General features: G+C 34.7%; 15 protein-coding genes and 5 pseudogenes across 17 annotated transcripts; 11 read left to right on the forward strand and 9 right to left on the reverse strand.

Annotated features, from left to right (window-relative positions):
- The first annotated feature begins 15,189 nt into the window (after nt 1–15,189).
- On the forward strand, nt 15,190–17,937 carry LOC120152094. Of its 2 annotated transcripts, XR_005518656.1 has the most exons (4): nt 15,190–16,183; nt 16,290–16,482; nt 16,627–17,511; nt 17,599–17,932. XR_005518656.1 is itself a non-coding variant. In XM_039164386.1 (3 exons), exons 1-3 carry the CDS (start codon nt 15,758–15,760, stop codon nt 17,220–17,222), a joined length of 1,215 nt encoding a protein of 404 aa, XP_039020317.1. In that variant the 5' UTR covers nt 15,190–15,757; the 3' UTR covers nt 17,223–17,937. The 2 variants fall into 2 exon arrangements, 1 of the variants encoding a protein (XP_039020317.1); XM_039164386.1 differs by having other exon boundaries at nt 16,627–17,937.
- A 5,584-nt stretch (nt 17,938–23,521) lies between these two features.
- LOC120152032 lies at nt 23,522–35,537 on the forward strand (annotated as a pseudogene).
- Nucleotides 35,538–36,018: 481 nt separating this feature from the next.
- LOC120152065 lies at nt 36,019–37,784 on the forward strand (annotated as a pseudogene).
- Nucleotides 37,785–38,234: 450 nt separating this feature from the next.
- LOC120152033 lies at nt 38,235–39,975 on the reverse strand (annotated as a pseudogene).
- An 11,198-nt stretch (nt 39,976–51,173) lies between these two features.
- On the forward strand, nt 51,174–54,401 carry LOC120152067 (auxin-responsive protein IAA14-like). The gene is made up of 5 exons (XM_039164362.1): nt 51,174–51,639; nt 52,570–52,793; nt 53,297–53,432; nt 53,966–54,027; nt 54,107–54,401. Exons 1-5 carry the CDS (start codon nt 51,341–51,343, stop codon nt 54,142–54,144), a joined length of 759 nt encoding a protein of 252 aa, XP_039020293.1. The 5' UTR covers nt 51,174–51,340; the 3' UTR covers nt 54,145–54,401.
- A 4,118-nt stretch (nt 54,402–58,519) lies between these two features.
- LOC120152034 lies at nt 58,520–61,973 on the reverse strand (annotated as a pseudogene).
- Nucleotides 61,974–62,111: 138 nt separating this feature from the next.
- Nucleotides 62,112–64,776, reverse strand: LOC120152035 (probable galacturonosyltransferase 6). The gene is made up of 6 exons (XM_039164332.1): nt 64,758–64,776; nt 64,623–64,664; nt 64,382–64,529; nt 64,228–64,304; nt 63,448–63,628; nt 62,112–62,137 (listed from the first exon to the last, which is right to left on the reverse strand). The coding sequence occupies exons 2-6, from the start codon at nt 64,656–64,658 to the stop codon at nt 62,112–62,114; spliced, it is 468 nt and encodes a 155-aa protein (XP_039020263.1). The 5' UTR covers nt 64,659–64,664; nt 64,758–64,776.
- A 4,630-nt stretch (nt 64,777–69,406) lies between these two features.
- Nucleotides 69,407–73,943, forward strand: LOC120152063 (E3 ubiquitin protein ligase DRIP2-like). The gene is made up of 7 exons (XM_039164360.1): nt 69,407–69,554; nt 70,374–70,473; nt 70,954–71,287; nt 71,432–71,874; nt 71,971–72,021; nt 73,289–73,361; nt 73,695–73,943. Exons 1-7 carry the CDS (start codon nt 69,440–69,442, stop codon nt 73,866–73,868), a joined length of 1,290 nt encoding a protein of 429 aa, XP_039020291.1. The 5' UTR covers nt 69,407–69,439; the 3' UTR covers nt 73,869–73,943.
- Nucleotides 73,944–74,353: 410 nt separating this feature from the next.
- LOC120152036 (PRA1 family protein E-like) lies at nt 74,354–74,671 on the reverse strand. The gene has a single exon (XM_039164333.1). It carries the CDS (start codon nt 74,669–74,671, stop codon nt 74,354–74,356), a length of 318 nt encoding a protein of 105 aa, XP_039020264.1.
- A 7,819-nt stretch (nt 74,672–82,490) lies between these two features.
- LOC120152060 (probable WRKY transcription factor 21) lies at nt 82,491–84,616 on the forward strand. 2 transcript variants are annotated; one of them, XM_039164357.1, is made up of 4 exons: nt 82,491–82,604; nt 82,714–83,619; nt 83,735–83,860; nt 84,235–84,616. In XM_039164357.1, exons 2-4 carry the CDS (start codon nt 82,841–82,843, stop codon nt 84,374–84,376), a joined length of 1,047 nt encoding a protein of 348 aa, XP_039020288.1. In that variant the 5' UTR covers nt 82,491–82,604; nt 82,714–82,840; the 3' UTR covers nt 84,377–84,616. The 2 variants fall into 2 exon arrangements, with proteins under 2 accessions (XP_039020288.1, XP_039020289.1); XM_039164358.1 differs by lacking the exon at nt 82,491–82,604 and having other exon boundaries at nt 82,692–83,619.
- A 1,739-nt stretch (nt 84,617–86,355) lies between these two features.
- On the reverse strand, nt 86,356–87,895 carry LOC120152019 (40S ribosomal protein S15). Its single transcript, XM_039164321.1, has 3 exons — nt 87,731–87,895; nt 87,583–87,640; nt 86,356–86,804 (listed from the first exon to the last, which is right to left on the reverse strand). Exons 1-3 carry the CDS (start codon nt 87,778–87,780, stop codon nt 86,556–86,558), a joined length of 357 nt encoding a protein of 118 aa, XP_039020252.1. The 5' UTR covers nt 87,781–87,895; the 3' UTR covers nt 86,356–86,555.
- Nucleotides 87,896–95,757: 7,862 nt separating this feature from the next.
- On the forward strand, nt 95,758–96,953 carry LOC120152051 (histone H1-like). The gene is made up of 2 exons (XM_039164348.1): nt 95,758–96,032; nt 96,157–96,953. Exons 1-2 carry the CDS (start codon nt 95,853–95,855, stop codon nt 96,781–96,783), a joined length of 807 nt encoding a protein of 268 aa, XP_039020279.1. The 5' UTR covers nt 95,758–95,852; the 3' UTR covers nt 96,784–96,953.
- A 409-nt stretch (nt 96,954–97,362) lies between these two features.
- On the reverse strand, nt 97,363–99,885 carry LOC120152037. Its single transcript, XM_039164334.1, has 9 exons — nt 99,801–99,885; nt 99,501–99,692; nt 99,172–99,395; nt 99,016–99,077; nt 98,722–98,943; nt 98,349–98,475; nt 97,955–98,274; nt 97,723–97,867; nt 97,363–97,640 (listed from the first exon to the last, which is right to left on the reverse strand). Exons 1-9 carry the CDS (start codon nt 99,883–99,885, stop codon nt 97,389–97,391), a joined length of 1,629 nt encoding a protein of 542 aa, XP_039020265.1. The 3' UTR covers nt 97,363–97,388.
- A 589-nt stretch (nt 99,886–100,474) lies between these two features.
- LOC120152079 lies at nt 100,475–102,374 on the reverse strand. Its single transcript, XM_039164373.1, has one exon. The coding sequence runs from the start codon at nt 102,303–102,305 to the stop codon at nt 100,548–100,550; it is 1,758 nt and encodes a 585-aa protein (XP_039020304.1). The 5' UTR covers nt 102,306–102,374; the 3' UTR covers nt 100,475–100,547.
- Nucleotides 102,328–103,603, reverse strand: LOC120152038. The gene is made up of 3 exons (XM_039164335.1): nt 103,536–103,603; nt 102,397–102,916; nt 102,328–102,343 (listed from the first exon to the last, which is right to left on the reverse strand). Exons 2-3 carry the CDS (start codon nt 102,810–102,812, stop codon nt 102,328–102,330), a joined length of 432 nt encoding a protein of 143 aa, XP_039020266.1. The 5' UTR covers nt 102,813–102,916; nt 103,536–103,603.
- Nucleotides 103,604–105,102: 1,499 nt separating this feature from the next.
- Nucleotides 105,103–107,736, forward strand: LOC120152039 (myosin-binding protein 1-like). The gene is made up of 2 exons (XM_039164336.1): nt 105,103–106,059; nt 106,142–107,736. Exons 1-2 carry the CDS (start codon nt 105,108–105,110, stop codon nt 107,734–107,736), a joined length of 2,547 nt encoding a protein of 848 aa, XP_039020267.1. The 5' UTR covers nt 105,103–105,107.
- A 1,977-nt stretch (nt 107,737–109,713) lies between these two features.
- Nucleotides 109,714–111,309, forward strand: LOC120152080 (annotated as a pseudogene).
- Nucleotides 111,310–125,539: 14,230 nt separating this feature from the next.
- LOC120152040 (zinc finger protein 11-like) lies at nt 125,540–126,016 on the forward strand. Its single transcript, XM_039164337.1, has one exon. It carries the CDS (start codon nt 125,540–125,542, stop codon nt 126,014–126,016), a length of 477 nt encoding a protein of 158 aa, XP_039020268.1.
- A 13,191-nt stretch (nt 126,017–139,207) lies between these two features.
- Nucleotides 139,208–139,762, forward strand: LOC120152075 (probable transcriptional regulator RABBIT EARS). The gene has a single exon (XM_039164366.1). The coding sequence runs from the start codon at nt 139,238–139,240 to the stop codon at nt 139,760–139,762; it is 525 nt and encodes a 174-aa protein (XP_039020297.1). The 5' UTR covers nt 139,208–139,237.
- Nucleotides 139,763–141,223: 1,461 nt separating this feature from the next.
- LOC120152052 (bet1-like SNARE 1-1) lies at nt 141,224–143,147 on the reverse strand. The gene is made up of 5 exons (XM_039164349.1): nt 143,057–143,147; nt 142,423–142,570; nt 141,710–141,766; nt 141,557–141,616; nt 141,224–141,395 (listed from the first exon to the last, which is right to left on the reverse strand). The coding sequence occupies exons 1-5, from the start codon at nt 143,068–143,070 to the stop codon at nt 141,237–141,239; spliced, it is 438 nt and encodes a 145-aa protein (XP_039020280.1). The 5' UTR covers nt 143,071–143,147; the 3' UTR covers nt 141,224–141,236.
- Between the last annotated feature and the right edge of the window lie 1,032 nt (nt 143,148–144,179).

Genomic DNA, 144,179 nt, shown 5'->3' on the forward strand with positions numbered 1-144,179 from the left:
CTTACATAATTTATGGGTTGAACCAAAGGCTTTAAGCATCCATGGATTACAGAGCAGGAAGCAAAGCGTTACTGTAAAGTTGTCATTGATGCACTTGGAACGTATCTTTTAGATTTATATGCAAACCTCGTACTATATAAAACAACTTTGAAACATATAAAAATTAGGGTAAAATGTGTATTTAGTCATCAACCTATTCTTGTTGTTTTGTTTTTGATCACTGAACTTTTTTTTAAGTACACCTAATGTTAATGTGATAATTTTACGATAATGTGATACTATTTTGTGATACTACACTAACACCACTATTAGTCTTTTAATGATAGATAATCAAAATATTATGTATAATTTAAAAAAAATTAAATGATCAAAATAAACTGCAAAATATATATAGATTAGTAGTACGCAATTTATCCTAAATTTTTTTTTGATAAATCATAATTTTATTATCCAAGAACAAAGTACATTTACAACCAATCACCAATCAAAACAAGGAGTATTACAAACAAGCAAAGGAACATGGTTAAACTATACTCCAAGCATTACAAAGATGGAAGTTAGTGCAATCAAGTCTATTTATAGTTTTTCCTCTAAGTCTTATACTAACTATTTCAATGATTTCCTTGAGCAAGTTGTCAACTGTTCGAGATCTTCCTTGAAACAGTCTGCGGTTACGTTCTTGCCACAAAAAAGTAGATATAAGCATTCCAAGAAATTTTCAGAATAGTGGTAATTAAAGACTTCCCTTTCCACATAGAGCTTGCGTGAGAGACCATTTCTTCCCAAGTCATTGCAGTGTAGTTCATACCATTCAAAAGAATAACAGATTTCCAGAGTTCAATAGCCAAGGGGCATTGAGAGAACAAGTGATCCCTGCTTTCGTTGAAAACCCTGTAGTTGACGCACAGACCAGCAGTGACTAATCCCATACGTTGCAAGCGATCACAAGTTGGTAACCTGTTTAAGATGGCCATCCAAGAAATCAAACTATGCTTTGGAAGGTGCATAGGGTACCATACTAAACGGTGCCAGTACACTTTTTGGCCTTGCAATCTGATTTTCCCCCAAATTTCCTTCACCTGATGAAACCCAGAAGAAAAAAGAGGGAATGCAGAATTTCTCATTTTGAGAATTCTTTTAACATTCCAGCTGATATTAGATCCAATGTTAAACTGCCAGAAGTTTTGGTCCTTGAAAACATAGCTATTTAGCCAAGCAACCCAGAGCGAACCATTTCCAGCTAGGACCTTTCTAATAAGGCTCATAATGCAAGCTTTGTTCCAAGTGGTAGTGTTTTTCAAACCTAATCCATCTTCAGATTTTAACTGACAGATTTGGTCCCAACTAACTCTAGCTCCAGCAGCTGATTTGTTCGCTCCTTTCCAAAAGAACCTTGAGCATAATTGATCTACTAATTTTAAGACAGTAGATGGGAGGATTAATTGTCTACACCAGAAATTACTGACACTAAAAAGAACTGATCTAATTAGCTCGAGTCTGCCAGCATAACTTAAGTTTCTTATAGACCAGTGGTGAAGCCTTTGCCTGATTTTATCAAGGAGAGGTTCACAGTCTTTCAGAGAAAGTTTTCGAGTAACAAGAGGTATTTACCTAACAGGCAGGCAACCTGTTTTAAAGCCAAATATGATTTTAAAGTTCTCAATTTCCCTAGGAGAGATACCCGCTGAGAATATCTCACATTTGGATGGATTTAAGTGAAGTCCAGAAACTTTGTAAAATTGATGGAGGACACTCAATACTCCAGCTACTGAATCCTTATTTCCTTTGCAGAAAATCAGTAAATCATCTGCAAAAGAGAGATGAGTTAACCCAATTTTCTTGCATTTTGGGTGAAAAGCAAAAACTCCTTTGGAAGCTGCAATATTTAGCATTTTGGAGAGGACATTCATTGCTAGAACGAAAAGATAAGGGGATAAAGGATCCCCTTGTCTTATACCTCTGGCCCTTTGAAATAGCCTATTAAAGTACCATTAAAAGCAATAGAGTACTTGGCTTGAGAGAAATAGATTTGTATCCAGTCAATAATTTTTTGAGGAAGATGGAGGCCTTTAAGGATTGCTAATAAGAATTTCCAATGCAATGAGTCGAAAGCTTTATGAAGATCAATCTTCATTGAGCATCTTGGAGAGATGGATTTCCTACCATATCCTTTCACTATCTCCTGAGCATCTTGGAGAGATGGATTTCCTACTATATCCTTTCACTATCTCCTGAGCAAGAAGAGCATTATCGATGATATCACGACCTCGGATAAAGACAGTCTGGTTTAAAGAGATAATATCAGGCAGGCATTCAGTCAATCTAGTGACAATGATTTTAGAAATAATCTTGTAGATGACTGAACAACATGAGATTGGCCTGAAGTCTTTAACATTGCAAGGATTAGGAACTTTGGGGACAAGAGCAATAATAGTGGAATTGAAAGATGGGTGAATATAATTATTGCTGAAAAAATAATTTATTGCATTAATAATGTCTTCTCCCACTATTGACCCACAATTCTTAAAGAAAAAACAAGAGAATCCATCCGGATCAGGGGCTTTTTCATTGCCTTGATTGAATAAAGCATTCTTAATTTCATCAGCAGAGGCTTCCTTAACAAGAGAGGGAGTAGCTTCAGGGGAAAAAGAATAGTTAAGGAGTTCTTGAAGAATGGAAGGATCCATTTCCTTGACCAAAGGGTCAGCAGTACCAAGTAAATTGATGTAAAAAGAAGTGACTTCATTAGCCATGGCATCAAAAGTTTCAAGCCTATTACCTCTATCATCAAGAAGGACTCTTATAGTATCCCTCTTGTTCTTAGAGGCCACAATGGAATGGAAAAATTTAGAGTTTGTATCTCCTTTAACCCATTGGACTTTTGCCTTTTGCTTAAGGAACATTGATTCAGCTTCTTCAAGATTCTTTAACTGTTCTTGAATTTCAAGCTCTTTTTCAATGGATTCCTCTCCTTTGAGAGTGAGAAGTTGCTGATTTTCCAGCTCAATTCTCTTTAATTTCACACGGTCCGAAATCTTGCTGAAGTTATCTTTGTTGAAATTCTTTAGGCAATCTTTGAGTCTTCTAAGTTTTGAGAATAAAATCATCATAGGATTGCCATGAGCATCTTGAGACCAATAATTTCTAACAACATTAAGGAAATGAGGGTGAGAAGCCCAAAAATTAAAAAAATTGAAAGGTTTTGGTCTGGTTGCAGGGGACTCTTTTGATAGCCAGATGATAGCCATACTATGGTCAGAAACACCTGGAGCAAGGAATTCCACAAATGAGTGATGGAAGAAAGAGTCCCAACAAGGATTTATCAAGATTCTATCAATTTTTATTGCAAGAAAAAATTCTTGTTGCTTGTTGCTCCAAGTGTATTTAGGCCCAAAGAAATGATGATCATAAAGGTTAAGCTCATGAGTAAACTCTTGAAATTCATTCATGTCAGGAGAAGAATAAGGGCTTAATAGCTCATGGTCTGAACTTTCATGAGAATGCAGAAAAATATTGAAGTCTCCTCCTAAGACCCATAGATATTGGTTAACAGCAATACTAACATCCTTTAAAGATTGCCACATTTGTCTTCGAGAAATTCCCTCATTACTACCATAAATAGCTGTGATGAAGACAGGATTGCCAAAAGCAGAACCTTGAGCTGTGATACATTGGTTAGAAACCTGAATTATTGAAATATCAATACCCTTCCTCCATAGCATCCAAATTCTTTCGTTGATGGCATGATCATAGTTTGTGCAAACATTCCAGTTGAAGAGTTTAGAGTTAAAAATAGCCTATGATTTTTCCAGTTTAACTCTTGTCTCCAAAAGATAAAGTACATCCACTTTATTTTGGAAGGCTCTAAGGAGCACTTTATTTTGTTTTAGAGGATTATTAAATCCTCTAATGTTCCATAAACTAACTATCATTGTGAAGAGGCTCCTAATGAACCCTTTTGGCTTTCTACAGGGGTTGACTTAGATTTGTCTGGGTAATCTTTCTTTTTTGATTTTAACTCTTTAACCAAGATTGAAACTCCCTTTGCTACAGCTCTAGGCTTCCTTTATGGAACATCAATAGTAGGAGATTCCTCAACAGAATTAAGCACTTCGAACCTGTTAATGGAGCTTGAGAAAGAGCCCTTTCTATTTTTAGGCCTTCCTCTACCTCTCTTAGTTATTTCTGGGTGAGAAGTCTTTTCATCAACCAGATCAAAAGTAACCTGGACAGTAATTGGAGAATTTACAGAAGGGATATTGGTCACAGTCTGACAAATTGGATTTTCAGCAGGTAAACTGGGGATTACAGCAATCTGAGGGGATGAATATTTGATATCAGCAACAGAATAACTTGGTAAGTCAACAACCTTATATACGTTATGTGACACAGAGTCTTCAGAAGCAGTAGGAGCTGAATGATTGAAAGAGTTAGGAGGAATGACTTGTGAGGCCTCTTTTTGAACATTAACATCAACTTCAGTAAAAACAGTAGTATTAGGAGATTCCTGAAGGGCTTCTATACCACCTACTTGGATTGCTGTCGAATTGGAAGAGGATTCCTTCTTTTTCCAGACTTGGGAAATAGAAGGAATAACAGAAGAATTGTGCAGGCAACCCTTGTCGTTATGACCAAACACCTTGGATTTCTTATATGAAGGTGGAATCCAAGGAACCTCAACCTTGATCGAGGTTTTTTGGCCATTTTTAAGTTCAACTTCAATGAATTTTGGGATGTAGTCATTGATTCCTATTTCAATGCAGACTTTCGCAAACTCAAGTCTAGTCTTTGCAGCAGTGATTGTGTTCATTGAGAGGGGCACTCCAATGGCACTAGAAATGTAACTAAGACCTAATCGAGTAAAGAGTTCTAAGGGAACATTAAAAAGATGAACCCAGACAGGAATTCTTGTTAGGTCGAAATTTAAGGTCTTCAAGTTTGGTTCCCATTTACGGAGAATAAGGATTTTGTTATGAATGTGCCAAGGACCATTAATGAGAACCCAATCTCTAGCAGTTTCACTATCAAACGAGAAGATAAATAGATTATTGCCAGCAGTACTAACCTGTACTCTTGAGACTTGCAGAGCTTTACTCCAGACGTTTTCAACCACTCTTTGCAACGAGATGAAACTGGGAGAGACTCCAAGAAACTGGCCCACCAGAGAAAGATTCCACGCGGTTATTCTAGCATCGAAGATTTCTAGAGGAGGATAAACAACCGGGTTTCCATCGCGGACATTTGGGGGAAAGAAAACAAGGTCTTGGGATTCAGAAACTTTGAAAAGCTTTTTCCAATCCATTTGAAGAGTGAAAGGAGAACTGAAAAGCCCAACAACAGAACTTGAGAAATGAAAACTGAAGAACGACTGTCGGAGAATCAACAGGAAATTTGGGAGCCATTAGACCTGCTAACTTGCACCCAGAGCATTTCCTTATCGTGCGCCATCATTATTTCTTTATCCTAAATTTTTACAATAAACTAAGTATATACTAATATAAGCATTCGTCTCCCAACGAAGGTTGACCATAGTGGAAGGGGCTCTGGTCGCTTAAGCAAGGGGTCCCTGGTTCTCGAACCCTTGTGGATGCAACAAACTTTCTTGGTAGAGATCCCCACCTTCGTGCCCGACATTACCTCGGGGGATTAGTCTAAGGCAAATCCTGAGGATACCTTTGGATATACCAAAATATATATATATAAGCATTCGTCTAAATCTAATTATCAGAACTACCGACTAAAAGAATCAAACAATATATTTCAACAGATACGAGATTAGCTGAAGAGAGTGATTTGATTAGCGTTTGTCTTTTCCATTCTCAGATCCCACTCATGAAATGATAATTGATTATAGGGTAAACTATACCAATTGTCACTAAACTTTGAGTAATTTTTTTTCTCGTTCAACTTTTAAAAATTATAAATTGAGTACTAACATTTACTGTTTATAACAAAATGATCACTCAACAACTTTTATTGTTTGTTATAAAAAAACTGAGTTAAATTGTTAAAAGCTTACATAGACAATAAAGTGTTGTCACTTGACCATTTCTCTCTCTCTCTCTCTCTGTGAAGCCCTCATGCAAGAAGATCCCCTTTGAACTAAAAGTACTTAACAATGGAGGATTCCTCATACTCCATTGTTGAAGAAAGAATAGAGTTAATTGTTTCACGAGATAATAAGAACCACGAATTAAGAACAACCCATATAACCATACCTTTGATCAAATATGGGGTAAAATGATCAAATGTGTAGTTTACCCTTGAATAAATTAACTTCAATCACAAAATAATTTAGACATGATGCCAAAAATAACCCCAACGTTTATCAAAATGATCATTTTACTCCATTATTTTTTTTAGCATTTTGGCCTCTAACGTTCAATGGGGCAAAAATCTCCCTTTATAGATGAAAATCAATAGTTAATACACGATTAACACTTCAAAATATAAATATTTTTTACCTAAAATGAAACGACGAAGACTAAAATATCCGAACGAAATAGAAGACATCGATTATTCTATCAAATACTATAAGCATTCTTGCCCTAAAGTGAAACATTGTGTTCTAAAATACTACAAAAAAAAATAGAATATAAGAAAAAATTATAATTTTCATAAACGTTGGAGTCTAATTTTAACATTACCTTAATAATTTAATTGTGAAAGCAAGGTTAATCCCAAGATATGATGAGAGTATCCGGTGATTGTGATATTCTTTTCCTTTTTAAAAAGAAAAGAGGAAAAGGTGACATGATTTGCCATGGATGGCAATAAACGCGTACAAGTGCAGTCCCTATGAACTGAAAGAGATGTGCCAAAAAGAGGCAAAGAATCCTACATATGTTGGATAAAAAGTAGACAAGATGTGCTCAAATTTCAAAGGCGACGAGTGGAAGAAGAATAACATAGAAAAGGCTAACGAGCAAGCCTCCAAGTGTGGGTAATCAATGGAATGCTGATTTTCTTAAGCATCCCTTTATTTTTGGGACCCCTAATTAACTTGGTCACTCGGTGTTATCATAATTAATGGATAATTCATAGACAAAATATCTAAATTACTATTCAAATTAATAAATTTATACATAATTAAGTAAAATGGGTTCGTTGATCAACATCAAATGAAATGTATATCTTTCTTTCTTTTTTTTATTAATTTAGGGTAATTACAATAATTTCTACCCCTGTTACTTTAAGTTTATAACAATGATTTGGGACCTCAAAAAATAACAATATTTTTTTTACCACTTAGGTCGTTCGGTTCGTGCTGAATGTAGACTTATAACTGATGTAGATAATCTATTTATTTTAATATGTATAAAAAATCATCAAATCTAATGAATTTTAAAAATCGCAATGGATAATAATTTATGTCTTTATGTTGTTAACAAAGTGTTGATAATCAATGAAGTGGTTGAAAATTTATAACAATTTATCCCTTATGCTGTTAACAAATAATTTTATAATTATCAATTAATTATTTAATTGTCCCATTGATTAATTAAATTTTAATTTAATTGATTAACCTAATAGAAATAGAAAAAATAATACATCTATAGATAACATTGTACTCAATAATAAAAAGATTAAATTATATGTTTAATAATTAAACTATCAATTTTGATGTGTACAGTTAAATTAAAACTAACTAATGTCACCTTAAATCCTTCAACTCAATGGATCCAGCCCACCCACCTAATATACCGGGGACCAGCAAACACTCGATCATTACCTCAATATCATTTCAAATTTCTTATTTTTACTTAACTTTGAGGTCGTGGGATCGAGTTTCACGGAGGACATTTCATAATTCGGAGGTCTCTTACGAAAGCTGCTCTCAACCTGGTATTGGGAGTATCCTACTATCTTACCTCCCCTTACCCCATATATATAGGAAAAAGGGAAAGCCATTTTTTTTATATTGTTCTTAATTGATCTATATAACTTTTAACGAATAAAAATACTTCTAAAATAATAAAGAAAATATAGAATAATGATAAGAAAATTACCGAAAATATAATAATAATAATAATAATACACTGTTACTTGAAATATATAAATAAAAAAACAAAATAAAAGAGTAAATGTTAACATCAAATCTAAAGAAAATCATAATAGACTTTGCTTCCTTCGGACTTAAGATATCCTCCGCCAAACAAAAATAGTTTGCTTTATGTGAACAAATAATAGCAAAGTTTGAGTGTCTCTATTCATTTTTGCACTCCACACCCACTAATTACTTTACCTCACTGTCTGTTGGTAAATTCCGATCAACTTATTATTACTCAGCTATTCATTTGATGCGACAATATTATCTTGGGGTTTGTACTGATGACATGTTCGATAAATATTAAAACTGATAGTTTAAAAAAAATTAAAATTGATATTAAAATGAAATAAAAACTGGACATTTAGTATGATTTTAAAAAAAAATAAAAGTTTAGATACTAAAATATATAAAATTGATAGTTTAAATATTAAATGCGTAGTTTATATTAAGATATTTAAAAGTTTATAATTAAGATAAATGGACTATGTAAAATAAAATTTGTGATACTGTGATGTATAATTAAACCAAAAACAATTTCATCACAAATGTCATCAAAATAAATGATATAAATTCCAAATTAACGTGGCACAGTAGTAGTAGAGGAAAATTTTACGACGCTCGACGGATATCGATGAACACCACTAACGATGAGTATATTTAATTTAATTTATAAAACTTTAAATTATAAAGTATTCAACGTGTAATTATAAATTACTTAAAAATCTAAATGTAAATTATTTAAAATAAAATATTAATTACACTATTTTTATAATTTTAATTTTAATAATAATTATATCAAATATTAACTCTTAAATTTAAAAATCTTGATTTTTTTTTGCTTTGAAACCACTGTGACTGTCGTCGCTGTCGTCGTCACAGCTATTGTTGTTGTCATCATCTCTTGTATTGCTGCCATCATCACTATCGTTGCTAATTTCGTTGTCGGTGCTGCTATCCTTATCACTTATGATATTGTTATCGATGTTGTTATCGTTTTTGTCATCACCGCCATCGTCGCTGCTACCACCGTGTCAAATCAAGAAAAAAGAATTTAGAGTTTTTAATTTAGGGTTAATATTTGATCTAATTATTATTTAAAAAATTATAAAATAATATAATTAATATTTTATCTTAAATAATTTACGTTTATATTTTTAATTAATTTATAATTACATGTTAAATATTTTATAATTTTAAAGTTTTGTAATTTGAATTAATGGTGTTCATCGTTAATAGTACTCATCGATACTCATCGAGCGTTGAAGAATTTTCCTATACTAATACTATGTCATGTTAACTTGGAATTTATATTATTTATTTTGATGACATTCATGATTAAATTGTTTTTGGTTTAATTATACATCGTATTATCATAATTTTATTTTACATAGTTTATTTATCTTAATTATAAACTTTTAAATATATATTAGGGTAGAGTACGCATTAGTATATAAACTATCAGTTTTAGTCTTTTTTATACCTAATTTTTCAATTTTTTTAAAAATCATATTTAACATTTAGTGTTCATTTCATTTTAGTATTATACCGTTAAAAATTAAAGCGTTTAATACCTAAACTATCAGTTTTAGTCATTTTCGTGCTTAAACTTTCATTTTTTTTCAAAATCATACATAAATTTTAGTTTTTGTTTCATTGTAATACCCTTATGTTAAAAACTTTAGTTTGTGTTTTATTTGGCACCATGTTCAAAATATAACATTAATTTTTTTAAAATTTGAATGTTTAGGTGCTAAAACGGGCTAAAGTTGATAGTTTATATACTAAACGTATTAAATTTTTAACGGTGAATACTAAAATAAAATGAAAACTAAACATTAAATATGATTTTAAAAAGTTTATGTACTAAAAAGACTAAATGCATAGTATACCTTTTAATAACTTAGCTAGTTCTGGGTAGGGCTGAGCAACGAAATCGAAAAATCAACACGAATCGAGTAAAATGGTTTGGTTCGGTTTGGGTTTACCTTTAAAAGGTTCGATTTCGGGTTGATTTAAAGAATCAATTCTATTGATTCGGTTCGGTTCGGATTTCCATATGGAACCCACTTGTTCCATATTGAACGAAATAGATAAAAAAAAAATTGAATTTATAGTTTCAAGTGAATTTTTTATTGAAAAACGGATGAACCGAATCGAAAAATCGATTTCACATAATTCGGTTTCGATTTCGGTTTAAATTTAAAAAAACCATTTATTTTAATTCGGTTCCATTTTTAATAAAAAATCGAACCGAACCGAATACACCCTAGTTATGGGCTGATTAAGAAAATAACAGCTTGTAATGTAAAGGATAAACAGACGGATGTCAGAACTAAGTACGAAAATGGAATGGTTCGAATTTATGCAAATAGATATCATCACAGTATCACCAAACGACAACCTTATTTCCTCGGACCCATGTACTGTTCAGGTGACTCTTGTCTCTTATACTCGATCTTTTTTCTCTTTTTAGTTATATATTATTTTTATGCCTATACTTAAATATGTATTAAATTCAAATGTGATGTTATATTTTTCCTCGTAAAAATATTTTAATAATTAAATTTATATAAAACCCAAATAATATTTTAAAGTTATTTATATTTTTTATTTTTAATTAATCAAATCTTACTTTAATTTACATAGATGCTAACACACTACTTGTGAAGATTTAATTTCAAACATATTTAATTAATCAAATCTTATTTTAAAGTTATTTCTCTTTTTTATTTTAATATTTGATACCTTAATGATTACAATGGTGATTTGAATATGGGACCTCGAATATACTTTACCTGAAATTGATTAGGTCATGGGCTTTTATCTGATTTTAACATTGGGTCAAAAATATAAGGAAATTGTTGTTCGATGGGATTCTCTGTCCCAAATGTGCCCTACGACGTCAATCGTATGGATTGGGGACAGGCGACCTGTCCATTTCCTCACGCCATTTGTCACACGTCAAAGTAAGCTTATCAACTCTTCAAATTACGACACTTTGCTGATGCTGTCATTTTGATTTTATATTTTCTATATGTGATATTATTAACGATTAGAAGAGAAGAAAAAAATGTTTTTAGGCGGAGATTCCTGCCCTTGTTTGGAGCGGCAGGATGAGCGTATTGCGGGTATTTAAATGGTTTCGGGTCCAAAGTACTTGTACAAGGCCCATTTCGTCATTTCAAGGGTTTGAAAGCTCCCCTCAATTATTTTTGCATTTATTATTAGTATGACAAATTTGATTTAAATCAATATTTAATATATATATTTAAATATGAATCTAAATTTTATTTGAAACCTAAAATAAATTAAATGGAATCAAAATTTATTTAAATCAAATATTAATATATTAGTATATCCAAATGTCAATCATACGATGATTACAATGATATATTTTTTTTACTAGTTTTATTGAATAAGAACATTACCATTATTAATTTCAGTTATATTTATATGTCTCCGATAAATTGAAAATAATAAATTTCATATAATAATATGATCATTAATAAATAATATGTTGTTGATTGGTGATAATGAGTTGTCATTGACATAAAGATGTCAAAATTAATGCATGAGTTTGTTGTTAGAGAGACATATTGGATTAATCCACTACAAACATATGTCTTATATGTCTTTGATTATTATTTGATGATCACAACATTACTCATGATGATGACTATACGTATGATCCTCAGACTTGAGATCATTATTATATTAACATATATTGTTGTATGTTTTGATATAGTTATAAATGGTCCGTAACTGGTTGTATTATAAAAACTGATATTGAACATGTCACAATATATGTAGTAGAGTGTGAATGATTAAGATAGGATTTGTCATTCTTACATAATAGGAAATATATTACAAACCACTTGATTGAGTGAGATTAGAAATGCATGGATATGCTCAAATAAGTTGATATGAGATATCACAAATTATTCGTTAATTATAGTTTACTTTAGATATCAAATAATAATAGATGGGTTATACAAGTATGACTATTCTAATACTTGTGTCTGTTTTAGATATAAATGACAAAAGGATATAATACATTAAAAGAGTTATCACGAATATTATGTCGAATCATGACTTCCTATAGCTTAGGTGACAGTGATATTACTAGATGTCACTAATTATTTGTAATATTAAAATGATTTTAATAATTATTACTAATTTTACAGGAACCTACAGAGTCGTACCCTAGGGTTGAAAAGAACAATTTATAAATGAGTTACACATGAACAATTTTATTGTACATGAATCAAAGTATAATTAATATTAATATATATATATATTCATATATGTGTAATTTTAATTATACATAAAATACTAAATTTATATTAAAATAATATAATTAGACAATTATAATACTTTTATTAAATTCGGAATAAAACCCTAAGAGTTAGGACAAAATGTTATAAATAGAATATGATGGTCTAGCAGCTGCTTGAATCTTTCAAACAAAATATTTTAAAATAGTTTTTGAGAGAAAAAAAGTACTCTCAATCGGGGAATTGAGTAGAGGTCGAGATATTTTCGTAGAGGCTTAGGATTTGAACTATTCGTGACTACACTGTCGTATTGGTGTTTTTTTAAGAACTTAAGGTAAATCAGACATCCCTTTCTCTCGATTTTGATTTTCGTATATGGGTCACCTATGAAACCGTCGGATAAATTTTTCACTGTGTCATGGAATGTATCGACGATCCCAACAATAATAAATTTTATTTTTTTAATATTTGAAAGAAGAAATATTTTTAATTTAGTTTCAAAACATAAATTAAATGTCGTATTTATTAACGAATCAAATATATAATTCGTAAAATTCGCCCTTTTGTGATTTCCTATATTTATTATATTAAAAAGTAACGAGGATTCTCTTTTATTTTCTATTTGTCCTTTTATTTTAAAATAAATTGAAAAATGAAGGGCGGGGATTCGTCTCGTGCTTTCAGGATTGAACTAATCCAACGGTTTCTAAAAACCAGTCATGCGACAGGTGGCCACATCAAATCACATCCAAGTGTAGTGAGAGACGAACATATTGTCCCTGTCGTAATAGCGCCACGTGCCCTAACTAAACGACATACATTAGCCGCTTTTACTCTTCCACTGCTTTTCCTGTTTAGCCCCCATAGAGTCTTCCGTTTTACTTTAACACCCCCAACTTAACCCATTTTTGAACCAACAGAAGAAACAGTCGTTGTTTTGTGGATCCGTCTTTTACTCATCCACTTTGCTGATTTTAACCCTTAACCTTTTACCACTTTGCCATATTTTTTTGACGAAATGACCATCCTACCCACACAAGTTTCTCATGATTCTAGACTCTAGTACATGTATGCAGGAATTCTAGACATTTCTACATAAAGTAGACCGAATTACAAGTAAAAAATATATAAATTGTTTTCAATTTTAAAAGATAATTTCCGAGTACGATAAAGTAAACATCATAGCCTTTTACCACTTTACCATACCTTTTTTTTTTCTGATGAAATGACAATCCTACCCACACACGTTTCTCATGATTATATACTCTATCTAGTACATGTATGCATGAATTCTAGACATTTCTACATAAATTCCAAATTATCCTTTTAATTTTTTTATGGAGATCATACTATCAAGAAATTACGTATATAAGATATGTATGTGTTGTCAATAATCGATAGTTAACAAAGATTCTAAACGAATAACACCTTATAATTAGTGGCGGATTCAGAAATTTAAAAACGAGGTCTAAAAATTTTAATACTCTTCTATTTAATATAATGAGAATGCAAAATTTCTTATTTTTTTCTTATTTTTCTAATATATTTAACTATACTAAATATCTAGTCTAAAATAATATATATACATCTGACCCCTATGTGGCCATATACATCCGTCTCGGCTTATAACCAACCTAAAACTTTAAAAAGAAAAAAAATATTATATTACTATATAAAACCTTTTAAATTAATTGTATCTCAATTTTAGTTTTTTCACAATATTAATATATTTTAAAATTAATTACATATTTAAAAAATTAATAATAAAATTTATGTATATTTATAAATGATATTAATATCATTTTATTTTTAGCTGATATTAAAACTGAAATTTGTTTGGGATATTTTTTTGAAAACAAAATAATATATAGGATAAACCCATTCTGTGTATAAAAAATACAACAAATTTATAATTTTATTATCGTTCTATATCTATATTTATTATAAAGCATACAATTGAATAGATGTAAGAAATCAATTTGACATGAATTCAGCAGAGAAATAATTAAAACAACAATACTTAATATTAATTCAATGATTTTATTATCTTTGCTTATTTTATACAAATATTTAAATAAACAATTAAAATTATTACTTAAGATCTGAATTTATAATCAATTTTTTATGCTTAATTTTTTTTATTAATATGAGTAAGATAGTATATGTTTAAAGATAATTATCAATATTTTAACATTGAACGCTCAAACATCTGATATTAGTGCTCGAAATTGAATATTAAAAAAATAACAATAATTCATTTATTATGGAGACCACTTGATTCGTGCATGTATAAGTATTTTATCTATACACTTATAATCATTAATCATATTGATCTTTACAAATAAATATATTTATATAAATATTTATTTCTTATTTATATTAAAAAATGTATGCTTAAATTCTATCTCTCTTGATAACACTATTTCAATTATGAATTATGACTATTTAAATTATTGTTTTAATATAATTTCCTAAAAATATTTATTTATACATTTATAAGTAATTAAAATTAATTGTATTTAAGAATATATTTTAAAAACAAAATATTTTATTAAAAATAAACAGCATTCACACCTATCTAAAAAACTGGTAATATCAATTTTTTATTAAATAATAAAAGAATAATAGTCAAAGAGCAGCAAGAAATTTCCAACTGGCACCTTATCTTCAAGTTCCTATACGTGGCATCATGCTCTAACCTATTCTAAAGAACCGGACCGGGTTCACTGTTTGACACGCTCCCATCAAATCAATGGGTTCAATCGTCCGCCACGTAGGATTTTAACGTGACCGTAAAAATATCGTCAGCAATGATAACTGGCCTTTTATAATGCCCTCCACCGCCAATGCCAAACGAATAAACAACACTTCCACCTCCATTTTCACGCTTTCTCTGCAACACTTTTATTTCATCGTTTTTCTTAAATACCGTTATTACCCCGGCGATTGTTCATCGGAAAACCGAATAGGCTCGTCGGAGAAATAAAGATGGAGCCACTGGTCACTGATGATAGTCGCGTGAATTTCCAAGGTGATCTCTTTACATTCTCGTGCCGTCGCGTATTTCGGGAACTTTAACCGTATCTGAAAAGAAATTTAAAACCTTTAAGCAAAAACAACTTAGATTTAGAAGAGTTTTGAAGTCATTTGAAACTTTTTTCGGCAAAAATAGAGGCAAATTAGTAAATAATAATCAGGCTTGTGACTCGAGTCTTGGTGAATAGCATTGATTTTTGGCCATCTACTTAAGATTTTACGAATTTCTGTGTTGATTGCGTTTGACTGATCTCATCACAAAGCCATACGTCTTACCGTTATTGAAGCGGAGAATCAAAAAGAGTTTGAAGTGTTGTCGGGGTACCGGTGGAAGCAAAAGAGGGGTTTTGTTTTGTTTTGTTTTTGTTTACATTTCTTTTTACCAGAGCTGAGAAATATGCCTTTCCCAATGAAGATCCAACCTATCGATTTCAGCCCTTCAGAATTGGTAGCACCGCCTCGTTTGGAGACGGTAAAACCGGTGGTGAAATCCCGGTTAAAGAGGTTGTTCGAGCGCCCGTTTCCTAGCGTTCTGAGGAATTCCTCGGCGGAGAAGGTGGATGCCGTTGCAGCCGATGAGCTGCCTTTCAGTAAAGAATGCGCGACGGAGTTCGAGCCGAACTCCGTTTGCTTGGCGAAGATGGTGCAAAATTTCATCGAAGAGAACAACGAGAAACATCAATCTGGTGCGGTTAGGTGTAATCGTAACCGCCCTAAATGCTTCAATCGTAACTGCAACGAAAGCTCCGAAGACGAAATGGATGGCTTCGGTTTCAGTGACTCCAGTCTCACTTCTTCGGCTGAAACATCTGAAGTTCTAAAGGTAAAGCAATAATTCTTCCTTGTTCAAAACAGTTTTTTGTTGTTGTTGTAAGCGATATCATATATTTCTAATTTGTTTTTATCCTTTTTCATTTTTCATGGAATAGAGTTTGGTTCCTTGTGGGAGTGTGAATGAAAGGAATTTGCAAGCTTACACAGCGAAGATTATGGAGAATAACAAAATTTCTAAACGAAAAGATGATTTCTGCAGGAGGATTGTTACTGATGGGTTACTGGCTGTTGGATACGATGCTTCTATTTGCAAATCTCGTTGGGAAAAATCTCCCTCTTATCCCGCCGGTAATTTCTCTCTCTCGACTTTTTTTCTAGAAACATCTCTATAAATCTGGGAAAGTTGTGCTATCCATTTCTCTCTGTTGTGGTTTGAATTTACAATTTTTTTAGATTACTGAAATGACAATAGCTTGTTATTTTAACAAGCAGGGGAATATGAATACATTGATGTGATGATTGACGGGGAGAGATTGGTGATCGACATTGATTTCCGATCAGAATTTGAAATTGCCCGCTCAACAAAGACATACAAATCAATCCTTCAAATGCTTCCCTGCATCTTTGTAGGCAAAGCTGATCGTCTCCAGAAGATAATTGCTATTGTTTCCGAGGCCGCTAAGCAGAGCCTGAGGAAGAAGGGAATGCATGTTCCTCCATGGCGCAAAGCTGAGTATATCAGCGCCAAGTGGCTCTCTCCTTGTAACCGAGCAACACCTTCACTTGCTCCTGCATCCACGCCTGCACCCACAATTGGGATACTTAAATATTCTGAATTCGATGCCAAAACCAAGGATAAAGACCAACCTATTATCGAATTGATTTCCGATGATAAAAACTCGGTTGAAGATGATGAGTTGGGCGAGTCCATATTTTTTTTGTCTGAGAGCTCTGAGGACGAAGGGGAGGAAAAGGTGGAGAAAGATGAGTGGAAGCCACCTGAATCAAAACCCAAGAGCTCACAGACTGGGATTAAGATCGTGACCGGTTTAGCTTCAGTAATGGAAGATGAACCAAGAGAATTTTGACTGATCATTTTCCCCCCCTGTTTTCCCATTTGGGATATTACAGAACCAAATACTATGGTTAACTGCTTAAATCCCCTTCTGTTTTTTATATGTAAGGGTTGATCTCTGATTTTTACAATTAATATGAAATCAGATTGTTATATAAATGGATAAACAAGACAAGCTAGAATTTTGTTCTTGAGCTGGTTGCCCTTTCTTCTTTCATCTTGAAACCGAGTGTAGGTCTCTTAATTCTTATCTCATATTCTTCATCTTTGAACTGTAGAGTCAGAACAAACAGGAACAAAAGGTAGAGACCCATCACTTGTGCTTTGCCTTATTTTTTATGCTTATTATAGTTTACCAGTTTGTGATATTGAATAATGTTTTCTCTTAGGTACTGAATTTTATGATGGAAGGAGCTGGCTCGTGCGTTCTCTAGCGCTGTGAAATTGAGGTTAGGAGGCCTAAGGCAGTAAGCTATTCTTTAATGGCTTCAACTGATAATACCTCCCCCCCTACTAGGTATTTTGTTAATGGCATTAAGTAATCTTGCCCTGCCTACGTGATTGGGATTGAATTGATCTTGTTCATGGTTTTGGTGTAGCCTGAACATTGAAATACCTCTATGTTACCATTGTCTTCATTATGATCCACGGTTTTGGCTGAAGTGTTAATAATATATTCCCATTCCCATCTTACGTTTGCTTAGCGAATGACATGGGACCGAGCCCGAAAGTTCAATAATTCTAATTACGACTACTACGTCAGTTTCAGATAAAGCCTGTGAGGTTTGGGAAGAACTCTAGATGTTGGTTTCTCAGTGGACATTTTGTTATATACAAAAACTCGGATTTGAAACTTGTTTAAGTGATATCAACTTAAATGGGTTGAATTTTGGAATGCAGCGACTTGAACAAGTTCACAGGGCTTCCTTGATTTCAATTTCAATTGATTACAACATCAAAAGCTTTGAACTTTTTTTAGCATTTCTTTAAAGATATTCGAGTTTTGGGCATCCCACCTATTGAGATCACTCTTTTGGTTCCAAAAGTTTTGAATTCTTTTTGTATTGGATTAAGCATCTCCATTAGCCTCTGATGCATATAATATATTTTATGAAAATGTTACATTTGTCGCCTTATCCACCGAAAGTTAAAACTAAATCAACTCGCTCGCATCGGTTTCAATGAAATCTCTTCTTCTCTCAAGTTAAAGCGTTTATTCTTGTACCGCGCATATGATTTCTGACTATATGCTCCCCCTAATGTGCGCCAAAACTTGTCGTTTCTTTGCCTCGGAGGTCCACCATGGTATCTTGAGAACTGCAGTTCAGAACAAACAATTTAATAATATGTCTGATATATCATATATGATTATCACATGCTTCATAAACTGACACTTAATTGAAAGGAAAAAAGGTGAATGTTTCCCAGAAGTCTATTAACAAAAAGAAGCATAATCATAAAAAAAATGTGGTAATCTTACAATTTAATTTTTCTTTCAACCTGTGAGCTTTAGATAAATAATTAATCATGAATATTTTTGTAAATTCAAAATAATTTAAGGATAAAAATATTAATTAGCGCTTTTTTTTATCTGTTTTCTTCCCAGCACTATCTTCTCCTGCCTCGGTGCTCGAATGCAACAAGTAAATCCTCATTTGATGTTGCGAAGATAAATCGTGTTCGGGTCGTCTTTTCCTTCGTATACTACCTTCTTCGACTTTAGATATCTCTACGGAAGACTCTTGCTTGGCCGGAAACATTGGGTTCACTTGGCTCAGTTCCTAGTTGTTTGTAGGAACTCAGTTTCACCTCTCCGCTCGGTTCATTTGGCTCTCAATGTCATCCAATTGCTCACCTTGAGCTTGAACCAGCACTGCCATGTCCATGAAAAATTGGTGTAATTCCTTGAGATGGCTCTCAAAATTCTTGAATCTCACACTCCCCTACAGAATGTCGACACAAAACAGGTTCCCAAATGTTGTTCATATTTTCTCTTGCACAAGATATGCAATACATCTCTCTCAAACACCCAATGCTTTATACTTACAATTTGCAAGTTCAATTGTTAATTAAACATATAAAAGAAATTCGATCTCTCTATATATGTTTGCAAAATCTTCAGATTGCAGTCAAAATTTTCATACAACTATTTCATATGTACTAAATAGGGTGAACTAACCTGTTGAAATCAAAAGATCACGAGTCTTTTTATCTGGGTTTTCTCCTGTAACCGTAAAATATCTTCTCTGAACAGTATCTCTGTACTCAGATGAGATCCTGTGTCTCAATTCATTGAAATTTTTCATAGAACCTTTCAACTTCTTTCTCAACCCGTTCAAAATCGAAGTCCTCGTCCGGTCGGAGGAAGTGCGCTTAGGGTGTGGGATTTTTTAAGGCTCCGCCGTGATCTACCTTGGTGTGACTGTCTTTGGTTGAAGTACGCTTAGGGGTGGAATTTTTTAAGGCTCCGCCGTGATTTGGTGGCTCGAAGCAGAACGAGTGACGGTGGTGGGTTGTTCTGTTGAGGGAATTGGGAGGGAAGAGCAAGAAAGGGGTGTGCGACGGCGCAAGTGGGGAAGCTAGGGAAGAAGAAAAGTATATTAAAAGAGGGTAAATTATAACTTTATCCCTAAATTACTTTGAATTTATAAAATTGACCCTAACTAGTATTTTATTTAAAAAATTCAAGGCTGAAAGTAAAAATTAAACCTTTTTACTAATGTACCACATCAGAAAATCGTTAAAGGTTTAACGGCCGTTTATATTAAATGATCACGTCTTAATTAAAATGGAACAAAAATTACTAAATATTAACCTTTTTAGATCGAGTAATCATACGTTTATAAAAATAAAACAAAATTAATCAACTCTCTAGTTCACTATTTTTATAAAAGAAGTGTTTTTATCCCAAAGAAATGCTTTTACATTGATTGTTGCATTGTACTTTATACGATTTTGACCAATTTTTTTGGATTTACGAGAATGACCAACAAAATCGCAATGCGATCTATAATTCGCATTGCGATCTCCACTATCGCAAATTCGCGTTGCGATAGTTGGAAATCGCGTTGCGCTTTTCCATTTCGCGTTGCGATAGTTGAAAATCGCGTTGCGATAGTCTACAGTTGTCGTTGCGATTTTCCAAATTCGTTGTGATAGTTAAAAAAAAGATTTTGTTTCTTAAGAATTTTCTCTAAAAAGATAGTATCCGCACGGACGTGTCGAAGACACGTATTACCACGACCACGACCACGACCACGACCCGAGACTAGACTAGACGAGACGAGACGAGACGGACGACGGCGGCGGCGCGCGAGAGTCCCCCTTGTTCTCTATCACTCAACAAGAAAGTGGGAAAACCAAGCCTTAAATACCATTCCCAATAGTGTTTCCAATACTATGTGGGATTGAGCATTACCAACATTTGTTTCTAATACAATGTGATTATTCAGGAAACAATTAACAATCATGCACCTTAAAAAAATTGAATCAGCAACCAATTGCATTAGTATTATACGATTAAATATGTCATAATTAAAAGTCAATCTACAATCAATCGCGATTATTGTAATTTTAAGCAAAACATTCAAAAATAAAATCACTATTTAAGGCTCAATCCCACATGGGAACAAGTGTTGGTAATGCTCAAATCCCACATAGTATTGGAAACACTATTGGGAATGGTATTTAAGGCTTGGTTTTCCTACTTTCTTGTTGAGTGATAGAGAACAAGGGGGACTCTCGCGCGCCGCCGCCGCCGTCCGTCTCGTCTTGTCTCGGGTCGGGGTCGTGGTCGTGGTCGTGGTAATACGTGTCTTCGACACGTCCGCGCAGATACTATCTTTTTAGAGAAAATTCTTAAGAAACAAAATCTTTTTTTTAAACTATCACAACGAATTTTCGCAACGAATTTGGAAAATCGCAACGACAACTGTAGACTATAGCAACGAATTTGGAAAATCGCAACGAAATGAAAAATCGCAACGCGATTTTCAACTACCGCAACGCGAATTTGCGATAGTGGAGATCGCAATGCGAATTAGAGATCGCATTGCGATTTTGTTTGTCATTTTCGCAAATCCAAAAAAAGTTGGTCAAAATCGTATATTATCTGAGATTTTTGGTCACTAAGGTTATTTTCTCTCTTTAAGTTAATGCCTACTCTGTTATACGTGTATAGATGTATATGCATGCAACATGATTCGATAGCTTAGCGGGCGTTTGGTTGGGGGAATGTAAAATCTACGTTCCCTAGTTTGGTTAGCTGAAAATTACATTCCCGATAATGTAAGGTTATCAATAGTAAATTTTTTTAAAATATATTACCAGGAATGTCATTACCTCCATTTCCTTAGGTATTATTAGATTATCGACATTTTATACTAAAATGCTCTTAATTTTTTTCCCCAAAAATATCATTATTCTTTCATTGAATAATAAACATTATACGAAGGTTAAATAACAAATTTATCCATAAACTATTTTAGATTTACAAAAAAAATATATAATTAAAATTTTATATGGAGTTCAGGGGTTAAAATAAAATTTTACCCTTTCATTAAAAATTTTTATATTTTCAATTTTGTAAAAAAATATAAATTTTATGAATTTAATTTTTTTAAAGAAAATATATAAATATTTTTCAACTTGTTAAAAAAACAAATATATAATAAGGATAATTTGATCCAATATACATTCCAATAATCTTTTATTCCTTTAACTAAACACGGTAATCTTACATTCCTACTAAACCAACCAAACACAAAATACAACATTACCAATAATCATATTCCTGGTAATCTTACATTCCCATTGGTAATCTTATATTTCGTGAACCAAACGCATTAGGATCATAAAAAAGTTTCAAAACAGTGGGGACCGCCCGACGACCCGGCCACGCCTTCGCAACGGCTAACGTCGGTGAATTTGATTTAAGTGAGATCAGAGTTGAATCGAGAGCTTTTATTTTTGTTGGCCATCAAAATGCCAACATTGTTTCCTTTACATGAGTTCCTCTCGAGTTCTGAGATGATTTTATTGATTGACTACTTGAAAATTATTATTGTTTGTTGATAAATCGGGCAAAGTAAACGAAAGAACACAAGAATTTTAACGAGGTTCGATAATGTGCTTACGTCCTCGGTGCTTAGGCGGCGCTAGAAAATTTTTATTCAATTCTCATAGGTTTAGGTTACATCTCTATTTATAATAGAAAACCCTGGTACATAATTACAAAATTAACCCTGTACCGTACCGCGAGGCGCAGCCCCCGCACCCCCAACCCACATAATCGTAACCCCCTCTACGAGACTTTCTTTGTAAGGACAGTTGATGTTCGTTGCGTTCGCTTCGCTCACTCCGCTCCATCCCCTGTCCTCTTTACCGGTATATTTATGAGCCATACCTTACATTGTTACATGATATTGAAACCTCCCCAAGCCCTTCTAAATACACGTTGTTATTTATCATGCACGCGGACATTGTTTGAATCAACTCGTTTAATGTAATTCTTAATAGAAAATTTTTAAACATAGTTTGAATAATATAAATTGGTGAAACATGGCATAGTGGTAGGCTGATTTGTTTCCAAATCCTAAACTTAACCTTAACTTACTCGCCACAGTCTGGTAATTTTAAAATTTATTTTTTTAAATATTATTATATTTATAAAAAATATTAATTTCTCTTAAATTATAAAAACCCTAAAATCTTCAAATCCTAACCTTAACCCACTGTCATCACCTTTTTTCGACCATGATCACCATCGTCGATGTAGTCTCTGCTATCCTCCTAGTCATATTTTGCCGTAGTTGTTGTCGATTGGTCATCGAAATCACGTGAGATCGCGATTTTCATCCTAGAGTTTGCGGAGTATAAAACATAGTTTGTCATTGATAAACAGTCGATCAATCTCAATTTCATAGAGGTTTTGGTCACCGAGAGAGATGAGGCCAGTTGAAGTTTCATCGACGGTAAAGTGCGACGATCAACATACGTTTAGAGGTTAAAATGAGTGTTTTTAAAGTTTTGGGGTTGTTTCAAAATGTATATGTTTTTCTATAAAATATATAATTTTAGTTTTTTAATTTTAAATAAATTTTTTAACGTTGACGGTCCGAGCACCTAAAGTGGTAACGTTTGTAACATTAGGCGCCGAAATGAGTTAAAAAATACTTTAGACACCTATTCGTAAAATGGGGTATAATTTGAACACTTATTTTGGTATTAAACCAAAAAGAAAAGGTGAAAAACTAAAGAGTAACTATCAATGAAACAAATGAGTCATTTTTTTTATTAGTTTGAACACTTTTTTTCATGTTTGCCTTGTTCGTACAGTTTCTTATATCTGCATTGGAAAAATAACGATCTTTGCTAACAATGGAGATTTCTTATTGGATATTTGTTTTTTCAAATTTTCTCCTCTTTTTGGAGCCTGGGTCTTCTTCAATTGACGATTTTCACCAACCGTAAGTTCCCTTTGTTTCTGTATTTTTAAACTTTGATGCTGTATTGGTTGATTTTATTGCAAGGAGTAGTTAAGAGTTGATTAGGATATGATTCGTTTATTATTTGCTTTGAAACGAGACACTTTCTTTTGCATTTTTTTAAAAGATCGCGCTGGCACATTGTTGATTTATCAGTAGCTATTGCTGCCAATTAGTTTTATATCTTATATATATAAATTAGAACATTAACTTAAAGTTTCGTTTATTTATTTATTTCATCGGATGCGTTCCTGATTTGGTATAATACAATTAGGCTTGAAAACTAGCTGCTATGATATTACTAATTTTATGTCCGTGTCAAATATAACTAGAAGTCATGTTCTGATAGGCAATTTAAAACCAAGTGTGTTGACCTCTGTGTTTATGGTAAGCTCTCATAGACTTTAAGAATGATGGATGTTAGGGTTGATGTTATATGGAATGTTAAGTATTGAAAACTTCATGTTGAATGACAGAAAACGAATCTTGAGAAGAAAAGACTAGAGCTTGAGCTGAATTTAATATGCGATTGCTTAGTTGGATTATAGTATCGATCCTCTGGTGAAGTGACGGTTCTGGAATCGACACTTAAGGGTCCTTGCTCAGCGGTGATGTTTTGAGAAATCCGGTTGTTTGTTTGAACCAATCCACAATTTTGTTCTTCTTAGAGTCTTTTGACCATTTCTTGCTTGGTGGTGATGTTTACATGAACCAAAACTTATTTTAATGTTTCACTGCTATATACGGGAAGCACAAGGAATTATCTATGAAGAGGCAAATCAATTTTGGAGTGTAAAGCAGCATTTGTTGATAGAATTTGTGATGTAGTAGTGCAACTAAAGAAGTGAAACACTGAGGCTATGAAATCCATGTGATGGTGCTTGGTTTGCATCATTAACAAATAATGAGCTTTGTTGTTTTAATATAGGGGAGAGTTTCTTATCCATTCTTCTGAATGATATTATAGTCATTGGATGCTGGGTTTCCAGCTCATTGAATAAACATTATGCTTATGCATGATGTTGCATTTTTTTCAATAGAACTTACTGAGCTCTTGCAGCCAACTTTTTGGGCATATTCTCAGTATTAGCTAAAAGATATGTGCTTTTGCAGGCAAGGTTTTTTTTTTCAGTTGTAAATTAAATGTGACTCACAAACGCCTTCTTGAACCAGATTTGAATTTAGAACTGGCCTGCTAGTTGTTTATGCCTTTGCAATAACTTCACATATTATCGAATGGACAAAGTGTTGTTTACTTTATCTGAAGCTGGTCTCTTTTCTTTTCCTTTTACTTCAATTTATACACATAGGTTTCCTATCGTGGAGCCTGATCCTGGTCATACGAAGCTTCGACTTTCTAAGGAAGGCTTGGAAGCCATCAGCAGAATAACTACCCCAATTTCAGCAGTCGCTGTAAGTTTTAGATGCCATTTCCAAATATCTAGTATGAATTGGCAGTTTATTCTTGTCTCCTAACTCCGAATATCAATGAGGCTTAAATATGAACTGCTAAAGCAAATGTCCCAACAAAGAAATTAGAAAGACTTGTTATTTAGACTGCAAAACGTGAAGTGGTAATATCTGTTCATACCCCTTTTCCAACCTGGCAAGTAAAAAAGAATTAAAAAAATGCTGATATTATGGAAATACTAGTATGATTGTTGGGAAATTCATCTCGAGTATGAGTGATGAAATCTTGATGGGAGGTAAATTGGGGAAACTTGATGCACTAGATCATTAGTTTTGATGATTTATAGCTATCATAGTGGAAGGATTTGTTACATATCGGATTCAAATCATACAATATTTAGTTATTTACTGACATCTTCATTAATTTCAAACAAGTTAGTCTGGGTGAAAACTTGTTGGCAGTAATTGGTTTCACATCAAACTTGAAATTCTACCTAATTTGCATTTCTAGAATAATTCCACTGGTCTTTTTATCCAACGCTTAGTCTTTTTGGATTTGTACATCCAGGTCATTGGTCCCTACCGTTCTGGAAAATCTTTTCTGCTAAATCAACTTCTTTCACTGTCTTGTGATGAAGGTGAATTCTGACTGCTATATGCTACTTTGCTGTGACTTTCAACATTCTTTTAGTTTTTTAGTCGAGATTTATTTTATGACATGTTGTTTATGGTTTTCCTGTTTACCCCTCAGAATTTGGTGTTGGCCACATGCGCGACACAAAAACAAAGGGTAAAAGTGTGCAATGATATTACAATTTTGCATAATGGTTACACAGTTGATGTTTACACTTCTCTGTATCAGGGATTTGGGTTTGGGGAACCCCACTAGAAATGGATATTGATGGAGTACGGACTTCTGTTTTTTACCTTGACACTGAGGGTTTTGAAAGTGTTTTTTTTATAGGAATGTAAGGCCTCATTAAAAAAACCCCTTCTTGATTAAGGAGCTTGATAATAAGCTCCTTAATCAGCGAAAGGAGGAAAAGAGTGCCTTGAATTTTATTAATAACGGAAAAATTACATAAGATACAACCATTACACCAATAACAGTACATAAATCTTAAAAACATCCCCTGGCTTAAAGCCTTTACAATACATCAGACTTAAAAACACCCCCTGCCATAAAAACCTTCACAGTAGATTAGAAAACCATGGTTGACTCCTTGCAATCAACCTATCCCACTCTTAGCTAAATTGTCTGCCTCCCTATTGCACGCTCTTGGGATCCACCTCACTGAATGTACCTTACCAGTGATAAGAGTCGAAATCTGATAGACTATAGACATTAAGAAAACAGGAGCTAAACCCGGGGCCTGAATCCATTCTACTGCCGATTTACAATCAGTCTCGACAATCAACATACCCACTGCTTCCCAACGTGATGATAAAAATAAATCAATGCCTCTTTTAATAGCCTTTAACTCCACAAGTGGAGGATTTCCTTGAACAACTTTCTCTGAAAAAGTCAAAAGGGTGCAGCAATTCCAATCTCTTAAAATATCTCCAATCCCACCACCCAAGCCATCACTCCTAACAGCTCCATCAACATTCATCTTAAGAAAATCTACTGGGGGAGGAATCCATCTTATGACATGACACTCTTTACGTTTTGATAGAGAAAACCCATCTGCTAGACATGGATTACCAATTAGCACATCCTCCTGTATCGATATCTTAGGAAACTTGGCTAGGAACCATTTAGACAGCCTGAATCTGACAATGAAGAATAAAGACAGCCTATCAAGAGAGATCCATTAAAAACCATTGCATTCCTAACTTTCCAAATCGACCAAAAAATGATACCCGTGATGAACTTCCAAATCATAGAGTTCTCCCTTAACTCACCCCAGGAAAAAAGAAGAGAAGGAGGGTCTTTTGGTATAACGAATGATAAGTCCCAGAAATCAACTATTTTGTTCCATAATTCCCAAACAACTTGACAAGAAATGAATAAATGCTGCACTGATTCCTCCTGTTTCTTACAAAAAGGACATAGGATATCATCCCCTAGAGATAATCCTCTCTTAACCAACTCAGTTTTAACTGCCACTTTCTGATGAGCAAGCTGCCACAGGAAAGCTTCCACTCTAGGTGGAGCAAATCCCAGCCATTCCCCTTTACACCACGGCACACTGCCCCCAAACACATTACCAAAAGTATTTCTGCACGATTTAACCGAAAACAGTCCATCCCCACTTGCAGACCAAGATAGGAAATCTTCCACCAACTCTGACAGTTGAATATCCTTCAGCTTAGACATCAAATCCATCCACTGATTCAACTCCCAATCGCACAAATTCCTTCTTGTTTCAACATTCCACACCCAACCACTCGATTCCACGCTACCAAACTCTACAACCTTCCCCCCTTTAATAGGGGAAAACACGTAAATTCTAGGAAACAAGATCTTTAGTGGAACATCATCTGCCCATACATCATTCCAAAAAGAAATAGATGTTCCATTTCCCACTTGCAACCTCGCATTTGATCTAAGACAATCACCTTCCGAATCATTCTTCAAAAAGCTATTTGCTATACCTCTCCAAATCCAAGAAGATTGCGGAGTAGTAACCTCCCTAATGGACATTGTATTGCAACTTACATTGTGTTTGCTACACAACACACCTATACAGAAGGAAAATCAGTGAAAGAAATGGTGGTTGAGGCGCTTAGACATGTCCCTAATACTGATGGTTAGTTTACTCAGTACTGCTTCATTGTTGGACAGATGCGTCTTTATGCTAATCTTGCTTTATTATTTTGATAATCTTATGATGGTGTGTCTCTTTTGTATCTTCAGCGGACGAAAATATTGATCAGTTATTCCTTCCATGACCATACCTGTAAGCTATCACTAGATGTACTTTTCCTTGGATATGAGATTTCACAGTTCCTCAAACTTTATCAGGTTAACCAGATTCGGGACTCCTTAGCTGTCATGGGGGATAACAGCACGGCTTTTAGCTTACCACAAGTATGAGTTTCGAATGTGTTTGTTTTATTTATCAAATATTACCCGGGCTCTTTCCCTTTTCTCCCCTTTGGCCCTTTTCCTCTGCTATTGTCATTCTGAACATAAAAATAAATGGATGTTTGATGTGTATGATGTAAATGTTTTATAACAGACTCACGACATCATGTATCTACATAGACTTTTTAGAAATCATTGTAATGGTCAATATTTACCTTTTGTTTTATGTTGCGGTGTGTGGAAAGCAAAGACATTTGTGTGCGCTAGTAGACATTTAGGACGATGGAATGCATATAAGCCTTTTGCTGTTTATCTATGTTATTTGTTGGTAAATGGATAAAATTATTATTAAATTTGATCATTTAGCATTTAATTGCTTGAAATTTGAACTTACAGCCCCATCTCATGCGAACAAAGCTTTGTGAACTGAAGGATGACGACCTTGATCCCATGTATGTTAAGAAAAGAGATCAACTGAAAGAACTTGTAGCTAGTATCATACGCCCAAAGATTGTGCAGGGCAAGCATTTAAATGGAAAGGAATTTGTTGCATTCCTCGAGCAGGTTAGTTTATGTTCACATTCTCAGACCTTTTAAGTTGAAGTTTTTATGAAGTGAATTCTTCAACGAGTCGGTGGTGATTACTTGATGTCCAACTTAAGCTTTAGTAATATGCATTTTTATTTTTATCTTATAGATACTTGATGCTTTGAATAAAGGGGAGATCCCATCAACGGGCTCTCTTGTAGAGGTTTTCAATAAAGGTATTATCGAGCGGTGTTTGAAGCTGTACAATGAAAAGATCGCAAAATTAGGTTTACCTATGCCGGAGCAATCCTTACAAGATGCCCATGAAAGATCCCGACAGGAAGCAATGAATGCTTTTGATGAACAGCATTTTGGCCATCACCATGCGAAGCAATCTGCTGAGCAACTAGATGAAGAAATGAAGGAGGTATTGACTGGCAGTTTGAGTTGCGTTACCCTTTTGTTTTTTATCAATGATATTTTTTTAATTCACTTAGTATGTTTTTTCACTTGGGGCATTCAAATTCTTGGTTCTTTTTATCTACATTTCAAGTTCTTGTTTACTGATGGTACAAGGCCATTTTGCAAGTAAGAAAATTAGTGGGGAACTTGATGAACAATCATACGAGTAGTTTTACTAGAAGATATTACATTTACCTTTTATGAAATTTCTTGAGTTCTCCAATTTTCTATTTTTATGGGAAATCCACTTACGGTAATCTTGGATTTCAGCTTTTTATCCTGCTAGGCGTGTTCTCGTATCTGTTTCATATGCCCATCTGGATTTTAAAAGTAATAAGTCTGACTCTTAATGTGAAAGTTTTCTTTTAGGCGTATAAGTATGCCCGTATGGCGAATGAATATCAGTCCACAAGGCTCTGTGAAGAACTATATACCCGATGTGAGGATACAATGGACCACCTTCAAGTTCTTAGACTTCCTTCTATGGCAAAATTTAGGGCAGGTTTCCAGCAATGTAATGAAAGCTTTGACCAGGAATGTGTCTGTAACACCCCAATTTAGGGGCTAAAATTAAGAAATTATAAAGTGGCGGATTTAATTGATATTTTGAAAGAAACATTGGGGATTAAATTGTAAAGTTTTAAAGTTGGCAGATCGTTTTATAAAGTGCAGGAAATTCAGTGGCTAAACCCATGATTTAACCATTTCTTATATATGATGAATTATAAGCTCCTCCCGTGCGCAGGTTTCATATTTTCCAGATTTCCCTTCTCCAACAACCCAACTTCCAACTCCAGATTTCCCTTCTCCAACAACCCAACTTCCAACTCCGATCTACTCGCCGTCCAACCTCCAAACGACGAGCCGAAACCACCATCGTATTCGTTGTCAATCGAGGAACAAAACCCTTCAAACCTTTCGTCGTGAATCATCGTCGTTCGTCGTGAATTTCAGTCGGAAGTATCGTCGGTAATAACTCGGTTTTAGTTGGTTTTTCATAGATTCACGACGATCGGGTCATCTGTTTACGACACCTCCCGCACCATCGTGTTCGTTGCATCGTTCCGAGTTTGCCGGTGTCATCCTTGGTCTCCGTCGACGGCGGCGCGTGAGGAGGTGAAGCGGTCAAAGTTTCTGATTTGTTGAAATCGAGCTCTCCGCCGTTCAAAATTGTGAACCGAGCTTTGTAAGTATCTCGAAATCGCTCAAAATAATTTTTAAAAATTTTTCCGGGATTTTAGCACTGTTCACGCGCCCCCACGCGTCGCCACTGCGCGTGGGGAAGAAAAAAAATGACCAGTTTGACCGGTTTTGGTGCATAGTTGACCGGTTTGACCGGTCACAACCCGACCCGACCCGTTTACCCGACCCGACCTGTTTACCCGACCCGTTGACCCGACCCGACCCGTTGACTCGACACGTTGACCGTTGACTGTCGTTGACCACTGTTGACCAAAACTTTGACCGGGCATTAAACGACCTTTGACTTCGACTGAGTATACCTATCCTGACATTTTTCGACGTTCCAAATCCGATTCCGCTGTTCGTTTTTCGAAATTAGAACCCGAAGGCCTCGAAATATCCGGTCAAACCCGTTGACTTTGATTTTGACTGAAAATTCCAAATTTCTGAAAAGTCACATTTTATGCTTTCGACGTCCTGAATCCGAATCCGAAGTCCATTTCGCCAAATTCGAACCCGGTAAGCCGTCTTTCACTGATTTATCACCCGATTTGATCCGTTTATCGCAATTAAGCTCCGTTTCTGATATAATTTATGTTGATATGTATTTGAGGAATTATTTGAAGTTGAATTGAAGATCAAAGGCATTCGAATGGAATTTTTATGGTCGATCGGTATTGCACGGAAATCGAGGTAATACTTTACTACCTCTTTATGCTTTATGGAACATGTTGATATTGGTAAATGCATGAATAAGATAATGTTGGTCACTTTTGTGGAGTTGAATAATTTATTCACTCGATATGAATGTGGTAGAAATTCTGTAACTGAATACGGATCGAATGACTAAGATAAGAGATTGATAATTGTTAGAATTAAATTACAAGTTTGTGATTGGTGATAAAGAAATCAGCTCTGGATTTGTAACTTATATTTTATATCATCAAGGGTTAAATGTTAAAGATACTTGGATGAAAAATTATGAGAATACTCCGATATGGTAAAATTACGAAATTACCCTTATGTTGGAAAATGATAAGAATTGCCCCTGGAAGTTGGTTAATAACTCTGAAAAGACATATTGATCCGATATAACTACTGATGTCATAAGAAATGTTAGTTTTATTTGGAAATTATGGATAACCGGTTTTAATCCTATGAGAGTTTGTGAAGGAATCATTTCAAAATCAAAGAATGTTCGGGAAAGCAATTGATCATAGGATCTCTAAATTATAATTATTTTCGTTAAGTGCTAATATTGAAATTATTTGGTTAAGAAATTACGAAAATGCCCTTGAGAGATAAAATAGTCTGAATTGACCCTGAATGAGAGAGTACTTTGAGGATTTGTACTTAACTCGATTAAGTACGAATTTAATTGTTAAGATCCTGTCTTTGTACAGAAAAATTTATAATATTCCGTTTGTAAAATCTGAGAAGACACTTGACCCGAAAATATTCGAATAAGGAGTAAATACTTGAAGAGTAATTTATTGGAGGTATTCTGCTGACAGAATTGTTCGAAAGGACTGAAGTAAATGATAAGATTGAATTAAATAATAAGACCGGATGGAAGGAAATGATTGAAATATTCTAGAATTATAAAATGACCAAATTACCGCTGGAATGGAAATAACTCAAGAATGTCACCAAGCTCAGGAATGAATGGATATACTCAAGCTTTGAAATGAATAGAAAAAAATGTTAAGCACCAAAATGACCAAAATGCCCTTATGACCTAGAATAAGTAAATGTCTTGGATTAATTAAGAAATCCAAATAAACATGGATGTTGTGCTACCAGTAAAAGTTATGAAACGCAACTTAAGTGATTAACCAACGTTAGTACTATATCATTACCTGAATGATATAAGTATCACTTGAATGTTTGTTCATCTGCTCAAATTTGGATCGATGATAATTCTGGAAGTACTTGGCGCAGCTCAACTCTAGAGCGCATACAGTACTAATAAGTGGGTAGTCGTTAGTCAAATCAACCACGAATACCAGAATGACTTTATTATATGAATAAATTGAAATGAAATGTAGTACAACGTGTATTTGAAATTCAGAAACGTCTGAATTATTCTGGAAAACTTTAAAGTAATCGGGATAGACTTGCTTACCAAACGAACTAAGTAACATCAATGAGTAAGGATTAAATAGGTGATTTGATGAGTTTGGAAACACTGTTGAACTTACATGATGAATTGTCATTATGGGTTATGAGCCATGGATCAAGTACGTCAGTATTTCCTGATATTGTTGAAACGTGGAAATGAAATAAAGACCGTTGGAAGATTTATTCAGTGATGATTATGGGGATGATATATGGATCTGCACTATGGTATTAAAGAGTGAATACACTGGAAGGATAATGAATTGACTTGTTGACATGCATCAGTTTGAGAGTTGTGTAACTCGAGTTGTTTGATAATATGATCGATAGTCGTAGATTGTAAATGACTTGAATCTTCGATTCTATATTTCATCTAAAATCACTTCGGTCATGTTTGAAAAAAAACAAGTAACGCAGATGGAAAAGATTCTGAATATCTCATTTGGTTCAATTGGGCTGAAATCCTATGAATTTAAAGTATATTCCTGAATACCCCTGATTGTTTGGGTAATGGAATCACTCACAGTAAATCTGAATTTAGAATTATTATGTATAAAGGTTCCTGAACGTTTTCCTAAAGCACACGAAAATATAGTGGGATTCTAATGTATCAACATTAAATGTCTGGCTAGATCGGTTAGTAATCGATTCTCCTCAATAGGACCTTGTTCCAGGAATTCGATCAAATTTCATAAGTTTCATGTTATCCAAAATGATAACTACAATGGCCTCTGGAAATACTGGGATTCTCTAGTGTGTTCCCTACTTATTACTGAATTGTTTTATTGGTTTTAATATGTGGTACACCGAATTCATTGGTTATTGTTTTATGGATGCACCAATTTAATGTGACAATTTATGGAATATGGTTGCTATCTAATTTTTGTTTTGAAATGGTATATGATTACCATGTTTTTGGATTTATGGAATTTATGTCACGGTGCAATTGAATTTTGGAATTGAATTACGATGGAATAGCTCTGATCAAGCTAAATGGGCCTAATGTGACTCTTGAGGGCCCCAAGATGTTTCATTAGGTCGGCTTTCCTTTGCTGTGCTTAGGGTAAGCTATATGGACTTATTGACTTGGGCTTAAGGATACAAGCTTCATAGCCTATCCTTAAGTCGGCTTTCTTTTTGCTATGTGCATAAAGTAAGCTATATGGAAAATAATTTTGGGAACTACTGATGGTGTACCAGAAAAGGGTTTAAACTATGATTTTCAAAAGTTAAACTCTTTTACGAAATTGTGAGATTTACTGGACTATGATTTGTACCTATTATGATTTTATTATACTGTTGGAACGCACTAGACATCCTATTCGATCTCCTGAAAATGTCATACTTTGAAATGTTTCTTATGAACTGAGATTCATGGCTTCTACTCGATGAACTTCTAAGGGAACCCCAAATTATTCTACAAGCTGGTATACATATGATTCAATAAGGAAATTATATGACTTTCTATTTATCTACATGTCATGTAGCATCATCTGGTAGTTTTGTATTACTGAGCTTTCCAAAGCTCACTCTATTACTCACCTTTTCAGGTTAAAACAATTGTACCAGTGCATCAGTAAGGGAGTTCTTCCGGTGTGGTTGCAGAGTATGGTACTTGTGATTAGGGGGCATGTAATTGTATTTTGATTTATATACGAGTTTGGAAATCTGTTTTATTTTTAAATAGTGATAAATGATTTTATAAGTTTACATGTTCTGATAAAAAGTTTTAAAATTTCCGCTATTTTTACGGTGGGTCGCTCCGGTGACCCTAATGTGACTTCCCGAATCGGATCGGGCTACCCGCATCGGTTTGGGGTGTTACAGTGTCGGGCCTTTTAAAGTAAATTACGAGCAAAGGATGATGAAGGTAATCTGGAACCTTTGCAGTTCATTTCTCTGTTTCTTTCCTCATGTTGAAATATTTAGCTGGAAAGATGGAGGTTCATTCAATTCTATTGATTAAGAGCGCTGGATAGCATTTCAAATGAGTCTGAATTGATTTAATGCAAATTACTAAAGTTCTTTTTCCCTGTTAAATTTCTTTCTGTCTTCAACGGTGGAGCTGAAACCAAAGTAATCTCAATTCAACTAAATACCATCCTTTTGAAGGAATTCTGGATAAGAAGTGGGGAATTTCATTTAAAACTTGCGTATCAAACGAAAAAGATACAATTATGGTGCATTGTTCATTCGAATTGAAAGAGTTCGTATTATCCTACGTCTTTACTACATAATATGTTTTTCCTTTGATGTATATTGCAGATGATGGGAAAGGCACGTTCTTTGTTTATCAAGGAATATAATCAAAGGCTCTTCAATTGGTTGGTCGCCTTCTCCCTTGTCATGGTGGTGATCGGTCGGTTCATCATAAAATTCATATTGGTCGAGAAGGCAGCTTGGGTACTATTTATCTTCCTAGAGACATATACGAGGATGTTCTGGTCACCGGAGGCTCTTTACTACAACCCTGTGTGGCACGTTATCGTAGCCACTTGGGAGACAATTGTTTATAGCCCAATCATTGATTAGGACAGGTAATAATATACAACAGAAATGCCTTCACTTGCTTCTCAATACAAACCTGCTTGTTCTTGTATGCCTCTCAACCGTTCTGTTCATATCTTATATGCTTGTATTTGTTTTGGCAGATGGGCCATTCCCATTGCTTGTATGATAGCATTAGGGATACTATATTGCCGGTGTTACCTGGGAAGAACGAAACACGGGCCGTCGTCGTCGTGGATTTAACTTTGTACAACAACCATCAGAAAAGTGGTTCAAACAGAGCAAGATCGGATTAATCAAGAATTGACCGTGCCATTTGGTTTGGTATGCTTTCGAACAATCATCTTGGGCGAGCCTTTTCCATATTTTTAGTTACCGTATGAAACGGCCGCCAGTCGTTTTTTTTTGTTATTGATAGGTTCCTCTATCTGATCTGAGATTATTCGAGTCCAAGGCGGGACTGAATGAGAAGATGATGAGCCAGGAAGGCAGCCAGACTTTATATCATCTTTTTACTGTACCATTCTTAACACAAAATCATCTGTATCTATCATATATAATCATTTGATTTGTTTCAAATGACAATTATTTAATAGCTTCAGTTCTCTTCAGTGTATGGGGTTGGATTTCAATTCGATATATTTAAGTACGAATCATACGTAGAATACAGGTTTACGAATTTCATTTAGAATTTAAGTATAATTTGGGGATGTATAGTAAAATTAGCTTTATTATATAAACAAATGGGAAAATTCATATAGCTTTATTAAAGTTTTAAATGCAATTGGATAACTAAAAAAGCAAGCAAGCAAAGACTGGAAGCAAAGCAAACCAGCATTTGGTTCCCACCCACAAGATAACGCACAAATCAGCAGAGTAATTAGTTGACCGGAATTTATTATTACTCCAAAATTTAAAAATCGCCGCCGATTTCCGACCACCAACTATAAAAACGTGGACATGGACAAATCTAAAGGAAGCAAACAGGACAAAAATAAATGGTTTCCCACGTAATTTTGGTCCAACTCTATTCCCTTTTACGTAAAGAGCTCCATTCTTAACCTCAATAAAATCCCACTCTTTTGTTCGTCCTCTCTAGAGCTTTAACTTTTGCCTTCGTCATTCCCGTTTTGCATGTAGATGCTAGCTCTTTGGTAGAACTAACTCGCCATTTCGACTCGTTTGAACCCACTTTCTCCTCTATTTCGTCTACTTTCTCATGGCTAGTAACCCCAACGAGGCTCCTGCTGATGATTTCTTTGAGCAAATCCTCGGGCTGCCTAACTTTGCGCATGCTGGCACGGGCTTAGCGGGACACGACGGTGGTGGATTGGCTGGAACCAGTGTGGAAGCTGGAGCGCCAATGTTTCTGCAGCTCAACTCAGCTGATGGTGCCGGACATCTTGGCGGAATCAGCGGCGGTGGAGGTGATGCCTTTCACGGTCAGGTTTTTCCGTTGGGATTGAGCTTGGAGCAAGGAAAAGGCTGATTTTTGAAGCAGGAGGAAGCTTCCGGTAGAGGCAAGCGCTTCAGCGACGGAGTCGTCGATGGCAGAGCTTCTTCTGTGAAGAATGTAAGAAAACAACGGTAATTTGTATTAACGTTAGTGCTATCGTTTTGTTTAAATTTGTATCATTAGTGGTGTGACTTTAAGTTTCCAGATTTTCCATGGCCAGCCAATGCCAGGAACTGTTTCGGCCGCACCACATCCGCCGACCATGCGCCCGAGAGTTCGAGCTAGAAGAGGACAGGCAACGGATCCACACAGCATAGCTGAGCGGGTAAGAATAATTTTCTATAACTTAAGTTAGTTCCTTAGCCATTATAAGTCATCATAGTACTAAATTGAAGTCGCGCACACGTGATTTACTTTCTAAAAGTAATTATGTTTTTATCTTACGGTGCGGTTGTGGTGTGGCCGTGACCTTAAAAACATTACGATGCAGCCACAATTTCGTATTATGTAAGTCATATATAGAAATATAGAGATATGTATGCATTTAACTGCCATTTCACGGTACAGTTGCGCCGAGAGAGAATTGCAGAAAGGATCAGGGCATTGCAGGAACTTGTTCCCAGTGTCAACAAGGTCAGTTCCTTCTTGTTCATCACTTTTATGGTAGAATTCATACGTTGGGAAGAAAGTTTAACCACGTATAATAATGGCACTGTTGTTTCTCTGTGTAGACTGATAGAGCTGCCATGCTTGATGAAATTGTGGACTATGTGAAATTCCTAAGGCTCCAAGTCAAGGTATCTTTTATCTCTGTTCACCTCATTGATTTCATACTTCCTTTTTCAGATTTGTTAAAAAAACCCTTTTTTATAATATGTTATTGTTGAACAGGTTTTGACCATGAGTAGGTTAGGGGGAGCTGCTGCAGTGGCACCCCTAGTGACTGACATTCCGCTGTCCTCAGTTGAGGTAATAAACAAATAATTTCAACCATCTATTTTCACTCATCTAATGATTCTTCTATTGTACATGTACACCAGGATGAAAGGGGCGAAGGTGGAAGAAGCCAACCGGCATGGGAGAAGTGGTCGAATGATGGCATGGAGCGACAAGTTGCTAAGCTCCTGGAGGAAAATGTTGGAGCAGCCATGCAATTCCTTCAATCAAAGGCTCTTTGTATCATGCCTATCTCACTGGCCACCGCGATTTACCACACACAGCCACCGGACACTTCTTCCTCTATTGTTAAGCCTGAAACATATCCCACTTCATAAACCTGAGAAAAGAACAAAAATGAGAGCTGTTTTGGAATCAAGGTCAGATGCCATAAGCTCTTGCCTTTTGCCTTTATATCCATCTTCTCTGTTTGGGGTCAAAACAGGGTTTGATGTCAATGCATTTTTTAAAAAAAAACAAACAAAGGCAGGCCCTTAGATTGTCAAAACACACTACATAGGCTCTTCCTTTTAGTGAATATAAAGAGGGAGGGGGGGGGGGGGTAGTGAACCATGATGGAAGCACTTTCCTTGTGTTGTGGTTCTGATTTTTGGTTAGTGGGTTGTGGACCCTTCCGAAAATGCTTGTTGCAGTGGTCCAACTGATGCTTGATAGTGCTTTTCCAGAGTGTGACTTCCTTTTTCAATTTCTACTGAACCATCATTGAGCAGAGACAAACATGTTAAATGTATGCAAACAGTGGATGTGAGATACTATTCTAATTTCTATGAACTTGAAAAAGAACATCAAGGTATTCCAATGCCACAGTTATGGTTTTTGTTTCCATACAAAAAAATTATGCCAAACATTGCCGTCAAGCATCTGGTACAAAGACTCATTACTCGTCTAGAAACTTATTCCAAGTTAAAATTCCGCGGAATATCCTCCGGATTTCGTATTGGGAAAAGAAATAAGAAATACAAACAATGGTTGCTTGAGCTTGATAAAATTCAACAAGAACAAGAAACCCAGAGAAGCCTGGAAACATCCAACCTTTGCATACGTTTTAGCAGGCATCGAGATCTCGGCAAGGGGGACGTTTCGGATCGGTTAACAAAGTGGTATTTCCTCCTTCAGGTCCACTCATTATACGTTTAGGATTTTGGGTGCCAGGCTGAAATATAAAAGAGAGATTACAATGTACATTAGTGGCACTGGCATCATTATGCAATATATATACACACATTTATATATATATATATATATATATATATATATATATATATGATGAGCTCAAAACACCGCAAGGTACTGTGAGGAAAACAAAGCATTTTCCGGCCCGGTTGCTCACCGGCAGCTTCTCTTCTTTTCTTAACATCTCAACTATCTCAACAACTCGTTCTGGACTAAGATCTTCCTGCATTGTTAAACATTGCAATGCACAAATTAGAATTCCAGTAGGTTATCAATTGAGCATGCCTAATTATGGCAAGCTTAAAGGAGTTCCCAGGAAACCAACATAATAATTATAGGCAAAACTTTCGAGATAATATTCTCGAATAAATTAATTTACGAGATAATGCACTCCCCAGATTAATTGCTCAAATAGGGTGAAATCCACAGTGTTGGCCGTAGGTCGCCATGCCATCCGGGCGACCTACTAGGTCACCATTTCTTCCCGACGAGCTACGAGATATTTTGCATGTGCCATGCACGTCCCAACACGCTGGGCATCCAAGGCCATCCAAACGAGCTATGCGAGAGCATCTAAGGCTATCCGACCGAGGCCATCCGAGGGGTAAGTCGCCATGCACGCTGGGCTAAGTAACAAATATTACCTACATCGGTAATTAGGCTTTCATGCGATTACCTAAATTTCCCTAAGTAACAACGGTTACCTACATCGGTAATTAGGTTTTCATGCGATTACCTAAATTTTCCTAAGTAACAACGATTACCTACATCGGTAATTAGGCTTTTTAACTACGCTGAAATGGAGGTCGCCATGTATGCCGGGCGACCTTATAGGTCGCCATGTGATCCCGGCGACCAAACTGGCGAGATGCCTAATTACCGATATAGGTAATGAAGCAGCTCACCACCTCTACAGCAGCAAATCACCCATAATTATACGTATATCCTTCGGATCCATTGGAGTAATCTGCAACTACGATCATCGGAGCATTTACGCAACATCCCTGCAGAAAGTGTTCAGCGTGATACTTAATCTTCAAGTAACAATGGATACATGGGCAAGGAAGTAAGCCTATGGCAAAACTTACCATACATTCCATTTCTCCAACCAAGAATAAGCCATCCCTTGTTACCTCTGGACGAAGAAGACAATAGATACTTAATCTTCAACACTATCAGAATTTTCAAACTCCGACATGAGTTCTGCGTAACACTCACCGTTGCGCTTAACATGTCTCAAGTTCGAACCTTCGTGAATACAGCTAATTCCCGTTAAGAAACTCACCTACCAAAATTAAATGTGTAAACCAGATCGATTCAGATTAATTAGGACGAATCCTTAAAACTGAAATATAACCAAAAACAAAGAGAATGTAACAAGCTCTAGACATAATCACATTATATTTTCGGAAATATAATAAGCAAGAGCTGCCTACACTACAAGCTTTTTACGCATAGTACAATACATGGTTAAAAGGAACACACGTGTGGTGTGTGTTAAATGCTTACGCTGATGGTAAAAGCCTGTGGGCCTACATCCGCACGTGGTGACCTGAAAGCAATTTTTTTTTTTAATTTTTAAATGGACTCTCATATGAAAAAGACGTCCAATGGCCATTAAAGATCAGCTCCCCCACCTATTGTTCCCCGATAATTAATGGATTCGGCCTTTGCTTCCCATGCCCATCAACCATGCCATGCCATGCTATCACCTCTTCTACATGCATACACACATGCATAATTCAACCCCATTTATCAAACAATCGTCTAAGCTCGAGTATCAAATAAAATCATGATAAAATACATAAATGGTCTATGACCATAAGGTATCATTTTATTAAGTATATTGATTAGTAAAAGTTATAAATTGACTATCTTATTATAGAATGTTGTTTTATTAAGTCCATCAACTATTTAAAGTTACAAAATGGTCACTCGACTATTTATTATATTTTAAACTCATCTTTTTCCGTTAAAAATTAACGGTTGTCTAACCTAGATGTTAACATGATAATTGAGATATTATAGTCATTTAAGATTCTAGAATCAGATTTTATCATTAACACAATCATCAAGTTAACGTTCAACTTAAATGGATGTCCCTTGTTCCCATATTTAATGAGGTAAGGGGGAGGTAAGATAGTAGGCTGCCCCCAACACCAGGTTGAGAGCAGCTTCCGTAGAAGACCTCCAAATTATGAAATGCCCTCCGTAGGACTCGATCTCACGACCTCAAAGTTAAGAACCTTGTGCTCTACCAACTGAGCTAGATAGTCATCTCAGGTTAAAGTTCAACTTAGAATACCATAATTTGTTAACATAAAATGTCGAGTTTAAAATATAATGATAGTCAATAAATTCAATAAAGTAACACTCTACCATAAGGGGATCATTAAAACCTTTTAATAATCGATATATTTAATAAAGTAATATTTATAGGGGATAGAAATGTACTTTACCCATGAAATTATATATATATATATATAAAACTTAATAAAAATAATACAAATGCATGACTAATCAAACAAACCCATTAACAGTGTTTTCTAGAAAAAGGCTTAGATGTTAACAGCTATTAAATTACGTTATTGGAAAATCAAAGTCATGAAAAAAATACAACCCTTTATTCAAATTCAAAATCCTTGACTGGGTATCAATCACACGTGAAAGTGGGTACTAATGCCATTCATTGTGATGAGTGCAACCCCTAATAATAGCAGTAAATGGGCCATTTCCTTGCTGATTTAGAGCCCAATCTTGCCCTGCATGGGGAGGGGGTTTTCTGGTTTTGGCACCTTATTGACCACCCCAATCTGCATGGCCCCCCTCTTGGCAACCTAAAGGTGAGACAGGATATCCGGCACTACCCATTTGCCATATCCATTTAATTACTACTTTCTTGGTTTGATTCTCTTTTCATATCATAATCACCCATTACTCCTTTAATAATTCGATTTTATCTCGTTTCGTTGAATGACCAAACAAAAATCTACGAATACTTTAAGATTTTAAATTCGAATCTCATCAAATAAACCCTACCTTATTTCCACAACTTCCCATAACTTGGACCGGTGATCTACGTACGTATGACTCCAAGTTCAAAGAAACTAAAACTTAGTCAATATTGAATATGTTGATTAATTGGTGGTAGCATAATATCAGGTACATAAATGGTCCCCAAAACTATAGAATATTATTTTATTAAGTATTCTGACGATTAAAAGTTACAAAATGGTCATCCGACTATAGGGATTTGCTTTGTTGAGTCCATTGACTATTAAAAATTACAAAATGGTCACCCGACTATTCATTATGTTCTAAACTCGTCATTTTTTGTTAAAATTTTGACGACAATCTGAGTTGTATGTTAACCTGCTGATTGAGATATGATAAAATCTGATCTCATAATCTCAAACGACTATCGTATCTCAGTCAACATGTTAACGAAAAATGATGAATTTGGTACATAATGAAAAGTCGAATGATCATTTTTGTAACTTTTAATAATCTAGGGACTCAACAAAGCAACTCCCTATAGTCTAAGGACCATTTTATAACTTTTAATAGTCAAGAGACTTAATAAAACAATATCCTATAGTCGGGGACCATTTGTATACTTGACCCTTATATTAAATAAGTTAAAAAAATTAATATTTCATACCCTTGAGCAAATACATTTAATTGGTTGGTCAAATTGTCCTTTGTTCTCTCATATTCTTTTAGGTCACAGGTTCTCTGGACCCATTAAGAACACTCTACTTTTTTCTTCTAGAGTCGTCAATTTCCTTCCACTCTAAATAGAATTATATTTTTTTTCAAAATAAAAATATTTCATATCTTTTATACGATTATCTTTAAATTTTATTTATTTCAATATATTATATTATTTCGACTATATATGTAACAACAAATAGAAATTAATATGGGTTGTTGGATCTTCATTGATCCAAACAAAACTTTCAGTTGTTGTTGTTGGAAGGAGCTTGAGCATGAATCATAATAGAATGGTAAGTGTGACACTTTGTTTTTATCAGCCTTTGGGTGGATTTTTCTTAATAAAATAATATAAAAATATTATATTTGATAAAGTATAATTATGTTTCTATAATTTATTAATAAAATATTAAATAAAATCAATTATTGAAAATAATAAAATATTTTGTCATTCAATATGTGTGGTTGAAGTAAGTACTTTTTAAATAAATTTTTTTATCTAAATAGGTAAAACTAAATTAAATATCAATTAACTTTGTGGTGTATCGATAACAGCCATCACATCTATTCATATTAATGTTAAATCTTTTCATCGATGTGGAATAATTTCATATCTTATAAAAAATAATAAAATTAAAGAAAATAAATTATTATTTTAAACCTTCAGTAAAGTAGCATCTTAAGATGTGAAAATGCATCATTTCATTATCATAAGTGTAACCACAACCACACTTTTTTTATAAAAAGAATCACAATATCATTATTATTATTAATATATAATAATTCGGAATGGATCTGTTCTTAAAAGCATTGAATTGAGATGACATTAATTAGCTGCAATTATATATATTTATTAAAAGCATATAATTTCCGGCATAGAAGGTATATAGCACAAGGACGTATGATTTTATATTAAGAGACGAATAAAAAAAATATAAATTTTTAAGAGACGAATTTAAGTTTATAAAATTTTTAAAAAAACGAAAACATATTTTTAATATAAAATAAATATAAATATATGATAATTTAAAATTTTAGGGAACAACCGACTTTATCCGTCCGACTAGGTCCATCCTTGTATAGTAGCAACAAGATTCTCTCATGTTTTAGTTTTATTGACCATTTTCAGGAGTTCCTTGTGAAACCCAAACCTTGCCATTTGACCTTTATTTTTTTATTATTACTATTTTTAAATCTCGAGGAACATATCCACCGCCAATAGGGAATAACATTACTGTATTTTTTGTTGGAGTGTAAATGAATAAAATGTTCGGTGAATTATTTGTATAATATTCGTTTATGTTCATTTGTTAAGTTAAATAAACGAATATGAACAAAAATATTTATGTTCATTTAATAAACGAACGAACACGAACAGAAGTGTGTTTGGTTCATTTATGTTAACGAACAAACTTGTTTATCAACTCGTTCATTTATGTTAATGAACAAACTCATTTACCCGATTTTTTTTTCTTTTTCTTTTTTTACATTTTAAATATCGGTGAAGATAATTATTAAATAGAACACATGATAAAAGTTATATTTAAACTATGAATGTTTTAAGGAGTTTAAGCATCAGTGGCGTAATTTTATCATTTTTCTTTAGTTTGTAAATAAAACTAAAAATCGAATATATAAACGAACTATAAACAAACACTAAAACAACACTAAATGAACGTTAAACGAACATGTTCATGAACATATAAACGAACATGTTCGTGAACATATAAATGAATGCTAAACGAACATGTTCATGAACATATAAACAAACATGTTCGCGAACATTAAATGAACATATTCGTGAACAATAAATAAATGAACATGAACACTATCAAAAATAAATAAACGAACATGAACATGATATTGAAAATTTAAACGAACACGAACCGAACACGAACACCTTCAAAAATAAATAAACGAACATGAACATAACCTTATTCGTTCAAGCTAGGTTCATTTACACTCCTAATCTTTTATTAATAATGGAGGAATTATTATTTTATCCCGAATTTATTATTTTTTTTAAAAAAAGGGAGAAATGATCATTGAATTATATAATGATGATGACCAATGATGATTTTTATTTTTATATTATTTGAAAATAATAAAAAAGATGAACGAGTGACCCCTATTATTTCATATGGGAATAACAAATAATTATTTAGTGACGAAACTAATGAGATTATATTTGCCACTTTTTTTAATTAATATGAGATAAATATAAGTAATATCTATTTAAAAATAATTTTTAATCTTTTGATATTGAATGATTGTATCTCTGGTATTTTCATGGTTCAAATTCAGAACCTTAAAGAATAACAACAATTCTTTTAACACCAAAACCACTCGATTCATGCTTATATTTGTAACTCTGTGTATAAATGTAAATAATAATTTTAATTTTATTAATATAACATATAAAAATATAAGTTTTTTTATTAATCTGGGGTAAGTACAAAGCAATATATGTTCAAAGATAATTCTTAACCCTTTGACATTGAAGGTTCACACCCCTTACATCCATGGTGCTCGAACTCGGGTCCTCAAGGAATAACAATAATTTCTTTATCATGGAGGTCACTTGGTTCATTCTAAAAATGTGTAAATATTTAATATTTTGGGTAAAGTATACAAATGGTCCCCTAACTATAAGGAACTGCTTTATCGAGTCTCTTGACTATTAAAAAATACAAAATGATCTCCTAACTATAGGATGTTTCTTTATTGAGTCCCTCAACTATTAAAAGTTACAAAATGGTCGTTCAATTATTCATTGTGTTCCAAAATCGTCATTTTTTGTTAAAACATTGATGACGGTTTGAGTTAAATGTTAACCTACCGACTGAGATATGATAGTTGTTTGAGATCCTGAGACCAAATTATATCATATCTCAGTCAACATGTTTACGTCTAGTTCAGATTGTCTTCAATTTTTCAACGAAAAAAGATGAGTTTGGAACATAATGAATAGTCGAGTGACTATTTTGTAACTTTTAATAGTCGGGGACTCAACAAATCAATGTCCTATCGTATGGGGACCATTTTGTAACTTTAAATAGTCGAATGACTCAATAAAGTAACACCCTATAATTAGGAGACCATTCATGTACTTTACCCTAGTATCTTTTATTAAAGAGTAAGAACATTTTAACAATTTAAATATTATATAAAAAATCAAATTACAACTTAACTATAACAACAATTAGTATATCAAATCAATTAACTAGAAAATTTTAGTACGAGATTTAAATCTCTGACTTGAAGAAATCCAAGGATATTCTATCCTTGCCAATGTCAACATTGGTGAAAATGGATTATGTTTATAATGCGATATATACTTAATTAACAATTAATACTAAGTTAGGGTTTTTTTAAATAATCTTGGGACGTACAAAATAATATTTATTCAAAGATAATTCTCAATCTTTTGATATTGAACATTCACACCCTTGACATCTATAGTGCTCGAACTAGAGTGCTAAAAAAATAACAACAATTTTTTATTACGAAATCTACTTTATTCGTGCACTAGATTAGGGTTAGACGTAAGGAATAAGTGAAGAATAATTAAAAATGTCCGGTTAATTAAATATAACTTTGTTTGAAGGGGAGTGGGATGCCCCTTAGCGGCGCACATGGGATAGGGTTTGAGACAAAGGCGACATATACACAACCATAAGCAAACAAGCTCACATGGTCACTTTGTGGGGCTCCCAAAATTCCCCCCTCCAATGAATCTTAACACGTGCTTTTCTATTACACTTGGCTACCACTTACTAATAAGTTGTGTGTGTATGGAAGTTGAAAGGGGGGGGGGGACTTCATTCGATAAATTATGGGTAAACTATCACGAATCTTACTTTTAATTTCGATTTGTATTGGTTTGATAATTAAAATTGGGTAAAGTACACAAATGTTCCCTTGATTATAGGGTATTGCTTGATTAAGTCCCTTGACTATTAAAAGTTACAAAATGATCCTTAGACTATAGAATGCTACTTTGTAAAGTCTCTCGACTATTTAAAGTATAAATTGATCACCCAACTATTGATTATGTTCAAAAATTATTTTTTCTGTTAAAAATTTGATGATTGTCTAAACTGGACGTTAATATGATGACTGAGATAGGATAATCGTTTGAGATTCTGGGATTAGATTTTATCATATCACAATTAGCAGATTAACATTTTAACTCAGAATACCGTCAACTTTTTTAACAGAAAAGAACGAGTTTGGAACATAATGAGTAGTTGAATGATCATTTTGTAACTTTTAATAGTTGATGGACTCAATAAAGCAACACTCTATAGTCAGAGGATCATTTTATAATTTTTAATAGTCGAGCGACTTAATCAAGCAATATCATATAATCAGGGACCATTTATGTAATTTATTCTTTAAAATTTTAGATAAAATATTAATTTTAAAGAATGTAAAACATGAATGAAATAGAACTTTAAAATTAATTGATATTTTATTTAAAAGTTACTAGTCAAATTAAAATTTAATTATTTTTAATATGTCACGTCATAAAAACAAAAAAAAAGTTAACGAAGAAATTATAATAAATCAATAGTATAAATGATTGAAATATACCTTTTTTTTAAAATCAAAATGACTCCCATAGTAATTAACCCATAACTTATTATTTTTTATTTTGATTAATTTAGGGTAAGTACAATACAATGTATGTTCAAAGAACACTTTCAATCTTTCGACATTGGACGCTTACACCACTAACATCTATCGAGCTCAAACCCGAATTCAGAAATAACAATAATTTTTTTACTACGATAATCACTTAATTGGAACCATAAATTATATATTAATGATAATAAGATTCTCCCAAGACATTATTTATATACAAATTGGACTAAAAAGAAAAGTTAAAAAGGTGATATTTATGTTGATGATTCAAAAAAGATATGGGACTTTACTTATTATCTAGAAAGATACGAATGATTACAATAGATTAACAACTTTTACCATCTTTTTTAAAGTTCATGGTTTTGAGTATACGTACCACCGTTTAGGTTTCGATAGATATTAAAAAGAGAAAATAACTTCATTGACAAAAAATCCCAGATAATATACGATTTTGATCAATTTTTTTTGGATTTGCGAAAATGACCAACAAAATCGTAATGCGATCTCTAATTCGCATTGCGATCTCCACTATCGTAAATTCGCGTTGCATTTCGCGTTGCGATTTTCATAGTTGAAAATCGCGTTGCGATTTTCCATTTCGCGTTGCGATTTTCCAGTTCGCGTTGCGATTTTCCAGTTCGCGTTGCGATTTTCCAGTTCGCGTTGCGATAGTCTATAGTTGTCGTTGCGATTTTCCAAATTTGTTGCGATAGTCTACAGTTGTCGTTGCGATTTTCCAAATTCGTTGCGAAAATCGCGTTGCGATTTTCCAGTTCGCGTTGCGATAGTCAACAGTTGTCGTTGCGATTTTCCAAATTCGTTGCGATAGTCTACAGTTGTCGTTGCGATTTTCCAAATTCGTTGCGATTTTCCATTTCGCGTTGCGATTTTCCAGTTCGCGTTGCGATAGTTGAAAATCGAATGAAAAATCGCAACGCGATTTCCAACTATCGCAACGCGAATTTGCGATAGTGGAGATCGCAATGCGAATTAGAGATCGCATTGCGATTTTGTTGGTCATTTTCGCAAATCCAATAAAAGTTGGTCAAAATCGTATATTATCTGGGATTTTTGGTCACTGAAGTTATTTTCTCTAAAAAGAAACGATGCTACAGTGACTATTACTGTAATTAAACAAAATGACTTTCAACTTTACAAGCCAATCATGTATTTGTTATTTGTCTAATAAATCTTAATTCAATTAGTATTGATACAATTGTTAAACTTTTTTTTTGGTTTTAACTGAATTAACCGACCGAACTGAATTAGTTCGATTAATCGGTCAGAGAACGGTTAATATTTTTTTTCAATATTCAGTTAATGGTTAATTCGGTTCGAAATCGGTTAATTTACCAAAATTATTAAATATTATATATATATATATCTATCTATCTATTAAATACACATTTTAAGCTTAAACTCATTAATAATTAAGACCCAATTATCTTTTAATCACACTAGACTCGTTAAATTATTAATACCTAATTAAATTTTAACCCACATAAAAAATATTTCTATTATATTCAAATTAGTCTAATTAAAAAATTATATAAAAAATTGGTTAATTCAGTTAATCGATCGAAATAACCGAAATTTATGCGGTTCGATTAATATTTTCAAAAAAAAATGTTCAATTCAATTAATGGAAATTTGATTCGGTCGGTTGCCGAATTAATCGTTTGAACACCCCTACCCAAAAAAATACCAACTATAATTGTTAAGATTTGGTAGTTGAAGAAACGTAAAATAGGTTGAACCTCCCCCAAGGAAAGATCCTAGTTTGGTTAACCTTACTATAAAGATGTTACCACGTACAATGCAATGGCAAGTGGGGATCGTGGCCTCCATGTGTACATGCAATTGGAAATATTGACTAAACAGGATCATATGATATAAAAGTATATGAGATTACACTATATTAAAGATGGAAATGAAGCATATATAGAGATTAGCTGACCTTATTCCCATATGTAATGGGAAAGGGGGAGGTAGGGTAGTAGGCTGCCCCCAACGCCAGGTTGAGAACAGCTTCTGTGAAAGACCTCCGTTATGAATTGCCCTTAATGAGACTCGATCCTACGACCACAAGGTTAAGAGCCTTGTGCTCTATTAACTGAGCTAGATGGGCAATTGAAGCATATATAGAGAGAATCCCTTTTTGTGCGTGCCAATGCCATAGTCAAATTGGTGTTCATGGTTTCTCCTTTTGAGCACGCATTTCCTTTTGGAAGGCAGTCTAATTAATGTAAACACTGCCCACCTCCTCCAACACATGCTTCTCTTTCGTCCCATCTCTCTAGGCACTAAATTTTATGTTGATAGGTATACATACATACATGATCGACGCATGATTTTTTTTTTATCTGAGAACGAATTTAATTTTTTAAAATTTAAGGGTTGAATTTGAACTTATAAAATATCTTCATGCATGCATAACTAAACATTGAAACGAAATTCAAATTGAAGATGAAAAAATTAAATTATTTTACATTACAATAATAAAATCTATTAAATATCTAAATTTAAAAATTCAAAAAAATTATCTACCTAATATTTAAATTAAAATAACTAAAAATATCATTATATAAAAAAAATTGATAGGCTATGAATATTCTAATCCCTTAATAGTAGATACGGCAACCAGTCTAGTTGAGTCAATTTGTTATGATCAGGAAAACATATTCTAAATTTGATTTGACTCGAATTCAGTGAGGTGTCGCTTGATCTAAAATCCCTAACCTAAATTTTGGGATAAAAATATATGTTTGACCCAATAAAAATATATTTTTTCCTTATTTTTATTAGGTAAAATAGAGATATATCTGGAAAATATATATTATTATATATATATATATATATATTATAATAATTATCTCTAAATATGTGTAAAAATAGTTGTCTCTTGTTCTCATTTGTAATGGGATAAGGGGGAGGTAAGATAGTAAGCTGCCCCAACACCAGGTTGAGAGCAGCTTCCGTAGAAGACTTCCGAATTATGAAATGCCCTCCATGAGACTCGATCCCACGACTTCAAGTTTAAGAATCTTATGCTCTACCAACTGAGCTGGATAGCCATCTCAATAAAAATATTTATATTATATTTCACGTCAATTCAAACTCAACTTTGATGCGATCTCATCCTTATTTTATTTTTTAAAATATAAACTCAACTTTATCAAATTAGATTAGATTAGAACCCGTAAGATTCAAATCTAAATATCATCCCTACTTAATAAGTTCGTGTAGGTCCATTCATATAATGTTTAATACAATGCATGATCATTGCTTTATTAAATTTTAGTAGCTTAATTATATCTAAAGACAATTATTAAAAGAATCATTATCACCGTATTATTGAAAAAAATACTGTGGTTAATATCCCAATTCTCAGTTAAGGGAGTTATTAAGGAATTTAAATTAAAAAGGAGAGGGTGGGACAAAGCCTAGTTAAAGAAATGAGGAGAGGAGCGGCAGCCAACAAGGGTTGTCGACTTTCTTTTCGTACACAATCATCGGATGCTAACCTGAGCTTGTCGTCACCTATCCCGCACGTTAGGATAATCCAGATCACAGGTATTGCCACGTGTACACATCCCCGATATTTAAATCAACAGTAAAAACCGACGGTGCACTGAGGGTGCGTTTGGTTCACAGAATATAAGATTATCATTGTGAATGTAAGATTATCAGGGAATAAGATTACTGAGAATGTTGTATTTTGTGTTTGGTTGACTTAGTAGGAATGTAAGATTATCGTGTTTGGTTAAAAGAATAAAAGATTATTAGAATGTATATTTGGCCAAATTGTCCTTATTATATATTTGGTTTTTAACAAGTTGAAAAATATTTATATATTTTCTTTAAAAAATTTAAATTCATAAAATTTATATAATTTTTTTTTACAAAATAAAAAATATAAAAAAGGTTTAATGAAAAGGTAAAATTTTATTTTAACCCCTGAACTTCATATTTGTAAATCTAAAAAAGTTTAAGGATAAATTTGTAATTTAACATTCGTAGAATTTTTATTATTCAATGACAGAATAATGATATTTTTGGAAGAAAAAAAATTAAAGGCATTTTAGTCTAAAACGCCGGTAATCTAACAATACCTAAAGAAAGGGAAGTAATGACATTCCCGATAATATACTCCAAAAAATCCACCGAGAACGGGATTCCCGGGCTAACCAAACGAGACATTCCCATGAGAATCTCACATTCCCCATCCGAACCCCCTTAGTTAACGTTATTAATACCCTCTACATCCAACACTCTCCTAACGTTTGCCATTCTTATTACAATTATTGTTGTTCATCTCTCACTAATCTGATCAAGACCCCGTTTCTCTTCTTCTTTGTTTTCACTTTCAAAGTTCCGGTTCAAAGCATCAAACCAAACTCGAAAACCCAGAAAGCCAAAGCCAAGACTGGGGCAAGAAATCATCGGAGAAAGAGAGAGTTATGGAAGTTGGGCTGAAGATGATGAGTATGAAAGGAGGAGAAAATCACGTCGGAGGCTTCGAGAAGGAGAAGATGGGGTTCGAAGAGACTGAGCTGAGGCTAGGGTTGCCCTGCGGCGGAGAAGGTGGTGAACTTGTGAGGAAAAGAGGATTCTCAGAGACCGTTGACCTGAAGCTTAACCTTTCCTCCTCGAAGCCGGACAACACTGGGATGGATCCCAATGGTGAGAAGGTGACTGGTCTGAACAAGGAGAATAATCTTCTCCTTTCTGCAACTGATCCTGCCAAGCCTCCCGCCAAGTAAGTTGTACTATAATTTCATCCTTTTCTTCTTCTTGTTAAAAGTAATTATGGGTTTCTTTTTATATAAAAATGGTTTAGTTCTTCCCGGGGAATATATGTTAAACCATGTTTATAGCTTGGCTGATTAGGGTTAATAGGTACTTAAGTAATCATTTCTTACATATTATATCAGAAAAGAGAGGCAGAGGCGTAGTTTTGATATGTTAATTATGTTGCCCACGAACAACTTTGGATATTTGAAGTAGGTATATATCATTGTGAAAGCTTAGACATTTAATTCTTTTTATTTTAATTATATTTATGTAATTCATTTTGAAATGGGATGTGTGCTATATATATAAAGAGGGATATTTATAGTAATTATTCACCTTTTCTTTATTTTCTATTCAATAAAAATAGAAAGTTAATATATCAATTATCACTAAATATATAGGAGAATATTATTCTATTATCCCGGGTCGAATCAGTTCAATTATTTTTTGTTTGAATTCGACTCATCCCAAAATCAATTTTTTTTATAAAAAAACCTTATAAGATCTGATTAGGTCAAAATCCCTTGCATTCAGATTCATACACATCCCTAATAAAAACAAAGTGCGATTTAATTCAACTAATTTCAAAATCAAAAGAGCCTAAAAAACAAATTATATTTCTAAATTTTATTATTATTATGTTTCAAATATATGATAGAGGAAGCAAGGTATATATATATAACAAGGTTTATCAATCATCAACGGGCCGTGTCGGTTTTATTTTTATAGAAATAATTTTTCCTTTAATATTTTGATTAATTTCCTTTTTTTCATACTCTTTTTTTTAGGTAAAAAAAAATGAAAATTCTCCTCTTAATTGGTTAAAATGTAAATTGAAGGTCAATATATATAGTTCAATTAATTATATATATATATATATAATACATGATTTTAGAGCGCAAGTTGTGGGATGGCCACCAGTCCGATCATTCCGAAAGAACATTTTAGCCACCGCCACCCAAAAGAGCGGCAGCGACGAGAGCGGCGGTGAGAAGGTGGCGTTCGTGAAGGTGAGCATGGACGGCGCGCCTTACCTCCGCAAGGTGGACATGAGGATGTACACAAGTTACCACCAACTTTCTGATGCTTTAGCCAAAATGTTCAGCTCCTTCACTATCGGTTAGTAAATTATTCACCACTCACTTCTATTATTATTAGTAGTAGTACATTTGAAAATTTTTTCACAATTATTAACGTGTCAAGAGTATATTTTAAAAATGGGTATCAGTTTTGATCCGTTTTAGTGCCTAAACTTTTAATTTTCTCAAAATAATACCTAAAGTTTAGTTTTTTATTTCATTTCAGTATCCCACCGTTAAAACCTTAACGCGTTTAGTATGTAATCCATCAATTTCGATCCGTTTTAGTACATAAACTTCTAATTTTTTTCAAAATTTAACGTTACATTTTGAGTAAGGCACTAAAATGAAACAAAAACTAAACTTTAGGTATGATTTTGAAAAAACTAAAAATTTAGATATTAAAATAGATCAAAACTAATAGTTTAGATACAAACGTGTAATTTAACCTTTAAAATTTTATTATAATAAAAAGTAAAATGAATAGACAAATTTATTATGCATGTGATAGTGATTAATTAATAATGTTGAGGAAAAATGAAGGAAATTGTGGATCCCAAGGGCCGAAGGATTTCATGAATGAGAGCAAGCTTATGGATCTCCTTAATGGCTCTGATTATGTTCCTACCTATGAGGACAAGGATGGTGACTGGATGCTTGTTGGCGATGTCCCTTGGGAGTATGTACCCATTTCCCTACCCTAATTATTTCGGACCATCCAAATTTACTTATTATTAAAAGGGTAAAGAATGTAAATGGTCCCCAAACTATAGGATATTATTTTGTTAAGTCCCTTAACTATTAAAAGTTACAGAATTGTCACTGACTATTCATTACGTTCTAAACTCGACCTTTTATGTTAAAAAATTGACGATATTCTGAGTTGAACATTAACTTGCTGAATGTGATATGATAAAGTTTGATCTCAAAATTTCGAACATCTATCATATCTCAATCAGCATGTTAAGGTCCAACTTAAACAACAACCAATTTTTTAACGGAAAATGATGAGTTTGGAACATAATGAATAGTCGGGTGATCATTTTGTAATTTTTAATAGTCGAGTGACTTAATAAAGTGATACCCTATAGTTGGGGAACATTTGCATTCTTTACCCTTTTTAAAAATAAATTTATTCATTTAACAATTCTAATTATTATTATTTTAACGTTAAATCAAATTCATTTATATTCCATTTTTATTCTGATATAGGATGTTCGTGGAATCATGCAAAAGGTTGCGCATAATGAAAGGAACAGAAGCGATCGGACTCGGTAAGTATTTTCCAAAAATTAATTAAAAACAAAATCCTTTCGTTTATTTTACTTAATATGTTGACGGAATTGATTTCAGCACCAAAAGCTGTGGAGAAATACAAGAAGAGGAGCTGAAGGAAGTAGGGAGATGATAGAGCAATCTGCTGTTTGTTGATCTTTGTGGACGCCTACTGCATGCATCCACGCACATGTCATCATCATATCATGACATGCAAAAGGCAGCAGATGAATGGAGCAGGTTGACTTTATTATTTCTATAATTATTAATAATCATTAGGGTGTTTTTGTGTTAATTAAGTATTAATATAATAGTGGTAATTAGTAAGTATTTGATGTTATGGAATACGGACAGAGACAGAAACGTGAATATTTTGCTGTATGTCTGGTGCCAAGAACTTTGTTATTAGTTATATTATTGATTGGGCTCTGCTTACTATAAAAAGATACTGCTTATAAATAAATGAATGAATGATGTTTGTGTTTGTAATATTTTTTTTGGTCCTTAATTATTTGTATTTTTATATATTAGGAGCAGTATGATGTTGGCATTTATTAATGACCATTGGCTTTGGTCATGCGTGTCAATAAATAGTATTTTATTTTTATTCTTTAGTTGAATGATTGAATTAAAAAAATTAATTATTTTCATAACAATAATGAGAAGTAAATTGTCGTAACGTTTTTTCCCCAACGAAAATGATTTTAAATTTAAATGATAAAAGTTGATTCTTTTGAAAATTTATTTATTTTGAAATCGATGTAATTCAAAGTCGTCATCAGTTTTTGAATTAAATAGGTCGAATACTTAAAAAATCATTTTTAAAGAAAAATCATTTTCTAAGAAACAATTTGGTCTACGATTACCATTTATTCATTTTAACAACTCGGGAGTCGGTTACGCATGGGGAAGGAGATGCACCCCACAACGCCCAATATTGGTACCTGATCGCTTATACATCGTCGTGGTAACATAAATTATAGAATGATAAAATCAAGAATTATCTCACGATTTATTTTATTACTCGTTAATTAATTTGTTTCGAACTATAAGAAATATTCCCTATTTTGAAAAGAGGTCACGAGATTTGTACGACCTCCAATGGGAAGACTTTCCAATCTACCTATTCCCTATACGAGAATATTCCTTTGCTATACTTTGGGGACCTCACATCAAACACGAATCGAATAAAAACTTAAAATTAAATAATATGCTAAAAGGACGAACACATAGTCATTATTAAAACAAAACAATTATTATTTCATTTTATTCAAGCATCTCAAGCGGACTCGATTATTTTCAAGTTCGCTTTCGTTTGAACGTCGTATCGAATTGTACTATCTTGATAGATTTCACTTTTCATGCCTATTCTACAAAACGCGTTCTTGAAAATTAATACGAGTACATGTAGAAATTAGTAATAGTTATTGGTTAATCTAAAGGCATTTTACCATTTTTAATAAAATATTTAAAGCACGTGAGTCATATTAATAAATTCAAACAAGCATGAATACTAAATAAATAAAATTAATAGACTAAATCAGAACTAAACAAGAATTACAAGGACCTATTGGCAATAATTTCATTTCATTTTATGTAGTAATCATATTACATTTTTAATACATAACAAGTTGAGGACCAAAACGTATTGAATCTAAAATTTAAGGACCATATTAAATGTTCTGGATCAAATATTTATCCTAAAACACATAAAACATGCATGGTGACTAACATGTAAACGGAATAAAACTTGGAGCTCAAATTAAGATAAACAAAACATTCATTCAATGACTAGATTGCAACATTACAAAACACGAATGATTGAGAAGGGAATTAACCACGCGCTAAAATGTGCGCCTATTCCTCCCTTAAACGGTGTCGTTTAGGGCCTAGTATATATATATTGAGCAAAGTACAAAAATAGCCTAACCTCTCTATTTATTCATTTTTATACTTTTTGCCTAATAGAGGAGTGAGTTTTCTCTGAACTCTCTCCTCCTCGCCCCGTCGGAGAGAGCAACCCTAGCTCCAGTTACTATAACTGACCACCATCGACGGTGATCGAAAAACTTAAAGCCTATCAAAATAATTCTATTTAACCTTGAACTTCACTAAGAACCTCCCCGAAAACAACTCCCCCGAAACTCCCCCAAATTATCTCTCCCTAAACCCAAAAGGAAAAAAAACCCCAAATCTTAGCCTAGATATGCGAAAGACGAAGGTTACCTCTGCCGATGAAGGGCTCCCTTGCTCCGACGGTGGAAGACTAAACTTCAAACAATGAGTCTCTCTCTCTCTCCCTTTTCTTTTTCAGTTCTCCCTTTAAAACAAGAGTCATCCCCTCTTTTTGACTTTTGTGTTGCATGTTAAGGGAAATGAGATCTCTAACTTTTCTTTGCTTCTTTCGACTTCGGTGCTATGGTCGAGGATGGGACATCGCCGTTGACAATTCCCTGAGAAAACAGTGGTGACGTGAGCAAAAGACGAGGTAAAAACTTTTGCCCTGAGGCTTCTTCTCTCTCTCTGTGGTGACTAATAGATATCTCAGCGGCGACAGCAGTCCTCGGGAGTGGAGGAGTCACAAGCAAGCATTACATCGGGGATCGTTGGATCAAATCAAATCCAACGTTCATGGCGTGAGTGGCGGCTGAAGGCTCCAAGGGCTTAGGGGAAAGACTAATCATCATACAATCTGGACAGTTAGATCAAATTTGATCCAACGATAGGTGTAAAGCGGTGGCTGATGGACATTAGGGTTTGAAAAATCCTAATCTAGAATTGATTTGGACCGTCATATCACTCCCAAATCTGACGGCTGCGGGGAGATGGCGCCAGGATCGAGAGAGTGAAACCTTAGTTTCTTTTCACATGTGGGTTGTTTGTTGGACTTTGTAATGGACTTTTAAAGTTTTAATTAATAATATTTTTGTTTGGGTTTGTTGATAATAATAATAATAATATGTCAGAAAAAATGGTGATTACCTAAATATCAAACATAGATAAAAATGATATCCTTTAGCTATACTAATTATTGTATAGTAAAATTTATGACCAATTATATCATATATATATATGATAATTATTTAAATTTATAATAAGTTAATTGATTCATAAAAAGAAAACTTTGAAGTCTTATAAAAGGGGGAAATGAAGAAGGGAAAGATGTCTTGGCCTCCAAATATAATTAGTATGAGTTGAGTTAGGTTTTTTTTATTAATTTATAAAAAATATTTTTTTCATCTCAAATTTGATTTAATGTAGATTTAGGAAGATTTTACTTGATTTAAAACTCAATTAATTTTTGGAGTAAAATTCATATTTAATCTAACCCAACACAAATATATATTTATTTTTATGTGACAAAATAAAGATTTAATTACCAAAAAAAATAAGATGATGTTATTATAATTATCCTTAAATACATAATAGATAATTACATTATTACTAGTATCTCAAATTTGGATGTGTATTTTTATTATATACTTGAAATCAATTTAATCATATCCTAAAAAATTTAATCTATACTTGATTTTTGAAAAGAATAATTGTATAAAATTAAATCTAAATTGGTCAAAATCAAATATATATCTTTATATTTAAGAGACTAGATGAATAATTTTATATTTGGAGGTGAACTAAACTTTTAGGATACGAAAACATTTTTTCAATAGAAAATACATAAAAATCTAAAATATATGATAATTTTAAATTCGAGCAAAACATTGCTACATCCAACACTCTTGAACCCTATAAACAAATCTTCGACACCAAATCCATATAAGCATACAAGTAGTTTCTGAATTGATTTCATATGAAAACAACTATCTCATGTCTAAAAACTATGAATTAAAACTCGAAAAAGCTCAAAAAAAAACTTAACTAGATTTAAACTCGAGCCTGAACCTTAAATTCACAAAAAATTTATACTACATTTTTTAAAAATAAACAAATAAATATTAATATTAATAATCATTTAATTTTTTAAAAAATAAAATCTTAATATATCATATTTTCAAATTGCTCACATGTTTTCGAGACAAATATCAACTAATTCATTTAGACTCATTAAAAACTAAAATCGTGCTCAAACTCAAATCAAATTCATTCAAATCGAATATTTATTGAACTTGGATTAAATCAATTTCAAATAACTCACAATTTATCTTATCTCATATATAACCCTACTGGTAACTATCCAAGCCTCGAGGTGTGACTCGATGAATTCGCCTGCCTTAGCTTATTCATCAAATTTCTCTTAATTGTAACATATTTTCTTATGGCCCAATTGATGTTTGGATCAAAGAAAACTTGCGTCTTCATGGATTAAAACATCACTTCTTTTATTAAAAGTCCATAAAGTACATGTTGAAATGGCAAACAACCGTTGGTGTTTACCTTGCGAAATAGGACAAGAGTACAATTTGTGCACAATAATTTTTAAATAAAGAAAAAAATGCTGTGCAAAGTCTAAGGTTAAAAAACCTGGGATTTTTAGCCCACAAGCACATTAAATTGTCGTTCCATTACCCTCTTCCGTTTTTTACCGTCACTTGTCTGCAAAAGTAAACACTTTTCATTAGCCTACAGAGAAAAATACAGTCAATCCATTCACCCCCATCTGAGTTTCATACTTGTAATGGAACTATTACCTGTGGACTCAGACAATGCGGAGCACGAACCCTCTTGGAGCCATCAGCCGATCGCTTACATTGAAATCGGTTTTCCAGAGATGCCATGCTATCACTTACCTACCATTACGACCAATAGCAAAAAGATTATAAATAACGGGGGGGGGGGGGAACAATGAAACTCTATTGCTTTTACCTGGCCTTTGATGGCTACAACTAGCAACTCCTGACAGCCGGACACATCCACATTTTGTAAACTTGGGCATTGAAGGAGCAATCTCTCTATGAAAACAAACAGTTTATTGGATACTTGTTAAACCAAAAGAAAACCAGAGGCTAAACTAGTAGATAGATTAAGCATACCTGGATGCAAATTTTTACAAGAGTTGAGATTAAGGTCGTTGAGCTCAGGACAATTCAAACATAAAGCCTGCATTGAGATTCAACAAATAAGAACCACATAGGATATTGAGAAGCAACTAGAAACATACTCGAGATTAAGGACTAAAAGAGCTCACATCTAAGCCAGAACAACCCCACAAGCTGAGTTTCTTTAGTCGGTTGTGTTTGATGATAAGCTTCTGGTACATAAGGTGCAGTTTATTGTTCAATACATTTGGAACTTCACTGTCAGAAGGTGGATTCTGAGAATCAGGATCGCATATTGTCATCCCACAATCCATAAGTTCAAGAAGAGGTAGTTGAGCCGTGGCAAACTGAATTCCACCTGAGAAATGCAGAGAAACGTGTTAGTGAATAGGTTTAGAGAAGAATAGGGCATTTACAGGATAAATGTAGCTATGCACAAGACGTATGTGTGAGTCTTAGACACGATGATTACTTGAAGTTATGTTGGGACAAAAAGCAAGGAGGAATCTTGACAATGTGTTTGGGAAAACATTGCAGATCATTCCAATTCCACTATCACTGATGCTAGACCTGAATTGAAGCAGCAAGCATCGAGAATATTTAGCCGAAGAATAACTAATAAAAAGTAATCCCTTCGAACCAGCACATATAAACGGAAAAACTAATTAAAGCTGGAGCAAAACAAACCCGCTGAGATTAAGCAATTCTAATCTAGAATAGCTTGAAGCAATAGCGGCGACATATGCATCGGTGATGTCTGAGCCAAGAACAAGTGAAAGCATTCGCAAGCCCCTGAACAATAGACAACCTTTATTAAACTAGTGATTATTTTACCCTCTAAATGCAGAGATCCCTGAAACAAAACATGGCATTGCTAGAAAACTGAACGGAGCAAGTCCATTAATCAGTACGATTTCTGAAAAAGCAAAGCAATGCCTATAGATTCATAAATTATACATAATTAAAATGAATGCATAGACCAAAAGGTTCAACAAACCTCAAATTAGCAGCCGGAAGAAAAAGCACAACAGCATGTGAAAGCCGATGCAATGCAATGTGTATGTTTTGCAACTTTGGACTTCTTCTGCCCATACCATCAACCATGGTTGTAAGATCAGTAGTATCATTTGCTTGGCGAGAAAATTCTAAGGATATCTCTTTCAAATTGGGACAGTTAAAAACCTACAATAGAAGGCAAATATAAACACCACAAATTCACTCGCATGCACCAAAAGGTTTAGAATTAAAAGTACAAAACGGACCCGATGAAAAAGTTACCATCTTAGAAAGAGAATAAAGATCAGAAAGCCAGAGAGTAGATAGACTTGATGAAGAGAGGACAAAGCCCCCTCAGCGTTTATCAGCAACAAATCGACCCAATTCATCTCTATAAATAAAACATTAATCAAAGTAAATCAGAAACACTTACTCTGCCATTTATGCAGCAGGAAATAAAACACTTTGCGTTCTTATGACAACATGGAGTTCTAGACCAATAAATCCAAAAGAGGGTATACACAAATTTACAAAAATTTCATCTTTACAATAAAATCTCAAATTAAAGGTAAGAAAAAGGTTAACCAGGACCCATCAACTAGATATGTCTATGCATTTCACCCTAACTTCAACCTTTCGGTCACTCAAACCTTCCAATTACTTTAGCGGTCAAAATACCGGTTAGTTTCAATCAATGAGCTACATATCTAAACCATTTCCGAGCACCAACAATCAAACAATAACAACAGTAGTAACAAAATTTATTAATTGAACAACTAGACATGCTATTTTAAAGATCTAATGATAAGGGGGAAAGAATAGAAAATATACCCTGTGATCCGATTGACAGCCCTACTCGATGTAGAAATCTCCATGGACTCCAAATTAGGACAAGAGAACGCAATGCAAGCCAGCATTGTTGCGTCCACATCACTGCAAAAACGCAAATGGGAAAAATAATTAGTAAAACAAAGGGTAATAAAAGTCCAAAAGCAGAACTGAAACAGATTGTTAGGAAGCATCCCTCCAAGTGAATTAAGATATTTTTCGGTCAATTTTTTGCTCCAAAGTTAATCCGGACTCTTATTAATCATTACATTGATTCTAGCTCGTGATTATAGCACAATTAGAGCAGTGCTTAGATCGAGCACAGACAGGCAGTTCTCATGGCATTACTGATTATGGACCAGTTTCAACTTTATCTTACTGCTTGTACATCGTCATATTATAAACAGAGTAGTTCTCATTTTCATGGATTCATCTTCATTGGAATCAACCGATCCAGCCAGCAAAGTCTTAGATCTGTCAAATGTTGGTTTAGAGCCGAACCTTTCCATCTTAAGAGAAAGTATAACAAGGCTGGGACATTTCTTTAAAACCAATCCCATGAATCTGAGCTGACCCCTAGGTGGGACCATGAGTTTCAGCTCCGGCTCCGCTGCCGCCCTCCACAGCCTCTTCGTCGTTTCTCTCCAACCTTTACACACACCTTCAGCCGCAAGCAGACTCGCCGGATGTAGTCTCCTCAAGACCTCCCACAAACACCCAGCCGGCAACCCACCGGAGACTATCTCATCATCCGGATCAAGAAAAGTATCCGGATGGGGAAAATCATAGCCGTCCAAATCGCGGTCCGGTGAGTCACAGCGAATATCGATATCGTCAAAGGAAAGCGCACGTCGGAGATGAGATGTCTGACGTAATGGCGGAGGCTGAAGAGGACGAGATGCGGAGGAGGAATTCTCGATGGCATTGGAGGCTGGACTCGACGTCGGAGTGGAAGTTGAAGTAGGGCTGGTGCCACTGCTGACTTGGCAAACGTGCCCCTTCTTAGGAAGCCCACATCTGCCACAGTTGTAACTGCCACGGGGCTTCGCCTGCTTGAAATCAAACGCCGCCGCGACAGAGTACGACGAGGCCGAAGAGGAAATGTGCGGCTGTGGATGGTGCATCGCCGTTCGGCAAACGGAAACAACAATGAAAGAGGGAAAACGAGTGAAAAGGGTGAGATTTTGGATGCTGAGCGGGGAAGAAGAGAGACCGAAAATAAAGCAGGGAGCGTTGGGCCGGGAAGAGGCGGGACAAAATAGCTACTTTTGGCGCCTGTTTTCCAAACCTATAAAAGGAAAAACGAAAAATTATACTATAACGGGAGGAGTGTGCTGCCCCGTTTTTATGACTTCTATTTACCTTTTAACCCTCACTCTTGGTAAGTGGCCAACGTTAATCAATTAAATTAAATTAAAAAAAATGTATAATAACAAATATTGCCTTTTAATGTCGAGGATTTTCTAGGTAACTAATATCCTTCTAAATCATATTTTAGATTTTATGACATTTTATCTTTTATTTAGGAAAATATTTTTTTTATAATTGGAGTTAAAAAAAATTATACATGTGGTCTCATTAAATTAATATTTATATTAATATATGTTTATGAAATATACCATATAATATATATTTTATTGAAAATACTTAAATTACAATTTGATCCTCATCTTTTCCTTTTGTCCTTATTATTTGGGAGACAGTAAAATCAATAATAAATTAATAACTACTCACGATTTTGATATCCTAAAAAATCCTCTATTATCAAAGTATAGTTCTTTTATTTAAAGCCGGCATCTGATGATTATTTTATTATTGTTATATTTTTTTTGACATATTTCTTTAAATAATTTTAAAATTAATCTTAAACACTAAAGGTTTTTTTTTTTAAATCACATTGTTTCTCTAAAAAAACCTAATATGTTACATCATTTGTCAATTTTAATTTGTCAATTAAAAACGCTAAAACGCGGCTTTTTCTATGATAAAATACATAAATGATTATCTTATTATAAAATATTTGTTTTATTAAATACATAATGATTATTTGTAACACCCATAGCTAATATAAGTCTTATAATACGAGTTAAATATGTTACATCAATTCAACAGACATTTGTTATTAAGCCTAAATGTTTAAAAATTTTGTTTCGTTTAAATTTTTTTATCATTAAAAAAACTTTTTCCTTTAGTATGCATAGTCATAACATAATAATTTATCGTTTTAAAGAAAGCTAATTTTATGCGGCAATTAGGCAGTTCCATATTATTTCATATCTATATACAACTGCCTAGTGTTGCTTGGTTTAAAATCATTCATAATATTCATTCATAAATACGATTCTAACTGAAATTAACCAAAATCAAAGCATTCCTAAATTACTATTAGAGATCATTTTTAAAATAAATTTGATAAAATAACCCAACGAATATAATGTAAATGTCACTAATAAGTCAAAGTTATGATGTCGTAATTTTGATTTTCACAAGATACTGACACGCTCCTCACTTCTCGTTATTTTCTTTATTCAAACATACGTATGAAAATTATCACGCGTGAAGTAAAATTTAACAATTTTGAATCTGTACTGGCCATACCGACTGTACGTTCAACCTTTTGATTCGCGTTCGCAATTCTTTCAGCAAATGAGTATTGTGACCGGTTTGTGCAAAACTTAAGTACACTTTTGCTCGAATGAGCTGATCTCTCATCTGTTACCTTGTGTGATTGGGACTGTAAATGTTGATCATGACTACCTGTCTCTTGATTGTATTGCTCCTGGAACAAATAGATTAATTTTAACTATATGCAACAAATTTATTAAAACTAAAATGACTTTCTGTAGATCTGACCATTTTGGAAAGAAGAAGAAAAACCCCACGTCCCCATCCCCACACCACCCAAGAAAAAAGAAAATTACCTTAAATTTGATGGCAATATTACCAAAGAAACTTGTTGTGGAAAAGAAGCCTTCCTTTTTCATATTCTCATACTGTTTTCTGGTATGGCTCAGATTTTAGATATGACCCATCACTTCACCAGTTTTTTCAGTACATTCAAACAAATACACAATGTAAATTTAGTGGGGAACAAATTAAAATACCATGAAAGAGCTTTGTGATACAAGTTGATATTAGGCGATGGTCTGGTGAAATTTGCAAGACATTTATAATCTCAATACCAGCTCAGGTTTTGGTGCAGCAAACCAAATCATCAACACTTCGTATAATTAAAAAAGAATTGAGAGATCTAGAGCATCAGGATTTGCTTTCACACACAAGATTAAAAAGCAAGCATTACTGCAATCATCTTCAGTCTAAACTTGCACTCAGGTGTATAGCATCTCATCATATTTCACAGTTCAAATAAATACACACCTTTTCCCTGGAGTTCATCCGTATTATATTCTGCATATTTATTTGCTCGACTTTCACTTTAACATAAGTTTCTGAATCTACAAAGTAGAGAAAACCAGAGTCACGTTAAGTCAATCATGAAAGACGCTATATGCACTCTAGTAATACAAACAACCTTTTGCTTCTAACAGTTTATCAGCATCTTCTGGATGCCTTGATGGATCCGAATCACGATTCCCATCAGAGTTGTGATGAACTGCATAACTAAAATCCTTCTCTTTGGAAACAACTACTTGTGGACCTTTCAAACCTTTGGCAGCTTCCTAAATAACAAAGCATGAAATGCATACTGTCAAAAGCACTTCAAGAAAAAACGTTCAAAGCAGCTACAACAGATCCATAAATCTCGAAGCTAACTGTTCTATTGCATTAAGTCTTATATCATCTGTCATATACTTCTGTATCAAACAACGCAAATAAACTCATTAGAAATTGGCCAAAAAATGAATAGAAGAAGTATACAACAGATCCAAGCAAGAGAGATTCGGTACAATACTGGCTAAATCCCCCCAAAATGCAAAAACAAGAATAGTCAACATCCCGACGGTTAAATTAAATAAAAATAGTAAATATAAAAAACAAAACATAACAAAAGATTTGAAGAAGATTTTCCAATAGAAGTGAGGGGTTTAAGTCTGCGAAACCAACACGATTTGAGCGATTACAAAGAAAGAGAGAAAAGAGAGGATTAGAATCCTCTGCCAATGACGACACTTCTTCATGAATGAATAAAAACTGCTAAGAAAATCCCTGAACTCTCAAACAGAAAGTAGAATATGATAATCGCTCTCCATTAATCGTTCTAAAAAAACACAGTGCAAAGGTTCAAATCGACATCGATTCATTTCCTCAATTACGAGGAATATGAGTTTAAATGAAATGAAAAAAAGAGCAGGGTTTCTAGTGGTGATTTTGCGGAAGGGGGAAAAGTAGTTGTGGACTTTCCTTCTCGGTAATCTTCATTTCCAGCTTCTTTTAAATTTTTTTTTTTTTTTGTCTGGAAATCTGGATTTATATATCAATATTGGGGTTCGAACTTTCGCAGAAAAGGATTTGAATCGCGGGAAATGCGAGAGTGATGATGCGTACGGAGGTGCCGCTGTCATTTAATATAAGTAAATCACAGGCAATCGAATAATTTTAGTGGTTAATTAAATTGTTATTAATTTTTAGTATTTTTAATTCGAGTAATATATATATATATAATAATAATAATATAATTTTTTATTGTTAAACGATTGAGAGTTTTAAAACATATATTATTTTATATTTATCTTATATGTATCAAAATAATATATATATGATTTAATAATAAAATAAATATTTAAACTATGAATTGAAAATCGTTTTAATGTCTAAAGAATATTTTCTTAAAATTATATGTCTAACTTTTTCTCTTTTACAATTTTACGTGCTCGTACGTTAATCGCCGTTAAAAATACTTCGTTAAGTGACGCGTGTCATGTTATGATAATTTTAAAAATTCTATTTTAATATTTCTTTGAGAATCTTAATTTGGGTTGAATTTAATAATAAAAGGATAAACTACTTCAAATACCACTCACTTTTAAGCGTAAACTCGAAATGTCACTTACGTTTCAATTTTGTCAATTTTAGCATTGATGTTTATATTTAACTCTAACTATGTCACCTAACTATTAATCGGTTAACGGCGCGATGACAGGGCAACTCTACACCGCGACGGTGATGATGTGGCATCCTCACCAAAACGACGTCGTTTTGACGCAATTGTTTTGATGCTCAAAAACCCAAAACTAATATACATGTTTAATGGTAATTGTATACTTTCATCTTCCTCGTTGATTTAAATTTATAGCTTCAGTGATGTCAACCAACAACTCGACGAAACGTCAAGATCAATAAAATTAAATATTTTTAGATAAAAAAGTTATGTTGGGTTGGTACGCCTTTTTTTTCCTTTCCAGAACCCTTTTTTCATTTTTTGGGTTGCAATTTTGACTATATTAACTTATTTGATTTCTTTTTCCTACAGTGTTACAGCACTATGCTGTTGTTGCCTTCTAAATGCATGCTTTTGATGATTTGCGGACAGCTTTTAGGTTTACTGGAGTTTATTATTCCATTGTTTGATTCTCATGTACACTTCGAGATATATATATATATATATATATATATATATATATATATATATATATATATATATATATATATATATCATTTGATTTTTCCATTATTTATGAAAATGGAGATATCAAACCATTTTTGTTTCTCTTCGTATACATGTTATGTTTGAGTAAATTAATTTCATCGAGCTTGACATTTCATCGAGCAGTTGATTAGCATCATTGAAGCTATGAATTTGAATTGACGAGGAAGATGAAAGTATACAACTACTGTTAAGCATATATATTAATTTTGTTAAAAATATAACATGTTTGTAAGTTAGTTGGGTGGTTGGGTGTTTGGCATTGGTTCATGAATATTTTGGTTTGAATTCCATGAAAAGCAATTTTCATCAAATAATTCTAATAAAACGTAGTTTTGGGTTTTTTTAGCATTAAAATAATTGAGCCAAAATGGCGTCGTTTTGGTGATGATGCCACATCATCACCGTCATGGCGTAGAGTTGTCATGTCATCGTGTCGTTAACAAATTAAAGGCAGTGTGACATAATTAGAATTAAACATAAACGTTAGTGTTAAAATTGACAAAATTGAAACGTCGGTGATATTTTCAAGGCCACGCTTAAAGGTGAGTGGTATTTGAAGTAGTTTACCCATAGTAAAATTTGAGATTATGGTTAGGAATTTGGGTATTAGGGTTAAGGATTTATGTTTAGAAATTTATAGATTTAGGGGGATTTGGTGTTCGATCGGTTATAAAAGTAAGGGGTTTTGGTCGTGAGTAATTGGTTGGTCAGACGTCGTTTGATGTACGACCGATTGACGGCGTTAATGGTGGTCAACGATGACAAAGGGATTAGAATTAAAGTTTTAAAAGTTTTGAGTTTTTTTAAAAGGGGATTTAGGTTTTTTTTTAAAGTTATATATATTTTATTTTAAATATAAATTCTCAAAATCATAACGTGACATATATCACTTAACGGAGTTTTTCAACGACGGTTAACGTTCGAACACCTAAATAATAACGGAGAAATCATTAGACATTTACTTTTAACAAAAAAAATTATACATTAAAATGGTTTTTGAGATATATCATGGGTTCGATTAGTTTTTTTATTAATATGGGATAAATACATTGAATTAATTGATCACGATTACTTCTTATTGGTCTTGAAGTGAATAGAATGAGTTTGGAGACATTCGGGATAAAGCTTGAGCCTTACCATATCTTAGTGCAACCTGGTAAAGCTTCAGGTCATGCCAATGTCAGGTGAACCACTGCATGCTGCAATATTATCAATTGGTCATTGCATTTGGCAGAAAAAAGTTTATCAAGTATCACTATGTTTCGCACACTCGTGTAACATGTTGTTTGATACTAATTGTGCTCTTTTTTGGTTTGGGGTGCCCTTTGGTTTATGCCATTTTCTATTTGGTAGGTAGCCAGGTAGGCCAATTAATGACTGTTGTACCATGCTCGTATCCGAGTATAAAACCCGTAAGTACTTGAAAAACAGTGATTTCATGGATTTTGGTCGGTATATTTAGGGTTTTAATCGGAACATTTAAAATTTCTGCCTATACCTACCCACCAAAGTAGGCAATGCTTTTGGTCGAGGTTTCTGGCACTGCAACAAACAAAGCTCTATAACTGTCATCCGTTTTAACCTCGTTTTTGGCGTGGTCGGAACCTTTTTCATCGTTTCCCAAGTAGCTTTGCCTCGTACCATTTATGCCGTGTATCTTTCCTTACTTTTTTGGCCAACATGTGTTGCATGTTAAGTTCACAGATTAGAATATAACCACCATCTCATGTAAGATCGGTTTCACCTTTTTTTTTTTGGGTAAAGTACACAAATGGTCCCCCGATTATAGGGTATTATTTTATTAAGTTCATCGACTATTAAAAGTTATAAAATAATGATACATCAAAGTAGATATATTTCTCAATTTTTTCGATCATGATTTTCAGAAGAATGATAATATCGATATTCAATGAGATCATTCAAATGATAATTTAGAATATCTATTCAACATTTTTAGATTGAATTGTAAATATTCAAATATCTTATATATTATTGTCACGAGGAATAGTAAATACAATTTGTACTCTTTTCTTAATGGATATTTTTTCCTATTAAATTATCTTAATTTTTATTTTAATTAGATTTTGAGTTACATTATCTTTAATAAACATTCAAAGATGAGTTATAAATATTTTTGTATACATAAATCTTTATTATGATTAAAATTTTATATATTAAATAATATTGTTATGCCTATTAAAATTAAAGTTATATATACTTAATGCATATATTTTTTTCTTTATCTATCATACCTCTTGTTATTGTTTTTATTGCATTTTATTTATTTCACAATAAATATTATTTTATCTATTGACAATTATTATTTATAAACTAAATGATTACAACCCAGTAACGACGTCGTATAGTAAGGTTACCCGTTTTCCCTAGGGACAGTCGCCACCGACCCAAATCTTGTAATGGGAGCCTCCGTTGAACTTGTCTTATTTTTTTTTAAATAATTACAAAAATAAATGGAAAAATACATAATAATAAAAACAAAAGGAAACTCTTGGTTCATGCTCCTTTCGACGAGTAATTTTCTTCTTCTTTTCTTTTGATTTGTTTTTGGTTAGATTCAGATCATCGTTGCCTTCATCTTCTCAATAACCCTATTCCTCCATCTTCTTCTTCGAGAAAAATCACCATTGTCTCTTCTTAATTGTAGTTTTTCCCTTTCCTCTCTTGTTTAATCTCAACCCCCACTTTTCAAATTAATACCATCTTGCTTGTGCACCCAAATCTCTTTTACTTTTACTTCTCGTTCATTATCGAGCTCTCTCTGTTTATAACCCTTCTTTCTTCTTAGTGTTTCTGTAATCGGTTCTAATGCAGGTTTTTTGTGAAGACGTGTACGTAAAATTTGCTTTGCTTGTGTTTGATTGACATGCAGTGAGAAGGATACGTGTACGGGGTTATTGAGTTGGAATTGAAAAACAAATAGAAGGGTGGGAATCCAAGGAGGAAAAAAAGAGAGAAAGAGAGATGGCGAATCAGGTCGTCAAAGCGAAGAGAGAAGCGATTGCGGCATGCATGACTTGCCCTCTTTGCGATAAGCTTCTTAGAGATGCCAACACCATATCTGAATGTCTTCACACTTGTGAGCCTATCTCCTTCCCTTCTTTCAGATTTCAAATTTTGTTCCTTTTTAAGCTCATTTGTTCTTAATTCTTTGTTTTTTATATTTTTTTTTCTGCATTCCTTTGCGTTCTGGTTTTCTTCTGATCTGGGTTGCTCTTGTTTTTCTTGGTTTTGCTTCTTATCCTCAGTGTTGACCTGTTCGTCTAATTCTAGTACTAATATACCATGCCTTGATAAACTTATGGTATTGCTGTTTTCCTTCGTTTCCTTCTGTTTCTTATTTCTTGATGCTAAGCAGCAAAGGCATTATGGTACAATAGCAAAATTAATACGAGAATACTTGTTGCTGATTAGTTTAGTAAACTAGTAACATCATGTTTCTTTGTTGATGTCCAGTTTCTGCTTTTAACAATACAGTTTGGTGATCGAGAAAGTTGATTTCCAATATAATTCATTCATGGCTTCTGTTTATTAGACTGTAAATCCGTATTTTTTTGGACTCAGTTGTTTTCCACATTAAGCTGAGCCTTTCCACCATCATTTTCTTCATTTCCAATTCAAGGGTCCTTCCCAACATTGGAGCTTCCCTTTTCTATTTTGTAAATCCATAATAAGATTCAAATTTTAAGATGGTTTCCCAGTTTTGAAATGGAATGGAACCAGCCTTTTTCCAAGTTAAAGAAGAGTTTCAATCGCCATATTTATTTTGCTTTCTGAGCTTGGTTTCATTGAAACATTTTCTAGGATTGATGCGTGTGGTCTTTATTTAAGCGCCAATGAAGTCTGTTGAGATAATTAATAGAAATCTATGATAGATTGGTCTTTTGAATTTGTTTAGTTTGCAGAAAGTGCATATATGATAAGATAGAAGAGGAAGAACTAGAATGCTGTCCAATATGCAACATCGATTTGGGTTGTGTTCCTCTGGAGAAATTAAGGTACCCTTCATTGACCTATTATTCTCCTCTACCAACCTGTAAGTCCTCAATGACACTTTCTTTTAATTTAAGGTGCCCCTAGTTTTAATTTTGTCAAATACTACCAAATATTATTTACTTGTTTCAAGCGGTTCTAGCAAAGTTTACTGATTTCTTCTGAATGCCATAGGATCATTAGTTTTTATTTTTATTAATTCAAATTAGGGGATAGTAAATATTGAACTGGAAATATCTAGTGACGGGTTAGCTCTGTTATGCAAATGTTAGAATTCTATTGTGCGTCTCTCAGTGCCAAAATTTAAGGTGAAAAATGTTGAACTGGAAAAATGACCTTATAGTTGCAGCTTCTGGCTTTCCTGTATAATGAATCCTTTTGAGTCTTTCTGGGTTGAGCATCCACACACAATGCACTATATTGGTCAATTAACATAATGGAAAGTTTATTGTGTATTGAGATTCGTGTGTGCTTGTAATAATCAGACCAGACCATAATTTGCAAGATTTGAGGGCTAAAATCTTCCCTCTTAAAAGAAGAAAAGTTAAGGCCCCTGAAGTTGTGCCCCCGGTTACAATGCCAGCTAGAAGAAAGGAGAGATCACTCTCTTCATTGGTGGTTAATGCCCCCAAAGTGTTATCACAGACTTCCATGACTGGGAGGAGAACAAAAGCTTTTACCAGAAAGGCTGGTGGTTTACGACATTCCAGCTTTTCGATTGAGAAGCCTGTTAAAAAAGATGAAGACTCTATGGAGGATAACCGGGAGAGTGCAAGCTCACCTGAAACGCTAAATAAATTCACCCAGAATAAAAGACAGGTAATTTAAAGACATTCTTTTAGGCTAGAACTTTTATTCTCACGGGGCCTAATATTTGTTCTCAAACATCCATTCCACTTGAAAGTACTGGTGTTTTAGCTTAAACTGATAATACCTGTCGTGTTATAAAATTGAACTACACAGTGTACTTCTTCTGCCGAACATATTCAACACATGAATAAAGAAGCAGAGAATGGAGGTGAAACATGGGATGGGAAATTGGAGCTCTGGAAACCTTTGAATTGTTTGGTGGAGGTCGCCAATCGGAACAAGTCCTTCAAGTCCAATTCTCAAGGCTCTGATTCTAAATTAGAACCTACTCGTGTCCCCAACATTGAAGCTCAAACTTGCAAAAGCAAATATAGAGAAGACAAATGCAAAACAAAAGTTGAGGATGAAAAGTCAAATGCTGGTCCAGCAACTTCAGAATCTGTTACACCTAAGAAGCTGCGCAGGATCAGTCGAAAAAGGGCTTCAGGATATGGGGATTCTGGCATTTCTCCTCGGGCAGTGCTAGATGCTGCTGGTCCGAAGAATGAAAGAAGAATTGGTCCTGTTTGGTTCTCATTAGTGGCCTCTGAGGACCAGTAAGAGTTTATTTGAGCCTTCAGAGTTTATTGAAGATGGTTTTTTTAAGATTATTGTCTTTGGTTATAAACTGATTCAGATGTCAATGCTTTCAGGGAAGGAGATGCACCCCTCCCGCAAATTTCTGCAAATTACCTTAGGATAAAGTAAGTTCCTTTGTCCAGTTTTTTTTTCCTTGTCTGACAATTGCTTACTGTATATATTCTTCTTCCTTTTGGTTGAAGATCATAAATTTTATCTGTTGCTTGTTAACACCATGATTCTGACCTGTCAGCTATCTTGTTTTCTGTACCACAATCTCCTCTAGTATTTCACTTTGGAATATGGAAAAGGGAACGGACACATAGTCTTTACCAATTTCATAGAGGAACTAAATAAATATTATCCTGGTGGAGTCAATGAGGTCATAGATAACTCAAGTTATATAGCGAATGTTAATGGACTGAGAGTAGAAGGATATGGGTGAAGGCAATGGTACTAATATCCTGGCAGTCTTTGGTAATGCTATATAAAGACCTGGTACGCTCAAGGTAAACAGGAAAAATGTACGTAAAGGTGTAGTAAAATATTACTTTGATCAGGAAGTACTTCAGTTTTAGATTGTTTTATATGCAGATGCCTCTAGTCACTTCCTACTATTAATTCATCTCCCATCAACTTATCATGAATGAATCTTTTTCCCATTTTATGTTCCCTTGGAAGGTGTTAATTTTGCATTGCGGAACATTTATGACATTTGGCATTTGTTATCCTTCTTTAACCTTAATCATTTTGGAATGCCTTCTGAGCACGGTTGCCTAGATCTTAGCTTAAATTATTACGGACAGGTAATAGTTATCTCCTGAATGGCCTGTTTATATCATGTGATGAATGCTGAAAAGGAAATAAAAGAAATAATATGTTACTTGGTTCTATGTCGCTTGGACTCTTCATTTTTCTTGAAGTACTCGTGCCCTACACTTATGTCTGACACATGGATATGGGGATATGACCTTCAAGGATCCTTCCAATACATAAAGAAACTTAGATACAACCAAACATTTTAACTTGACCTTTGTTTCCTTCAAGTGGTTTGGTCTGTCATCACTAGCTAAACAACCACTGTCGAATTGTTAAGTGCTTTCTCCTGCCTGTTTTTGTGCTTTTTCCTCTCCATACATCTAATTGCATGGCAAGTTTACAATTTTTTGTATTTGGTTAGTGATTTTTTGTTAAACTAAATCAAAAGGTTCTAAATCAACGATAGTTATTTGTTAGTGTTCCATGACAAATTTGGTAAAAAATGTTCTGCTCATCATGTGTTGCTACAAAAGCATGAAGTTGAACTCATCTCTGATTTCTCAAATGGTAGAATGATTAGAAATTTCTTTCATTACTGGGGGTGAATATCATACTTCTTTTATTCTGTGACAGGGACGGAAATATGCCTGTTTCTTTCATTCAAAAATATCTGAAGAAGAAACTGAACCTCACTGATGAAGCTGAGGTGAGTTAATCTCTCCTTGAGTATTGTTCTGTAACAATACACGAAGAACAAATTTTACCATAAAGATTATGACTTCCATTTTGGTTTTCAATGTTTATTTTCCCATGAAGCTCATTTCTAAAATGTTATAGAGATGCTTTATTCTCCACTTCATGTACATGGGATAGCGGTATGCATTTATAACCAACCCGTCTTATGCATGGAATCCTCGTCTTAGTTTCAATCCTATTTGATAAAAAATTTCGGCAATCAGACGAGGTTGCTTAAGCTTGCATTCTTTGGTAAACAAGGTGCATGGCTTTTATTACATTTTTGGGTTATATTTCTTGTCAGGTTGAGATCAAATGCATGGGACAACCTGTAGTTCCCACATTGCAGTTGTATAATTTAGTCGATTTGTGGCTACAAACAACAGCAACATCACAGCGGGTACCGGCAACCATTGGTTCATCCGCAAAGGAATTCGTCATGGTGTTGGCATATTCACGAAAAGTTCTAGATGAGTAATAATGCTGTCTTTGTCTCATTCTTTTCCCCACCTCAATCAATAAATCTCTTTATCTATCTCTTTATACATTGGAGTTTCATTGTTATAAGAGTTGGGACATTTTGACCCGGCATGTATTTTCTTCTACATAAGCTATATATTAAACGAGACTTGGTTCTTATAATATCATGGAGATCTTTGTGAATAATCTTTCATTGGCAACTCAACTGGTTCTTACACTGTCCATTCACAAGGATCAATATTGTTCTTGCAGTGATCCATGTTTCAAGACAAGAATGATAGATCCAAACCCAGAGAGAAAGGAAGAAAATTTATCATCACAACAAAAGTACCGTTTTTGACTTAATTTTGGGTATCTATCTTCAGTTTTAGATCAAAGGCTTGAATCCCTATTATTTTTCAAAGCATTACATATAAAAGAACCAATGAAGAAAAAGAATTCTAAAAGTGATCAATTTATCAGCGTTAAATTAACAATTTGGATTTAAACGCGGGTGTACCTAGCTCCGGTGGGGCTGCCTACAACCGAAAACAGTCCACCCTCGGAATCGTCAAGTTCATCGGAGTACAAATCTTCCGTTCCCCTAAACGCAGCGTGTAGTGTCACGATAAAAGCCCCAACCAATACGGAAACCAACACGTTGAGCCAAACGTCGGTAAAAACTAGGTCAACAATCGTAAACACGGTGAGGATGACCAGCACGACGCGGTCGTCGATCGGACGGTTGAGGATGACCAAGGGATTGTCGCGGAAGAAGTAGAGGAAGAACCAGGCGAGGAAGACAACCAAGAAGACTATCATTGAGATTGGATGCCATAGGAGCTGAGGAAGAGGATTAGCAGGATTATCATAGCGTAGTTCACCCGGAAGTAGTTGAGGTTCCGCTTCATACGGGCGGTAGCGTCGCCGAATGAAATGGGTCGGGCGAAGGACGACTCTCAAGCTTCGAGGATGGAAAAACAATGATCGTCTACTTGAGTGAAGTACATAGATAGTCCCGGACTATAAGTAATTTTTTTTGAGTCCCCTTATTATTAGTAATTACAAATTAATCCTTCAATTATAGAGCATTACATTTTCCGAGTCTTTCTACTATTAAACATTATAAAATGGTCATATGTTCTAAGCTCATCATTTTCCATTAAAAATTTGACGACTGTTTGAGTTTGACATTAATTTATTGATTGAGATATGATAAAGAATCATTTGAATTATATTTTGTGGATCAATTCTTCAATTATATTATATCATCATGTCAATGATCGAAATATTATGCAACTAAGTCGATTCTTGAAACTAACTAGTAGACATCATTAAAATATGATTTTATCATATTTATGTTAATAAGTTAACGTTCAAGTCAGATGATCGTCAATATTTTAACTGAAAATGTCTGATTTGAAAAATATAAATAATTAAATGATCATTTTATAATTTTTAATAATCGAATGACTCAACAAATCAATATCATTTAACTGGTAGACCATTTGTATAATTTACTGTTCTTTAATTATTTCTCGTTTGGATGAGATCTTTTAAAACGGCGGCGTTTCACATGGAATCCTCACGTGTCAATCCATCTATTGTTGTTAATTTATTCTGGTATTAAGTGGCGTTATTAATTATTTATTAACAACCTAAAACAGTAAAGGCAATTCGATCAATATTAAATTTTGAAATTTGTCATTTTTTAAAGCGTATCTACCATGAATATAATTTTAAAAAGGATTTGAAAAAAAATCCTATTAATTTTATTATTTTCATGAAAAATAATTTAATATATATAGCGTGTAAAATTTATACAATAATATTTATTTATGATTTTTATGAATTTTAATGTATTTATCAAGTTAAGATTTATGAAAATATGATTTTTAGGAATTTTAATGTATTTATCAAATTAAGATTTATGATTTAAGGTTTTAATCTAAAATATAGTAATTGAATATTAGGATTTAAACTATGAGTTCATACATATACAAGTGATATACACTATACTTTGCATTGATTCCATTCAATTTAAAAAATTAAATTTCAAATCGAGTCATAAAATATAATTTGAATAACTCAAATAATTTGAATTTTTTAGTAATTAGAAGATCAAACTTTAAGTAAGCAAAGTCCTTTAATTTTGTACAATATATATATATCACATATGAAAAAAGAAATATGTATGTATTATATATGTTTACAGAAAACCATTTAAACTGGAATCAAATAGCACCATAATGTTATAAATATTTATAATTAAATTTAAAGATAAACGTTAATAACTTGACTTGACTCGAAAAAAATGAAATAAAATTTAAATTATAAAATAAAATTAACTAAAAATTTTATGTCTCGACCTGATCGATCGAACGCTATCCCTATTAAAAGTACATTGAAATTAATTAAGTTTGGAGAGTATGTTTAATACAACGTTGTACATTTATTATATGTAGATGGAGTAAACGTAATTAAAATTAAATAAAGCGAGGGAATAAATGGTACACGTTACTTTCATCAGTTACTACCATCTATTTTCTACCTAATTTTCTATTATTCTTAAACAAAATTTAAAATTTTATTTTAGCATTATTCTATTTTTTAATAATTTTTAGTGAATATAAGATAATGTCTATTCAAATACTTTCAATCACTTAACATATCACTACATACATGTTAAAACCCGAAACTTTAAGAGATAACAATAATTCATTAACTATTGAGATTGTTTATTTCATGCTAACTCGACTCTAAATTAAATTGACATTGATTATGGTCTGTAGGACGAAGCTAGGATTTCGATTTAAAGAGATAAAATATAATTAACAATAGAAAATGAAGAGACAAAATTAAAATAAATTAAAATTTAGACCCCTAATTTAATTATTTTTTCTATATACTTTTTTAATAATAAAAGGGGCAGTGGCCCCCTGGACAAAGGGTGGCTTCGTTCCTAGTCGTATGTAAAATAACTAAGGCATACAAACCACTGTAATCAATTAATTAATATTTTCTGTCATTAATCATTATAGTGTTGATGTAGTAGTTTATTTGTCATATTTAAATTATTCATTTAGTATATTTATCATATCATTTGTTATGTCATCAATTATTATAGATTATCATATTAACATTATGAACTGTCACGTCAATACCGTAACAGTCAACGACGAAAAACATTAACTAAGAGATTAAATCAATTTTTTTTGTCAAGTTGAAGGTCATGAGAAAAAAAAATAGGATGGTCGTAATAATTTTTTCCAAAAGTACAGGGATCACTTATGTATTTTTGCCGATTATTAAAACATGATGTAAAAAGGAATAAAAGAAGAGAATTGAAGGGTGAGTCTCAATGTGCCCAACCCTTGACCAGTTTCTCAACAACTCTGCAATTTACGGTAGTACAAGACAAAGTGTAAGGAACACTCAAAGCTTGTCTGGTTCCGGACCAAGTGACAATTAAAAAAAATTATGAAACTGAAATGGTAGTCTTAAGCAGTGATTAAAGACCTAGAAATGGCAGGAAAAGAAAGAGAATAAAATGGAGAATAAAACCAAGGTCTGCTGCTTGGGTCCCATCGTCAAATCTGTGATGGAGACGGCGGTTTCATTGCTTCATTCCCCCACCCACCTTTGGCAATTTTACCCAAATAACACACTAACAACTAATTATTAACTCTAAGACACTTTTTATCCAAATATTACTGATTTAATATACTTTCTAACTAAACGGATAATGAGGCGTGCCTTCGCAGGGTTTTATCCGAGTTTGTGCCATGTAGCAAAGATGCAGATCATGAAACGTACATTCGCTGAGAAATCTGACACGTTCAAGGAAGGCGCAGATCATGAGGTGCGCATTCCATTATTCACTTTGAATTATTGATCACTCCATTATTACCTGAGCCTTAACAATATTAAATTATTGTGAATTTTTAGCATTATTTTATATTTTAATTTGTATACTATTTATTTAATTAGGTGTATTTCAAAAATTATTTTTATAGATATACGACTCAATCTTTCAAACTCTCAAAATGAGGCGTATTTCAGCTATTGTATACTATGATGAAGAAATTCAGGAAGATAAATCAGCGTTATATTCGCATCAAATCATTCACTCAGAATAGACTTCAAGAAAGACATCATTCTTGAGGAGCTGATCACTAAAATTTCAAGGAAGGTTCATGTTGTAACTACTATAAGATTGTCCTCACTTCAGTGCAGATTTTCAAATGCACTATTTTCGTTAACTTAAACAGAGTTCGAATTCTCAAACGATGATGATGTCGCTATGATCCGTGATGTTCAGAATCAAAATTCAAACATTGATACACAAATGTATGACACATTTGTTGAAGTGTCTACGGTTTGTGGTATGTCATTATGCTCCTACTATGGGTTGGCTCAACAAGCTGATCAAGTTGACAGCCCAACTCAAGTAATGTGTAATGATTTTAACTCGTTAAGGCGAAATCCACATCCTGTTGCCATCCTAGTAAGTTCAATGGGGAGACATTCATTAGCAACTTGTTATGATCTCCACCGAAATGGCTCTATGAACAATCCATATGGCAACATCGTTTCCAGTTCAAGGGGAAGACATTCATCTACCAATTTCTTTGACATGAATATGGAGATGTCCTCGACACAACAATTTATTCAATATCCATTTGACACGATGCCTATAAGTCCAGGGGAGGCATTCAACTGCGAGTTTTTTCGACCTCAATATGGATATGCATGCGATACAACACTCATTTCAAAACCCGTACGATAATGCCTTTAAGTTTAAGGGGAAGAGATTCAACTACTAGCTTGTTCGACCTAAATATTGACATCATAGAGGAACCCTCATATCCATCAGAATAATCTTTTCATGAGCCACGTGCAGATGAAATTGAAACTGGATTATTTGTTAAGTCATAATCACTGCAATTCAATATAGACTCTAATGATGATGATTTAGATGAAGGTCCCACAAATATGATACACGTGAAACCTTCAACACATATGTATGAAGCTGACTATGATACAATGTATGGGCCAAAATTTGTGAATATTGCCTAATGTTGGTGACTACATATTTAACTCATCAATCAATGTTGATGAGTTATGTATCGTAATGGAGTTTTCATCCAAAAAAGAATCGATAATTGTAATTAAGAATTATAATATTCGTAATTATGTTCACTCTAGAGTCGACCGATCCACCACCAGAAAATATGTTTGATGTTGTGTCTAACGTGATAACGGATGTAATTGGATAGTTCATGTATCAAAGAGGAAGAGGAAAAAAACATATGAGAACTAACAGTATACAAAGATCATCATACATGTATTCTAGAGGGATCATCCAAGATCATCCAAACTTAGAGTCGGACATTATCTACCAAACCATCATGCCTATGATCAAAACAAACTCCCATATAGCTATTGTGGTGCTGATTTCAGCTATATAGTCTCAGTATGAGTACACTATCTCCTACAGAAAAACATGGAAGGCAAAGCAGAATGACATTAAAAAACTTTACGACGAGTGGGATTCATCTTACAACGAACTATTAAGTTGGTTTAGGGTAGTGCACAGACTGAATCCTGGGACAATAGTGGACTTTGAAACTTACCATGAATACCACAATGATTAAGCGCTTCGCGATTAATGCCAATTCTATCTATTTTTTAGACTTAACCACAATACATTAATGTTGTGAAATACTATAAGTCTGTGGTTCAAATTGATGGGACATTTTTGTATGAAAAATACAAGCAAGTTTTATCATTGACAGTTATCCAAGATAGTAATCGCAACATTCTTCTAGTTGTTTTTGCCCTTGTTGAAGGAGGAGATACAAATTTTTGGGTTTTTTTCCTAAAAAACTTACACTTACATGTTGTCACGAAGAAAAAATATGTGTCATTTCATATCGTAAGCGGAGATCAAAGCAACAATAGAGTTTTTGGGTCCAATGTGGCAGTCACCCTAAGTCCAATAGACGAATGACGATGTAGTACCTCCATAGAATAAGGAGCATGGAGGTGTATGACTAACCATCTTATCGCTCATAGAAAACTCTGAAAACATCGACATCGATGAATGCAAAAACTAAGGCGGAGGTGTCTATGTCTCTGGTGAAGCATCACCCACCAAATAAGTAGCATATGAAGGCCACGTTCGATCTATAAACATGAGAGTATATCTGCTAGGAGGTGTCATAGAACCCTACGGTGGTGACATCTGAAATGACTATGGTGGCATCGAAAACGGCTACAATGTCATCTGAAATGGCTATGGTGGCATATGAACCGACTGTATAATATAAATCGATGGTTGCTATGATGGTTTCGGTGTTGTAGCTGATGACAAGCCAGAAATGTTTGCTCTCAATTCATGAGTCGGGGGACGATGATGTTGTGATGATGGATGTTTTTCTCGACGCTGATGAATGTTCCAGCGTCGTGCTTCATCGAAAAGTAGGAACGACTTCCCGTTCCTGTTGAACTACTGATAATAGTCATCCATAATCGAATAATGATCCACATAAATCGACTCTCTACGGGAAATGGATCCATGTTGATCCTCCTAGATCATCACCCACTCGTTGTGCTTCATCATTCAGTTGACTTCTTTTTTGCCCCGTCTATTGATGTTATGCATATTGTCGAGATTCATAGGTACTTCAGGAATAGATTGTATGAAACTATATTGGCAGAGCACGAGATCAATATGATGTCACTCAACAATAGCATAACATATCAGAGAAACCATCGCCATCTATACATCTAATGGGCCACTCAAGTGAGGTGAGATGCAACGTCTTATTTCTTCAGTAGAATAAGGAGTCCATTAAAACTAAAACAAATATATATATATATATATATTTCTTATCAAAATAATATTCTAATTATATAACGACAATTAAAGGTAAATAATAAAATTTAAATACATATCTCTGTACCAACCTTTTGATCAATGAGCATCCAAATTTATTCCAATTCATCTGGTATATCACGGTGATATTTCCTTATAGATGACCACCTATTCAGTGTATTGTTTCATTATATACCAAAAATATTATTTATATACAAACTCAAAATTGAAATTACCTACACAATAACGGAAATATTAACAGGGTTTTCACGACCGAACATAGAAAGGGCATGCGATACCACACCCATGATTGCAGAAGAAGGAGACATCACGACCGAGCATTTTTTGATAATCAGTTGCTCGACACATTCTTTAGACAGAGATGTTAAAACTGCAGAGCCCTAACTAAATAGTCCGACAACTCGAAAATCTGTTATATGACGTAACAACATACAACGAACTTGGTTACGAGATTTATCGGGCATCAAGATCCATCCTATGAGTTGCAATATGCAAGCCCAAACAAATATTTGAGCATGTTCCTCGGAACATTTATTGCTCAACTGTCGAAAATTTATAGCTAACAATGATAATGATATTCGACCACCGTTGAAATTATGTGAGATACCTCCAAGATATTATTCGCAAAAGGAATACCGATCACTATCTGCCACATCAAAAATAACATCCTCATCTACTAGAAGCCCCAAATATAAAAAAACATCATCCAGCATAATAGTACACTCACCACACAGAATATTGAATGTGTGTATCTCTGGTCTCTACCTCTCAATCAATGCAGAAATAAGGTTGAATTCAAGGTTACAATACCCTTTATATTTCGCTATGTAACTAAATCCAACCTCAGCTAAATACGATCAAACACGACTTAATATCTTTAATTTAACGTTCGAATAAATAGATCTAATATAATACAATTCACCTAATTAAATAAATAGTATACAAATTAAAATATAAACTAATACTAAAAGAATGAATAAAACATTCAAAATAAAGAAAATAACATAATTTAAAATTATTACTGGATCGGTAAAATGACTCGATATATGATTCTCATTTAAACGCAATAACTCGCCTGCCATTTTATAACTGAAAAAAATAATAAAAAATTATTACAATAAAATATAATAAAATAATAAACTATTAAATGATTATAATAAAAAATTTAGTGTCTAAATACGATAAATATACTTACTTATATCTTGATAGAATGATATATAGAAGGAAAAATAAAATGTTTTTTGTGTGGTATGAGTGTTGGATGAGGGATATTTATAGGGGAAGGGACTAGGGGTTGGGCGATATTTAAAGTGGGACGGTTTAGATTTAAATGCAAGGCACGTATTATGATTTGTGTCTTTTATCACATGTCTGATTCTCAGTAAAGGCGCACTTAATGATCCGTATTTTAACTCGGATAGAACTCAGTGAAGGCTGCATTATGATTCATGTTTTTCCACCGTGACGTCAACTCGGACAAAACTTTGTGAAGGCACGCCGCATGATCCGTGATTTGTCAGAAAAAATGTTAGATCGATAATATTTAAAGAAAGAATGTCTGACAATTAATATTGAGCTGTTATTCTGATTTTTGGGTAAAATTGCCCCCTCCTTTACTTATTTAAATCTCTCCCTTCCAATTGAATTTCTTTCCCTGTCTCAGTAATATAATATAGTAGAAAAGATGGCAGCTTGTTATTTGCGTTAGTTTGTGAAATTCTCTCAGTGGCTTGAAACAAAGTCTCCTCTTTCACACCTTTCAGTCTCAGAAAATTTTTAAAAATAAAACGTGGGTGCGGAAGAATTTAGGGTTTAACATCACCAAGTCCAGCAAGGTCTGTTATTTTTTTGGGGGTAAGAGATATTTGGTTTCTGCGTTGTTTTGGTTTCTCTCATTTTTTATTAGCTTTCTTTACTGCCCTTGGTGAATCTTATACTCATTTCTTGGTCCTTCTCTGTTCAGGAAAGGGGAATGAAATCCTTGTTTGAGTGTTTGGGTGATCTGAAAATTGAATTTTGAGTGGCGGGTCTTCTTTTTAGTGTTTAAAAAGATCTAATTTGAGCTTGGGGAATTATTTTTTGGTGGTAATATGGAGGAGGTTGAAGAAGCTAACAAGGCAGCAGTAGAGAGCTGCCATAGAGTTTTGAGTATTTTGTCTCAGCCTCAAGATCAAGTTCATTACAGGAATTTAATGTCTGAAACTGGGGAAGCTGTTTTTAGGTTCAAAAGAGTAGCTTCTCTTTTAAATTCTGGTTTGGGACATGCAAGAGTGAGGAAGCAGAGGAAATTACAAACCCCTTTTCCTCATAGCATCCTGTTGGACAATCAACACCACAAGCCACCAGATTATCCATCCAAGGATTTGCAACTCGGTTTCCATGAAAACTCAGCTCAAGAAGTGAGTTCACATGCCAAGAGTTCTCTGTATTTTGGAAACCCATCTTTGGAACTGAGTTCAAATGGCAAAATCCCTCTTCATCTCGCCCAACAGGCACCATCCGGCCACTATAATTTCCTCCTCCAACAACAACAACAACAACAACAGTTGCAACAAAGGTTACAACTCCAACAGCAACAGCAAATGAAACTTCAAGCTGAAATGTTGTTTAGGAAGAGTAACAGTGGGATTAACTTGAACTTTGATAGCTCTAGCTGCACACCTACCATGTCCTCAACTAGGTCTTTCATCTCTTCCCTTAGTATCGATGGAAGTGCAGCTAATTTCGACAATGGGAACGCCTTCCATTTGATCGGGGCACCTCGAGCCTCGGATCAGGGATCTCAGCACAAGAAGAAGTGCTCGGGCAAGGGAGATGATGGAAGAATCAAATGTGGAAGTAGTGGTAAATGCCATTGCTCAAAAAAGAGGTTCGATTCTCTCCTTTTACTTTTTTTGCAATTTTGGATCTTTACAGAATTATGCTTTTGACGTTAGTTTCTCACAACTGATTCGTTTCCATTATTGGTTGCATTATATTGACAGGAAGCATAGAGTAAAGAGATCAATCAAGGTGCCTGCTATCAGTAACAAGCTTGCTGATATTCCTCCTGATGATTATTCGTGGAGGAAATACGGACAGAAGCCGATCAAGGGTTCTCCTCACCCTAGGTAATCATTATCATTATATATCGTACTGATATTTGATACATTGCCAATACAAATTTTGGTGTTGCCACCTTGGTTTTGCTTTTGGCATTGCAAATTTTAGTGCAAACGGATACCATGCACTTTTAGACTGAAACAGAAAAGTTATGGAACTAAGGAACTCTATGATCTTAGCATCTGTGATATCTGATTATCAGTTCCAGAGGGGACTAGAAATTCTTTAACTTTTTGTGTTGTAAGTTGTTGATTAATGGTAGTGCTAGTTTCCATTGCGATTTTAAAGTATCTAAGGGAAGCTTGCTAATTTGTTGTGAGAGGTTACTGGAATCCATTGCAAAATATCGACTCAAACGCTTTTTCTTTCTATCTGGTACCAGGGGATATTATAAGTGCAGCAGTATGAGAGGTTGCCCAGCAAGGAAGCATGTGGAGAGGTGCTTGGAGGAGTCGTCGATGCTTATTGTTACCTATGAAGGTGAGCATAACCACCCAAAGTTACCATCCCAAACGATGACCTAGTCTTGGTGGAAACTCTGCTAAAGAATTCTTCATGTCTTCAATGTTCAATCAACTATGGTCGGCTCGACTTGGTCATGTACATAATTTTTTTGCATGGTGCAAGCTTGGGATATATCTGAACAGTTCTTTTTAACAATTTAGAAGCAGTCATGGAGCCTAGTGCTGAACCAAACGTGGGGTTTAAAGTGTAAAGAACTGTTTCATCTTCCATGGCAATGAAAAGCTTGATAAAGGGTTGAACTTTTTGAATTAAATGGGATGCCATAGATGTTATCTATGGTGTGTTTTCTTTTAATGAGAAAAAAGGTTGTGGGGTTGCATTTTCTTTTATGTGCAACATTTCATGAGTTGGGCTGGTGCTGGCTTTGCATGCCTAGGCGTGATGATATTTGGAACCAAACTAAAATTGTCGAAATGTTGTCCCAACTACCAGGTTTGGGCCATCATTTTTTCAAGCTTTTAGGCTATATTTGTTAGTACCTGTGAGCCTTCAAGGATTCAACAGGATATGCATTTTTGTACATACAGCTGGAAACTTGTGAATATGACATAACCAGCCAGAGTACAGGAAACTGGCAAGCTGAGTTAGCCACCTCCACTTATTTTATAATAACGTATGAGCCTCGCAACAAGGCATATGAACTTCGTAAACTAACATGGCTTGACAACACATTCCAATTGCATTCCCCTCTTCCATTGGCAAAAAGGCTGCCATTTCCCCCCGACCTTTGTCGTCTTAAGCTTGCTTGAATAGTCATAGGTATAAGCTGTGGGATAATGGTGAAATTTTCATGAGCATTGATGTATAGTAAAACTTATGGGAATTAAAGGGTACTTTTTTATTATTATTACAAATTTGGAGAAAAGATGTTATCGGGTTTTGAAGTTTGAAGCTGCTCAAGATGCCAACATACAACAAACATCGTCACTGTAACCGGTGGCGAATTTAAAAATTACAATATTATATTTAAAAAAATTAAGTATGTAAATTCTCATTAACAAATTAAACTAAAATTAATATATTTTTTTTTAAAATAATAGTTCCGCCCTGACTATAACAGTGACCCTGGTGACAGAATTTGAAGTTTGGATGATTAAAAAACATAGTATTTTGAACAACCCCGAATGCAACATTAGATGATATGTTAAATGGGTTGAAAAGGTGAATGAGTTGACACGAGTTAACAATGAGTTATTGATTTTAAAAAAAAAATTTCCTCATTTTCCCTGTACAATTGACATAACTGATTTACATTTGGTAACTGTAATCAATTTATGATAATTTTTTTGTTATTAATTTAAAGTAATTAAAAGGTAATATCTATTTTAAAAATTCTCACCAATTTGATAACTCTTGTAAATTTGTGATTGTTAAAACTAGCTGAAAATTTATAACAATAAATGAAGAGTGAAAAAGATATAAAGTGGAGTTATTTTCCATTTGGGTCAGAAAGTTGTGGAGTTTTTAATTATTGGTAAAGAGTATAAGAGATTCACGTACTTTCGGAAAAAAATTAATGTGTTTCGTTTTATTTTTTTCTCTCAATGTTACCCTTCAACTTAGAAAACAAGTTCAATGTGACTATTTGACGAACGTATTTCATCGTTGACCATTATACTACTAGCATGTCAGTTCACAATATTGACGTGGTGGACGTAGCAGTCTATTTGTCATTTTTGATTTATCAATTTAACTGATACACGGTGTGTTGACATGATTGTTCATCTGTCATGTTTGATTTATCAATTTAACTAATTTACCATGTTATCCACCACATTAATCTATCACCCTGGACTGTAATGTCAGTACCGTGAACTGTCACATCAACACCATAACGATCAACGATAAGAAAAAAATATTGATAAAAGAGTCATATTGAATTTATTTTCTGAGTTGGATGACTACATTGAGAGAGAAAATAATACGAGAGTGAGATTAATTTTTTTTCCAAAAGAGACCTAAACCTTTTTGCCTCAATTATTTCATACACTTTGAAGCTGGCCAGACCGGGTGATGGTAATAAATAGTTCAGAAGGGGAAGAGGAAATAGGAAAGAAATGCAAAGCTTAACTAAGTCCTTTTTCTAAATTTGAATACTCAACAGAGAAACAACACTAAACACACCGATCAAGCTTCAATAACAGAAAAACATTCCAATAAAACTAAGAGTGAAGTCATTCACTTAAGTGGAATAAACCTGGACGAATGGGTGGCACCAATACCAGGCCTTCCGTGCTTTACTGGCTTGTATGAGATTGAGAATTCAGCCAAATAGTGGCTAATCATTTCTGGCTTGATTTCCACTTGATTGAAGGTCTTTCCATTGTAAACACTGACGATACTACCAATCATTTCAGGAACTATAATCATGTTGCGGAGGTGCGTCCTAACCGGCTCGGGTTTCTCACCAGGTGGAGCCTCCTGTTTCTGTTTCAAGACAGCAGAATAGCATTCTCGATATAAGTTGCTACCAACAATTACTTGGATCATCATAAATAAAAACAGTTCAAGGGAAACTTTTATTACAAACAAGAAATCAGTTAAATATCCCAATGAATCATCAAAGCTACCTACTTCACTGGCAAAATTTGCAATAGAGATATGCTAAAATGACACTACACTAGCTAAAATAAGGGCAAAGGAGAAAGAAAGAAAATCATTTCATGATAGTTTTATGTATCGTGATATCACAAAAAACGATAGCTAGCTATTACAGCCATGAGCCCCTGGCATCATAAGCTTCCCAACAAAGTTGCTAGTGAAACAGGGAACTATATTATGTACACAGATCAAGCGAACCAAGCAAGAGGGAACAACAACTGTACTGTAGAACTATATGGTTATACGTTACCAAAGGGTTACAGAAAATCAGATCACTGGATGTGCAATATAAACAAAGTGGATATCGAAAACTACTACGAACAATAGACCACTAGGTATTGAATCTAGAAAGCATTTTGAAACTGTAGATGTTCATCGATACAATTTATCTATGTCTAGTCTAACATATGAAAGTAAATACACAACCAACCCCAACACTATGAAGAACATTAGGAGAGAATAATCCAAAATCTTAGGCATTTTGAGTTTTCACTCTCAAAACTAGAACATAAGCAGATCCACACATTAAGCAAACACACACAAACTCTAAAGTATCAGTTAATTCCTCATAGTTGAAAAAGAAGGAAAATAGAATAATACTCACAGCCTTGCGTAATTTCTTGATCAGAGCCATTGGCTTCCTCTTCAAACCCCTCTGAAACCTAAACTAGCAGAAATGAAATATCTAAATCTCAAAATCAACAGCCATTGAAGAAGAAAAAAATCAAATAGAGAAAATAACGAGAGGTAACCTTCGACGAGCACGAGCAGGAAAGAGCTTGACGAGTTCATCAGTGGGCATATCCAAGAGAGCATCGAGATCGACACCTCTGAAACTGAACTTCTTGAACGTTCTCTTCTTCGGTACCCTTGGTGCAGCAACATCAACATCCACGTCCGCCTAAACAAGAATGAAAAACAAAACATGGAAAAAACACCATTGTTATGACAGTGTTTGGATCCCGAGAAACTTGAAAAATGATCCAGAAAATGATGCTACACCGAATGTAAAGAGAGATAAGCGAAGCTAGAGATGACGGTGAGACCATGGAAAGAGATGAACAGGCAAACAACACCAAAATTGCGAAACCGCGGGTGCGAATTTATATGGCGTCCGGAATGGAAACTGGGCGTTTATTCTACTGACACGGATTGGATCCAAATTAATAACTGATTTAATTTATGATTTGACTCTAAATTACATCTATTCTCCTATTTTAATACCTAAAATTTATCACTTATTTTTTAGGCTTAAATTAAAGAAATTATGTCATTTTTTATTTAATTACTTAAACTATTTTCTTATCAAACTAAGGGTGCGACAGAACTTTTGAAAATTAATTTTTAAAAGTACGATAAAATTTTGTTTTAAAAATATTATTTAGAAATGTAATTTAAAATTTAATTGTTTAAGATTTTTATTAAAAAGTGAATTTGAAAATATAAAATGTCTATTAGACATTATGTTACAAATTCAAAATAAAATTTTTTAATTATATTTACCCTTATTAAAACTATGATATATAAAATATACCACTTAAAATATAAAAAAATATAAATAAATATAAATAAAAAATATAATTATAATAAAAATATAATTTATAATAACTCACTATTAATATTTCAATATATAAATCATGAATTTTATTTACTTTTAAGTAATTAAAATAAATTATTATGTAATAAATTATTTTTTTAATGATGTTAAAATTAAATTATTAAAACAAAACGTAAATAAATAATTGAATGGATTTCATGCATTAATAAGGGTAAAATTATAATTTTCTCCAAAAACACAAAACTGAAAATGAAAAAGCTACAAATTCTAACTTTTACGGTTGGTTTGAAACTACAATTTACACATTAATTTTATTTTTATTTTTTACCCGTTTGACATTGGTTTTGCGGTCAAAACTAACTTTTTAATTAAAATTGTGTTTAAAAAGTCAAGCCAAACAAGACCTAAGTTCTTAAACTACTATATATAACTACTCTAACTGTTTTTTTGTCAAAATAAATCTCTAAACTATGGCTTTTTTTGCTTTAAGCCTCTAAATTATTTTTTTTCAAAACAAATACTTAATTTTCATATGACGTGTCAATATCTTATTGATCAAAAAAAAATTTCTAACTAAAAAAATGATAGGATTTAAAATGATTAAATATAATAATTTAAGGGCTTAGTTTGACTAAAAAATATTTTAAGTATTTAAACAAAAAGAATGTATAGTTTGAGTATTTATTTTTTTCTTTGCCTATTTTTTTTAAAGAATAAACTACGACAAATGATAATTTAATTATTAGAGTAGACTAAAAGAATTAAGTATTTTTCAATCTCTACCTAAGTTCATATGTTCTAATTTTAGGTTGTTTTAATTCTCTTTTTAATTTGATTCACAACTAGCACACATTATGAAGTCGAGGTAAGGAGGCGTGTTTCACAAAACGAGCCTGGCTAACATGGCTGGAAGGCACGTCCTAGGAGGCTAGCTTTCTTCGAATTTCAGCTGAGGTGACGCGCCAATTGAGAGGCACGTCCTAAATAACGTGCCTTTGAGGGTATCTATGTGTCAGCTGGGAGGCGCGTCCTACAGAACAAGCTTTCCAAATTAAATCCATTTATGATTTTAGAGTTACGGTTTTGGGAAATGGTCTATGATTTCTTGAAGGTTAAAAATCTTATATCATAATCTTAAATCATTCGACCATAAAATATTAACCTAAATCGTAAACGTTATGTTACACTCTAAATTAGGACCTAAATTTTTTTTAAATTTTTTTTTCGAGAACTAAATTAAAATTTTGATTTAATTCGGAGACCAAAGTGAAATTTTGATTAAATTCAGATCCAAATTCAAAAAGCAACTAAAGTTGGAGGACTTATAGTGTGATTTTAACATTGTTAGGGTTTATATCTGGAAAAAATCAATTTTATTTTATTTTCTCTATTCAAAATTTTCCTCTTTTAGAAAGAAATATTTAATTGTTGTTTCGTCGCCGATCGTTGTTCCGTTTTTGACACCTCCCGCACCATCGTGTTCTTTGCGTCATTCCAAGTTCACCGGTGTCTTTCTTGTCTCCGTTGTCACCGGCGGGTGAGGGGTGAGAAAGACAAAGTTTTTTATTTTTCAAAATTGAGCTCTCCGTCATTCACTATTGTGAACCGAATTCGATAAGTGTATGAAAACCCTATACGACACCGTACGGTCCCACACGCCGCCATCTGTGCATGGGGAAGTTTCACCTCCTGATGGGTTCTAGATACAGCCCGAACCCGAACCCGAACCCGACCCGCCTGCCTGACCCAACCCGACCCGATCCAACATGGACCGTTGACTGTTGACCATGACCCATAAAGTCAAAATTTTTGAAAAATCATATTTTATATTTTTTTAACGTCCTGAGTCTGATTCTGCGATCAGTGTTTCCAAATTCTGATCCGAAAACTCTGAATCGAGCTCGTTTACCCTAAAATGCTTAGTAATTTTAGCATTTTTTACTTATTTATTTAAGATTTGGTTATGGAATTAATCCAAGAAGATATTTTTATGAAGATACTCGTGTTTCACCAGATCGAGGGTCAATTAGATCCGGTGTTTTCTGTCCACTAGACCCGCTTGATCCGCATTCTACAAGAGTTACCCATAGGTTTTAATAAATTATTTAAATGAATGTTAATATTATTCATATTAGGATTCTGATGCCGTTGATCGTGATCGATAGACTCAGTAGTAGGCTTCCCTATCATACTACTCAAACCGATACATGTGTGTTTTGCTGTTGGTGTTACATTACTGTTTTCAACTATATGTCTGAACTGTTTTAGATTTTTGATAATACTAAATATTTTTAAGACACAATACTTGATTTTATGAACACTGATTATCTAATATATGATTTACTTTATATTTCTAATATGATATCTGGATTACCGCATTTTTCGTATTTGATTTCTGAAAATGAAATGTTTTCATGTTTTAATGGATTAAACTACCATTTTCATTCGACTACATATGTTATTTCTATCATTGGGGGTTTTATTGAAGGAAGTATCTCAGGCCTAGTCTTTGACTTGTAAGACATTACTGCTTTCCGCAGGCTCATCTGCTTTGTGTACAGGGTAAGCCCTTACTGGTATACTGGTGGGTGTATGGTTCTAAGGAACCTACACATTATGGTGATTTGACGGGGGTAGTGTTCATGTTTTTACTAAGATACTTTATATGTATGTTTTTATACACCGTAAGGAGCACATTAAGCTTTTTAGCTCATTCCGTAAATTTTAACATTTTCAGATAATAACAGACTAGGCTAACAGACTTGGCATTAAGAGGATTGTCTACTCATACTTTTGTACCACTATATATCTCTATATTCATTTGTTATAATTTGGTGACACGTGTTTTGTTACCATCTTGATATATCTTTATTACTGATATTTTGTTCCGTAAATGTTTTATACGATTTTCTTATATATATATATATATGTTTATCGTATGAATCCTTATTATGGATAAATTTCATATTATATTATTATATAGATTTTAACGTTGTTTTAAATATAAAAAGAATTTTTGAGTGCGATATGTGACCGCCTAGATTTGGGCATAACGTCCAGGCCGAGTCTAGGGGTTAACGTTAAACCTTATAAAATATAATCATTAACCTTAATTATAAACGTTAAACCTTATAAATTGTTAATCGTTAACCTTAAATCTTAACCCTAAAGTCTAATCATTCAAACCTAAATAAAAAATCATAATTTATAAAATCAAAACCCTAAAATATTGACCTAAATTGTAGAATGTAAATTGTAATTAAAATAAAATATATAAAAGCATGAATATTTATATGACAAAATATGAAATAAAATTACATAAAATAAAAGACTTGAAGATATAATACCAGAAATTAAAATAATATAAATTCTAATATCAGAAAATACAATTACATAGTTATGATTAATAGTTGAGAGATGATAAAAGATGAATATTTTTCCTATTATGGTCTAGATTTCTATGATGCTCACATCTTTTAGGTTCTTTTGATATCTGTCGAATATCTATATCACAATGAATTCGATTAGATTTTGGACAACATTGTTCCCTTAATAAAAATATATATGGTATAATTGTAAGCCAAGTTTGAATCTCATTTTTGGGGTTTTTTCATTATTTATGGGAAAACTCAAATTTATATACCTTGAATACTTGCGAAAGCTGATAGATGAGGTCAACATAACTTTTATAGTCCAAATGGAAATGTGAGCAAGCTACTATGACATGGAGCATTGATACTTTAGAGCTTGAAAAAAATCACAATCACACCACTTTTCTTGTAGATTCACTTTGAAAGAGTTGGATTCAATTTCTTGAAGAGGTCATGGCATCTCTGTCATACGAAATAATTCATGGGTGTGAGAAAAATTTGTTACCAACATTACATTTGATGTTGTAACTTTTTTATGTAGATATGTTACTAATCTTGGGTGATAAATATGATAGTTTTGCATCCAAGTAAAATCTTTTCTCCTGAGCTTTGTAAAAAGCTTACCCAAACGAAAATATGTCGTTTTAACCAAAACAATTATAGGTAAATAACACGTCCCCTTTAAGGTAGAATGGATAGCCTCAACCAAGTAGGTTGTCATATGACCATATTGATATTATCATCATATGCATTTGACCACATTTCTTTGTTAATGGTTCTGTTGTAATTTTAGCTTTGGCCATTTTTTCCTTGCAACTCTTGAAGCATGAACTCAAACCTTTAAGGTAAGAGTTCATAACCTAAGTCATATGTACTAGTTAGTGACGAGTATAAATAAATAAAATGGAAATAATTGAGAAATGAAATTGAAAAAAAAGTAACATACTCATGCATATAAATAAATAAATTTTCCATGGTAGTTTGCAATAATATGTCAAATACAATAACGGTGTTGGACATGTGGGGGTTTCCACATTCTACCCAAAGAGTCCATTGTTACCTTGATCCCAACTCCACGGTCTAAAATGATGCATATACCATCCCTCTCGACAACATGTAAATTAAATTTTTTTTTAAAAAAGCTCAATACTTTGTATCTTCCCCATCAACAAGGGCAAATGCAACGAGAAGAATGTTGCGGTTACCATCTTGGACAACTGCCAGTAATAAAACTTGCTTTTATTTTTCACGCAAGAATGTACCATCAATTTAGACCACCGGTTTGTAGTATTTCATCGCATTAATGCACTGTGAGTAAGTCCAAAAAATACGATAGGATTGGCATTTATCTTATACCACTCAACTATTGTCCAAAGTTTGAGTTTTTGCAGTACGTTAAACTAAATTAGTAGTTCATTGTTAGAAGAATCCTACTCGCCGTGAAGTTTTATAATGACATTCTGTTTTGCCTTTCACGTTTTTCTGTAGGAGATGTTGTAGTCATATTGTGATAATATAGTGGAAATCAACACTTCAATAGAAATATGAGAGCTTGCTTTTATCATTAGCATGATAGCTATATCGTGGTGCTGCTGAAGACGAGCCAGAAGCATCTACTCTTCATCCACGATTAGTTCGGGAACAATGATATTATGTCGATGAACGTTTTTCTTGACGACGATGAATATCACAACCTCATGCTTACTCAGAAAGTATGAATTGTTTCCTATTCTCATTGAACCATGAAATATAATTATGTGAAATTGGGAAACCAATTTTCAAAATATACTGTCGAGCGGGAATTCATTGATATCGATTCTCCCACATCGCTATCTAGTCTCTGTGCTTCACCACCCAATTAACACCTTGTTTGCATCGTCTATCAATTCTATGCATATTGTCAAGATTTACAGGTGCTTCAAGAACGAATTGTGTGAAACCAAATTGACGAAACACACAGTCACTTGGATGCCACTCAACAATAGGATAACAAATAAGAGGCGCAACCGCCACCTATACGTCGAATGAAACACTCAACCATTGTATGATGAGATGATTCGTTTGTTGTAGCCTGACAAGATGACCATTTTGTTGGCCCTGTGGTTTGGGTCGCATTAGTGCGCTTCTCGGCAAGTATTTTGGACTTGATACATGTTTTTTAATCCATATATTTGGACTTCCGATCTATTGTAGTATTTTGTTGACAATTTTCTTACGAGATTTTCTTCTCCAGACTTGTTTTTAATTGATAACGAAGAAGAAGAGGAGGCCTTCCAACCTACAAGATGATGGAAATGTATCGAGAGAAAGTTTCGATTGTGATGATTTAAAGATCACTCGTCACAAAGTTTTCGATTTCAATGCTTCGAGGACGTTCGAAAAAAGCTCGAGCACAACTTGTTTCACGTACTTCAAGCCAGACTTGATTCCTCATGTACACCTAAATGGAGTCATCGTCATTTTTGGGGTTTTCCCTTTGAGGAATTATAATTTGATCCCATATAACCTACTGAGAAAGGTTTGGTAAACTTCTAAAAACGTGTGAAGCCTTATATTTTGGGCACAAGCTGGGTCCTAAAACAGAAGGTCCTTCAAAAGAAGACCCCTCTTCTATTCTAGAGGATACTCCGGATAGCTTGTCATCCTATTTGAAGGCCTCTTATGATATACTAAAAGCATATGTATCTTGTAATGACACTAACATAACAATCGATTTGACCGACAACAGTGTATATGTTTCTTTAAAAAGTTTCGACGTACAATCTATGCTATTGTCGCGTATTTGCATCCCATGTCATACAGAGCATATAAGGATTGAGAATCGTATATAAATTAGTTGAGATATATGTCATGCTTAATGAAACATTCTTAGAGGCCATTTTGATTTGATATGACGCCATGTTACAACCAAAGAATGGATGACATACTAAGTCAAACAATTTATCCCCAACATGCCATTTTGGCTTGATAATCATGTAATATGATGATTTGATATCACTAATTTTTAGTTATACGAAAACTTGGATGCAAGGAACAAGATGCTAAACTACATCAATGGACTATGCAAAGCAAATGTTTCCCAAGTTGGAATAAACATGATTTAGCATGTTTATGCATTAATCATTGACAATTTTGATTCGATTTGATTCATTTTATGTTCGTGATTAACATGTATAGTGTATTCATGGAGTATTACACGGCTTTTTTTTATTTCATCCTTCAAATTTATTCTATGGATTAGGTTACATGTGTAGTAAGTTGTGACACACATGAACATCAATAGGACATGTTCAAGTTCGACATCATTCCAATCAATATTTTTCTACCAAACTCTGATCCGATTTTCGAGATTCTTGAGGCGTCAGACTCCTTAGTTAATCTATTTTCAAATGTGATGGAAAAAATTTGGATTCATATTGAACATCCTCCTGAAATCGTCCAGAACTACAATAATATTGTCGTAAACTGTAATTTTGACCAATTTAGATTCAAAATTAAAATTTTTCCAAAATAATTACTCAAAATATTAAAAAAATATATTCATTAGAAAGCTTATAGAATAACCTACATAATGGTAAAAACCTCATAAAATTCCATCAACTATAGCTCAAGTTATGCTAAAATCAATTGATACCAAAAACACACATCAACTACTCAAAACATCAATTTCTTCCCCTTTCCTTCAATTCTTCATGTCTTCAACCGTGGATAAAGGCGTTAATCCAACGGCTTTTATTTAAATTCTGCGAAAGATTGTGATCCGCGTGCTAGTTGTTGCAACCAATCATATTTCACCTTACGGATACCGTCTCCCTCACACCTGACTATTTAAACCCCTTCATTTCCGTTACATTCCTCACAACACGGAATTTCAGGTCCATAGAGATTAGATCCAAAGAAATTTCCCATTCTTCGAAACCCTAATTACGCGTCCTTACTGCTTCGATGGCCACTGAAGAAGATGCAACTGTCGTGGTTGAGGTCGCTGCCGAACCAGCGGAAGACAAGCCAGCTGATACGAAATCGAAACCGGGCAAGGCAAAGAAAGCCAAAGAGCCTAAAGCCAAGAAGGCACCAGCTTCTAAGAAGCCTCGAGCTCCTGCTGCTCATCCTTCTTATGAAGAGGTATTTGCGTGATTCGAATTTGAAAAGCTTTGTTTATTGTTTGTTTGATCTCGTGTTGCTTGTTGTTTGAGATCTGTTCGTGTGTTGATATCTGATTGATTTGATTTGATTTGATTTGATGCAGATGATCAAAGATGCGATCGTTAGTTTGAAAGAGAGGACCGGTTCAAGTCAGTACGCTATTACTAAATTCATTGAAGAGAAACAGAAGAATCTTCCTGGAAATTTCAGGAAGCTTTTGCTCTTCCATTTGAAGAAGCTAGTTGCTGCAGGGAAATTGGTTAAGGTTAAAAGTTCATTTAAGCTTCCGTCGGCGAGGCCTTCGAAGACGGAGACAACTGCTTCTGCTCCGGCGAAGAAGAAGCCGGCAGCCATTAAGGCCAAGTCGAAACCTCCTGCGAAGTCCGCGAAGAGTGCTAAACCAGCTTCTAAAGCTCCAGCAAAGACAAAAGCTGCTTCGAAGCCGAAGTCCAAAGTGGCGGCTAAACCGAAGGCTCCCGCTAAGGCTAAATCTACTACCACAAAGACAAAGGCCGCAGCGGCAGCGAAGCCGAAAGCTGCGAGCAAGTCTAAGCCCAAGCCTGCGAAGAAGCCAGCCAAAGCTTCTAGAACTTCAACAAGGACGTCTCCAGGGAAGAAGGCCGCCGCATCTAAAAAATCTCAGGCGAAGAGTGTAAAGCCAAAGAGCATTAAGTCACCGGCGAAGAAAGCCACTCCGGGGAGAGCTCCGTCGGCTAGGGGAAAGAAATGAGATTGGAGTCGGTAGGGGAGGTGTTGTAAATTAGTGCAGTTGAACATGGGATCGTAATCTTTTCCTTTTTAAACCCTTCTTTATTTCCTTCCTATAGTTTTTTAGTAAGTTTCTGATTTCGTTGAGGATTGTTGGGAACAGATTTAGATATAATTTTCAGTTGATTGTATTATGAGAATTCTCTTGATTCTCGCATTCTATATTTCCAGTTATCTTTTTATCCATGAATCAACCATAAATAGTTCCAAAATCCAGAATTCGTATTTGGCTCCATCTTAAGTTTCAATTAGTCTGCATAAAACTGAACCGTGAACTTGGGAAAGATTTATCTCCAAAGTACAGCTCTGATTGCTCTTGTCTTATCTCGTAAAATTTATAAATTCCTTCCAGGGTTCCCAATAAGCCACACCTACTGATTCTAGCACAGATTATTTGAAACAGTCAATGGGAAGTTTCATAGTCTAAACTTGGCTAAGCTTGTAACAGTAAATTTACATCTTTCATCCAAGGCAAACATCTCTTGGTCATACAACTTATGTAGCAAAAGGTATGAGATTTTTGACATAATCTTGAGCCTGCAATTCCTGTGAGTTTACACGCATTCATTAGTTTAAATTCGCATTAGTCGTCATTTCCACTCTCTGGATGGTATACTTCAGCTCCAGCTGAATGTTTAATCTTGAGGGTGATAGTACAATGTCTTTCCAAATCGAACCGGTTTGACAAGCCGGGTTAGGATACCTGTAAAGTTCGTATATTGAATCCGCGTTTTCCTTCAGCCTGCCTATCCTCTTTAGGCAGCCGATCTCGTCGGGATCGACTAGCAACGTCCTGTCTTTGTCTTTCCATCCTATCAACTTCACGGTCATTGTTGAAGTCAATGTCTCCACATTCTTAAGTGCCTAAGGAAAAAATTGAGTGTGATATAAGTGAATTCACCTTAGGTGGACCTTCCAAGGCATTGGTGCTATATAGTCTAGCATTGTCAACCAATTGGCAATATGTTGGAAATGCATTTGCGAATCTCTTGTGGGATTTCAATTGTGAATGCACCCTTACGGCTCGTCTACACATTATAGCTCTCCTGTATGTATATATCGGATTTGATTACGGAATCAGTATATCTCATTGTGAAAGGGGGGAAAATGTTTTCGACCACCGTGTGTCGTACCTTATGCCTCTAATAACTGCTAAATAAGCTTCACAAACAACTCCAACCAGCTCTATTCTGTATGGTTTCCTCCTTTTGCCTCCTTCCAGAACTTGTTCTTCTTCGAGTTGTTCCCAATAGTTCTCGATTATGGTCCCATCAGTGTTTTTCTTGTAACCGGCACCCATGCGATATCTGCGACGATGAACACATCGGGCCATGGTTATTGTCTGCAAAACGAATGGTATCCAGGACAATGTTCCATCCATGATCACATCGCGCCCTTCATTGAGCGCAGTCACTAGAAGGGATGATGCTGCATCTGTAGATGATTGGTGCACCTGTTCGGATAGTGCTGATAAATCATTAAAACAATTCGATAAAAAAAAATGCTAGTGCCGATATTGGATCCTACCAATTCAGCTGTATGGACCATGTCCGAATGACCTCGTTTGCTGAGGGCTCTGTAGATAACATCTGATTCTTTGAATGCATCGGCTTCGATCACGACCGCATTCCCTGCTGCTCCTGCCCAGAACGGTCTGCTCATACAATTTAGTCCCGGTCAGGGTTTCAAATCGCGGTCGCGGTCGTGTTTTCGGTTATTTCGGGTTTACCGTGATTGCAGCCGTCGCGGGTAACTCGGACGGCGGCGAAACCGCTATATCGCGGACGAAATCACGATCGCGGACCATTTTTTAAAACCCTGGTCCCGGTCATATTTCCCACTTCATTTCATACGAAATTATGAACATCTACTTGACAGAAATACATGGCAAAGGGCTTACTCTTTGAGGATGTCTTTAAGCACAGTGCTCTTCCCAGCTCCCATCCCACCTCCCATGAGAAGCAACACCGGACTTCTATCGCTATGAGCCACCGGAGCCATCACTTCCGTACATTGAGAGTCGTCGGTCGACGTAAGCCCCATTGCTTTCATTTCTTCCACCAATGTAGTGAAAACTCTTGCCACTTTCAGATTCTTTGTCACCCTCTCAAATCTCTGTTCCCTATATTAAAAAAGGCATGATTTATTCTCCCTGCCAGCAATGAATAGGTAAAGTAATAATTTAATGTCCAACCTAGTTGCTGCCATGAAAATCTGCTTGAGCTTTCTCTTGGGTTCAGCATCAGAACTTAATACCTGAAACAATGAATCAGAAAGCAATTAATTTTTCCTACTTGTTCCCACATTTACAATTTAGAAAAACACATCATGTATTGATCTTGATCATTACCTGGGCAATCATAAGATCTGCATGCCCCCAATGGAATGCAAAATAACTAAGAATGCATCTCTCGAATTCCTCCACAAGCTTAACGAAAAGCGAATTGACATCGAGTTCGCTGGAGAAGAATGTATATATATCCTCCTCACAACCTTCTAATTTCCTGATGTATTCCGCTGCCAACTTGCAGAGCAAAGGGCATTCTCTTCTATCATTGAATCCCATCTGCCTGGCTGAAATATTAAACAAAATCAAGGTTCGGGACTCGAGATGCATGAAACAAAAATGTGATGAATGATCCATAGAGGTTCATATAAATAGACAAAGAAATTATTTACCTACGTAGTGAGGGAAGCGTTCGACCTTATCGATGTGACGGCCGCCTTTGTCCCGCGATCGTAGCTTCGGGATGATCTTTTGATCCCTTAGCTTCCGAAGATGAAACTTCAACGCTACTGCAATGATGATGCCGATGGAAGTGGCAATCATGATCTGTGTGAAAGTGGGTGGGCTGCTATGATTTTCATGATCTGAACAACACAAACGCAAAAAGCTATGGAATAAAACATTCACACATACATACATACATACATACATATATATTCATAGATGCATTAATCTTTTGAATGAGAATTTACCTTTATGCATGTTTTGTGCATGACAAAAACCAGAATTTTCTTCGGGGTTTGAAGAGAACCCCGATGCGAGAAACAAAATTGCCATTACTCTAGGTTGAAGCTGCAAATTTTAATCCTTTATATGTGTTCATTTAGATGGTGAAGATCAAGCACTGACACATGTAATAATCTGATGATTTCTTGCTTCGCCCTAAAGGCATTCATCTCCCGTATTCTCAACTTCCTTTTTCTATTTATATTACGGTAGATAATTTCGCTCAATACGATCCATTGAAGCTTTAATGTATTATTTTTGGGACTGAAAATGGAGGATGTGTATTACCAGCCCCTAGGTGTTGCAATTGCATGCATGCATCCGTAAACTACACTATTGGTCACTAAACAATGAACTCGATTCTATTCTGATCCCTAGATAAAAATTGTCGGTAGCTAAACTTCCATTTTGATTTCAATCAAATTACCCGTCGTTAAATCAGTAACGACAAGACTGACATGATAGATTTAAATATTGTATAACACATTCAGTCATTCATATTTACGTATTCAATCCAGAAGTCGTGAGATAATAAAAACCATATAAAGAACTATTCCTTCTTAATAAAGAACAAATGTATCTATAAACATGGACTTTTTATCTATCTGTGCTTTCCTAAAGTAGAGCTGGCAATAGCAGCTCTAAAAAAAAATTAAAACTAAAAAACTATTTGATCTCTTTTGCACAGTAAAAAGAACTTGAAAAATGAGTTTCTATATAGGTGCTGTACAAGTAGTTCTGAAATGTCCAGTTTGATTGCAGCGACTGCAATGCACCATCCTTTTCGCCCGACCGACATTCCCGGTAAGGGCTCTCCTCTTTTTAGGTCTCACTGGCTGCTCAAGCAACTTGGGTGGTTTTATAATGACATCGGCATAGTTATTTCCATTTCGAAACTGTTCAGGCATCTCTTCCCAAAGGGCTTTATCAGGAACAGGGTGTATTGTCTGCGAGTACGCCTTACGGTAATTTGCCACTGTGAAACAACTTTCTGTAAACTTGCGCATATTTTGTCTACAAGATAGGAGAGCTGCAATGGCATGAGCACAAGGGAGTCCAGTCAGATCCCATCCACGACAATAACAGCTTCGGGTTCTAATATCTACTACAGATGCACCTTCACCGGGGGAATGAACCTCGAATTCAGATTCATTTGCTTTGAACACTTGGTAAGTACATGCCTGCTCATAGGCTTCCGATACAAGCCTTTCTGCAGGAGGAATGAGATCACTTGCCCACTGCATGCTAGTCTCGCGTCGCTCGTTGAAACAAGTCATGAGTTGCCGACGGATGCACTCCATCATTTGAATTATTGGAAGGCTAGAGGCTTCTGCTATCCAAGCACTTAAACTTTCCAATATGTTGGCTGACAGGAGTCCCATCCTTGTCCCTTCGAAATACGCTGTTGCCCAAAAACGAGGAGGAACATTTTGAATCCAAGCAGCCGCTTCTGGTGACATTGCTTGAATCTCAATGAGTCTTTTTTCGAAATCAATGCAAGTGAGAGCATAAGCAGCCTCCCAGAAAAGGTTGGTAAGCAAAGAACTGTTGAACTCCTTCTGGAAACTTTCAACGAGATGATGCATGCTGAACCCATGAAATGCTGCTGGGAAGTTTGCTTCCACAGCATCTACAACACCCTGTTGTCTATCAGACAAGATGGTAAGCCTTGGCATGTTCTCTGCATTAATCTCAAACAGATGGTGCAACTCAGCTAGGAACCTCATCCAATTGGCATCATTTTCCTCGTTGACCACCCCGAATGCAAGAGGGAATACAGCACCATCTCCATCGAAACCAAAGGCAAAAAGTAAGCTCCCCGTGTACTTGCTTTTCAATATAGTCTTATCGAGTCCAATAAGAGGTCGGCATGCATTCAGAAAACCATAAATGGATGCTTGAAATGAAACGAAAAGGAATTGAAAACAGTTATCAACCGGATCCGCGTAAACCGTCGCAATGCTTCCAGGATTTGTTCTTTTGATCATATCACAATATTGCGGGAGGAGGCGATAATCTTCCTCGAAATTGCCACGCACAGTGGCCATTATGCGTTCCTTGCCCCTCCATGCTTGTTTGTATGATAAAGCAATTCCGTGAACACGGTGAATCTCTTCCAATATCTCCTTCGGTTTATAATGAGGATTTTCCTTGATGCTTTCTGCGACAACATCTGCAACCCACTGAACCGAAGCTTGTTGATGACCAAGATGAGTAATCCCTGCACAAGTATGTTCATTATGGATGGTTCTAATTGTGAAAGTAGGAACACCGGGAAGTTTTGCTGCATGTATTCTCCAAGGGCACCCCTCACTTGCACACTTGGCAGTAAAACGAGTCTTGTCGGACTTTATCGTTTGCATTTCAAAGTGAAGAGCAATAGCTGCATCTCTTAGGGCTCTCCTACAGCTGTGGACATCACGGAACTCTTTGCCAACAATCAATTCATGGTTCGCCACCATAACTGACATTCGTTGCTGAAGCACGGGAGCATCAACTATCCCATGCACTGGTTGAGAAAAGACGTATGATAATGGTTCCATACTCATTTCCTGATTTAGCAGCATATCCGAAAGATCCTGGCTCTTCACAAGGGTCAACTCAGTACCATCATGCAAACCAAATTCATGATGCTCAACGACATCAGCAAATTGATCATCATGTTTCTCAACACCAGCATGATCTTCCTCCGCACCAGGGTAGTCAATCTGATCCACATCGAACCCATTCTCAAAAAAAATATGAGCATTATCATGGGATAGAGCTACATCATCCGTGTGTGTCTGAGAAGTTTCTATCTTATGATCATGATCATGAGTTGGTCTAATTTCCAAATCAACATCATGGATCTGCTCTGCACGTACTAAATCATGATTACGACTATGAACAAAGTTAGCATTACGCCCTATTTCCACATACTGATTCTGCCGCAACGAAAAATCTTGATTTTTTCCGATCAACAAGTCGCGGTTCGCCATAAGTTAAGGATCCGATACCCCACCCTTTAAAATTCTTAGCAAATCAGCAACCAACAACCAGAGTGGAAGCTCTATTCTGACACTGGTTTGGTCTCAAACAGAACCTGTTGATGTAATAATATTAGCAAGTAAACAATTATTTTACTGAAAAAGGGAACTAGCATTAGTGTTTCGATCTAAACATGATATAAAGCCATAAATTTATGGGAACCCAGAGGCTGTAGAATCAATACAAATAACAACATTTACAAACACATTAAATTGCTCTTTAATGAAACTTCATGGAAAAATCAAGTACCTATTCTATTGAAAATCACAACAGATTCAACCTACAGCTAATTTTGTCCCTCGAAATTCATTGCAAGATGCCCCAATTGACAAGATTTTTCTTTCAAAAAAACTCATTGATAAAGTAGAAAGAAAACGACATAAGAGAAACAGAAATGTAATTTTTTATGGGCAAACAAATAAAAGAACAAAAAGAAAGCAAATTGCTTTCGGTTTGGTCTTTTATCAAACACAACAAAAACCCAAACGTGGGGCCCTCACGAACAACAACACACTTCACATCAAATAAAGGTTATAAACAAAAGAAAAGAGAAACAGAGTTCAAATTTCCAATGCTTTCAAAGTGCCCAAAACAAATTATAAAAGAAAAAAAGAAAGCAGCATTGGGATTTCAGTATTAGAAGTCTCTGGTTTTCAACAAAGAAAAACACTCACCGGAAGATAACTCTCAAGAGAACCTGCAAAAAAGAAGAAGTTAAAACCACGAAAAAAAGTTGAAAAAGTTTCAATAGGTCAATTAAGAGTAAACCAGAAGAGGAGAAGAAGAAGAGATAGAGAATGAAAGGAAGTGGCAGGGGAATTGGGGGCATGTAAATTGAGAAGGAATTTGAAAGAGAGAGAGTTGGCGGGGGGTTTAGGGTTAAAAGGGGAAAACCGGGCAGAGGGGACTTTTGGGGATTTGATTGATTTCTTTTAGCAGGCAAGTGAAGTAGGGTTTAGCTTATTTTATGAGGGTATTTAGGTCATCCCACCCTCTTTTATATTGATTTTCGCTTCACTGCTTCTCTTTCGGTTTGCCGCATAATACGCGGGCCCCTGGATTATTGATGTGACATATATATATATATATATATATATAGCTCAAGCAATTTATTCGTCATTTACAACGTAATAGGGATACAATTTAATCAGAAATTAATAGATTTTGATATGATCTCATTAAACAGGGTTGGAATTATTTTTAGAAAATTAAATTTGAGTCAAGTTAGGTCCAATTCTATAAAAGAATGAGGTCGGAATTAGTCGGATTCAAGTGGAAAATAAAAAATCTCAGACTCGACCAAAAAATAATAGTGTAATTTTTAAAATAAATGAGTGGATAATTGTTATAATATCGCATGTCTCTATTATTATTTTAATTAAGTCTTTATTTTGTACTTCGAGATAAATCGAATTTATAATCTAAAAGTTTGGGCGAAGGGAGTGAAATTTTATGACATATTTCATACATATGTATGATTTTATCTTAAGGGAGTAAAATTTTTAACTTTAAAAGATGAATTTATAAAAGTTCACGGATGAGAATAAATCAACAATAAAAATATTTAAAATATATGATAATTTAAAAATTTTAAAGGGTCGTCTTTCGCCCGCTCTCCTTCTATCCATCTTAATATACGATGACGTGGTGAAGGCTTAAATATAATTAAAGTATGAAATCAGAATGTAAGATTAAAGCTTTTCTTAATTTGGAACCTAGGCAAATCATAACAGTTGGTTTCAGCGGTCAATCATTTTTTCCCGGACATAAGTACTTTCCATTTCCTTTTTTTCCTTCTTCTTCGTTGTTAATCATCTCTGAGTTGGATTTTTTGTATAATCTCATTCTGATACAGTGATATGGTAACGTTTTTCTAAATATAATAACAATCACAGATTACCTGTGTCGGATATATATATTAACATACATATATATGTATATGTCTGACACTGTGATCCCGAATCTCAATAACATAGATCATCGTCGTTGAAAAATTCAGGTAAGGTGTTCTTCATCTTTTAATCAAAACATGCATGGTTTTCGAGGTATTATAATGTCTGTGTCAATAGATTCCCAGGATTGGGTTCTGTCATTCATGTAGGGTTCTTTCTATTACATTGATTATAGGTTAGATCTTAGGAATTTGATTCCAATTTAATTGGATATTCTTTGTGTTTGATGTATTTTTTTTAGTATCTTATGCATTTTATTCTGCATTTATCTCGATAGGTTTTCTTTTCTGGAAAATGACTGCAACCGGTGCTTCATCATTTCCCGGATTACATAGGAATTTGAAGCGGTTTATAAGGGTCCTGAATTATGCTGCTTGTGAATGGATTCTCATCTTTCTTCTGTTCGTTGATGCTGCCTTTTCTTACATGCTCACCAGTTTTGCACGACACTGCGAGCTGCAAATTCCTTGCATTATATGCTCGCGGCTCGATCATGTTTTCGGCAAGGTAAAAGATGGATATTACAGGACTCTGTTTTGCCGCAACCATAGATCGAAGCTTTCGTTCTTGCTTTCCTGCAACATCCATGATAAGCTTGTCGATGGCCGCGGTATGTGTGACGATTGTCTCTCGTCACGCTTCGAGGGAATCGAATCGAACTCGGATATGCAGAGACTCTTTGCAGGAAAATTGGGGTATGAGGGGAATTGCGGTTCCCGAAGCTCGGTTCTCAATCAAGGCATAAGGTTGTGCCTATGCTGCGGTAAACCTTGGGTTTCAAGAGCAGGTTCCCATGGCATGGCTGATGCCAATCGGAACATTCCATTTCCATGTACCTTAAGTCCTAGTGAATTGAAGAAGATGAGCAATAAGTGTTGTGCTTCTGCAGCATCTCATGTAGGAGACACTGAGCTGAAGATCACTTCCAAATCGAAATCCAGGTTTCGGTCCGCAGATAATCACGATGGCAACAGAAAAGTTTGTGATTTAAATGAGAAAGAGCCTAAAAGACAGCTCAATGCTATTGAATCTCGGGGTGTTAATGTCAGCTGTTTAGCTCCAGAGAGAGAGAATAAAGAGAAGGCAAATTCAAATGGACTGCCTGAGCTTATTTCACTTGATGCTTCATCTGGCCTTATGGAACCAAGCTTCAATTCCTCATCACTGCCTGATTTTGTTTCTCTGGTTGATACATCGAATTCGGTTAAAGCTAAGATTGTTCCTCTTGAAAAAAATTCAGATAATTGTAAGCTCTCTTCCTTTCTTTCTTTTTCTGTGTGTTTTTGTAGGTCTTATGTTATTATGACTTTAAAATCGGGAAATGGCAGGTGATTCTGCATCAAGTAAAACTGAGAATATTTCTGTCAATAACAACAATGAAACCATGAAGGTGATGAACACATCGACCGGAGCTCGTTTCGAAACTGGTCGAGTTGTGAATGATACATCAAGGCTAAATTCAACTGATAGAGACCGAACTGCGCCCGAGTTTGTTAGCAAATGTATGCTAGCTTGCACTAATGGTGCTAATGGAGATCGTAAGTCATCACCAGCAACTAAAATTGAACATATTTCTCTCAGCAAGAACGGTGAAATCTCGAAGCTGATAAGCAATGAAACGCGAACTGGTCTCGAAAATGATCAAGTTGTAGATGATGCTACCACCGTGAAATCAACTGACGGGGATCCGAGTTTGGTCCCGATGCTGCCTGTCAGTGGTGAAGAGAAAAGTGCATCAGAATTTGCTGCTGAAAATAATGTGGTTAATGAAGATCTTAAGTCATTGCCGGCGCAGAATTCTTCGGGAGAAGGGAATCCATTATCGTTGAACTATTTAAGTCCTGAGTTACAAGATCGTGCAGTTCAATTGCTGAGAACTGATTCCATTTCTGTTGAGGTTCGTAATCTTCAGAACCTATTCATCGAGGCAATAAGTGAATCCCCCGGCCTCGAACCTTTCGATGAAAGCAGAGTCATTGAAGGTGAAAGTCTAGTCGATACGCTTAATCGACAAGTTGAGGATGCCCGGGAGTACATAGATGCATTATCCAAGGAATTAGACGAAGAAAGAAATGCTTCAGCAATTGCTGCAAATCAGGCAATGGCCATGATCACAAGGTTGCAAGAAGAGAAAGCGTCTCTCCGCATGGAGGCCCTGCAGTACCTGAGGATGATGGAACAACAAGCCGAATACGACAGTGATGCCTTGGAGAAAGCTAACGATCTTCTTACCGATAAGGAGAAAGAATTACAAGATCTTGAAGCAGAGCTTGATTATTACAGATTGAACTTCCCTCATGAAATACCTGAGGAGGCCGAACCACATGTTCCTACGGTGCATACAACCACATGTTCCGAGCAAAATGATATGAAGAGTAATACCATAGAACCAGAATTCCCCGAGGCTTGCGTAGTCGACGATCAACCTGTAGTCATAACCGCATGGTCGGAAATCAAAGACGAGAAGTCGTTCATCTCTCAGTTGTTGCAAAAGTTGGAGAAGAAACTTAGCAGGCTTGCTCAGTATGGGGCTCCACAAGAAAATTCGAATAGCGAACACTCCGACGACGAAAAGGATCATAAACAAGAGCATAATGCTTCGTCGAAGGCTAATCGAACCGGTCCTTCTCGAGAGAGTTCAAGTACTTCAACAAGAAAAGATGAAGTGGTCAGCAAGGAAAATGGTGAAACGGTTTCTGATGGTGAAGATTGTATAGGAAATGGGTTGGAAGATCTTGAAATTGAAATTGCAGAGCTCCATGAGAGGTTGGAAGCACTAGAGGCAGACTGTAGTTTTCTTCATCGTTCATTTAATTATATTAAGAACGGAAAAGAGGGGCTGGTTTTAATTCAAGAGATCCTTCTTCTATTACGAGAAGTGAAGGAAATTGGGTTAAAGACCCTGAACTCGTCTGTTCTATGAGCTCTGTGTGTACTGTGTTCCATTGCAAAAGGTATGCATTTTAACCCTAAACTTCGTAGTTGAATATTTTTTTTACCGTATTTCAGATGCATCCCAGATTGAGGGTAACTAGCCACAAGCAGAAATGCATGAGTTTGCATACAAGGCAGCAGCTCAGGGTGATCAGATATGGGAATAAAACAGTAAAAAATGCCTCTTGTTTCTTCCTTGTGTCTTGTTGGGGATTCTTGCTTTTTTACTGGTTGACACTTTGTATATTTGGGGTAATTTTTTTTGCAACACTTGTGTGGTTAAGTTGTAAACTGAGGTGATCCTTTTGTTTTTGTTTTCTTCTACCATTTTTTAAGTTTAATTGTAAATTGATAAAATCCCAATATAAAATATAAATAGTTGAAGGATATTTTTTGTCCATTCACTTGGTGCCATCCTATAATTGCTATATATATATATATATCGATGTCTAATACATAGTTTGCTCTCTCATACACATCTCTTTTCTCATTTTGTATCAAAGTGCAATCGTAAAAAGTTTGTACTTTTACCATATCAAGAAAATCTCGGAAGGAGTGTTTGATTTTGCCTCTTCATGCACTTCCGCACATGGGGTCCAGGGATGGGTATGTCTCGAGTTTTATGTACATCCAACTCGATTCGAAAATCATATATTATTCATTTAATTTGAATTTAATTCGAAAAATATATATTATTTATTCGATTTGAATTCGACCTGTCTTTTCAAGATAAAATCTAAATTTGACTCAACCGACGCAAAATAATATATTTATTAAAAATATTATTTTTTTCAATAAAAATAGGAATTTAATTAAAGAAATGATATATAAAGAGATATTATTGTAATTATATCTAATTATATAAGGTAAATTTACAATTTTTTTTCAGGTCGAGTTGGATATTTTCACTCTAAACCTGAACCCGAATCCGATACGAATATAACCTCTAAAAAACCTGACCCGGCCCCAATTTTTATTAAAAATCTGACATGGTCGAGTCAGGTTGGAACTTGTCGGGTTCAAGTACCATGCATAGGGCTGTAAATGAGATGAGACAATTCGTGAGCTACTCGAGATCGACTCGATCAAAGCTCAATAAATACTCGACTCAGATTCTTAAAGAGTTAAAACAAACTACTTGATACTTGACTCGAAAAGCCCGCAAGCACCTTGAAAATATAATATATTAAGATTATTTTTAAAAAATATTAATAATATTGACATTTATATGTTGGTTTTAAAAAAATATAATATAAGGTTTTCATATATTTAAGGTTCGAGTTTTGAATTTGAGGTTTCAATTGAACTAAGTTAAAGATTTTTTTTAATTTCAAGTTATTTCAAACTTTTACGAGTTCTGGTTCACGTTTTCATGTTTGAGTGTAGCAAGAATATATATACTCAAGAGCTTTTAAGTTGAATCAAGTCCTATTTTAAAATTTTTCAATCAAGTCAATTTTAACAATACTCAAACTCTACTCGACTCGTTGTATCATCCGTTGACCGCCTTGATTTTGTTCTTTGTTTGTTGACACTTGTGTTTAGCGGCGTAAGGTTGTTCGTCACCCTACAGGGACTTACGGTCAACATTTGAAGACCATGTAGTTGTTGTGCACTCTAATTCCATATATGTAGGATATAATATATACAAATCCCAGCCGTACATTATTCGTGACGAAATTTTATTCAAAACATAAAGGCTTTCCAGATCATGCACGTTGGTATGAACAAAACAAAGCTGGTTACAAAATTGATTTATTCTTCTCACCTTCATAAAGGCTTTTCAGATCCTGTACGTTCTTACTTTTTGCGTGCAGGCAATCATGTACATAATTTGATAGTGCTAATTATTTGTTTGATAAAATCTTCATATAATAACATATTTAAAATTAATTAATTTAAACACGAATTAAAAATTTCGGGCTATAAATAAAACATATCATTTTGAGAATCATATCAAACAAAGATGTTGATTCAGCTACTTACTTTATTGTTTATCGTCATTTTCCCAGTTTTTATCTTCAAGATCATCACTAAATCATCGAAATCCAGAAAAACAACTCCACCTTCAATTTTCCCAAAATCTTATCCAGTAATCGGTTCTTCCTTGGTCGTCAAATCCCATCGAGAAGATCGGGTGCAATGGACTACGCAAATCCTCCAGAGCTCTCCCTCTGGAACTTTCACCTTCAACCTTTTATTTGGTCGCCGTCATATTTTCACGGCGAATCCCGCTAATGTCAAGCACATGCTCAAGACTCGCTTCTCCAACTACCAGAAAGGCCCCGTCTCTTACAGCGGTCTCTTCGATTTTCTCGGCAACGGAATCTTCAACGTCGACGGTGAGTCCTGGAAGTTTCAGAGACAAGTTGCAAGCCACGAGTTCAACACCAAGTCTCTTCGTAAATTCATTCAAACCGTTGTTGATACAGAACTTAACGACCGTCTGATTCCGATGTTTTCTGATGCTACTGTTGATAAGACCGTGCTTGACTTGCAAGAGATTCTTCAGAGATTCGCTTTTGACAACGTTTGCAAAATCGCTTTCGGGTTTGACCCAGCATGTCTTTCTCCATCGTTACCGTCGGCGGAGTTTGCCGAAGCGTTTGAAGATGCTACTAATATCAGTAGCAGAAGGTTCCGCGCTCTTTCTAGTTTATCTTGGAAAATCAAGCGGTTTTTCGAGGTGGGATCGGAGAAAAGACTGAGGATTGCGGTCGCTCGAGTCCGTGACTTCGCGATGAAGATTGTAAGGGAAAAGAAACAGGAACTGGCCGATAAATCGTCTTTGGAATCTGTTGATCTTTTATCGAGGTTTTTGTGTTCGGGCCACACGGACGAGAATTTCGCTACGGATATTGTCATCAGCTTCATACTCGCCGGCCGTGACACGACGTCGGCGGCCCTGACATGGTTTTTCTGGTTATTATCCCAGAACCCTGAAGTTGAAAAAGAGATTCTCAAAGAAATCAAAGGGAAATCCGATATGCCGGTGTTTGAGGAAGTTAAAGACATGGTTTACACACATGCTTGTCTCTGCGAGACCATGAGACTGTACCCTCCGGTTCCGGTGGACGGAAAGAGGGCTGTGGACGACGATGTTTTGCCGGACGGAACTGTGGTGAAGAAAGGGTCAGTGGTGACGTATCATCCTTACGCGATGGGGAGGATGGAGATGATATGGGGATCTGATTGGGCGGAGTTCAATCCGGAGCGATGGTTGCAGAGAGACGAGGAAGGGAAATGGAGCTTTGTTGGGAGATCATTACACTTATCCGGTGTTCCAGGCGGGACCCAGGATTTGTCTGGGGAGGGAGATGGCGTTTCTGCAGATGAAAAGGGTGGTGGCTGGCGTTCTAAGGCGGTTCAAGGCGGTGCCGGCGATGGAGGATGGGTTCCAGCCGTCGTTTATTGTTTTTCTGACATCGAAAATGAAAGGTGGATTCCCTGTCAGGATTCAGGACAGTGTAGGGTGTAAATTAGGGTGTAAACTAGTCGGGTCGAGTTTGACTATTGCTGAGTTTGACTCAACTCGAAAACTCTGAAATGGAGTTCAACTCGACTCGAAAACTCGCGAGCTTAAAATTTTTAAATTCGACTCGAACTCGAAATCTTGAACCGAAACTCGTGAGCAGCTCGAAAAGGCTCGAAATGAAAAAAAAAATCTTAAACTTAACTAGATTGAAGCCTCAAACTCAAACTCGAACATGAACCTTAAATACATGAAAATATTACTGTAATTTTTCAAAAAAATCAACACATAAATGTTAATACTATTAATAATTTATTTAAAAAATAAAATTTTAATATATTATATTTTCGAGCTTCTCACGAGTTTTTCGAGTCGAGTATCAAGTAGTTTGTTTCAGCTCGTTAAGAATTCGAGTCGAGCTCGAGTCGAGTTCATTCGATCTGAGTATATATCGAGTCTTGACCGAATCGATCTGAAGTAGCTCGCGATCTGTCTCTTCTCATTTACATCTCAATTCGTTATTCACGTGCCAGTGAATTTATTTATTTTTATCAGTTTGTTTTTATGTTCTTTTTGTTTCACTGCCATTTATAAACTAAACAAAGGCATGAATGTAACAATCAGAACATGTACTTATATAATTACAATTATGAATCATTAATAACATTCTATATTGTGTTGGTCTCCAGATTCTTACCTAATACACTAATTACTGGTTAAGCTATAAGGAGGTCATTACATCTTTAAAGTTTATTCGACTTTTAAATATTATCTCTTTTATTTTTCAAATATTATCTTAAATATTTTATATGATTTTTCGTTAAATTATTTATACATACATATATTTTCATATATAATATTTTATACGATTATTTAATTATATTAATTTATGCTGCCTAGCAATTAGGGATTAAAAAACCAGAGCAGCCCAAAAACGTGAAAGAAAGGCACAGGCCCAAGAGAAAAAACCCAAAACTAACTGATACCATGTTAAGATTTAATAAATTGTATATTCATCATATATTTCTGTACAAGTGTAATTACACATTTATAATGCTACTCTATAAAGTAATTAATTACAAACAGAATAACGGCAAAACTCACGAGATATTGCTGTGAAAAAAAAAACAATTCACGTGATAATGCTGTCCAAGAAATAATTGTTCAAATGGTGTGAATTATACAGTGCATGGATTGGTCGCCATGCAAGCCAAACGAGATCATAGGTCGCCATACACTCGGTGCGACCTTGTAGGTCGCCATGCAAGCGGCTCGAACTCCTCCGTGATTCTGCTGAAATCACGACAAAGGTGGCTCTGCCTCCCTCACCCCTGTCTCCCTCATGCATGCAGCAATGAAATCACGACAAAAGTGTTCTATACGAGATGTGACAAGAGGATGAAGCTTTGCTACGAGCTGTGGTGAGAGGATGAAGCTTTGCATGCGCCATGCACGTCGGAAGAGGTCGCCATGCACGTCGGAAGAGGTCGCCTGCATGGAGTGAGGAGCATGCGAGCATGCAGCGGGGAGGAGGGCGCAGGACAAGGTCGCCCAGCGTGCATGGCGACCTACAAGGTCGCCCGGAGGGCATGGCGACCTATGCTGGGAAGCTGCCACGCCGTAGGTCGCCCGGAAGGCATGGCGACCTACGACCAACACTGTGCAATTCGTCCTATTTGAGCAATTAATCTTGGGAGTACGTTATATCGTGAAATAAAAAATTTGAGAACATTATCTCGAGAGTTTTGTCCATAATAACTGTATATAAACTGATCTAAGACTAACAAACAACTAATCTTTAACAGGGCTACCAAACCCTCAATCCTCGTCTATTATAGACTTAAATGGATTGAATTCAATTTGAGAAAGTACATTCCTTATATCTACACGGAGGGTTGCTCACAAAGATCATAAGGACATATATTTTGGGAGTGATTCACTAACATGTGCGGAGGGCTACTCACGAAGGCACTAACAACTCACTCCCACTTAGCGGAACAAAGCTCAGGTATAGAGCTTATAGCATGCAAATCCACGTGATTTGTGTGAGAAGGAACTCACAAACCTTTTGACAAAAATAAAAAGTAAGACTCATTTTAAAAAACCTTAACAAGTCTAAAATCAATGAAATCAAACATTAACACACCTATTTACAAGAGTAAAAATATGCATGGCTATAAAAATTAAAATTAAAAGGCTCCTAACTTTTCGGAACCCCAAAATCACCGATGTTCCGGATCTCATTGAGGTCGACGCTTCTCCAATGGTTAATGGATAAGATCCCTTCGCTTTTCGCTCCTTTTTTTTGTTTCGGATCATTTTTCTCTCTCTCCTCTTTTGTTTCTTTTCGAAAAGTCTAACCCCGAAAAATAACCCCAAGCCTCCCCTTTTATATGAATCGGGTGTTGCATGTTATCATTCCACTGTCATTGTGCTGCCGATGAGATGGGATGTAATTGCCCTTAGTGTCAGTTTCAAATCTCATATTGGGATAATTATCCAAAAAAATAAAATCTCATATTGGGATTGTGTTCTTGTTTTACATGGAATAAAAAATTATAAAAAAGTTTTATTGATTTTTTACGTCTTTTGATTGACTAATATGTGTTGATGGCTGATTGAGGTGATGGCGGTGGACGACGACAATGGTAGGAGTGGCAGTGGCAACAGGCTAGGCGGCGCCGGCACAGAGTTCTAGGGTTATGATGAAACCTTAAGATCCCTTCCATCTGGGTCGTTGGATCAAGGGCAGATCCAACGACTGGATCTCTGGCGGCCGGGGTGATGAATTAAACCCTAATTGCTGGGTTGGTCCATTTTGGGTTGGTTCTTTGGGCGATTAACTAGGTCCTGGCCTGTTTGTAAGCATGGATTCGTCTTGCAATATTGGGCCTAGTTTGGGTCATGTATGCGTAATTGGGCGATGAATGATCTTGAGGAATCACTCTGCTACCTTTACTTCAGTAAGTTGCATGGCGACTTCGTTTGAATAACCATGGCCGTTAATTGAGGCAAAGCTAATTTGCTCTATTTAAACGAACCCCATTCTCATTTAAACCTTGAGAAAGCAAAACGATTCTTAAACATCTTCATCCCTGAACCTAAATCAACAAAAATGGCCTACCTTTCCATAAACATAATAACCCACCGCTGTAACAAAGTGTTCATTGTTGCTTTGCTCTTGGTTGTTGCTTGTCAATTTGCAGCGGCTCGGGTGATTCCTCAAGATCATTCATCGGCACCAGCCATTGGCTGCAACCAGATAGGGTTCATCCCCACACCAGCCAAGTGTCCGCCCCATTAATTTGAATACGTCCTTCTCTACCCAAAGAAGCGAAACAAACTTAGAGCTATGCGAATAATTTTATGTACGTGTGTGGAATAATTCTTGTACATATGGTAAATGCGTATGAAGTAATTTTTCAGTTTAATTAGGTTATAAATATAGCTTTGATAGACATTTTAAATTCAGATTGTAATACTTTCTTTTTTGGAAAAAAAATAAAGTTATTTTTTCTTGTATGTCTTGAATGTTCACCATTATCATATACAATGGATTAGCTTTCACTGACTACGTCTTAGAGAATCTCGGGTATCCCAACAACCAGTTGGTCTAGTGGGATGAGGCATTAGGTCTCTTAAGCAAGGTCATGGGTTCAAATCCTGGCGTTTGCGAATAGAACAAACTGGATTGGGAGGATCACCCTCGCCTCTGCAGTACCTGAACTGAATTATTCAGTCAATAGATCGGATACTAGTGATTAATTAAAGTTAACAGTAAAAGTAACAATAGAAATATTAACGAAAAAATATTAAATAAATTAAATAATATGATCCAAGTATCAGTATATTACTAGAGGGACACCAAAAGAGACACCAAAAGTATCAGTATATCATTAGAAGAATTTATTTGGCATGAAATGGAACCATTTGGTCCGGTTGTAGCACCGGAGGAGACATAACATGGCTGGCAAAAGCCCTCTGGTCGATGCAAGGCGGTCCGGTGTGGCCGGAAATGTGGGTGCAGCCATTGTGTTCAGATGGAGGGGTATGTACGCCCTTCTGCACAGACTGCAGCACAAGATCATCCTTGTTTAGAATCCGGCCCCAAGCCACGTATGGGTGGTTGCTTACAAGGAAGACCACAGCTGCAGTCACAAGGAAATGGTGCAGGTTCCTCATTTTAATGTATATGATACAAAGCTGGCTAGCAAATATGGTAACTAATAAAGATCGATGTAGTTCTGAAATTGAAGGTGATTAGAACTGCAAGCTACGCTTATTTATATGTGTTTATGACAGACTTGGGGTCCTCCATTTTCGTGGTCGGCTTTGCTTTTTCTTATGAAGCTTTAACGTTCCCGGACTGGTGGAAACACGCTTACTCTGGTCTTTTTACTGGATTTCCAAGAAGCTGCACCATGGTTTTAAAGAAGGAAATTAGACCTAAACGGTAAACACCAACTTGGTTTGGATGGCCCGCGGAATCTGTTCAAGGTTGGGAATATTGGATGAAACGTGTTTTCTGCATTAAGCTTTCACATTAAACCCAAGTTTTGAATCGGGTAGGGAAAAGGAGGAAAGAGTTCAACAATGGAAATAGAAGCCGGGACCGGGTCCAAATCACAAAATTGTTCAACATGGGGTGGGTTAGTGTGTTTAGACCGAAATCTTTTTACCAACAACTTGACTTTAGATTTTAGTTGAAGAGAGAAAACACTGCTACCCAAGTGAATCGATTATCTATGTCTAAAACCTCTGGAGCTTCCACTGCTGTAGGTGTCAAGAATCCAGGAAACCATGTTTATAATATGGCTCATAGGATTCAAAGCAAAAGAATGGGATGCATTAGAAAATATGGGAATTCAACAATAAGGAAAATGAGTGTAAATTGGGAAAATAGGCCTTTCCAAGAAGCAGCTCCAAGTTAATACGACCTGGGCTGTATGGCTCAAGCTACATTCACCTTTGTTCCTTTACTGAATCACAATGAGTCCGGTTTTGCCTTTTTATCATATAGTCGAGGTTGAGAGACATTTGATTCATTAAAGCATAGTCGCGATCCAAATTGTTTTGGCAATAATATAAACGTAAATTGTCCAAATCAGTCACTTTCTATGACTGCTGGTGATTGAAGCCGCGAAAAGCTTAGTAGTTCCTCCACATTTCAACCTTCAAACCCACGGCTTAGTCAAAAGTCAGACCCTTAACCTCTGAGTCAAATTACTACTTTTATTTTTTAAACTATTTGCATTTAAATTTTTAATTTTTTAAAAATTATATTTAACATTTAATTTTTATTTAATTTTAATATCCGACGTTAAAAATTTAACGTATTTAGTATCTAAACTATTAATTTTGACCCGTTTTAATACTTAAAATTTCATTTTTTAAAAAAAAACTTAATGTTAAGATTTTAACGGATACTAAAATGAAACAAAAACTAAATATTAAATATGATTTTAAAAGGAAACAAATTAGATACTAAAATGAACTAAAAGTAATAGTTTAGATACTAAACTTATAATTTACACCGAATCAATCTCATCCAATTCCACGTATCGTCGATCTTATTTTTAGTTGCCATTGCTTCAATCAGTCGGAACTCAAGCCAGAAAAAGAAAATTATATCCAATTTGTAGCATTTGCTTAGTTTTAGATTAAGATCTGTTTAAAAAATGATTATTTAAAAAAAAATGAAAATTGACTTCCGTTTAGTAAATGCTTTACATATATATCGAAAATTTAAACTAAACAAAGAATATATTGTGAAAACAGAGAAAAGAGAGAACATTAATCGGGATACAGGAAGGTTCCCATTATTTAATTTCATCATCGTATTACTAACAGCTAAACCAACCAAGTACTAATCAGTTGCCAGCTGCAACATGTACGGATTCATCTGAGATTAGGCTGCCGCATTAAACGGAATCGTTTGGTCCGGTCGCAGCCGCGGAGGAGCCATAGCATGGCCTGCGAAGGCCCTGCCGCCGATGCAAGGCGGCTCATTACTGCCAGGAATGTTGGTGCAGCCGTTGTGTTCAGAAGGAGGGATAGGTTCCCCCTTTTGGACAGACTGCAGCACAAGATCATGATATCCTCCGTCTAGAACCCGCCCGGAACCCTCGTACGGATGAGTGCTTACGAGAAAGATCACGGTTGCTGCAGCGACAAGAAAGCGACTTAGATTGCCCATTTTAACGTGTATGACACAGAGCTAGCAAGAAAATAAATGACCAGTCAAGATCGATGTAACCCTGAACTTGAGGATAATTAGATTGTGATGCAGGGGGATCTGAGACAGATGATGCTGAGCTGTCAGATTGCACGTTGATGGCGCTGAGATACCATGAGTTGGCAGATCAGCGCAAAGGCGGGAATTGATTGTGACATGTTCCTTATTGGGGTCGTTTTGAGTATGTTTCAGTCTTTTGGCCATAACTTTGGCTACAGGTGTCAGAATCGTGCATAAGACCCCAATCCGGAAAGCTCTTTTCGACGCGCACGCTCTCCACATTGAGCTACGCTCCATGTGGCCTTTTTTTCAACCTCAAATTCTGCCGTTTTCCCCTCCGAATCACTAGATTTAGTTATTTTTTACTATTTATGGTAATATTTCGATTGTTAATTAGGAAGTCAATTTAAATCCGATTTAGACCGGATTTTTGGGAGATTGCTTATTTTATTTCGAATTTCAATTTAGAGTGATTTTCGGGATTTTGCTATTTTTGGCAAAATTCGAATAAATACGATTTTTGCTATTTTTGGCAAAATTCGAATAAAGACGATTTTTTTAGCTATAACAGTCCGGCTTGTGGACTGCTTTTGACAGTTATTGATTTTATAATATTTTATTAAACCCTAGAGACTTTTTTTCTCTGGTTTTTGGGCGAATTTTCTCTTGTGAATCGTCTGTCGGAGCTAGCCTACAGGATAATCACTATTCTGTCTGGCGTCAGTTGGTGTCAGAGCTTCAACATCTTCTTGGGAAATTTCACCAGTTTCAATGGCTGGAGGTCGTGGTCGTGGTCGTCGTGAGCAGGTTCCGAATGAGGAAGCCCAACGCCGTGATCGCAGCGTTCAGGATGTGATGATTGCGGATTTGCAGAGGCAAGTCGCAGAATTAACCCAGCGCCTAGCGGCGCAGGATTTAGAGGATCGTGAGGCCTCTGATCACGATACAAATTCCACTTTCGAAAACCCATATCACAATCGCGCAGGATTCCGGGGCGCAGGATTCCGGGAGCACCGTGGTCGGGAGGAGCGTCATGGAGACCTCGGTTTTCGGGTCGATCTCCCTGAGTTTTCTGGTACATTACAGGCCGAGGGATTCGTGGATTGGATTAATGAAGTGGAGCGTATTTTTGAATATAAGGAAGTCCCCGATCGTGTGAAAGTGAAACTGATCGCCATCAAACTCAAGGGCAGAGCATCTGCGTGGTGGGAACAGTTACGACGTTCACGAGAAAGACAGGGCAAAGCCAAGATCACTGATTGGGAGAAGATGAAAAAGAAGATGAAGGGCCACTTCCTTCCCTTCGGCTACACGCAAACCTTATTTCAGCGACTTCATGCGTTGAGGCAGGGCGCGCGATCAGTCGATGATTACACGGAGGAGTTTTACCAATTGGTCGCCCGGAACGATTTATCTGAGACGGAGGAGCAGATGGTGGCGCGATATTTGGGGGGTTTACGCCAGCCCTTGCAAGATGTCCTCAGCCTTCATTCATTGTGGAGTGTTTCGGAAGCATACCAGCGTGCACTTGCTGTTGAAAAACAGCAAAACAGGAGACCAGTGATCAGGAGCGATCACAACAGTCGACCAGTTCGCCCTCAAGAGTCCCGTCCTGCTCAGCAGCCACCGCAGGGTAATTCTAACCCTACTATTAGATGTTTTCGTTGTGGTGAACAAGGGCATAGGGCGACTGATTGCAGGAAGCCTGCTAGTCAAAAGGGCAAAATTTGTTGATTGAGGAAAACGTGGAAGCCGAGAATGAGGAGATTGGCGAACCCGTGTATGACGATGATGAGACTGATGATGTGCTATATGGAGATGGTCATGAGACTCTGGTCGTTCGCAAGAGTCTACTTACCCCCAAGGGCGATTCAGGGGACGATTGGTTGAGAACCAATATTTTCCACACGACTTGCACAGTTGCAGATAAAGTCTGCAAAATGATCATTGACAGCGGCAGTTGTGAGAATGTAGTGTCCGAGGAGGTTGTCCAGAAATTGCAGTTGAAGACGGACCGTCATCCTAAGCCATACAAGTTGTCATGGCTAAATAAAGACAGTGAGGTAACAGTTGATAGGCGATGCCTGGTGTCTTTTCAATTGGTAGAAAATATTTTGATAATGCCTGGTGTGATGTTGTGTCTATGGATGCGTGTCATATATTGTTGGGTCGACCTTGGCAGTATGATCGCAGTGTCATTCATGATGGACGGAAGAATACATATTCCCTTAGCATCAAGGGAAAAAAGATTGTGTTGGCACCCCGGCGGGAAGGACTTACTCCTACCCCAGTAACCCATAATACTAATCTGCTTTCTATGTCCAGGTTTTTAGATGAGATTGAGCATGGCGACGTGGTCTATGCCTTGCTACCTTGCGAGAACAATGCAGTAGACGTGGATACAGATTTACCAGTAGAGGTGCAGCGGTTGCTAGCAGAATTCTCTAACTTGATGCCAGAGGATCTTCCTCCTGGACTACCACCTATGAGGGATATTCAGCATCAAATTGACCTTGTTCCTGGGTCAAGTTTGCCAAATCGACCAGCATATCGCCTCAGTCCCAAGGAGGCCGAAGAGTTGCAGCGACAGGTGGAAGAGTTGTTGGAGAGGGGCTATATCCGAGAGAGTATGAGCCCATGTGCAGTCCCTGCTCTGTTAGTGCCAAAGAAAGATGGTTCTTGGCGTATGTGTGACAGCCGAGCGATCAACAGAATTACAGTGAAGTACCGGTTTCCAATTCCCCGTCTAGATGATATGTTGGATCAGCTATCTGGTTCTAAGATCTTCTCAAAAATTGACCTTAAGAGCGGCTACCACCAAATCAGAATAAGGCCTGGAGATGAGTGGAAGACGGCGTTTAAAACGCCACAAGGGTTGTATGAGTGGATGGTCATGCCTTTTGGGTTATCCAATGCGCCCAGTACATTCATGAGATTTATGCATCAGGTCTTGCGGCCTTTTATGGGGAAATTTGTTGTAGTTTACTTCGATGATATCCTCGTTTATAGTCCGACATGGACTTCACACTTCGATCACCTCCGTGCTGTTTTTGAGATGCTGAAAACGGAGTGCTTGTTTGTCAATCAAAAGAAGTGTTCTTTCTTCACTACTTCTGTGACTTTTCTTGGTTTTGTTGTGTCTACTGATGGTGTTCATGCAGATCAGTCAAAAATAGATGCAGTCTTGGAGTGGCCCAGACCAAGAACATTACATGACATCCGAAGTTTCCATGGCTTGGCGTCTTTTTACCGTCGATTCATTAGAAATTTCAGTACTCTGATCGCCCCTATCACAGAGTGCCTCAAGGGGCGTGATTTCCAGTGGTCTGAGGAGGCAGAGGCCAGTTTTCAACTGGTCAAGCAGAAGATGACCGAGGCTCCAGTTTTGGCACTTCCAGATTTTGACAAAGTGTTCGAGGTAAATTGTGATGCATCTGGCGTTGGCATTGGTGGTGTTCTGAGTCAGGCAGGTCGTCCGGTTGCTTTTTTCAGTGAGAAGCTATCGGGATCAAAGAAAAATTATTCCACTTATGATCTGGAGTTCTATGCCATAGTTCAGTCCCTGAAGCATTGGCGTCACTACCTAGTACAGAAGGAGTTTATTCTGTTTACCGATCATGAGGCCTTGAAGTACATCAATGGCCAACACAAGCTGAGTAGACGTCATGCCAAGTGGGTAGCATACTTGCAAGAATTCACTTTTACGCTGAGGCACCAAGCAGGGAGTTTGAACCGCGTCGCAGATGCCCTGAGCCGTCGTACCTTACTTCTCACCACCATGAGTACTAAAGTTGCAGGATTTGAGACGTTCACAGATATGTATGCAGCTGATCCTTCCTTTGGAAGGATATTTCAGGAGGTAACTGAGGGTCACCGTCATGATTTTGTTTTGCATAATGGGTATCTGTTTCGTGGATTACAATTGTGCATTCCAGATTGTTCATTGAGGCAGCAAATTATAAGTGAACTCCATAATGAGGGACACTTTGGCCGAGATAAGACATTGGCCCTTATCTCTTCTGAATTTTATTGGCCCAAGTTGACTAGTGATGTGGCCCATTATGTGGACCGTTGTTATGTGTGCCAGCGATCTAAGGGAGTTCTCACCAATGCGGGATTGTACACTCCCTTACCTGTTCCTGAAGCTCCTTGGTTCGATGTCAGCATGGATTTTGTACTAGGCTTACCCCGCACCCAAAGGGCCTCTGATTCTATCTTTGTTGTGGTTGACAGGTTTTCCAAGATGGCTCATTTTGTAGCTTGCAGAAAGACTATGGATGCTGACCGGATTGCCCATCTCTATTTCAAGGAGATTGTGCGTTTACATGGTGTTCCTCGATCCATCACTTCAGATCGTGATACTAAGTTCATCAGTCATTTCTGGAAGAGCCTGTGGGGGAAACTGGGAACGCAGTTGAATTTCAGTAGCGCCTACCACCCCCAGACGGATGGCCAGACTGAGGTGGTGAACCGAAGTTTGGGAAACCTTTTAAGGTGTTTGGCAGGAACGAAGCCGAAGCAGTGGGATTTGGCATTGCCTCAGGCAGAATTTGCCTACAACAGATCAAAAAACAGAACCACAGGTTTAAGCCCATTTGAGATTGTCTATGGTCAGAACCCATCCGGGGTGTTGGACTTAGCCCCTATTCCACGTATAGGACGTTTCAGTCCTAAAGCAGATGAGATGGCAAAGTATCTTCGGGGTATCCATGAGCAGGTGAAACAGACCATTCATGAGAGCAATACCAAGTACAAGACTCGGGTCGACAATCATCGTCGTCAGGTACTTTTTGATGTTGGTGATTTTGTTTGGGCTGTATTAACTCGTGATCGTTTTCCTGTTGGTGAGTATAATAAGCTTAAGGATCGGAAGATTGGACCTTGTGAGGTCGTGCAGAAGATCAATGATAATGCTTACAGGTTGCGACTTCCCAGTCACTTGAAGACTTCTGATGTCTTTAATGTGAAGCACCTGAGTCATTGTTTTGTGGATCCTGATGACACTACTCTGAACTCGAGGACGAGTTCTTTCCAACCCGGGGCGACTGATGCAGGGGGATCTGAGACAGATGATGCTGAGCTGTCAGATTGCACGTTGATGGCGCTGAGATACCATGAGTTGGCAGATCAGCGCAAAGGCGGGAATTGATTGTGACATGTTCCTTATTGGGGTCGTTTTGAGTATGTTTCAGTCTTTTGGCCATAACTTTGGCTACAGGTGTCAGAATCGCGCATAAGACCCCAATCCGGAAAGCTCTTTTCGACGCGCACGCTCTCCACATTGAGCTACGCTCCATGTGGCCTTTTTTTCAACCTCAAATTCTGCCGTTTTCCCCTCCGAATCACTAGATTTAGTTATTTTTTACTATTTATGGTAATATTTCGATTGTTAATTAGGAAGTCAATTTAAATCCGATTTAGACCGGATTTTTGGGAGATTGCTTATTTTATTTCGAATTTCAATTTAGAGTGATTTTCGGGATTTTGCTATTTTTGGCAAAATTCGAATAAATACGATTTTTGCTATTTTTGGCAAAATTCGAATAAAGACGATTTTTTTAGCTATAACAGTCCGGCTTGTGGACTGCTTTTGACAGTTATTGATTTTATAATATTTTATTAAACCCTAGAGACTTTTTTTCTCTGGTTTTTGGGCGAATTTTCTCTTGTGAATCGTCTGTCGGAGCTAGCCTACAGGATAATCACTATTCTGTCTGGCGTCAGATTGTAAGTTTGGTGTATTTATATGTGCTTGGACGACTAGAAATGCATCGCTCTCGGTTGACCTGAGTTTCCTGGGGCGCACGTCAAGTAGCTAGATAGCGTCGTCTCGTAAGTATAGAATTATCAGCTAAATCTTGTTTGATTAAGCTGTTTGCTGAACCAAACACTGGTGTTAATTGGCATGTGGACTTTTGGGGTTTTCTTTTGAAGATTTTAACGTTCTTAGACTGGTCTTTAGATCAATGTATCTGAGAATCCTTTGGACACGAAATGGATTATGAAAATGAGGTGTAAAACTGGGAAAATAGGCCCTTTTCTGGCTTTCCTAGAAGCAGCACGGATATACGCAAAGGAAGACCTAAACAGTAAGCTGGATCATTAATGATTCATTAATCACATGCAAACTTGGGTTGGGATGAAGATTTTGTTTACATGCATGGCCCATGGTTTCGGTTCCAACGAAAGTATAAGACAAGAGCCATTCCATTCCATATGGGGAATAAAGACGGCTGACTTATTCAACATGGAGTTAGTGTCTTTATACCTAATTCTTTTACATCTTTTTGCAAGAAACTTTGACTGTAGATTTTAGGGGGGACATAATAGAAATACAAAGAGTATGGAAAGACTTTGGTATAAACTTTTGAAAAATAACTTTTAAAAGTGTCATAGAAATGAACTCTTAAATGTGATATACAAAAATGTAGTTTAAAATTTAATTGTTTGAAATTACAGTTAAAAAGTGAGTTTTTCATTATGTTGTAAATTAAAAATATAGCATTTAAATTATATTTACGCTTATATATGAATCATATAATTTAAACTATAATAAATTCAAAAAAAATATTATTATATATGAATTATATCAATTCAAACTATAATAAAAATAAAAAATATAAAAATAAAAATATATAATTATAATAAAAATATATTTTGTATAACTCACTGTTGATATTTGAATATATAAATCAAGAATTTTATTTATTTTAAATAATTAAAACAAATTATTAAAAATAATAAATTATTTCTTAAAGATGTTAGAATTAAATTATTAAAATAAAATATAAATACATAATCGAGTTGAGCTCATGTATTAGTAAGGGTAAAATTATAATTTGTTTTCAAACGTAAAATTGCTAAGTTGATTCAGGGTCGGTTTGGTATAAACTATTGAAAAATAACTTTTAAAAGTGTCGTAGAAATGAACTCTTAAAAGTGATGTAGTATAGTTTAAAATTTAATTGTTTGAGATTACCGTTAAAGAGTGAGTTTTTCATTATGTTGTAAATTAAAAATATAACATTTAAATTATATTTACACTTATATATGAATCCTATCAATTTAAACTATAATAAATTCAAAAAATTATTATTGTATATGAATTATATCAATTTAAACTATAATAAAAATAAATATATAATTATAATAAAAATATTTTTTGTATAACTCACTATTAATATTTTAATATATAAATCATGAATTTATGTATTTTTTAAATAATCAAAACAAATTATTACAAGTAATAAATTATTTCTTAAAGATGTTAGTATTAAATTATTAAAATAAAATATAAATACATAACCGAGTTGAGCTCGTGCATTACCAAGGGTAAAATTATAATTTGCTTTCACATGTAAAATTGAAAATGAAAAGAAAAATAAGAAATCATAGTTTTTGCTATTGGTTTTGAAACCAGCGTTTTCACCGCAATCTTTTTACATTTTATACGCGTTTGACATTAATTTTATAGTCAAAACGAATTTTTAATTAAAAGTGATTTTAGAAAGCATTACCAAACAAACCCGATATCAATTGTGTCTGCAATAATATCAATCGAATTAAATTAAATTGTTTTTGGATACGTAGAAACAACGTAAATACCGATATGAATACTTTAAAACGTAGTAAAAGAGTGTATATAGCTTATATTGGATGCATCTCCGGTACATGTTGGGATAAAGTGCTGTATTTTCGATTCAACTTTGTGGATCGATACATCAATCAATTAATTAATATCCAGAAACAGAAGCAACATTTAATTTAATACAACAAAACTGATTTTGTTTCTGGAGAATAGAATTTCAAAAGCGTCTATCTATAAAGCAGATATAATACTTGCCAAGTTCGTCTCACTCAGGACTCAACTTAGCTGCATCTCTCGTAGATCGATCATCAGTACGATCTCTTCCTTTTTCTCTACAAGTTTTTCTTCTTACTCTATAGGGCAATCTGTACTCAAACCAACACTGTTTCCAACTTTTAATATCATTTTTTCGGCGATGTTTGCAGAATACAGAAAGCAAGCACGGAGAGGAGTGATTCGAGAACAAAGTGGGACTTTTAACAGGTTCGACTTGAAGGATGGAGCTGGGTGGTGAAGATTACTCATGTTGTAGGTCACCATGGCCTGCGAAATATTACAGTTGCAGCTTTTGCAAGAGGGAATTCAGGTCAGCTCAAGCACTTGGAGGTCACATGAATGTTCATAGGAAGGATAGAGCCAGGTTAAGATTGTTATCTTCATGGGTTTTAGAATCCCAGAACCCTAACAAACCAAACCCTAACCCTAACCCTATTACTTCATCGTCATCTAATTTAACATCCTCTCATTCAGCTAACATATCAGCCTATCCCCATCATTCCTTGCTTTCCCCACTCTACAACACTACTACCACTACTCCATCTTCAGTTCTAACCTATGGGGAAAACCGAAGAAAGCCCTTCAACTCTCAACCCGGAAATTTGGCAAATTTGAAGATGCACCCTCAAAACTATGAGCTTGAGGATTCAAAATCAAAGGAGGTTTTAGATCTGGAGCTTCGACTCGGCCATCTTTAACTGCAATGGTGCCTTCCAAATTTATGTATCTTATCTCATCATCTAGGTTGCATACTTATTTTCCGTTCCTTGTTCCTTTTTATGATCCATGATGAAAGGCTGCTATTATATTAAGCAATACTGATATTAAGAGTATAAGAGGCTGCCTTACATTTTTCATTTGATGTATCCAGAAAATTTCTTTCCCGTTAACTGTCAAAACCAGGATGATCGGTAGGGTTAATTAAATGAAATAATAATGGAAGGTGAAGTTGTTTGTTTGGTATATGACAGAACATATAGAGTACGTCGTTATTCTTTAAAGGCTCCCATTTAATTAATTATATACTCATTGAAATTGGGAACAAAAAAGATGAGAATTCCCATCAAGATCACCAAAGCATGCGTCCAACTGTAGCCCTTTACTTGTATACTGTTTGATAGTAAGCCACCGGGAGGAGAATGTACGGACAATACTCTCACCAACCATAAGCCTAGTATCCCATGCATGTTCTTTTAGGCTTAATTGTAAAATAAGCGCACAAATTATATCATTTCCCCCCAATAAGTGCCTAACTTTTTTTTGGATGATCCCGGTACCTAACTTTATAAATGTTACTATTTTAGGTGTTCGGGTTGTTACTGTCATTAATTTTTTTTGTTAAATGGTACGTGTCACATTATGATAATTTTATTTAAAAAAATAAAAATATTATTATATTTATATAAAAAAAACTAATTTCTTTTAAATTACCAAAAAAATCCAAACCTCTAAAAATTCTAAATCCCTAACCCACCGATGTTTCCCTTGCCAGCCACGACCAACGTCGCCGACATAGTTCCTTCCATCATCCTAGTCATACGTCGTCATAGTTGTCATCGATTGGTCATCAAGATCTCCTCGGGTCACGAGTTTCAGTGTAGGGTTCATGGGGTACAAACGTCGATTGGTCGCGATTTCATGGGATTATTGATCGTCGGGGGAGGTGAGGTTGGGTGGAGTTTCGTCGACGACAAAGGACGATGGTTGTGTGGGTTTAGGAGTTGAAATGAGAGTTTTCAAAGTTTTGGGGATTTTGAAAAGTATTTCAAAATTTGTATTCTATTTAATATATGTAATTTAAAAAATGTTTAGATTATCAAAACATGACATGTTTTCTTTAACTACAAAATTTAACAACAATTACGACCTAAGAACCTAAAATGATAACATTCGTAACATTAGGCATATGGATGATTTAAAAAAGTTTGGTAACCTATCCGAATAAAAAATGTATAATTTGGGCCGTTGTTTTATAATTAAGTCTTTTCATATAAAAAAAGGTAAAATATGTATTTGGTCACCAGCTGTTATTATGATTTTATTTTGACCACCAAACTATTTTTCATGTAAAAATCACACCTAACATTTTATTTTAGTTCCGTTTTTATCATTCGTTATTAAAAAAATAACAGTAGTACTGATGTCATAGGTTTTTTTTCCTCCAAATAGTTAAGTGATCAACACAATTTCGCGAGAATAACTGAAGGATTAAATACGTAGTTTACTCTACTGCAATACGACGTATGTCCTATTTGATCATTGAATATCAGATAGCATTAGGAAGGCATGGATGATGATGGTTTGAAGTAATAGCAGCCGGTGGGCATTAAAAGTAGTGGAAAGGTAAATGTCGAGTGATTTCCATGTAGGAACATAGGGGGAGGGATAATGTTGTGTTTCCCAACAATCTGAAAGTGTTGCATGTTCCCCACAAGATGTCAGGGTGGTGAACATGATGGGCTTTCTTTAACAAGAAAACCAGGCTTCTTTCGCCATCCCAGCAAACCACGACCAAAAACAAACAAAAAACCAACACTCGAACAACTCTGCTGCCCACCGTCACACGGTGTCGGAGCATTTAAAAAGAGGGGAACAGTGAAATGGCAGATTATTGAAGGATGAAAAAAGGGTCAACATGAGGTGAAAAACAAACAAGGAAAAGGTTAAAGGAATAGACGTTTAGGGGAGGATCAAAGACCGGGGAACAGGAGGTGAACAATGCATGTTTTAGTGAAAAGAAAGTATTTGGATAAAAAGGAAAAGCTAGTCGGCGCACGTCATCTTCTTAAGGCTGCCGCCTGCTCGTCTCGTCTCTTCTCTTCCTTCTTTGTTCGCAAAGTCGAGTCCTTTTGCTTTTAATTATTGGGCGTCGAGACTCAGATCACCATAGCTATCAACTCAAATATTATGCCTTTTACATTCCTTAATGTAACGTTGTAAGATGTAATTGTATAATCAGTATGACGGTTGATTTGCGACTAAATTTGTTCAATAATCTAGTTATTTCTCAAAAATAAATTTAAATTAATCATTTACATATACATAAATTAAAATAAAATTTGAATTTTTTATTTTACAGTTGATCAAATTTAACTTTGATTACCAACAAATTGTATAATACTTTATCTAAATCAGATATAAATTTTGAATTTAATCTGATTGAATCATAAATATTTTTATTTTCAAAGAGGGACGAAACTACCTATGATTTCAGAGGTCACTATCTCCTAATATTTTTATTATATATATATATATAAATACCTATTTTCTCTTCTTATTTATTATTATTAATTATATTTTGTCCGTTTAAACTAAAATTCTGTCCCTGTCTTGTTTTCTAAAAGAATGAGTTATGCAAATGGAGCTGGTATGGACTAACAGGTCCATCGGATAATATTAGCCCACTTGTTTGACGGGCTTCCGATACAAAATCGACATCTATCGGCCATATATATTCATGGTGCCCGATAATTCAAGATTGATATTCATGGTGTCCGATAACCTTCATAAAACTCTTTGTCTCTATCAAACGAGACGTCTTCCGAAGTGAAAAAGGAGTGATGAGCGAACCAAACAATTTGAAACCCTGATTCGATACATAATTCTGATTATATCAACGAATAACCTTTTACCGAAGAGGGATATGACAACACACAACCACCAACAAACTAATCAGAAAACAAATATCATGAGGATCTTTATGCAAGCACCAACACGATCGCAAAAGTATGCGAAAAACTTACCAAATCCCATAAGAAACGTGTCACAAGAGCAGAGAAAAAGTGCGCCACAAGAACAGAGAAAAAAGTGTTACAATAACAGAGAATATTAAGATTGGTGTCACTGTAACACCCCCAACCCGTACCCGAGCCGGATACGAGTTCGAGGCGTCACATTGACTCTTCGAAGCATATACTTTTCCCCAAAAAGAACGAACTTTCCAACTTTTATTAAAACAAAAGGCATACTTTATACAATTTAGGTGGAAAAAGTTTATGAAACTTATCAGAGCGGATACAATTCAAAACTTTAATTACATGCCAACTACATTCTCTATATCTTAATATATATTATTCATTTATCTTCTGATCTGACATTCGGTAAGGAGAAACTGACATGTCTTGCTCTTCTTCGATCCATAAGCTTGTCAAAACCTACGTGTGAAACACTCACACGCTAAGTCGATGACTTAGTTAAGCATATAAACATATAATGGAAACTCTAACTCATAACAATCCATGAACACTTAATACGCTTATATCATGCACAAACATATAATTTTTCATATAACAAATACACACATGCATATATATATATATCATCATATATGTTTTTGTAACATATTTTATATATTAACTTAATACAAATATTATATAACCATTCATATGAGAATTATATTCATGCACATCATATATCACGTATACCACTTCACACAAATCACAACGCATTATCATATCAAGGTTATTTATATTATCTTTTGGTTGCCCATGTACATTACTAAGAACTTAAGGTATGTGAGTACATAGAGGTTGTGCACTATGTTGTCACCACAACTCATATAATTCCCACTAGGGACGCATAGAATTTGTCCCGAATGACCACTATGTCCCGAAGGACCACATATAACACATATCACATATGTCCTGGAGGACCATGTAGAACCATCGACTCTTGGCATGCCAACTATACCTCTAGCTCTCATAACACATAATATGGGCATTGCCACTTATGTTATCACACTTTCACATATTCATATCATATACACGTATAAGCTCGTGGCTCTTTACCACATATCATGTATTTCATGTCACATGTTCTTGCTTTCATATGGTCACATAGCTCATATCAATTAATCACTTATGATCACATATCACATTCATATCACATGGTCACATTTCATATGGCACTTCTTGTATTCAGATGATATATATTTACCTATATTACTTTTCCAAGTTATACATAGACATGTAGTCTCACGTCTTACCAATACTGTATAATTTACACATGTTTTCATGTATACTCTTTCATATAATCTATATAATAATGTCATATTCTCATATTATCCTATAAGTAAATACTACTTATCATGTCTCACTTTTCCATTTATTCATATAATTATATATACCAATTCACATGGTTTATCTCAAATGATTCTTTAATTTATAGCTTATGTCACATTTTCATTTCTTTCCTTATGTCTTTATCACATAGCTTATTTCATATGCTTATATAATTATATAGATCATTTGTACTATTTCATATGACTTATCACACTAACATATACTTATACAAATCATGTAACATACATAAGAACATGTTAACACATATACTCATGAACGCATATAGATCATAACAAACACATACTTCTATCTATGAATTCATGCATTTTACTATTGGAAATAGACTTATCGCAAGTCTTATTTCTCATTAACCATCATATACTAAATAATGTACACTCACCTGGCCTCACTAGTCAATATCGATCTCTTATCTCTTCTCGATGATTATTACTTAAAAACTTGTCCAGACAATGCTCTCAATCGCTATCTACAAAATCATAAATATATATATATATATATATCAATATTCCACTTGGCATGCTCAAATATTTCATTTCTTAAATTAAAAGAAAGATTATTTCCATTTTTCTTTATAAGTGTATCAGTACACACTATAGTATATCAGTATATTCCTTAACGTGTGTATTGATACACTACCTATGTATCGATACACAAATTACATTCGATGTTTTTCGTTGCAAGGGGTGTATCGATACACTTCCTATGTATCAGTACACTTTGAATATTTTTCTGCATTTTACTCTTGATGTATCAGTACATATTGAATATGTATCGATACACCTTACCCAGAATTTCCTTTTTAAGCTCAAAAATTCACTCAAACCTACTTAATTCTTCTTCCTTAACCTTCTTTTAACCCTTGAGACTTAACTATACTTATACAAATCAACTTATTTCACTTTAGTTCATTATAACATCCCAAATCCCACAAACATGCTTAGATTCAATAATTAAACCAATAAATCAATATGTTCCAAATTCATTTCTATCATTCCGAATTTCTTAGTTTAGCTGGTGACAAGTCAATTTTCACTTCAAAACTTATTTACTAATCCAATCTCAAGAATTCATTTAAAAACTCTTTTCTTTCAATCTCACATCACTTAATCCTCTTTAAGTTTTGAGCAATCTTAAGCTTTTCTATCGCCCCAAGAATCAAAACCAACTTAAAAACGAAAGAATTAACCAACTTGAGACCAACTTACCTTAGCTATGGTGTCACGGTGGAGAGGAGGAAGAAGATAACTCCAGAGCTTTTTTCTTTCTTTCTTTCTTTTCTTCCTTATCCACGTGGTACTTTTCTTATAAGGGGAAAAATAAAAATCTTTTCTTACCAAATGACCATTATGCCCCTTACTCCATCAATTATTTACTAGACCATCATGCACAAAATATTACCAATTAAGTCCTCGAACTTTTTAATCTTTTGAAATCATACCTCAAAGTTTCAAAAAATTTATTTTAGTCACTAACCCTGATTTTTAGGATATTACAAATCTCCCATCCTTTTAAAAAAATTCGTCCTCGAATTTTCATTGTACTAATAGATGAAGATATTGTCTATATATATCTTATTCATTTTCTCTTGTTACCTTCTCAATTTAATCTTTCTTGTCACCGTAAAAAACTTGCCTTTCTTTCCTTTAGTTTTTCAACTACTATTCTCTTTGATACTTCTCTCTACTGTCACTTATCATGTAGACAATAGCATCAATTCGTATTACTCAAACTCATAAATCAATCAAATTCCTTATTATTCTTCAATTGTCTTGTAATAGTAACAAAACTTTTGTTCCATCATCACTTGACTACCTCTAAAACTTTCTTAATATATATAAATCATTCTTTATTTCTCTGACAACGTCTACTTGACCAAGAAATATAACCTTAAATCTTCATCATAGATGATTAAAACATCCAAGAAATATAACCTTAAATCTTCATCATAGATGATTAAAACTTACACTTTGCATCATCAAACAATTTCTCGTATCACTCGAAGTACCTTTCTTATTTCTAATCAAACTTATACTTTATACCTCAACATAACCTTTATCATATCTGATCCTTTAAACTTTATTCTTTTATTTCCTTATTCCATTATTCCTTTATTCATTCAAAATCGAAATCTCCTTATACACAAATCATATATTTCCTTTCATGTTCACATACTATTTTCTTATCACATACCCATTTCAGATTACCGATCTTCATCGCATCTTCTTAACTTTGATAATCAACTTCACTTATACATAACCTCATTCTTTACTATCTCTTGTACTTGTAATTCCTTTCTTAAAGCTCTCTTTAAAACATATAAATACTTATTTCATTACCTACATCATATCTATATGATTATAATACACCACCACATCCAAATCCACATCATACTTAATTAATTTAACTTTATATTTTCTTCAAACCTTATAACTTTAATATATTTTTCATCACATATTCTTATTGGCTGAAACTAACTCTTTCCACCTAGAATGCAAACCCTCATCATATCCATTATCATATCCACATTCTTGCTTATACACAGTACTATACATTTGTTCCAAATTCATAACTCTGGTTTCATTTATCTTATAAACTTGTTACTGATGCACTTATTCTTAAATTTTTCTAAAAATTCTCATTACATCATTTAATCTTCCAACATTCTTATGGTGACACTTGTTCACCCAATTTTATCTTATCCACGTAATAACAAACTACTATATATAACTTTTCCAATTCAAAATAATGAAGACCTTCTATCACTATTCTGATATGATTTCAACTTTCTGAAATCAACATTTGATCTTACGAGGCACTTCCTGATGTGTCCGCTCTTCGTCCTGCCTGGCCAGGGAAGGTGAATTACTATCACCATCAGGTCTATCACCTCTCACTTTTTTCAAAACTCTCATTATTATATTTCTATTATAACATAATAATCTAATTCTATTAGCAATATAACACACTCCATACATAATCAGATTAAAATTTTTCACTTTGAGTTGGCATGTACACATATTTTAAACTCTTTTACTTTTGGTTTAAACCTAGAATCGACTAAACCTAGAATCGGCTAAACCTTAGCTCTGATACCATTAAATGTAACACCCCCAACCCGTACCCGACCCGGATACGAGTCTGAGACGTCACATTGACTCTTCAAAGCATTTACTTTTTCCCAAAAAGAATGAATTTTCCAACTTTTATTAAAACAAAAGGCATAATTTATACAATTTAGGTGAAAAGTTTATGAAACTTATCAGAGCGGATACAATTCAAATCTTTAATTACATGCAAACTACATTCTCTATATCTTAATACATATTATTCATTTATCTTCTGATCTGACATTCGGTAAAGAGAAACTGACATGTCTTGCTCCTCTTCGATCTATAAACTTGTCAAAACCTACGTGTGAAACACTCACACGCTAAGTCGATGACTTAGTGAGGCATACAAACATATAATGGAAACTCTAACTCATAACAATGCATTAACACTTAATATGCTTATATCATGCACAAACATATAATTTTTCATATAACAAATACACACATGCATATGTATATCATCATATATGTTTATGTAACATATTTCATATATTAACTTAATACAAATATCATATGACAATTATATTCCTGCACATCATATATCACATATACCACTTCACACAAATCACAACGCATTATCATATCAAGGTTATTTATATTATCTTTTGGTTGCCCATGTACATTACTGAGAACTTAAGGTATGTGAGTACATAGAGGTTGTGCACTATGCTATCACCACAACTAATATAATTCCCACTAAGGGCGCGTAGAATTTGTCCCGAATGACCACTATGTTCCAAAGGACCACATATAACACATATCACATATGTCCTGGAGGACCACGTAGAACCATCGACTCTTGGCATGCCAACTATACCTCTAGCTCTCATAACACATAACATGGGCATTGTCACTTATGTTATCACACTTTCATATATTCATATCATATATACGTATAAGCTCGTGGCTCTTTACCACATATCATGTATTTCATGTCACATGTTCTTGCTTTCATATGGTCACATAGCTCATATCAATTAATCACTTATGATCACATATCACATTTATATCACATAGTCACATTTCATATTTCACTTTTTGTATTCAGATGATATATATTTACCTATATTACTTTCCCAAGTTATACATAGACATGTAGTCTCAAGTGTCTTACCAATACTGTATAATTTATACATGTTTTCATGTATACTCTTTCATATAATCTATATAATAATGTCATATTCTCATATTATCCTATAAGTAAATACTACTTATCCTATCTCACTTTTCTATTTATTCATATAATTATATATTCCAATTCACATGGTTTATGTCAAATAATTCTTTAATTTATAACTTATGTCACATTTTCATTTTTTTTCCTTATGTCTTTATCACATAACTTATTTCATATGCTTATATAATCATATAGATCATTTGTACTATTTCACATGACTTAACACGCTAACATATACTTATACAAATCATGCAACATACATAAGAACATGTTAACACATATACTCATGCACAAATATAGATCATAACAAAAACATACTTCTATATATGAATTCATACATTTTACTATTGGAAATAGACTTATCGCAAGTCGTATTTCTCATTAACCATCATATACTAAATAATGTACATTCATCTGGTCTCACTAGTCAATACCTATCTCTTATCTCTTCTCGATGATTATTACTTGAAAACTTGTCCAGCCATTACTCTCAATCGCTATCTACACAATCATACATTTATACATATAAATATTCCACTTGGCATACTCAAATCTTTCATTTCTTAAATTAAAAGAAAGATTATTTCCATTTTCCTTTATAAGTGTATCGGTACACACTATAGTGTATCGATACATTCCTTAACTTGTGTATCGATACACTACCTATGTATCGATACACAAATTACATTCGATGTTTTTCGTTGCAAGGGGTGTATCGATACACTTCCTATGTATCAGTATACTTTGAATATTTTTCTGTATTTTACTCTTGATGTATCGATACATATTGAATGTGTACCAATACACCTTACCCAAATTTTCCTTTTTAAGCTCGAAAAATCAGTCAAACCTACTTAATTCTTCTTCCTTAACCTTCTTTTAACCCTTGAGACTTTCTATACTTATACAAATCAACTTATTTCACTTTAGTTCATTATAACATCCCAAATCCCACAAACATGCTTAGATTCAATAATTAAACCAAAAAATCAATATGTTCCAAATTCATTTCTATCATTCTGAATTTCTTAGTTTAGCTGGTGACAAGTCAATTTTCACTTCAAAACTTATTTGCTAATCCAATCTCAAGAATTCCTTTAAAAACTCTTTTCTTTCAATCTCACATCACTTAATCCCCTTTAAGTTTTAAGCAATCTTAAGCTTTCCTATCTCCCCAAGAATCAAAACCAACTAAAAAATGAAAGAATTAACCAACTTGAGACCAACTTACCTTAGTTGTGGTGTCACACTGGAAAGGAGGAAGAAGATAACTCCAAAGCTTTTAATTATTTCTTTTCTTCCTTATCCACGTGGTACTTCTCTTATAAGGGGAAAAATAAAAATATTTCATGTCAAATGACCATTATGTTGCTTGCTCCATCAATTATTTACTAGACCGTACTGCACAAAATATTGTCAATTAAGTCCCTGAACTTTTCAATATTTTGAAATCATACCTCAAGTTTCAAAAATTCCATTTTAGTCACTAACCCTGATTTTGGGATATTACAGCCAGTACCTGTTAAACGAAAATTAAAGAAAAAGGAAAAAATGGTACAAAAATATTGAGAGGATATGATTAAGTTTAAAAAAAAATTAAATTTTTACTCGATTTTTGTTCAGTAAGTATCTACAAGTTAGTTTGTCGTCTTTAACTCGTAATTTAGTATGTTTACGGGTTATTAGTGTTACATTTACTAGCATCGGAGTTATATATTTAGCTGATTCTCTACCTAAACTGAAGATATTTATGTTAAAAAGTTACACATATCACTATTCACTAGGACGTCAAAGTTGCATATGATATCATCGGAAATGAATTTTCTTTGTGATAAAAAAGAAGGAAAAGAAAGGAGATAGCTGCCATTTTAATTATCAACGTCGGTACTAAACAAAACACCTGCCCCTGTCTACCACATATCAACCCACTCTTGTATTTAAAATGGTCGGCCTGCAAATATATTAAATTATTATCCAAAGATGGAAATTTCAAATTCTGCATTCGTATTTTAACCCTACTTGTTCATTTTCTCCTTTACTAGTTTAGGTTGCTCAATTCCACACAGATAATTACAACTTGTAATATAAATATTTCTTAGAAAGGTATAGCAAATGCACATAACTTCTTTTTTAAAATAAATTTAATAAAATAATTTTTGTTGAAATTTTGACTTTTAGTTTTTCGTTGATAATGTAATAATAAAGTTACAGCTGATGATGATGCGGTAGAGAGATTTGATTGATGTTTCTTTTAAAAAAATAAAACTTTTATCTTAGGGTGCGTTTGGTTCACGGAATGTAAGATTACTAGTGAGAATGTAAGATTATCAGGGAATAGGATTATTGGGAATGTTGTATTTTGTGTTTGGTTGGCTTAGCAGGAATGTAAGATTATCGTGTTTGGTTAAAGGAATAAAAGATTATTGGAATGTATATTTAATCAAATTGTCCTTATTATATATTTGTTTTTTTAACAAGTTAGAAGATATTTATATATTTTCTTTAAAAATTTAAATTCATAAAATTTATATAATTTTTTTTACAAAATTTAAAATGTAAAAAGGTTTAATAAAAGGGTAAAAAATTTATTTTAACTCCTGAATTTCATATAAAATTTTAATTATAGATTTTTTTGTAAATATAAAATAGTTTAAGGATAAATTTGTAATTTAACCTTCGTAGAATTTTTATTATTCAATGACAGAAGAATGATATTTTTGGAAAAAAAATTAATGGCATTTTAGTCCAAAACGTCAATAATCCAACAATACCTAAGGAAAATGAGGTAATGACATTCCCGGTAATATACCCCCAAAGAATCCACTATTAGTAATCTTACATTACCGGGAATGGGATTCTCGAGCTAACCAAACGAGGAATGTGAATTCCATTTCCATGAATATCCCACATTCCCCCATCCAAACATCCCCTTATAGTTATTCATATGATAAGTGTTACATTAATAATATTATCGATTATTTTATTACAAATATATATATATATATATCGAAAGATTTAATTGATAGTTTAGGTATTAAACACGTTAAATTTTTAATGGTAGAGTATTAAAATCAAACAAAAATTAAGTGTTGGGTATGATTTTAAAAAAATTAAAATTTAAGTATTAAAATGGATCAAAACCGATAATTTAAGCATTAGATGTATAATTTACCCTATGTTTTCGGGGTTTATTATGGCGGAAAAGTTGATACCGGAGGACAAATGGTGAGTACAAAAAATACACTATTTCCCCTATTTGTATTATGCAAGAAGGTTCCTACATGTTTCTGATATACAATCCAAGCATGAAGTCACAAATTTAAAGTAACAGTCTCAAATAAAGGTGTAAAATTTTGAAATTATTTTAAAAAGTTTAAATTGAATTATTGATGATTGAGAGAGGATCGAAACAGTAATTATTCCATTTAACTATAGAGAGCCAGGGGCTTAATTAATGAATGTTACATTTTTAAACTTTGAAAATGCCGTCAATTCCTGAAAGTTCCCCAGGGTTAACGTATTTGACTCGCAGATAGTAAGATTAGCAGGTCAATGTGAATAGGTTTAACATGTATTAATTTTATAATTACACAAGTATGTATGAGTTAATTAATTCATATTAGAGATAATTACATACGATGCCTTAAATTATGATCTCCATTTTGAATTGGTCTCTAAACTTCTAAACATTCTATGTCGATCCTTAAACTATTAATATATTATATTTTAGTCTTTACGTTAATGTGTTCTTTGAAGGTCATGAGAATTAAATTCGCTATTTTTAAAATCTCAAGAACATTTAAAAATCAGTTGATTTAATGACATATTAACAAAAAAATCAAAATGAAGTAATATTAATAATTTAATGACTAAATAAGAGTAATATTTTAAAAATTAATGATCAAATTAAAATGATAGTTAGAGTTTGGAGACCAATTAATTCGACTAAATCTAAATATTAAATACTTAATTAATATATGCAAATTAAATAGAAGTATATATTTTTTTAAAATTAATCGTTTGTATACAATCTATTAATTAACTAATCCAAATCGAGTTATACAAAGGCTTGGGGCGACATTCTCAATCCAGTTTGCTTCTTACGCAAACGTCATGATTTGAACCCAGATTTTGCTTAAAGAATCTAATGTCTCGTCCTACTAGACCAACTTATTATTTAAAATAATTAATTTTAATTAACTTAGGTGAAAATTTCACGAAATGAACAAAATAGAAATTCTAATTGGCAGACAAATAGTAGAAAAAAATGAATAAAATATTAAAGTAATGTCTGCCAAAGGGGGAAATGGAATAACCACCATAGCCGGCTTAACAGAAAAGCTCGCCCAGCAAACATCTAAGACTTTTCTGAGCATTTTTCAGACAGCTAATTGCTATTATCCAATGCCTACGTTTCTCATTTGTCTCTTGTTTTTGCTATATTTATTTTCCTCATCTTTTCCTCTCTATATTACCCCACCTCCCTCTTCCACCACATCATAATCTCCAATCAAACCAATAATCTCTTTGATTAGATCTTTTACACTTCCCATGGAATCCAACCAGCTCGAAGACTCGAAGAGCTCGAGCGAAGACACCGACGATATCCGCACCGGCCGGTCCTACGAGTGCGTGTTTTGCAGGAGAGGGTTCACCACGGCACAAGCTTTAGGAGGGCACATGAACATCCACAGGAAGGAGAGAGCCAAGAGCAGCAGGCCTAGTTCTCTTCCTAGATTTGCAGACAAAGTTTCTGTTTATGATGATGACAACTACAACGTAACCCTAAACCCTAAACCCTGTCCGCCTATCCAAAGCTATCGCCCGCATTACTCCGTGGATCTTCATGAGGTATTACCTGTAAGTTATCAAACCTTTTTCCCAGATTCGGGTTGGGGATGTAGACCCCAAAACAGTGATGAGTTGTTTGTAGACAATTCACAGCATGTGAATCATTGGCCTAGGAGTACTCTTAGCTTGGGAATTGGTCCATTTGATCATGAAAACAACAACACATATGGGAGTAGTCAAGAATATGAACTAGACTTGGAGCTGCGATTAGGTCATGATCCATAGTATTATCATATATATATATACATATAATTAAGAGGATTTCTCTGTATATGTATAGTATAGTTGTTCGTAGATTATTATGAAGTATTAATAGCTGGTAAAATCATAGTACTTCAAAGAACAAGGGCTTTTTTTCCTTTTTTTTTTTATTTCGTATTCTTGTTTTCTTGATCTAGAACTTGATGGTGTTTGCAAACAATGGAGCGTATTATTGTTTCATGTTTTAGTGAAGTTGAGCTCCGAGTAATTGTTCTATAATATGGGTTGTGAGACTACAGCGATGCAATCAATGGAGAAATCAAATGAAAAGAAAACCAAAAAGTATACACTATGGAGCGTTCAAATGAGTTTTATTTGGAAAATTATGTAATCAACGAACAACACTTCACGAACCTCTTTAGTTCTCCCTGCAAAGATGCAGATCAAAAAGTTATTTATACAGTCATTTGCCAAATTCGGCTTAAACATAAATTAATTCATGCAGCGTATGTTTTCGCCATGAGCTTTAGGTATATCCATGAAAATTTCATGGATTTTTTTTTCTCAACTCGAAAATCGGTAGCCTTAATCCAATTTTAAGTGGGGTTAGTAAATCATATCCAGTGAATGAAGCAGATTTTAAATTAAAGATTTCTTGTTGCAGCTGCCTTGGCATTTCACTCCTGTACTGTCGTGAACTAAGGCTTTCAATTCGTCACAAGTATTATTCCCAGACAAATTCTTGTAGATGGTACAGCTTTCACGTCGCAAAAGGTGATGGTATCCAACAAAAATCGCCATTTCTTTGTCAGCTTATGATCAGGACATACGAGTGTATGTCTGGTTAATTTGTTCGGTTTGTAAAAAACGAATTCCTACAGAAAAATAAAGGGAACAATGTTTCATTGGATGACTGCATCTGTCTGTGTTCTGAATGAGAATTTGCAAACACCATGAGATATGACATTCATATTGTTGAAGGCTGTGTGAAAGAACACCATAACAATGACTCAACATTAAACAGTTAAAGCATCCAGAAAGTGTATACGTTTTTCTGGTAAGTTAACGTGCTATTTTTGAGTTCCAATGAGAAATTAAATACCATGCATTTTACACTTAGGTTCCTATTTATATGTGTCATTTTGCCCGCTGTATCAAACTCATTCAGTGACCTCAGTAGTAAAAGAGAATGTTGTTCTCCCTATACGACCCAAGTTTGAACAACTGCATCTGTAGAGTGCTCATTATCAACAGACAAAAAAAAAATCTAAACAGATATTAGTTGCTTAGTTTCAAGTAGGAGCTTGGAACTTAGAAGACAGTTACAGTCAGTCGGGATTCGAATCTTTAACGCAATGACAGGAGTACAAGAAGATATTTGCAAATTGGTTATGTTGTAGGATGGTAGAGCCTAAAAGGTCATTAACTGCTTGCTACTTCATGCCACCAAGGTCTGCTTGATATACCAAAACATTTTACATGTTTGAGAGAACATTGTTTACAGTAACCATGTATAAAGAGGGTCTTCCAAATTGTCACATAAAGTTCTCAACAAAAACATCGTAGATCTGTTACATAGTAAGTATACGACAAGGAAAATAACCACAAAAGATGCCACCAGTGTAAACATTCTTCTGCTTGATTTGGTCTCGAATACCTGAAAGGCAGATCAAGTTCATAGCTATGGCATGAAACAGTTGATGTACCAAGTATCAGCACACATCATACTCATATCGGGAAGAAATGGAAGCTGCAAGCAAAAGTAGTTTTGAAAAACTCACAAAGAGCAAAAGTTCATTGAGTTCACATATGACATACCATCTTAAACTTGTCCATTGTTCCTGAGAGTATTCCCCTGGATGCATCCATATCATTTCCCTAAATACAAACCATAAGCCATAAACTAACATCATGAGAAATGAAACCAATAACATCGTGAAAAAGACAGTTTTACTGCTGCTGCATACTTACCATCTGATCCAGCATGCGATTGTGACTATTCACCTCCTCATGTATATCACCTGACAGCTATCGAAGTGGCATTTATCAGAGCATGCTTGCATGACATTTGTGTTTACAAAAAAAAATCAGGACATATATGGTTATATTCTGAATGTGTTATCAATTCCACAACCTTATAATGTATCAAGATTGCATTGGCCATATAAGTGTATGATTGTATCAGGATTCAAGCTTAAAATCTACACCTAAACATGATAAATCCTTGACACTTGAAATGATAGAAAGACCTTCACTTAGTAGATTATATTAAAAAGATGGACAATCAACCCTCTTTATTTCTCAATTCAATTGAAGAAAAAAGAAAATAAAAGAGGTGAATAGGGTCCTAAATAACGAGAGATATATAAAAAGAAGACCCAACTATGTCCACTTTTAACCCTAAAAAAATAAACCATAGATTTTTCTGAACGATCTACCGTACTTACAAGAGCATATCACCTTTAATGCTCTTTAAAATAAGTTATTTTAGGATTCCACTCCCCCAGCTTTGTCAAATAGGAACTAATGAATATAAAAGAAACATTCTATCACAAAGAGTAAAAAGATTCTAACATCCCAAACCAAAAATAAAATGCTAAAACACTATTAATTCGTTAATCGGCTATATATGGAACCAATACAAACAATTGAATTAGTAATGGCATAAGATGGACAAGACTTACTCTCTTAAACAGATTCACTCTATCTTGCAATCCTTCCATTGCTCTTTCATTTTCATGCTCATCGATTTCGTGTGAGTAAGAAGATGAGGTCCTTATGCCACCTTCCTCGATGACATCGAAAAGTGCAACTCTGTTGTTACGCATGTCCCTGTAACCAAAGGAGAGATCTTATTACCAATAATGACAGCCAGAATAAGAACACAACATAACAGTAACTTCATATGAAGCATAGAATCCACAAATCAAAGTCATTATGAAAACTAACAATCAAAGAGAAGCGTTACCGTTTTAGCTATACAAACAGATAGGAAGCTCAAATTTAGAAAGGTCGATTGAAAAATCTGATATACGAACGAAGCTATAATGGCAATACCTGCTTCGATCACAAACCTTGCGAGTTGATAAACATAAACATGAAACTAACACTTTCTCAAACGCAAGAAAATGTTGATAAAATCATATGAAATATCAGATTAACTGAAAAATCAAAAGGGGAGAATCAAGAAGAAAGGCTTTCAGGGGAAAAAGGAACTGATCAGATGAAAATAAATCATAAACAGATCTGAGCAAGCAATTTAACGCAACTAAACCATTGATTACAAAAAAGAATTCGCAAGATAAAGATTCGACTGACCGCCTAGGATTCATGGTTCTGCAAAATGGGAGAATCAAAGCCCTTTTTTATCCGATTTAAATGGAAGATGGACTGGATTACTTCTTCTAATTTCCCAGGCTATGGTAGCAGAAGGGAAATTATTATGAAACCAATAGATAAATATATATTTACTGATCTGATTATTTACATTTACATTTCTGATACTGTTGTATATGTGTATATATATATTTACCAGGGGATGTGATTAAAGTTAGCAATGGCAGTATGACCCGAACTCGACGGGGAAACTCGAAACCTGATTAAGTTCGAGTCGGGTCGGGTTGAATGATATCGGGTCGGGTTTGAGTTTAGGGATTTTTCGGAGATTTTTTCGGATCGGGTTCGGGTTCGAGGCAAGGTATCTCCGCCCGACCCGCCTCGATTATATATATATATATATATATATATTTATATATTTTATATTAATTATATATATAATATTTTATTTATTTTATATTAATTATATATATAATATTTTAGGGTTCGGGTTTGAGTATAATATTTTGGGTCGGGTTTGAGGACGGGGTAAAAAAAATCTCCGACGGGACGCCCCGATAAAAAATCCATCGGGAATCGGATCGGGGATTCATTTCGGGTTCGAGAACGGGGTGAGCAAAACCCACCCGAACCCGACCCGTTGCCATTCCTAATTAAAGTAAACTAACAAAACAAATGGGCCGAAAGAGTCCCAACGCTTCTAAGGTAAATTTATAGCTCATTTTTTGCTTAAATATACAAAAGGTGTCCAACATATGTTCTTTTTCTCAGTTTAGTATCTAACGTTTTTTTCGTTTCAGTTTGGTGCCTAACGTTTCATTTTGTTACACAAAATGGTTCATGCCGTGACGGATCATTAGTTTTTTTCTGTTAAGTGACATGTGTCACAATCTGATAATTTTAAAATTTTTATTTAAAATTTAAAAAATAAAATTGTATATTTTTAAAAAAAGAAAACACAAAAATTTTAAAATAACCCCAAAACTTTGAAAACCATCATTTCAACCCATTAGCCTTTAACCCTGTCACCAGACCACCCTTCTCCGACCGGTGGTGGTGTACACCGTCGCTCCCACCTAACTCAGCAGCAACCGACGACCTCAAC

Source organism: Hibiscus syriacus, unplaced genomic scaffold, assembly GCF_006381635.1.
Source record: "Hibiscus syriacus cultivar Baekdansim isolate YM2019G1 unplaced genomic scaffold, ASM638163v2 tig00111084_pilon, whole genome shotgun sequence".
Lineage (NCBI taxonomy): Eukaryota > Viridiplantae > Streptophyta > Magnoliopsida > Malvales > Malvaceae > Hibiscus > Hibiscus syriacus.

Excerpts from the sequence above, each read along its gene's own strand:
- LOC120152094 (XM_039164386.1), top strand. The coding sequence starts at position 15,758 with ATGCCTTTCCCAATGAAGATCCAACCTATCGATTTCAGCCCTTCAGAA. Across the intron at positions 16,184-16,289 it reads AAACATCTGAAGTTCTAAAG|AGTTTGGTTCCTTGTGGGAG; the intron begins GTAAAGCAATAA and ends TTCATGGAATAG. Across the intron at positions 16,483-16,626 it reads ATCTCCCTCTTATCCCGCCG|GGGAATATGAATACATTGAT; the intron begins GTAATTTCTCTC and ends TTTAACAAGCAG.
- LOC120152067 (XM_039164362.1), top strand. The coding sequence starts at position 51,341 with ATGGAAGTTGGGCTGAAGATGATGAGTATGAAAGGAGGAGAAAATCAC. Across the intron at positions 51,640-52,569 it reads CCTGCCAAGCCTCCCGCCAA|AGCGCAAGTTGTGGGATGGC; the intron begins GTAAGTTGTACT and ends ACATGATTTTAG. Across the intron at positions 52,794-53,296 it reads GTTCAGCTCCTTCACTATCG|GAAATTGTGGATCCCAAGGG; the intron begins GTTAGTAAATTA and ends GGAAAAATGAAG.
- LOC120152035 (XM_039164332.1), bottom strand. The coding sequence starts at position 64,658 with ATGACAGATGATATAAGACTTAATGCAATAGAACAG. Across the intron at positions 64,530-64,622 it reads GACTTAATGCAATAGAACAG|GAAGCTGCCAAAGGTTTGAA; the intron begins TTAGCTTCGAGA and ends TTTGTTATTTAG. Across the intron at positions 64,305-64,381 it reads TAAACTGTTAGAAGCAAAAG|ATTCAGAAACTTATGTTAAA; the intron begins GTTGTTTGTATT and ends TCTACTTTGTAG.
- LOC120152063 (XM_039164360.1), top strand. The coding sequence starts at position 69,440 with ATGGCGAATCAGGTCGTCAAAGCGAAGAGAGAAGCGATTGCGGCATGC. Across the intron at positions 70,474-70,953 it reads GTTCCTCTGGAGAAATTAAG|ACCAGACCATAATTTGCAAG; the intron begins GTACCCTTCATT and ends TGTAATAATCAG. Across the intron at positions 71,288-71,431 it reads TCACCCAGAATAAAAGACAG|TGTACTTCTTCTGCCGAACA; the intron begins GTAATTTAAAGA and ends TGAACTACACAG.
- LOC120152036 (XM_039164333.1), bottom strand. The coding sequence starts at position 74,671 with ATGATAGTCTTCTTGGTTGTCTTCCTCGCCTGGTTCTTCCTCTACTTC.
- LOC120152060 (XM_039164357.1), top strand. The coding sequence starts at position 82,841 with ATGGAGGAGGTTGAAGAAGCTAACAAGGCAGCAGTAGAGAGCTGCCAT. Across the intron at positions 83,620-83,734 it reads TGCCATTGCTCAAAAAAGAG|GAAGCATAGAGTAAAGAGAT; the intron begins GTTCGATTCTCT and ends TTATATTGACAG. Across the intron at positions 83,861-84,234 it reads AAGGGTTCTCCTCACCCTAG|GGGATATTATAAGTGCAGCA; the intron begins GTAATCATTATC and ends ATCTGGTACCAG.
- LOC120152019 (XM_039164321.1), bottom strand. The coding sequence starts at position 87,780 with ATGCCCACTGATGAACTCGTCAAGCTCTTTCCTGCTCGTGCTCGTCGA. Across the intron at positions 87,641-87,730 it reads CCTGCTCGTGCTCGTCGAAG|GTTTCAGAGGGGTTTGAAGA; the intron begins GTTACCTCTCGT and ends CTGCTAGTTTAG. Across the intron at positions 86,805-87,582 it reads TCAAGAAATTACGCAAGGCT|AAACAGGAGGCTCCACCTGG; the intron begins GTGAGTATTATT and ends GTCTTGAAACAG.
- LOC120152051 (XM_039164348.1), top strand. The coding sequence starts at position 95,853 with ATGGCCACTGAAGAAGATGCAACTGTCGTGGTTGAGGTCGCTGCCGAA. Across the intron at positions 96,033-96,156 it reads CTCATCCTTCTTATGAAGAG|ATGATCAAAGATGCGATCGT; the intron begins GTATTTGCGTGA and ends GATTTGATGCAG.
- LOC120152037 (XM_039164334.1), bottom strand. The coding sequence starts at position 99,885 with ATGGCAATTTTGTTTCTCGCATCGGGGTTCTCTTCAAACCCCGAAGAA. Across the intron at positions 98,476-98,721 it reads CTTAAAGACATCCTCAAAGA|ACCGTTCTGGGCAGGAGCAG; the intron begins GTAAGCCCTTTG and ends TTGTATGAGCAG. Across the intron at positions 97,868-97,954 it reads GCAGTTATTAGAGGCATAAG|GAGAGCTATAATGTGTAGAC; the intron begins GTACGACACACG and ends ATATACATACAG.
- LOC120152079 (XM_039164373.1), bottom strand. The coding sequence starts at position 102,305 with ATGTCAGTTATGGTGGCGAACCATGAATTGATTGTTGGCAAAGAGTTC.
- LOC120152038 (XM_039164335.1), bottom strand. The coding sequence starts at position 102,812 with ATGGCGAACCGCGACTTGTTGATCGGAAAAAATCAAGATTTTTCGTTG.
- LOC120152039 (XM_039164336.1), top strand. The coding sequence starts at position 105,108 with ATGACTGCAACCGGTGCTTCATCATTTCCCGGATTACATAGGAATTTG. Across the intron at positions 106,060-106,141 it reads TGAAAAAAATTCAGATAATT|GTGATTCTGCATCAAGTAAA; the intron begins GTAAGCTCTCTT and ends GGGAAATGGCAG.
- LOC120152040 (XM_039164337.1), top strand. The coding sequence starts at position 125,540 with ATGGAGCTGGGTGGTGAAGATTACTCATGTTGTAGGTCACCATGGCCT.
- LOC120152075 (XM_039164366.1), top strand. The coding sequence starts at position 139,238 with ATGGAATCCAACCAGCTCGAAGACTCGAAGAGCTCGAGCGAAGACACC.
- LOC120152052 (XM_039164349.1), bottom strand. Across the intron at positions 141,617-141,709 it reads ATCGCATGCTGGATCAGATG|GGAAATGATATGGATGCATC; the intron begins GTAAGTATGCAG and ends GTTTGTATTTAG. Across the intron at positions 141,396-141,556 it reads CAATGGACAAGTTTAAGATG|GTATTCGAGACCAAATCAAG; the intron begins GTATGTCATATG and ends TCTGCCTTTCAG.